This window comes from Chlamydotis macqueenii, chromosome 27 (assembly GCF_036417535.1).
Source record: "Chlamydotis macqueenii isolate bChlMac1 chromosome 27, bChlMac1.mat, whole genome shotgun sequence".
In the NCBI taxonomy this organism is placed as follows: Eukaryota; Metazoa; Chordata; class Aves; order Otidiformes; family Otididae; genus Chlamydotis; species Chlamydotis macqueenii.
The window spans coordinates 3,577,060-3,698,955 of NC_141582.1; the positions used below are offsets into that span (position 1 = coordinate 3,577,060).

Below are 121,896 nucleotides of genomic sequence, written 5' to 3' on the forward strand. Positions count from 1 at the left end.
GAAGGGAAACATTTACGTACCAATTAATTAAGCGAAGCCTCTCAGCTTAATTTTTCTCGCAGTGATGCGCGGTCCCATCCCTGTCGCAGGCACGGGGTCGGGAGAGTGGAACCCCCGGACAAGGATGGGGCAGCACGGGCGTGGGTGGCCAGATCCCAACTTGGGATCCCCTCCTGTTCCCATGTGCTGGCGGAAGCACAGCACACACCACCTCCCAAAAACAGCCCCCAACCCATGCCCGGAGCAGCTGGAGGGTGCAGGGGAACCACGGTGCCGGGGCAGCACCCGAGCCCCCTGGGAGAGGATGGGAGAAGGGAACAAGCGCTTGACTTGAAACGACGCACTGGGACCAGCTCTGGACTGGGGAGAGGATTTCCCAGGTGACGGCGCTGCTTGAGCTCTGCCTGGCTCGGGAAGGGAAAATGACTTTTCTTGGATCTCAGTGATGAGGAAACCCTTCCCTGCCCCGCGCCCCGGGCTAGGGCAGCGTCTCTCCGCAGCACTAATGAGCCCTCGGCTAACGCGGCTGGTGTGGGATCCATGGGACACGATGGAGAGGGGTGGGAGAGGCCCGGCAGGAATCGCCCGGCTGGCTTCCCATGATCCTGCCAGGGCCAGCAGCGACGCGTGGCCCCTGCCCCGCACCGGGTCCCTGTGTCACCAGAGGAGCGACGTCGCCCATCAGGCAAACTACAACAACTGTCTTCTCAGCCAAAACAGATTTTTTCAAACAAAGTGTAAATATTCATGTAAAAATGGTGATTTCGGTGGAGATTTTCCTGATCTTGTTGGAACTGGTAATCAAAATAATGTGTTTTTAAATGACTTCTTTTTTAAAAGACTTTTTTTAAAGTTTTCACTTCAACAATCCTAAATTTATTCCATGGAATAACTTCAGTTAAAATTATTGGGTCAGCATGTTCAAGGGAGATGGCTGCCATTTTTTAACCACTTCCAGCATGTCGTGGTCTCTTAGGAGCGTACTTCACATTCTCTCCTGCCTCCGTGGGTGAGAGCAAAAGTGGCTGGCCGGGTCAATTTTTAATTACAGCTTTCCAGGGCTGATTAAGCCCTGTGTGTCAGGAGGGTGGCTGGCGCAACCCGAGCTGTCCCGTGCGCGCTGGCTCCGGGGTGCGGGGCGACGCGGTGGGGTATGGAGCGGGGTTTGCAGGTGTGATCCCCCGAGAGCTGTGCGTCCCCCTCACCCGTGGAGGGCTCTGCGCCCTGGGCAGCGTTCTCGCATCCGCATCCAAGGAATAGCTGTAAGGACAGCCCCTGGCTGGCCACGCAGGGCTGACACCGGAGGAAAAATAAGTAGATAAGTGGCATTGCCTGGTGCAAGATGGCCCAGGACCCTTCTGCTGGGCTTCTGCTCTCCAGATGGATAAAACGTGCTGTTCGGAGGCTGCAGAGATGGGAGCGATGTGCGTTGGGGCTGGGGGCAGCTGGTGGCAGGGCTCCTCGCCCCGGCACGGGCCCGTGGGGCTGCCGCTCGCCCGGCTGCACGCGGCGCAAGCCCTCGCCCTCCGAGCCAGCTCGGCGGCACGGCTCACGGCATGTTAGAGCAATAATGGAGCGTTTCAAACACAACAGCCTTAAAAAGCGAGCTGAACTTTCCCCTCCCCGCGCCTCAGCCCTGCCCTAAATACTCAGAACAAGCTGCGCGAGCCGCTCGGCGTGAGCTGGGAGCCGTCAGCCGACGGTGACAGCCTTGATGTCTTGGCGGGCAGGATCCGGCAGCATCTCCCACTGTACGGCGCTAGATATTTAATAAAGCCAAACCCCCAGGATCAAGGAGGCTGCAGTCCCTCCCCGCTCCTTTCTTCTGCTCTGCTCCAGCTCTTTCAAGCCTGCCTCCCGTCTCTCCACAGAAAATCCTTTCATGCCTCCCTCGCCAGACTGACATTTTGACAAGTTGCCACGAGTGACATCTGATTTGTACAAATTTCAAGACTAATAAATCTACCTGTCAAAGCGGAAACTTTAAAAGGAGCTAAGCCCAGCGGGTATAGTTTAACAGAACTCAAGTTGATGAAACTGTAGGATGGAGAAATTATATCTGTCACAATCCACCCACATTAGTTCTGTAGAGATGTTGGCAACTGAAACAAACGTCTTTCACAGCCTAGAAAAAAAGGGAAAAAAAATAAAAGGAGACTGTTAATACTGTGAGTAACAAGTAACAGTTCTATTTGTAAACTAGCAAATTTATTTATTTAATTTTTAATTTGCTTGTAGACACGTGAAGCGGGAAGCGACCCTCCCTGCTCCCGTGCGCTGTCGCCAGCCCCGGGTCCCCAGTGACCGGTGTGAGGTCTCAGCGCCTTCAGCCCCCTGCGCTCACCAGCACCTCGCTGTCGTTGTGACAATGTGGGGATGTGCCGGCGCGGATGCTCGCGAGGCTGCGGTACCCGTCGAGGCCGTGGGACTCAACACCGTCCCACTGGACCTGGCCACAAACCTGCCCAACGGAACCCCTCCGCGGCCGGAGCCCGATGCTGTGCATCACCCCCCACCCTCCTTTCTTTGCTGTATTTTCTTCTGTTCTCTCTGCTGCCGGTCACCCATCCGCGCCGAGAGCCTGGGACGGGCGAGGAACGCGCTGCCTGTGCCAGACTTGTCTCCCATCTCCCAGCCTGCAGCTTTCTGAGGGCTCTGCTCGACTTTCTCCCCTGGTTGTGGTTCGTTTCCCCAGGAGGCTGTGAACAGCCGCAGCCGAGGGAGCCGGTGTGGGAGCAGAGCTGGCCCTCCCTGGGAGCTCCATCCCTGCGGAGTCGGTGAGGGAAGGACCCAGACCCCTTCACCTGGAATCCCGGGACTCGGACCCCGTGGTTGGGACGTTGTGCTCGTGCGGGGTTACAAAGGGGGCTGAGTGTTTAAAGAGGAGTTAGCAAAGCGCCCGGGCGTGCCGAGGGAAGGGGACACGGTCAGTACCCAGCTGAATTTCCCTTCTCGTTGCATCTTCTCTTTGAGGCACACAGATGTTGAACAGCCAGTTCATTCCACCTGCTGGAAGGAGGTTGATTTGGAAGTCGCACGTTGCATGAAACTCCTGCAGCCACGTCTGCAGTGCTGAGAGTCTTCAGGTGTATCTAACGACGGAACGAACCTCGGAGCTGATTATTTACGGCAGCGGGTTTGGTTAGAACGTGCCCTTCTCATTTCATTACAGTGGAGACTGTAGTGTTAGCTCTTTCCGCTCGAATCCCATCTGCTGAGAGACTCCCTGCTTTCTCCCCAGCCAAATGTTGCTGCCTCACCCAGGAGGATGTGCTGGGTCTGCGTGGAGAGGAGAGGAGAAGAGAAGAACTTCCAGTGGTCCCTTTGCCCACTGTGGGCTTGCTCCCGCTCTGCGAAAGGGCAACGCTGCCCTTCAGCACGACGCAGCACTGGGCAGACCCGCGGTCCGTAACCTGCCGAAGTTCGTTTAAATCCCTCTCCAAGTGATGCTCGGGCTTCGTGCGGGTCTGCTGCTCCTCATGAGTGAACCACGTCTCGTAAGCTTTAATCTCAGCCAGCCTTTCTGAGCAGAAAGGCTCCCACCCCAACGCCCAGCGGGCCCTGGGGTCTGTGCCCAGCCTGGCCACTGCGCAGGGAGCTACGTGGGGACAGGGATTTACGGAGACCCAATTTCTGGCCATCGATCGCATATGATGGCTGTGAAAGTCCTGCGTTGCTGGCAAAGTAGTTTCCACCAGCGGGTTTGTTCTCCCTGTGCTTCTCACCCGGGGCCGCTGCCAGCGGGGAGACCCCCTGGTTGGCGGCTGCTGACCCCAGCCTCCCAAACGCCGCTCCAGCCTCGGCCCCAGCCCTGCCTGAGCACCTGCTGCCCATCAGCGTGCCGGGGCTCCTCTGGGCTGGCCAGGGAACATTCACAGCTGGCTCCAGCTCGGCCACAAACCGGGAGCAGCTGCAGGGAGGAAAGGGCACAGCGGGGACAGTCCCGCTTGGCTCAGCAGATCCTGGAACCACCAGCTTGCTTCGGTTGGACCAAATCCTGAGGTGAGCTGGGCAGACGGGCGCTCAGGACTCCGACCTCTCCTGTGTGGCTCCTGCCCTTCAGGGCCACCAGTCCCAAGCTCAAAAATCCCAGTGGCAAACCCAGGACAGGTGGCGACTGGGCTCGCTGGCTGGCCGAGTCTGCCCAGTACAGGTGGTTTGGCACCAGGGACTGGGACAAGTTCCCGCCCCGAGACCCCTGTTTTGGTCCTGCTCCTAGAGAAGTCAGCAGGAGCTCTCCCGTTCTGCAGAATGGCATCTCCCGCTGCTGGTCACCGTGCCCTCCGGCGCATCTCCCAGTGCTGTGCATCTCTGGGAGGTTCCTGAAACCTCAGCTCTGCACAAATGCTTTCCAGCACGGTGAGAGCCACGTTGGGATCATTCCCGGCCGTTCCTCGCTTCCAGCAAGTCTTTATTTAGAGATGTGCTTCCATGGAGAAGCAGCTGATGTGTTTGTTTTCCTCTAGACTGCAGCTGCAGAAGCAAGCCATGCAGGAAGTTTATTAAGCTTGGTTAATTTTCTAATAGCCGCAGCAGTGATGGATGTAAGCCACGCTGCCTTCCAGCTCGACTTAAAAGTCAAATAAAAATAATCACGCTGATGGGAAAATATAATTCTTGTAGCTAAGGCGGAGTTAATACCTGCCAAGCACCTCGTTTCTGGTGACGCTCCCATGTACTCCCGTGCGCTCTCCCAGCCGCCGAGAACTGGGGATTATGGTGTAAACAGCCCGCCGAGGCTCGGGTGGGCATCTGAAAATCCCTTGCTCAGAAAACCGCAGCGCGCAGGGATTATCCAGGAAGAATTTAACTCGCTGCTCTGTGATAAACCCTGGTTAGGGAGATTACGGTTGTTTGCCCGAGAAGTAAACATTGCTCAGCACTTGGCTGCTGCCAGACACGAGGGGAAGGCTCGCGGCCGCGGGGCCGGGCGGCAGCCGATCCTGCGGCCCCTCTGCTCCCCAGCACAGTGTCAGCCGCCGCTCGGGAATAAGGACAATCCCGTTGTTTTTTGCAAGGCTGCCTAGGTTTAGAGGGAATTTGGCAAAGCCCACACCACCCACACCCAGGTAAAGCGTTAATGTGCTGGCCCTCGCTAGTCTGGTTTGCTGAGCTCAGCTAACGTGATCAGGGATGAGGGATGGCGGGCGAGCCCGGCAGGTTATTTCTGTGATGCTTCTTTCACTGCTCTGTACCTCGTCCGCAGCGTATGACACTGACATATCTCGGCAGTGCAATTAAGCAGGGTAAGGAAAAGTTTTCCTCTTTCCCACCGACGCCTTGCGGCTGACGCTGGTTTTGATTCCGTGAGCGTGAAGCCGCTGCCTGTCTGTTGCCGTCAGCACGCAGGCTCGTGTGGTGCCCACAGAACCGCTGGCTGCCGGCGTGCTAAAAGCAACACACGGGCGTGGAAATCAGGTGGAGTTACCACATCCGCCACCGCTCCTGCGTGATACCAGCCGGACTCTGCACCCTGAGCCACGCCAGATCCCCTCAGCGGCAATAACGGAGGGCATGGCCGAGGCGGACCGTGTGTGAGGAGCAGTCACAGCCTCCCATGTACAAATGCTGCCAACAAAATTTATTTCGTGCTTTATCTTCGCGGGATACGGGACTCTGCCCTGCTAATTTGCAATCTCCGAGGCGGCCAGCAGATCTTTGCAGGCAACAGCAACGCGCATCTGCATGGATGGCAGGAGAAGACAGATAGACCCCGTTGTCTTTCTAATTCCTGTTCCCTTTGTAAGGCGGGGGCTCCCCTCCTCGCCTGGTGTGCTTATCTCCCCTCCAGGTTTCAAAGCCGCGCCGATCGTATCCATCATGGGGCTCGCGGCCGCGAGGCGAGCTCCGGGCTGTCACCGCACCTCATGTGCAGGCACATGTTCCAGCAACGGGGCCGAGTGATTTAGAGGGGACCATTCCCGTTCACAGTCATCACTTCAAATAAACAGGCTGAGAGTTTAACGGTTTCAAGGTAAAGCTCTTTTATTAAGACAACACGGGGAACTTTTTTCAGCCGCAGCTGACATCACTGTAATAAATCACCATCATGTCTTGTGGGATTGAAAAAGCCAAAATACTGTCAGAACTGATTTTTCTGGCTACTCATGCCTCCAGAACAAACCATGTGTTTTTAATCAACAAATCTTTGTTTTGCATTTCTAAGACCCTAGCACTCTTTAAATAGTTAGCATTTACCAGAGGGATATTTTAAATTCAACACACTGCTTCCTTGCTGAGGAGATTAGGAAACGGGACACCACATTACAGACTTACTGGGCTTGTCCGGGGCTTTTGGAAATTTGTTTTTGTTGTGTTCATGCCGTACAGAGAAGGGCTTTCCCATACTTGTCTCTAGCTTCATTAGACCTTTGCTCTCCCCAGAATCGGGACATTTACTGCTCGTATGAGTCAAACCATCTACTGGGACCTCGTGAAAAACTCCCTGTCCAAAGCTGGGGGAAAAGTGATGGGAATAACACCACAGCCAGGGAGGTTCCCGAAGCCTGGCAGCAACAAAAGCCCCTGTGCCCACCACCGTGAGGGCATCCTGCACCCGTTATCCTTCCCCAGCAAAGCCCAGCAGAGCGGCTGCCGGGGGACGCAGGAGCATCGCCCCAGCTCTGCCTGAGGCCATCCCCTCGCGACACCAGCGCGGTTCGTTCGTGCCCGGGATGTGCCAGGCTCCAGCAGCATGATCCGGGGGGTGGCTTCACCCCCCCCGCTCCGGTTTCAAGGTCAGGCTGAAAGTGGAGATGCAGGGATCCTCTTTCACGCCACGCAGGACCCCCTCCCGCTCCAGCGAATAAACGCAGTGTGCTCTGCCTGCTTGGCACAAATGTCAGGGCTGAGAATAAACCCGGGACCGGGCCCAGGCGCAAAGGTGCCCACGCCAATCACCCCGCCGCCAGCGGGCAGAGGCAGCAGCGTGCCGGGGAGTTGCCAAAACCTGTGGGAGCGGGCACACGGCGCCAGGGCAGGCGAGGCATCCTCGGGGTGCTGCAGGAGGGTCCCCGCGGGACAGGACCTGCGGGGGCAAATCTGGACCCCGTTCCCTACGTGTTGCACGGCAGCTTTGGTTTGGAAGCCCTGCTGGGAAGGGGCTGAGTGACCCAGGACACCTTGACCGTGCACCCGGGGGGCTGCGTCCCCTCCTCCCGGTGCCTCCAGTTGTGCCGGGCTGGTGGCACACGGTCGCAGGGCCAGCGGTGCGGGCTGTCAGCAGGACGGGGAAAGATGGGGACACCATCCAGGGCACCCCCTTGTCTGCCCCAACTTCAGCCTCCGCCATCCCAGGTGTGGCCTCCCAAACAACCCTTTAGGCTGGGCTGGAGCCGGTCCGGGGGGACAAGGGGACCAGCTCTGCTCCTCCGTGGTGGTCGCTGGGCCAAGCATCCCCACCACTCTCTTGGACGCTACTCCCGAGGACAACAGCGAGCCTCTGGGCCCCCACACCTCCTTGGATTGGGGTTGAACTTTCCCCCTCGGACGAACTCCCTCCGGCCCCAGCACCTCCTCGGTGACCCCAGGGGCTGGCGGCCGAGCCCCCCGCTCCATGCGTGACCCCCTCCCCGCCTCACGGACCCCCTGCGGGAGGCATAAAAGCGACCTGGGCCCATCCATCGCTCCAGCACCCTCCCACGCAGCCCGGCGAGATCAAAGCCCGCGCTGGGAATCAAAGCATGTGACAGGCAGGTGTCCGTCCCCTCGACGGGGCCACAATTAATCACAGGGTCTGTCCCACAAGGAGATCAAACCCGGCCTCCCGCCGGCTGTTGGTTAAAGCCTGCCTTCCAGTTACCCTAATTAAAGTTTTCTCTTCGCCTCCCCCGTGTTTGCCCGGCTGACTGCTGTCCCGTGACCGCCCCTTTCACTCCTTAAAACAAAGGCTGCTGTGAGGAGCTCGGCCACGCTTGGCCGTCCCTTTCTTCTCCCGCCGCTGCAAAAGCCCAGCCCGGCCGGGGAGCCTTTCCCGCGGGCAGGGCTCTGCCCCCTGCCCAGCCCTGCGCCCACCCGGCTGCTTGGCATCCCTGGCACAGCCAGGCCACCCTCTCCCTGCTTCGCTTTCCCCAGAATTTCGAGTGGATGCGTTCCAGTTCTGGAACTACCCATTCTTCCTTCTTCTAAACCATGAGAATGGGCTGGAAAGCCTTGTTTTGAGGATTTACAGCAGTGCTGGGCTCTCGGAGCAGCGGTGGGACGCGGAGGAACCCCCTGGCGCTGAAGGCTCCTCGCCGTCCCCCTTCCCTACCTGCTCCTCGTGCCGCGACATCGGCAGCGGCGTTCCGATGAGAAGGCGAAGGGAATGCTGCTCTCCAGCACCGCTTTGCTTTGATGTGCCTCAGGGCTGCATAGAAGCAATCCAGGGGAGAACCAAAGCGTTTCTGCATCCCAAAACTGGGGGGGGGAGTTAAATGCACATTTTAGACGTGTCACATAATGAGGAAGTTTTAGGTTTTTCTTTTCCTCTCTAATGTGCACACCATTTCACTCACACGGGGGAAAATCAGATAAAGGAAAAAAATCACCAGGTTTCACTGAGAAGCCATCTGCGATTGGGAAATCAATGATTTTGATGGCAAAAAATGCTCAAAACCGCGCCCTGCCCCAGCCAGCGCTCATCCCTGCCTGCACCTGGTGCTCGTCCCTGAGCAGGGGACCCTGGCCGGTGCCCTCCGTGCTGGGATGCGGGCCAGCACAGGGCCCAGCTGTGGGTGCCGCGGGATGGCTCTGCCTTGGCCGGTGCAGCCGGGGGGGGTCCCCCTCTGCCGCCCCAGGAAGCAGCCCCTCGCTTTTGAACTTGCTTTGCTAAAAGCACCATTTCTCCCCCAAAAACCCCGCCAGAGGAATTTCACCGGTGGGGACGCAGCGCCGAGCGGTGCCAGCCGCACTCCGTGGGGCTCCGGCAAGCCCACGGCACCCAGGCCGCGCAGGCGAGGGCCTGGGTACGCGCCCGGCCGCCGCGGCTCCTCGCGCGTTTGTCAGTTTGCACAGCTGCTTCCAATCCCCGCTTTGAAGTCCCCCCTCCCTTTTTCTCTAGCCGACCGCTTCCATGCAGGGTTCCCGGGGTCAGGGCGAGTGGGCTGCAGAAAAGGTTTTGCCGTCGAGGAGGAGCGTTCGAAATTCAGGCTTTTCCCAGACCCCGGCATGAGCATCCTCCCCGCCCCGCTCGGGACAGGGGCTGGGGGTCCCTCACGGAACTGCTGCTGGGGAATTTGGGGGAGTGGGGCTCCTCTCCTGGAAAAGCTGGGAAAACCAAGCCAGGGCTACGGTGCGAGTCCATCCGGCCTCACACGCTCACGCACAGCCTAACGCGGTGTCGCTCTGGTCTCGGCCTTACATTATTAATAATAATAACGTAAAATGGAGTGACGCGCAGCGAGCAGCTGGGAGTAGGCAGATAAAGGTCTGTGAGCTACCCGACCTGCTGCCGGGGAGAGATGGTTATCTAAATAAGATTTTTTTTTTTAAAACCCAAGATAATAATGATAATGCTAATAATGATAATAATAATAATAATTCCTCTTTTTAGTCTGCTTCAAGATCCAGATCTTATCCCAAACAAGAAAATAATTCTAAGCCCCGGAGAACGCGTTGGAAATTAATATTGATTATCAGGAATAATAGTCCTACTAGGAATGGCATTGCAGTGTCTAGGGAAAGGACTCCTCAGGGCCAGGTAATAATCACAATCATATTTAGTGTCAGCGCTGCACTTTCTATCCCCAAAGCAGATTAACCTCTTCTGCACCAGCTTAACTATCGACGGACTCACGCGGTTAGAGGTGAGCGGCCGCACCACTGAACCACCTCTTCCCTGGAAAACTCCTGACGCCGAGACCCCTCACGCCCTCCGTGCAGGGCCTCGGGGCCGCCGCAGCGATCCCGGGAGCCGACAGCATCGCGCTGCCCTCCGGCCGCCCCGGCCCCGGCCCCGGCCCCGGCGAGTTCAGCCCCCTGCCCTGGCTCCAGCCCCCGCCGCGGCTCCGGCTGCGCCAGGTTCTCCGGGAGACCACACAACGTGCCTGCCACGCCGGTTCGCACAACACAATGAAATATTGAAAGGGCTTTCAGAACTCAACGTGTTGAGGCAGAAATCTATGGGAGATGTTTAATACTAATTCTATTAGGCATCTGAGTTAATGAATCACAACTGTAAGAAATCATGATAATCCAGAAGGCATTAGTGACAGATTAGCTTCAAAGCCACCATAAAAGTGCCATAACGCTTACCTAGCGCCGTGATTAATACCGGCAATACATAACGGCGTTACGAGGGATGGAGCGGCGCGGCGGCGGCCCGACAGCCCTTTCGCTCTGCCCGTCGCCCCACGCGCCTGCGCTGGCACGGGGCAGCCCTGGGTGGTGGTTGCCCCAAGCAGCAAGCCCACAGGTGTTGTCCCTCAGACTTTCCGCTCTGCTCCATCACAGTAACAGGGCGGTGACGGGAGGCGGGTACCGCAGGTGCCTGCGCTCAGGTGGTGACGGGGAGGCAGAGGGCATAAATGGGAGCGGGGCAGCCCCCACCCCAGCATTGCTGCTGCTGTGGGACAAGGCTGGAGGGGGCTCTGAGGGGCAGGGCTGCAGCCCATAGTACAGGCGACGTGGGGTGCTTATGGATGGCAAATGAAGGTCCAGTGCTGTGGGTGCTTGAGCTGTTTCTTCCTCTGAGACACTCACAGCTGAGCTTTCCCTCACTGAGAATCTTCAGCAGACCCTGCTGTTGCCTCTTCCACAAGAAGACATGGACCCAGAGCTCCAGCCTTCACTGAGGACCACATCAGGAGAGCTTGGACCGTCGCTTGCCCGTGCCCGGCCGAGGGAGGTCCGGCTGTGCGTGCCCTTCCAGGGCACAGTCCTGAGCACCAGCAGAAACGTAAGTGGAACAAGTTGCTGTTGAATGAAACTAGACGTCTCGTTATGGCTTTTCAGGATTGTTTTCCTACGTCTTTATTGCTCAGGTTTGCTTAATTCTGGAGTGGATGCCTGCCAAATTGTCTATCAAATTACCTACTGGCAAGTAAACCAAGATTAGTTCACTTGAGTGCGGCCCTCTTATATCTGACTTATAGCCAAGCAAAATATGGGTTTAATCAAGGGAGAAATTGGACATGATGCTTCAGTGAAAGATAGCAGGGTACTATCTGTTCAGCGGAAGCGGGGGAAGAACCTGGAGGCAGGGAGCGGAGGAGGGTTGGGCAGCTCGGCTCCATGAGAATCAGCTGAGGATGGTTGCTCTGAGGTTGTGCGGGAATGCTGAGAGACTCAGCTCTCACCAAGGAAATTGCTTGGCTGCGTCCTCACGCTCCTCGACGGAGCCGCGATCACGCGGTGGCCCTGGTTGGGCTCCCTGAGCGCTTGCTGTCCGCCGTCATGTGCCCTTCCCAGAGTCTCATGATGCTGTGCTGGCTCCAGCTATTTCAGTCGCATCCTGTGCTGATCTGTCTCCCAGTACAAACCCTCCTGCCCCAGAAAGAGATGGTTTGGGGAGCAAATTCTGCTGCTAGTGTGGTGCTTATTAATGCCGGCGTGCGAGGTGGGGATCACTCTGGGGTCCTGGCCCTCCCGCAGGCTGGGCAATTTCCCAGCAGGCAGAAGTTGGTGAGTTGATTTATGGTGTCTCAGGATGCGCAGGAAATTGTTTCACCCACCACCTGTGGACCCAGAGCCCCTGGCAGCTGGCAGGGTGGGATGCAGGGGGGAGATGACACGTGAGGAGCGAGCACAGGCCAGTGTTCCATGTTTGTCCAGGACACAGGGCTGATGGGTCCGCCGGTCGCGTGTAAAATCCCCTTCCAGCTTCTTGTGCTTCGCTTTGTGCCTCCTGACGAGCTTCCAGGACAGTGAAGCAGCTCGGTAGATGGGCTGGTTGGACCTGGTGCGAGACGTGGGGGTACTTCTGCACCCCAAAAGCTTTGGGCATTTCCTCTCCTTGGCATCTAGCTGTTTTCCCAGTTGTACGCTGGTGCGGGTGGCTGAGGGCAGGACCCTCCTGAGCCCGGTGGGACCCGCCGCTCCTCCCCAGGTCCCCCCCAGCTCTCCCCGCACCTCGCACAGGGCCGGCACTGCGGGGAGTCCCCTCAAAGCCCCTTTCCATCCCACTCGGTGTGTGCGAGGGGCAGGAGGTGCTGTGTGGGGCAGACAGACGCACCGTGCTCTGGGGTCCCAGGCAGGGAGTACCTGTGGTCCCCCGCAGCTCCTGGCTCTGGGACAGTTATCGCAATCCCCGTGATGTGGGGTGTCATTTTAAATCCTTGGCTCCTAGCATCCCAAGGATGTGGGCGCATTCCTCTTCTTTTTTTTTTTTCTCCCTCTCCTTTTTAATTTTAAGCTGTTTCCAACCCTCACCAAGGCAAGCTCAAAAATTTGACTCCTGAAGGCTAAAAACTGGAAGGTAAATAAAAATAACCCCAAAGTTAATTATATACTTAACAAGTCATGATTTTTTTAAGCCTGTCTCGTTCCTTGTGGGGGTCTGACTCATGATTCTGAGCACTTGCAGTTGGCAATAATATCTTGCTGTAATTTGAATTAAACCACTTGTAGCAGCGCTCTGTTCTCTAATTTCATTTAGACCCAGTGGGTGTCCTGTCTTCCTGGAATTTGTTGGCTATCTAATGAGAAGCAGCCCCGCAAACCCAGTTAATGAACAAAGCCAGGCATCTGGGGGGGTGGGGGGGTGAGAAGGGGATGGGTGGGAGCGGGGAGGCGAGAGGGGGTCGTGGGGACCACGGGAGGGGTTTGTAGGGCCGTTGACGTGGGCTGTGTGTGTGTCAGGTGCCGGGTGAGCTGTGTCCCTGTGGCCACCCCGTGTCCCCCCGGTTCCTCCAGCAGCCTCCTGACCCAGCGCTGAACTCGGGCTCGGCCCTCCCGCCCCTGGGCTCCAGAGGTGCATTTGATCCTCGCCATCTGCCCGGATTTTCCCTATGAAAGGGAGATGTTTGCTCTTTCGGGCAGCCCCTCGCCACACAGAGCTGCTGCCTGGCCCGGGGAGACCCGGGCAAGTCGTGATGCTGCTGCGGAGAAGTAGCTGTACCCGTGGTCCCCACCAGCCCTGGGTGTGCGGGACGGTGCCTGGCCACCCGCCGGTGATGGGCTGCGGCGGGGCATCGCCGTGCTCCGTGCCCCTCTTGCGGGTTATGAGTGCGCAACCTTGGCTCGGAGCCGGGCACGCAGCCTAGCAGCAAAACGGTGGTTCGGTGGTTCCTCTGCCAAAACAAGAAGGCGGGGGTATTTTCAACGGGCGCCTCTGTCCTGCGGGGATGTGCGGTTTCCCGCAGTGCTCTCCAGGAGAGCCGTTTCCACCAAGCCTTGGTGTCCTGGTTCCTGCTGGCAGGGAGCGTGTGCCGGGGCTGGAGGGTCCATCCTGGGCAGCGTCCCGCTTTGCTTTCTCCAGCCATCGCCCTCATCGATCCCATTTTGCAGTCTGGGCACGCTCATCAGCCCCAAACCCGCGCGGGGCAATGCTGCGGACCCGGCTGTGCGGCTCCCGCTTCCCTTGGGAGAAAGGACAGGGAGGTGATCATGGCACACGCAGATGATCCTATCCCTTCGGGGAGAAAAAATTGAAAAGAAAAAGGAGGAAAAACACTTGGGTTTTATATATTAAAAAGAGCAGAGGGGAAAAAGAAAAAAAAAGACTTCCAAAGTAGTGCGAGTTGCTGAGTTGAGTTACGGGGCCGGGGTGGGATGATTAACAACCCTCCTGCCTTTCTGCATCGCAGTCATTACTCACTCCAAACCTGAGGCTTCTCAGTTACATACCCCGGCACCGGCCGACCATTTTTTCCGTTGACTGAAAACACATTCTGACTGAAAACAAACTTTCGATCCCCAAGGCTTGGCACGCCTCCGGTCCTTCACCATATTTAATCAACGGGAAGCTAAACACTTTCAATCTGTGATGGCTCATTTGGAGAGGGAGCTCTGGGCCCTCGGTAGGTGCCAGATATAATAACTCTCCTCTTTTCTTTTCTGAGGCCTACTTTTATAATTTTGCTATTTTTCAATGTCAGACCCATCTTTTGAAGAAATTTTATTGGATTTCCTGCTAGACTTCAGTGAGGATTTTTCTTTCTTTGGCAGGAATATCAAGCAGAACAGGGGAAAATCTCAATCATAATCTTGGAACGAGGGTTATTATTAGTTAGGATTTCTTTGTCTGTTTGCACAAACACATTATTTAAGAGCCCTGTGGGTCAGCGGGCCCCTGGCTCTGGCGAACTGGCCCCGGGTGCTGGTCCGTGCTGTCCATCTGTCCGGTGCATCACCAACGTGTGCAGGGCACGGCAGGGGTAGGCTGGGCTTCCCCCCCCTTCTAAAATCTTGCCAAGGCTTCTTAAATCTTTGCAAAATCCTTCATTTCTTCAGGAATCAGGTCTCTGCCCCGCAGTCTGCAGTCCCTGCTCGCTTTGCCCTGGCTCTTTGTGGGAGCGGGCGTTGGAGCAAGCCCCCGGCCGCCCCGTCCCTGCGCGGGCAGCGTCTCTCCGAGCCTGGCCCAAACGTGGGTGCTGGCAGTGGCCTCTGCCCACACCAGCATCTCCCTGCCCGCGTGTTGCAGGGTCTCAGGGGTGCTGGGGGGTGTTCTCTGCCCCCCAAGCCCTGGGCAGGTCCCGGGACGGTGCAGCACGGCCGGGTGTCTCTGTGCTGGCCAACACCGGCTTTCCCAGGCTAAGCGAAGCGCGGGGGCTCCGCAGGGATGCACTCATTCCTCTCTGCATCCCTCTAGTTTTGCAGATGCCCCTGTGCCCTATCCGTCCTGGTCGCAAGCCAGGTCCGAGGGTTCTGGAAGTCAGGACAGCTTTGAAACCCAGCCTGGATGCGAGGGAGCAACGCTTCCCAGCCGAGCCCGAAGAAAGCAAGCGGCTGCTGCCGGAGCGGAGCTCCTGCCCTCCTAGCAGAGCAGCTTTTGCTGTCTCAAGATTTTCCAGGGGCTCTGAAGGCTTTCCTTTTTTTTTTTTTTTTTTTTTTCTCCTTTTTCTTCTTTGGGTGTTTGAGGTTAAGAAGTATGCTACAGTATTCAATAAATTGCTTGGCATGGCATACGACAAAACAAGAAAATGTAATTCAGATTAAAGTCACCCTCTGGCTAAAACGATAGTTTATTAAATAAACTGCAGCGCTGCCAATCAACTCTGCTGGCAAGCAATCCTTTGACATTAATCTTTTTTGATGTGATTTAGGGTACACCTGGGCCTTTGTGGAGTATCTCCCATAATTTCTTTCCCATCTCTCTGGATCAAGCTGCTGTGCTTGGCTCCATTGACAAATTCCCCAAGTAATCCCTCAAAAGATTGGAGAAATGCTCCAAACGCTCCATTAAATTTATTTTCCGTGCTTTAAGAGCCCCAAAACTATGTCCAATAAATAAGTGTTCGCTGTGATTTATTGAAATGCTGCTCTGATTTAGAGTTATAGGCGGGGGAAATATGTCACCCCTGGGAACTGGAAGACCAGCCTCGCAAGCGAGACCAGATGTGCCGGCGTGGGGGGGGCTCCGCAGCCCCTGGCCTGGACCCCGCTCCCAAACCTCGGCACAAAAGGTCCCCGGTCGAGTTTTCTTGCCTGAAAAATTTATGGTGGTTGTAGTTATTGGGGGAACCATCAAAAGAGTAATTCTGGCCCTTGTTTTTGCACAGGCCTTTTGATAAATATGATACTTAGAAATATGCCTCCCACAAGACGGGAAAGCCATAGAGTTAAAATGAAGTAATCTGTCAGTAAACTTGCTGGAACCAAGGCCAAAATGAAACCTGTGCAAGCAAGAGGGGGAGAAAAGGAGCCTGTGCTCAGCGGCGCGTCAGCCCAACCGGGGGGCTGGCCTTCCCTCGCGAATTTTTATCGTAGCGGTTAAAAGTGAGGAGTTATTTTTTAAGGGGCTCCGTTCGCACCCGACGTGGGTGCTGGGCTGCTCTGGCCACCGCGCGGGCTCCCTGCTCCGCGCCCCGTGCCAGCGGTGCCCATCGTCCCCGGGTGCGTGTGTGGGGCTCAGCCCCTTGCTCTGTGTGCCCTCCCCAGGGCTCAGCCTCCGGGACGTCCCGGCTGGGTTCCTGTGCCCACCACCACACGTTTGGGGTCTGCAAAGCCCACCCGCACCCCGGGGAGCCGAGAGGCACGGGCCAGACCCTGCTCCCCTCGCTCCGGCTGCCCTGGCCGCTGTTAAAAGCGAGGTGCGTCGCACCACCTGTGTTTACACTGCAGTTTACTGTAATAAAATCATTTAATACAGTCGTAATTTTTTTGGCAAGGGCCATGCTCACAGGGAGCGATGGGGAGCAGAGCTGACTGACAGCAGTCCGATGGACCCGATAACTCCCGAGTGGGAGACAACATGAAAATCCAGTCTGGAGCTGGTGCTCCGGCGCTGGGACGTGGCCGTGCTCGCCGGGGAGGCAGGCGGCTCCTCTGATCCGCGGCCAAGCTCTCCGGGCTGGGAGGGCGCAGGGAAGCGGGCTTCCTCCCGCAGCTCGAGCGCACGCCGGCTCCCGCCGGGAGAGGAATGGCGCCAGGAGAGCCCGCGGCTCCGCTATCGGGAGCCGGGATCAGGGAAGTGGGAGCTGGCTCTCCCAGGTGCTGGCTGGGATGGCTGGTGCGCAGCGGGGTGAGGTCTGCGCCCACCCACAGGTGCGGGAGCGCGTTGGGGTATCCGTGCCCCAAAATCAGCGTTGCGCCCAGCACAGGGGGTGCAGCTCCTGGGAAAAACCCTGCTGTGCGTCCACGCTTCCATGGGGCAAACCCAAGATGATATCCAAGCCTGATGAGGCTGCGGATGCTGAGGGTGACCTGACCCCAGCCTGGCACCCAAAACGCCTCTCTGACACCCCTCTGATAAAGCAGAGGGTGGGTGGGCGCTCTGGGGCAGCCTGGCCCCGCAGCAATGGGGGAAGGAGTTTTTACAAGTCTGGAAGATCGCCGCTGCCGGGATGCTGCAGAGAGGGGCTGCTGGAAAGGGGTGGAGTGGTTAACGGGGGCGGTGGGACCCTCTCCGCGGCCTGGATCGGGCCCTGGCGTGGGGACAGAGGGGTGAGCAGGGAGAAGGGGGGAAGGAAAGGAGCGAGGCGTGTGTGTGACTGTTAGAGAAACAGGATTCATGGTAATTTCCTGCCAGATGCCTGAGCTCCTCCAGCGCGCAGACGTCTCACATGCGAAATATCAAAGCGTTCCCAGTAACAAATGTACTTCCTGCAGCTCCTCAGATCTGCCTCCGTGCCAGCCGGGGGACGCGGCAGGAGCCGCGCTCCCCTCGCTGTTCGGGGTCCGGACCCCAGCCCGGGGGCTGCGGGGGCATCGCGCGGCGAGGCGGGCGCTCCCCAGCTGGCTGCGCGGGGTCTGGGAAACCTTAGCCTTGGGTTTTTGGAAAGGGCCCCCCGCGCCTCCCCGAGCGCTTGTCGGCATATTGGTCCTGACAGCTCGAATTAATACGTCAGGGCGCATGATCCGCGCTGGCGACGGGCCTTTGACCCTATCAGCACAGTGCTTCCCCGGCTGAACGTCTCCTGGCCTCAAATTGATTCGGAGTTTTATAAACATCCTGACGTCGGGGCTGGGAAGGGAGAACAGGGCAGGGGGGGGAACCCTTGCCACCAAGAAGCGGCTGGGCTGTGCACCAAGCCGCAACGGGACGGTGATGGGCTCCATCCCACTGCCGCAGACCCCCCCGCTCCCACCCCAGAGCCACGGGTGCTGCTCGCCAGTCCCCAGCAGCCCGGTCTCAAAATGTCACCTCTGTTCCTACTGCTGGGGATTTTTTTCGGAAAAGGTGGTGCAACCCGGTTTCACAATTTCCTTTGCAATTCTCTCTAATGCCTTACAAAGTTGGTTCAAAATCCCAGCGTAGATAAAATCCCCCCCACCTGCGAACTTGAGTCAGCGCTGTTTTTCAAGCTCTTTCTAAGCGCCGTGCTCGCGGGGAAGCGTTGAAGTTCACTTGGTTTAACGTTTTTAGCGTGTTTTGAGAGTTGCGCGACGATCCCAGCGGGCAGAGGGCCTGCCAGGTACGGCTGTAACCCGCTCCTCACACCTTTTCCGAGGCATTTCGAACCTTGCAGCAATTCTCTCTCTCGTCTTTGTGTCTCTCGGCGCTAACGAGCATGTGAGCCTCGCGGGCGCAGAGCTGCTTTGCCTGTGAGAAACTCACGCAAAAGCCCCACATCATCATAAATCAATAGGATCTGTGCGTTGCTTATCATTTCCTATTTGTTGTCTGTTGGCCCGAGAAGTTCAGATTGACTCCGTCGAAACAAAAATGTCGATAACTGCAGAGCTTGAAGGTCGGGGCAGATTGAGAGCGATTAAAGCCCCCGGTGGCAGCGGGTGGGCTGGGGCAGAGCCAGCGCTGCGGTGGGACGGCGGCGGCTCCCCCGTGGGAGAGGGTGCGATTGGGGAGGTGCTGGTGGGGTTTCAGTTGCCGACTGCGGCGCTTGCTGTGCCAGAGCCTGGGAATCCTCATCGGCCACGGGGGAAAAAGCTGCTCTTGGCCCTCTCTGCCTCTTTTGGGGGAAGCAGAAGACCTTCGCCACCACGAGCTGTTTCTGCCCCAGTCCTCTGCCAGCCCAGCGCGGAACTGTGCGGGACAGGGGCATCACCCATCCCCATCGTCCCCCACCCCAGGACGGCGTCCCCAGGCTTGCAGCCGTCCCGTGGAAACCTTAGCATGCCACAGGCCATCAAATTGGTGGAAGTAAGGGTGAAAACTTAACTTCTTCCTTCCGGCACATTGGTCTGCTCCTCCTCGTCACCCCGCTTTCGGTGCACGTGTGCGCCAGCACCACCATGGCACTGGTTATCCCCCTGCCAGATTTCCGCCGGCTCTGGCAGCGACGGGATCGCAACAAAGCGACGCGACTTCAAACGCGTCCCAGCCTGTTTTCCGTCCAGCCCGTCGAGTACAGCTCGGTACGGGAGCTGGCAGGGGAGGCATCGCCCCGCTCGCCGTTGCGCCCCGCTCGCTGCAGTGGTTGGGGGGGGACAAAGCAACCCAGGGAGGAGGGAACCCCCCTGGATTTTATACATCTTGGAGAAGGCGTTTGAGCCAAATTTGGCTGCTTGGTGCTGTCCCCTCTCTGCGCCTTTATTTTAGCTCTGCAGGGCTCAGCGGGGCGGAGGAAGGCTGCGATTCGGGTAGGGATGCTGGGCAGCCCCCGCTCATTTCACGCTCCTTTGGGGTTTCTCGCGCAGAAGCCCTGAGCCCTTTGTCACCGCAGGAAGCCTTGGCTCGGCCGCAGGCGCGTTTCCTGGCTTCCGCCCCAGTTTGAAGCTCTGACAAGAAAAGCAGGCGGCTCCCTGCGGCCTGGGGTCCAGTGCGGCCCGCTGTGGCTGCAGGGCCCCCGTCCCATCGCCCCAGCACGGAGCAGGGGCTGAGCAGCGGCCCCAGCGAAGCCCCGGCCGGCCCGAGGACTGATCCAGCACCGAGCCGCCCTGGGAAGGAGGGAACCCATCCCCAGGGAGCGCGGTGTCGCTCGCAAAGCCTGCCTGCTGCCCGTCACGTCTGTCACTTCCCATTAGTGCCCATCACCGGGTAACGCGATGTGACTGGTGTAACTGGGGCCGACGCACCGGCAGAAGGATCACTGGAAACTTTACCCCGTGCGGGTTCCCAGCTTGCTCTCAGGCCGGCTCTTTCCTGGAAGCCACGTTTGGAGGCGATGCTCTGCCCAGCATGTGGGAAAATGGGGGTCGGGCGCTGTGACACTGAACGGTGAGCCCTGAGCTCCCCTCCAAAAATGGGGGTCCCGGGTCAACCAAGAGCTCCTCAACAGGGCTGCGCTCAGCCAAATCTGCTGACTTGGAGGGAAACAGCACCCGGGGATGGCTGTCTGGGAATGCCAGCCACGCTGCCAGGGCGGTGGGCACCGCTGGAGCGCTGGGTGCTCTCTGAAGAGCCTGGGTGCCCGCCGGCCGTAGCGGGCACCGTGCTGATGCTCGTGGAAGTTTGGCCCCGGGAGTGCCTGACGCACCGTCTGCGCCGCCCCAGCCCCACGGCGGGCGTGTGGGGCTGCCAGCCCATCCGCCAGCGGGACGGGCACGGGCAGAGCTGCAGAGGCAGATGCAGGAGGTTTGGGGCATTTCCAGCCATGAGCCTGACTGGCACAGGACGGATAGGGAGCGTTCCCATCCCTCGCGCCCCTTCTGCACCCCCGTGCTGTGCTGCCACGCTGGGTCAGACCCTGGACCGCTCCGAAACGGTGGAGCGAGGGCGGGGCGGTGGGGACAGCGCTGCCGCTGACCCCCAGCCTTCCTGGATCGATTTATATGGCAGGTTTTGGTGGTTTATTTGCCGAAAATCCTTTCTCACTGCAAGTGTCACACGTAACGAGCAAGCGCATCCGGCACTTCAAGGAGATCAATATCTCTGCAGTTGTAAATATCCCGGGAAATCGATGGGGGATGTAAAATGTATTTCATCCATTTTCACTTCTAACATCTCTTTGTAATAAAAATGCTGGTTTAATAAATGAAAATGGGGAGATTCACTGCAGGGCCGCGGCAGGTTTCTGTGGTGCTGGATTTTTGGCGTCCCCACCACCGTTCCCGGAGCTCGGCGAGTGCAAACCGCCCCGGCGAGGCCGAGCGGCTTCGCTTTGTCCTCCTCCCCTTGGACTGAGCCGAAGGGACCCCCTCACCCCGTGCCCGCCGTGGCTCGTGCTGCGCACAGGCGCGTAGATGTCGGCCGCGGCGCGGGGTTTGCTCCTGCCACGTACCCTGGGCTCTTTCTTTCCTTCCCTGACCCCGCAGATGAGGTGCACCAAGGCAGGACTGCTCTAAGCCAAATGCACACCTCCAAAGGGTGGAAAAAAGCCCCTGGCTTTTTACCTTGGGCAGCCCTGGAAGTGGCACTTAACCCATTTGTAATTAGTGCGCAACAGCCGCTTGGTAATCGCGACATAAAACCTCTCGCCGCATGAGAGAGTGATTTGTGGATGAAATTCCCTGATCAGCATTCACAGCAGCACCAGGGAGGAATGTGTGATGTAGGAGGGAATATTTCTTAAAATTTTTTTTTTTTTTAATTATTTCTCTCTGGTTTAATACTGGCTGACCTTGGAGAACGTAAAAAGAAATCAGGGAGACTCAGCGTTTGCTTCCAGAGGAGCCTCTCCCACGCGCTGGCCGTAGGGACCTGCCGCGGGGGCACCGCTTGCCCACGCTGCCAAAACTCCCCTGCAGCCCCGTGAAATCCTCTCTTGCCCAGATGATAGCCGGTTATTGGGCGGTTTCAGATGTTTCCCCTCCTATAAAACGCTTGGTAACTGGATTTACCCAGGGTTAGCAGGGCATTGGTTGGGATGGGAGGAGAGGAGCGAGCGAGGTCGGAGCTTCCCTGCTTTGCCTGGGAAGACGGTGCCGCCGTCCGCTCCGACCGGTGCCCGCGGAGCCTCGCCCTTCCCTGGAGAGGGCACGACGTGCGCGGGCAGGCCCCCAGACATTCCTGGGAGACGCGCGCCCGAGTTCTGGGAGTTCCCGAGGCAATTAGCATCATCTCAGCGCTAACCGCCGTTTTCTCCTCTGTCTGGGCAACTCCTCCATCAAGGTGTGGATCTGCCCTTGTCTCTGCGCTAGCAGTGCGTCGCGGGGAGTTTAATTAGAAGCTTGGCGTGGTGAGTGCAGTTACAGCAGAAACGCTTCGTACGGGCGATCGCCACGGCTCGGTCGGTACCTCCTTGCTGCGCCGGGCGCTTCCTCCCCTGGGATGGAGGATCCTGCTGCTGGGATCCATCCAGCACCTGTGTTTTCCCCCGGCTATCGCGGCGAGGTTTTGCTGGCGTTACAGCCGCGTTCGGGGCGCTGGGTGCCAGGACCGGGTCGGATGCAGCCCCAGGGCAGGGCACCTCTCCGAGCGTCGTCACAGCTCGCTGGGCGCCGGCCGAGCAACGCAGCGGCGTGGTCCCCGTCGCCGGCGAGGCGGTGGCGGCTGGCAGGCACCGTCCGTGCCTCTGAGAGCAGGGTGGAAGTCAGCGCGCAGGTAATTACAGGGCAGCGCGTCTCCGTGCCCGGTGACTAAGGCAGTACGCAGAGCAAAGGTAGGAGCAAACCACCAGAAGAGCAAATAAATAAAGAAGGCAGCTTTAATAATGGGGTAATTACCCAGCTTAAGTACACAATCATCTTAGCGTTTTGCTAAACTTTATGACACATGATGACAAGTTAATAAATGAGATGTCTTACCAGCAGTAAAACAGCTGTTACCAGCCACCTCGGATGTCTGAGTAGCCCAGAGCAAGAAACCCACCAAGCCAAATGAAAAGGAACTGGTTATTTCTGTTTGTTGCAATAGCCCGGGTAATAAATCACCATTAATGATGCTGTCAGTTATCAAAGGGAAAGCTCTGGTTGCAAAAGCCTTTGAAGTCATGGCACCTATAATTTCCTACCTATAAAAAGGTGCCTTTGTGGATGTGTCATACCTGGGACCGGCGGCAGCGGGAGGTTCATCGCCGCCCCGTCTCACGAGCACGGCGCTGACGAAGGAGGGCTGCTCCGGCTGCAGGACGGGCCGTGGCGGAGCCCTGGATCTGGCAGGGATCGATTTGGGATGGTTTAAAGGCGGTTTTCCTCTCCTCCTCGTACCTAAGAGCTTGTTTACCCAGGAATATTTAGGTGGTTAATTCATGTTAATTAACAGGGGTCTCACGCGGTTAAAATAATCAATCTGACGTGCAATGGCGGGACGAGCCCGGAGCAGGACTCTGCATTCTCGGCGTAGCGCAGCCCCTCGCCGCTGAGGCTGAGCCGCGTGGACCCCTGGCCTGGCTCTCCCTGCTCTCCCACCCTCACTGGGCAAGCACATGCGTCATTAACGCTGATGCGATGATCTCATTATTGCGAGAATCTTCATCTCCCATCATGTCGTGGAGAACCACGCAGCAGCGTCTGCCGGCTCCGGCACCGCTCCCTTTCCTGCCCCGGTCCCTCGCTGCGCAGCCGGGGGGCCGGGGGCTGAGTTGGCGCGAGGGTTACGAACGGTCTGGCTGCCCACGAGCGGTCTGGCTGCCACAGGGCGAGGAGCGGGCTCGCGGGCACGGCGGCCCCGGCTCTGCCCTGGCCGTGACACCCCCAGCATGTCCCCCCACCGTGAAGGGCTCCACGTGCGGAGTGGAGGCATCTGCTCCCCAGAGCATCCATCTACTTAGGAGGGACGTGTTTCTTTTCTGGAGACCTAAGGAGGTTTTTTGGTGTTTTTTTTTTTTTTTTCTCCCTTCTTCTTGACTACTAAATGAGGCAGCTCCTAGGTAGCTTTGTCATTTTTCCCCCGCTGAAGACACTTTCTCTTTTCTTCTCATCTGAGCGGCAGGCACCTCACCCGCCTCATGAGCATCTGCTACAAGAAGTCTTCACCTGTCACCTCTTCCCGACTGACTTGAGAAAACAGGAGCGGAAAGCTATAAATAATTAAGACCCATCCGACACAGGTGCGGTGACTAGATATCAAACCTGCCTGAGCATCACCGGCGCTGCCTTGCTAGCCAAGGGGAAGCTAACCTAGTTTGGAAGGAGGATGGGGAGAGAGGCAGGAACCACGTGCTGAGATTGTGGCCAGACTGGTTTCGGCTCCCGTCGAGGACTCCTGACCAGGGAATAACCCACTCGTCCCGGTGCGGCGTGCCGCGTCCTGGTTTGTGGTATCCCAAAAGACCTGGATGCGGCATCCCAAGAGAAGTAAGAGCGGCTCTGGCACCCGGGGCACGCAGCCTGCGCTTGCCCGCTGGTATTTCTGGGGAGAGGAACCTCTTGCATTTCTGTTGCTCCTCCCCATTAACATGCATGATTTACTGATCAAATCCCACAGCCGTCCTGGAGCTTGTAGGAAGTTAACATCAAAGCTGTGGAAAGGAGAGAATGGCAAGTGCTGGAGAGAGATGTCGCATTAGCGTCTGGCTCCGAGGGCCAAACCGTGCTCGTCAAGACGTCAGCTCCGTCGCCCTGCTTCGCGGGGAGGGAGAAGGCACCACGCGCACAGAACTTGCCTCCCGTGCGGGAGAGGCGGCGGTGGCCGGCGCGGCCCTGGGGCTGCACCGCGGGGATGGTCCTGCCCGGAGAGAGCTGCAGCCGAGGGCAGGACCGCTTCGCCGGGCACCTGGCCGCGTCAAAAGCTGTAAATCCCGCCGTCGTCAGGGCATGGCGAGGCTGAGGAGGGTGAGATAGAAACTTCCCCTTTGGGCACTTCTGTAATTGTTCGTGAGGGCGTCAGCTCAGCAGAGTGTGATTAAATTCCCAAGTGAGCAGCCAGGGAGATAATTAACTTTTGGAACAACTTACCTGTGAGTATCCATCACTCAAGGTCCTTACGGAGCAAGCGATACCCAGGTGGGAGCTCCTGGAGGTGACCCCGCAGCCCAACTGGTGGGAAATAGCCTCCTGGGGCTGGAAAGCGCTGATTTATCTGAATCCAAACGATTCGCAGGAATACTCCTGGCTCCAGCTTGCAACAGAAGACAGGCAAGCTGCGTAACGTGCTGTCAGCCTGCCCAGCCCTGGGGACGACGGGGTCACCCCAAGCCCTGCAGCCGGGACTTTTCAGCTCTCCCACCTTCAAACTTTCTGCAGTGCTTTCTCCACCTGTGCACATCTTTTTTTTTTTTTTTTCCCCCCTAGGTTTGGTTTTGCCCAGATTGGGGATGAAATAATGACCATTTTTGCAAGCCCAGTTGCTGGGGCAGGGAGCTCTGGGCTGAGCTGGGACGTCTCCTGCCACCTCTGAATGCCGGGAGTCCGGAGAGAGCCTGGACAGGCAGGACCTGTCTTCCTGTAAATGCCGAGCAAAGAACCAAAAAGGTTTTGTCCCAGGACGAACGGCCTGCGTTCATTTGTGAGAGGGGTGGCAGAGGCACAGGAGGATGCAGAGACCCAAAAGCGTTTCCAAGGTTTGCTGCAAGCCTGTGCTGGGGCCGCGGGACCCTCTCTGCGCACCCCTTAGCCCAGGGAGCTGCTTTTCTTTGGGCTCTGTGGCACGGTCCTCGGCGGATTTATGGCCTCAGCGCCTTTGATGTGGCCCCCGATAAGCATCGGGAATATTTCGGCTTGATGGCGATGTCAGCCCGGGTGCTCTGACGGAAGGGGGGTTATGGGCAGTGAGGTTTCCTGCAGCTATCGAGCCGCCTGCCACATTCCTAGGGAAGGCCAGCCGTAAAAAGAAAATCATAAAAACCCCTCTGGAAGGCTTTGTAAACAGAGGGAAGGCTCTCCTTTAAGGGAGAGGAGCGGGGAGCGTTTCCATTCCCATCAGGGGCATCTCTGGAACAAGACCGCAGCCGGGGCAGCGCAGAATTTGTCAGGGGATTAGCTGAGGAAAGAGCGAGCGCAGGATTTTTCCCCTTCGTGCTCGCTCGGCTGTTATTCCAAATTAGGCTGTTCGCCTTCGGCCCGGAGGAGGGGAACAAAAACCAGAAGGGAGCGCAGCCAGAGCCTGGCTGGGGACGGGGACAGGGCGCTGGAGGAGCCCGGGCGTGCGGGGGGCAGCCTGGGCACCCCAATCCTGGAGCGGAGGGCGAGAAGTCCCGGCATTGGCGTGGGCCGGCGTGCGGGAGGCGTACGGCACCGCTCTTCTCCCCGTGATGCTCCACTGGGACCAAACCCCATTGCAGGAGAAACCTCGGGCACATGCCACCCCTCGTGCAGCACAACGGGGGTGCGTCACCCCTGCCGATTGGGGTCCCGGCCGTGGGAGAGCCAGGCCTGGCTTTCCCCCCGCGGCAGCCTCTGCTCTCTGTCAACCGCTTCCCATCTGATTTATTTGAGGTTTACGCGCCAATCTGTAACGTAAAACCACCGAGCGCATTTCTTCCCTCCCGGTAATGAAAGCCCCCACTGCCGAAGCGCGCACCTGGTATAAACAGCCATAAAAAACAGCCGGGGCAGCGCCAGCGCTGTTTTTAGGTGCTGGGAACGCGGCCCGGCACTGGGTGCCGGTCCAAGAGGAGGGAGAAAGCGGCTGCCCTGGTGCGAGAGGTGGGGACGTGGCTGGATCCGAGCTGGAATATTCCCAGTGGTGTTGGGATGCATTTTTGAGCAGGAATAGCGGTCCTTTCCTCGCGCATCGCTCCCGGACATCCTGGGGAGCTCTCCTCAAAGGGCAGGGCGTGGTTCCAAGGATGAGCTCTGGGATTTGAAGACCAGTGATTGACGCCTGATAGGTTTGACCCGCCCGGTGGTTGGGAGGCGTATGTAGCAATGGTTTTCCTGAACTTCACTGAAATCCCATGGGATGAAGCCAGCGTGGATACTAAAGCACAGCGTCATTCGGAGGGGCGAGAGCCTCTCGCTGAGGAGCCTCTGTGGGGATGGAGGAGGAGGCTCCCGGGGCTGGCGAGAGCCCTTCGGTGGGGTCATCGGAGAGGGGGGCAGCAGCTCCGGGGGCGGAGGTCACCCTCATTTCAGGTCCCAACTCTTCCGTGTGCTGGCTGGGAAAAGGGAAGAGTTTTGTGTGTAGCCCAACGAGCGTTTATCGCTGCCAAGGAAGCGAGACCCTCTGGGTGCTTCTGGCTTTGAGCAGCGTGCTCGGCTGAAAACCAGAGCGTCTAACGGAGGATAAACGCTGCTGGGAGAGCCAGGCCGCTTCTCCTGATGGGAGACATCTCTCTGACAGCCCCGGCCCCGGGCACAGCCTCAGCGGGGGGCTTCCCACGAAGGGAGCAGCACCACCGCACCCCGTCCAGGCAGGGACTGGGCTCCATCCTGGACGCGCTGGCGGCTCCGTCCCCCTGTCCCCTGCTCAGGAGGCTTTTCCAGAACCTCGCTCCCCTGATGATTTTAAGCTTTCTTCTCATTTCCAGCCTAAATCTTTTTCATGGCTGATTTATCTCCTTTGTCCTTCTGCCAGCATTGTCCTTTAACTTAAACAGCTCGTCCCGCTGTCTGCTGTTTGCCCCCTGTGTGTTTACAGAGAGCGATGGTTTCCCTGCTCAGCCTCCCTGCTCGCGGATAAACAAGCTGAACTCGGCTGCTTTTCGGTTGCTCTTTCCCCAGCCCCGCTGCCCCTGGATGCATCCCCGCATCCCTGGCACCCCGACCCCTTCCCTCCGGCTGGGGCAGCAAGGAGGGAGAAGTTTGGGGTGGGAAGGGTGCTTGGGGAGGGCTGTGTGCCGGCACCGGTGTGAGATGGGGATGGGATGCCCCGAGCTTGGAGCATGGGAAGTCTCCTCGGGAAGCAGCGCGGCAGGACAAACAGGTTTGGTGGGTGGCGTAGAAAAGAAAAAGGGAAGGTTAGAAAATCCCAACCCAGCGCTGCTCCTCCTGCGAAGAAACAGGCACTGGGGCGATCGCCCGGCACCCCGTTGCTGTTTCCCCGGAGAAGGTGTCCCCACCAGCATCGCTTTCCATGAGCAGGGCTTCCCGTGACCCCTCGGCCACAGGAGCGGGATGAGCGGAGGCAGAGCTCCCGGCCCGGCCTCCCTCTGCCTCGCTCCGTATTTTGCAGCAGAGCAGCTACCCGTCGGCTGTGTCACGGTGGAAACCCAAGAACTCAAAGCAATTTTAAATGAACTTTCAGAATGATGAACAAAAAGCCCTTGTCCATGTTATACAGCAAATAAATCACGCCAGAATGATAGTTGTAATTCCCAAAAGTACACAGAGAATTGATTTTCCGGTGACATTTATCATGATAAACCGGTGCAGCAGCATACAGGCACATCTTAAGTTGCAGCTGGTTGACTCCCTCCCATTTATCTCCCACCCCATCTCCACCGGCCGCATTTGCACAGTTGCACAAGTGATTATTGCTGCTGAGGAGAATGTCCCAGGGCCGGTTCCAGCTCACCCTGCGCCAGAGCTCGGGCTGGGTTTGCCTCCTGCCCCGCGCTGACTCCAGGCGCGGGGCGAAGAGGCGTTGCAACGGCTCGCTGAGCGCAGCACCCGCGCGGGCAGGCTCCCGAGCTCCGGAAACCGTTTCTGGGTGGACACAAAGTGCCTCTGGACTGCAGATCAAAAAGCAGGCTGAGTTTGGGGTGGTTTAAGCTGCTCTCCAGCCGCAGGCTCTGGAGAAACATCCCAGGATAAAGCGCCTGGAGCAGCTGAGCTGGGCATGGGGCGAGGGGCCAGGAGCATCCCGCTCTGCCGGGGGGAAGGAGCAGGGATCGGCCAGGTCCTTTCCCAGGAGGAAGGAGCAGGGATGCACCAGGCCCTTTCCCGGGAGGAAGGAGCAGGGATGTAGAGCCTGGCGAGCGAGGATGCTGACCTGCCCGTGTTGCAGCAGGCAGGGCTCTGCCCTCCCAAAATCTCCCAGCCCACAGCAGCCAGGCCGATGCTGCCATGAAAAAGCCTTGGCTGGGCTTTGGCTCTCACCCGGGAACCCTTCTGCTTCCTGCGCTGCTGGAGTGGCATGGACAGGGACCATCCTGGGCCGGGACAGGCCCCAGACATCCCAAAAAAGAGCTGGAGATGCAGCTGGGCTTCTTAGCAAAAATGGAAAACATTCCCAAAACCTAAGGACATTCTCCCAGGAAGCCAAGCCAGCTCCATTAGGATAAGGTTGCTTTCAGTCCCCAATCAGATTTCTAAATCATCTGTGGCGGTGCCGGTGTGTATATCTCCCGTGTCAGAGCCTCGCCAGCCTCTCCCGCTCGCCTTTATTTGTCTTGCTGCTGTGGCAGCGAAAATGCATTGGCTTTGCAGTTAGTGATTACACGTCATCGCGCACCCGATTTATAACAGCATACCCCAAAGAGCAGCTGTAACGCAGCCCGGCCAGGAAACAGCGGTGTTATAAACCAGAGCCGCCAGCCCCGAGGTCCTTCGTGTGAGCAGGGGAGAGAAGATTCTAGGCAGGGAAGAGGGGGACACGTGTGCCGGGGTGCGGGGCAGCGCGTCTGCGTCTCACGGGAATGCGGATGGGGGATTGGGGGTGCCCAGTCCCGCTGCCTGGGGTGCGGCAGCCTGGGCAGGGGGCTGGTGTGGGTGTGGGGGGCTGCAGCGCCCAGGTCTGGCTGGGGCGGGCAGCTGCACAGGGGTTTCTCCCAGAGCCAGCCTTGGCCTTCGTCCCGCGCTGAGCCCTCAGCCCTGCTCTCTCTGAACAGAGGAAAGGCGAGGGGGGCTGTTATCTCCAAAAACTCTGATTCCCGCCCACCTTCCCGTGAAGCCCCCAGCTATTGCGCCAGGAGACGCTCCCCGAGAAGATTTACCCAAAGCAACGATTTATTTTCTATTATTCCTGGGCCAGGAGACAGGAGCCCTCGCAGCGGGACGGGCTAATCGCCGGCAGAGATAGAGGCAGCCCCGTCCCGATAGCAGCGCGGCGGCGAGGGGCTGATAACGCGGCAGCGGCAGGAGCGAGTCTCCGGCAGCCGGGCTCCCGCTCGGAGAGCAGCTGCGGAGATCAGTGCGCCTCATTAACAGAAAGTTTTTGTTTAATAATCCAGGGTAATAAAATGCACCTCTGGAGGGCTCTGCCCAGATAAAGGAATGTAAATCGGTGATAAAAGAGTTTTGAATTTAGCTGCCGTGAAGAACGTGCTGAAGCCCGTTGTTCCCCAAGCCTCCGCCATGACCTTGGCCGTGTCCGTGCTGGTGGCTGCGGCCGGTGCCGCTCCGGCACCCTGGGCATGGCTGGAGGGAGCGATTGGCATCCCAGTTGGAAGGACCGCGGGCTTTGCTGGGGGACTGGGGGGTCCCAAGGAGCTGGGGTGGGCCACACGTTGGTGGTGGCCTTCCAGGGCGATGCGATTGTCCCATGGGAGCAAAGCCGGAGCTTTGGGAAAGGGCTGGGGGAAACCCGGGTGCCCGAGGACTGGGGGCACCCAAATCCCTGAGGCGCTGGGGATCTGCCCCGCCGCAGCTGAGCCAAGGGGCAGGAGCGGGGCCTCATCCAGGGGCCGAAATGGAGAGCCTGGCTGCGCGCTGTGGAAAAAGGAGAAGGGGTCAACAACGACAACAAGTCTGGTCCTAGGTTGGGTGTGCAGTTCAGAAACTGCTGGTATGCAAACCAGTTAGCTTCAAAAGCTTTTCAAATCACTTTTTTCAAATCACTTCGAAAGGGCAAAACTCACGTTCGTAATCGGACTAAACAAAAAGCTAATTAGAAGCCTTTTGTGTGCCGAAATGAGGCTGGAGGATTCCCCCTGCTCCCAGGGGTGAGCGGTGCTCAGGAGGGCTCCCCCAGGTATTTACCGGTGAAACCCTCCGGTCGAGAGGATGGAAATAACGGTGCGGGAGTGGCACCAGCCCCAAAATGGAAATAACGGTGCGGGAGTGGCACCAGCCCCAGGCGCGTGTTCCTGTAGCGTTGAACGGCCATGATGGGCTGAAGCGTCGCCTTGAGAGAGGCCGGAGCTGGAGCGCGACGCTCCGAGCCAGCCTTCCTCGCGACGCCCGCCACGGCCACCCCGCTGCGGGACGGCTGCAGGGCGTGAGGGCGGGTGGCTGCCTGTACGCGCAGGGCGATGGCGAGCCCAGTCCCCTCGCAGATGATGCCCAGGAGCCCACGGCCCCTCCCCGGCCGCCCAGGGCTGGGGGGCTCGGCTCTGCCTGGGGTCGCGGATCTCGGCTCCCTTCGTCCGCACCCGCTGCGGGTTTGGCCCCTTGGCTCCGCGGGTGCCCGGCACGTGCGGCGAGCGCGGGCAGCGCGCGGGCTCCAGCGCGGCCCCTGCGGGACCCCCGAGCTGCGTTTGAGGGCTGCCCTGGGAGCAGCCCCTGGGCTCGCCTCGGCTGTCGGCAGCACCGGCGCTCCAGCTGGTCCGGAGCGCTGGGTTCCTGTTGCCAAGATATGGATTTGGTTTTAATAACAGTTAGTGCAAACATTGTAAATTTACTGCTGCTGGAGAGAGTTTTTGAAAACGTCCAGCTCTGGCTATAATTTTTCAATCGCACCAGCTGTTTGTGCTCTGCTCATACCTGACGTGCGGCTTTGAAACAGCAATCACTGTATTTATAAGAAGGGAAGGACTCATAAATATGTCAAGAGTGGAATATACAACGCCATATTTCACCATTTTCTATTTTAAAATTGTGAGTTATGACTACAGCAATGTGGTCCCATTAAAGGTGATATGATGTATTTTGTGTCTTGTTCAGGAGCCCATCCATCACGGAGACAATAAAGAAAACCGCACTTACTTTTTTTCCCTGTCGTCTGTAATTTATGATGCCCAAAAAGCTGTAACCTTTTGGCAGGCTTTGCAGAAAGTGCTGCACTGTTAGCAGCTAAATAACCTTTTATAAGGTTTTAAATGTGTTGCTACAGTCTCAATGCACTTGCCGTATCGATCCAGAAGATCCTGCAAAAAAGGGGAAGGGAAGATGATCTATAACGGGATCGATAACGGTCTATAGATTGTTGAAGGATGCTCCGAATGATTTTTGCCAGCCATCATCTTTCAACATGCTGCTCTCCATCTTCGAGGCTTCAGCCTTTGCTCAAATTAATTAACCCTGCTCAGCCCCTCCGCGTGCCAGGGCTCCGGACGCGGACCGGGAGCACCGCCACGGGTTGAGCAGCAAGGGCGGTAACAACCGCACCGCAGCGGGGGACCCCGGTGGGGAGCGGCACCCCAAAACCAGGCTGCGAGCCTGGTCCATGGCAAGGCACTGGCCCTTCAAGCTGAAGCACGGGGGCATCCGTCCTTTGGGGGGGTCAGGATCTATAAAATGCCTCCCAAACCCAATGCCATGGGACGCGGGGCCCGCTGGCGCTTCGCCGGCTGCCGACACTCCGGGCGGTCCGGGCGGCGGGATTTAATCGTTAACCCTCGGCCTGGGTTTTCAAAGTGCTGAGTGGAGAGCAATCAGAAGGCAGAAGTCTCCGTGTTCGCAGGGCTGTTCAATCCGGAACGAAAGAGCAGGGCGCCGAGGCGGGGAGGCGCGCGGCCGGGCGCTGCCAGCGCGCTGCTCCCGTAAAGCGCAGCTCCGCTTCCCCTCCCCGCCCCGCTCCCTCGCTTTGTCATTTATGTTTTCCCCCCAAAGCAGCCACCAAATCGTTATTAACGTTATAAATAAAACGAGAGGGCAAGTTATTAAACGTAAAATATGTGGAGTCCTCCTCGAACTCGCGGCGTAGTTCATAAATATGATGGCTTAATTTCATCTGTAATCCAAACGGCTGATGAAGCATTACGCAGCTCTCTGTTAATTGAAGTTGTTAACAAAGCTGAAGAGAGAGATTATTATGTATAGACTTTTATCCTTCAGGGGTATCATCATAACAGATCATAAATGGAAATGAATTCACGGCTCCCACACGCCACGGCGGGCTCCCTGCACGCCGGTTTGTGCCGGGCGGGTGGCCGGCGTGGCCGTGGGGCCGGGATGCGGGATGGATCCCAGCCATGAGGGTCCCCGTCCCGTCCCGCAACCCCTGCGCCGAGCCCCCGGCCCCGGCCAGCCCGGGCTCGCCCCGCAGCTCTCCTCTCAGCACCTTCAGGATGAGGTCCTGGCGCCCAGCTATCGGTGTACAAACCCCAGCGGAAGCCTTTAGCGGTGACGTGCGATCATTGCCGTCATCTGGGGCGCGCGATATATCAAGGGAGATGGAAAATCCATCCCCGCAGCCCATATATCCCGGCCAAAGTGCTTGAGTGCGGGAGGGTCCCCCGAGCTCAGGCCGGTTCATGTACTGCGGGGTACGAGGCAGGTTTCTGCGCGGGCGCCCGGGTTCGTTATATTTCTCAGCTCCGTGAGGGTCGTCACTACCTCAGACCGGCGCAGCACGTCGCTTAACGTAATCATCGTTTGGCTCCCAGCTAGCGATGGGTTGTTTGTTTTATGGAGAAGTGGCCAGCTTATGGTAAAATTGTTTGGGGGGAGAGCACCCCTTCCCACGGCTTTCCGTGGTCGCTCCTTTCGCGCCACTTCTGCTGAGCCCCCGGAGATGGTCCCCCGGCATCCACCCCGGCTTCACCCTCCCCGTGCCGCGGAGAGCCAGCCCAGCCAAGGTCCGCAGCGCTGCAGCTGGTATTTCTGGGCCGCACGGCTTCCAGGTGGAGTTATGAAAACACACAATGCTGTTTCCTTCTGCTGGAGCCCATCGGCTTTTTCCATCCAGCACATTATCCAGGAAATTCTCGTCTATACCTTTGAGGAGCTGCCGTGATTGCCTGGAACGCGTTACTTGCACACAGCAAATGCAAATTAATGTCGTCTTCACGTTTTGCCGTGGCAATAACGGGGAACGTTGACATCAGCCTGAAAGTCGAATTAACTGTTGCGTGATGTGGTGTGAGCGCGAGGTGTTGAAACCCGCGGCCGAGACTTTCCAAGTCGCAGTAAAGAACGGTTCTGGCAGCGCTGCCAAAACACGGCCGCCTTTCCGAACGGCAGAGCAGAGCTGAGTGGTCTCTCTGTTCCCGGCTGGATTATTCCTTCTGCCGGGCTCTCAGAGCCCTGCCATTTTGTCTCGTTACCTCTAACGTGCTCCTCGCTTTATTGCAAGCTCATCTCCTTACGAAGAGAGAGTTACGGCGCTGTCAGGCTCTGCTACTCTCCGATAAAGAGCCCGCTGGCTTCCCAGCCGCGTCGGCCGCCCCCTCCCCGTGTAATCCCCCCGCAGCCCCCCTTCCATTGCAGCCACGGGAACCCTTTGAACCGGAGCAGACAAGGGCTGGAGGGACCGATCCTGCCTGGGCCCCGCCAGCCCCTTTGCAGCCAGAATTCCAGCAGCGCCGTGTTAACACCTTGTTCGCGGCGGCGACGCGCGCGGTGCCGGAGCCCCCTAAATCACGCGCCGAGGCTCAATAGGAAGGGACAGGGCTAAGAGCTGCATTGATCCCTTCTGCAGTGAGCTGGCGTCCACCGCACTCCTAAATCCCGCGGCGAGGACAAAACCTGGCATGGAGTGTTTACCGCTGCCCCGACGAGGGTGTCCCCGGGGGCTTTGCACCCCCCTGGCTCCCATCCCGCTCGAGGGGGTTGCACCCGACGCTTTGGGTCCCAGGGTGGGTGGGTTGGGGAGCCCGGACACGGCCGTTGGGTGATTTTCTTACAAAAGCGGGTCAGCTCTGATTTTCTGCCATTCGTCGTGCCGGGACGAGGGCCGGCCGCTGGGCAAAGGCAGCGGGTGCTGCTGAGAATGGAGGGCGAGAGCGAGAGCTGCGCAGGGACAGGGTCCCGGGTCAAGCGGGCTCCGGCCGGCAGCGATAGCCCATCCCGTCCTTCTCTCCTCGGAGATCTCCAACACCCCAGGGTAGCAGCCCCCACCTCCGTCCGGCACCACCCCGCGCTGTCCCGGCGTGGACGCTGTGCCGGGCCCATCGCACGCAGCCGCTCCGCCGTCTCCGAAGCGACGCCGCTCTGCAGCAAGGCCTGGTTTTGTCGCTGCACCGAGCAGCGGCTGCTGCAGGGGCTTTGCTCTGGGCGGCTGCCTGCACGGGGACGGGGGGAAAGGGAGCGGGAAGAGTTTGGAAGAGGATCCCTGAACGTGCCGGCGTGCACGGGGCCAGATGCTGGCTGCAGGCTCGGCTTGGAAACCGCTTTCCTAACGAAGAGCAAGCTTCGTTTCACAGCCACGCAGGGCAGCCGCGTCGCTACTCGGCGTGGGGCGTGTGGAACAGGTTGCTGTGCCGAGACCCCCGGAAAGGAGCGGAGCGCACGGGCAGGGGGCCCCAGAGCACCCCATCGCCTCCCACGAGACGGGGGATGCAGGGCAGCTCTGGCTCCGCAGGGGGCTCGTCGCAGCTCCCCCCGGCCTGGCCGGGCTCCAGGACAATTTGGGCTGAGAGGGCTGTAAATGAGGGAGAAGGGAAAACAAATGATGCCAGCAGCAAGTGAAGGAAGTGTAGGAGCATTATGTAAAATATTAAATTTAATGCTATTCCATTTTCCATCTCAGTTATTAAATTAACTGAGAACTATGCTTGCACTTAAAAGATTCCTGTCATATTTTATGCACACGATGATCTCAGAGTAATTCATGTTAGAAATATGTCACGTTAAATTACAGATAACAATAAGCCTCACTTAAACTCGGCATTGATCATGTGTGGGAGATAAACGGCGCAGGGCCAGGTCCCCCCTGGTCGCGCCCCCCTGGCACTTCTCCCCACGCGAAATGCACCTGGGTGGGAGCAGCGGGTGACAGCAGGGATTTTCTTTGCCCCCTCCCCACCAGCACCAGCATCTCCCACCGCGGACCCGGGCAGAGCCAGCCGGGCGCGGCGGGGACACGGGCACGGCGAGGACGCGGGCGCGGTGGCGGTTATCTGCCGGGGCAAGAGGGTGTCGCTTGACGTGCGTGGGAGAGCCGCGGGCGCCGGGCAGGGGCGAGGGGTGATGGCTCTCCGCTGCAGGCGATACTGCTTATCGGCAAAAGACGTGGTGTCGCCGTATCGAACGCAGCGCGGTGAGAGCCTGGCTCCTCTTTGCTGTCACCCCGGCTCGCGCTGCCCTCATCCTTCCAGCTTCCTCGGCGAGGGCAGAGGCATCGAGGCAGAGATGGACGCGGCAGCCTCGCCTCCTCCGTGTGCTTCGCCAGGCCACGTGAAACCTGCTCCCCCTCCAGTGCCGAATGCGCTGCTTCTCCCAGCACCGAGGCTGCGCCCGCACCCAGACATCGCCCAATCCCCGCTGCAAATGGGGAAACTGAGGAGGGGAGATCAGCCCCAGGGATGCTGCCAGGACAACACTGCCCGCCCAGGAGTGCCCCCCAAACCCCAGCCCATCGCTGCGGGGTGAGCGGCTGCCCAGGAGCCCAAGGAAAGCGGGCAGGGGTGCGCGGGCAGGCTGCCCCGACTGCGGCACGCCGCCCGGCCGGCCACGCTCACCGCGGGGCTGCCTGAGCCCTTGGAGCCGGCGTCCATGCTCGGCCGCCCCGGCTGATGCTCTGCGCCGTGTGAGCGAGCCAAAGCCGCATTACGAGGCGCCAGGCTCTGCGGGAGAGGGAGGATGCTAATAATAGGCCCAGGCAGAACGGGGAGCGAGCTCGCTCCCAGCGCAGCATCCGGCTGCCGCCTGCGACCTCTGGTCACTGGTGACCCAGGGGATGCTCTCCTGGTCCAGGACCCCGCGCCCGGAGCAGACCCCTCCACCGAAGCACGAGGCTGAACGCCCTGCGGGAACTGGGGACAGCCAGGCTTGGGCAGGGGAGTGCAGGTCCTGTTTGGGCAGACGACAGCAGCACAGGCGTGCTCGGGGCGGTTACTCGTGCTCGGGGCGGTTACATGCGTGGTCCAGAGGGTCCTGGTTCTGCCCCTGTGCCACCCTCAGCCCCAGAGGCGGACGGACCCCGGCTGGAGCTCTGCCATCGGGGCAAAGCCAGCACGTGGGGCACCGAGCCCCTTCTCAAACCCAACGTGCAGCCTCCCTGGGGCTCGCCCAGCTCCCTGTCCTTGCTCCGCGGCCCTGCCCTCATGTGATCCGAGATTCGGCTTTTCCTTTGTTCAAACAGCCTCTGCCTCTGGGCGCGGGGGTCACAAGCTCCGGCTGCCCCGAGGCTGCTCCACCGCAGCACAGAGGCTTTTCCAGAAAGTTTGGCTTCTGCCTTCCCTTGAATAGAGCCGCTTGTTCTGGGAAGCCGATGGCCCCGGCGCCTCCCGCCCGCTGCTGGGCTCCAGCTACCAGCCCCAGCCCTTTGCTCCCGAGCCCCGGTGCCGGAGACGCGGAGCATCTGGGTGGACGAGGGTGGGAGCCCCCGTTGCTGCCCAGTTGGCTTCACCTTGAGTGACCTGATGGGAAAGCCCCGGCGTCCTCGGGGGCCGCTGCTGCTGATCCAGACCCAAAGAGCACCCAAAACCTCGGCCCGTCGGTTCCTTTGCCGTGCAAGTTACCGAGAGGCTCCCAAGGCCAATCCCTGCGGACGGCAGGCTTTGCAGACCGCGGCAATCCGCCCTCCGTGTGGGAACGTGGGGCTGTGGGGCGGCCGTCCCTATGGACAACGTCCCAGAGCCATCTCCGGAGCCGTTCCCGCGTTATCGCGGCAGCAAGGCGGGTGCTGGCAGTGCTGGTCCGGCGCTGGGCACCGAGCACGCACAAGCCGGGTGCCGAGCTCTCCGTGCCGCGCAGCTCAGCATCCCCAGCGCCAACGCTCGCCAACGCTCGCCGCGGCCGCGCGGCATCGCCAAACCGCCCGCGTCAGCGGCTGCGACCTCGCAAAGCTCAGCCCCGGCGGGGACCCCAGCCCCGTGCCCAGCACCCCAGGGCTGCCGGGGCCGCCGGTGCCCCTCGCCGGGGAGAAATGGGGTGCAGGCGCGGGCGCGGCGGGGCCGCTTTCATCCTGCTCCAGGTGGCTGCAATCCAGTGCAGGATTTACAGTGCCCTGACCCTGAGCTGTCAGGAGGGAACAGCCAGATTAATGGGGTGGGCGGGCTGGTGCAATAATCGTTTGTTTGATGTGACAAGCCTGATAGGCGTTGATTTACTTACAGACTGATAGGCTTTTAATTGAGCACCTCCGTCCCAGTCACATCAAAGGCAGAGGCTGACAAGGGGCCCCTTTTACCAAAAGCTCCCAGTGACTGACAGATCCTGGATGCTAATTCTCGCGGGGAGGGGGTTCCCTCTTTTTCGCTTCTTGTTTTTTCTTTTTTTTTTCCCTCAGGATTGGCCGGGCCTGGCGCAAAGAAAGCCCCTGTTCCTGCAGGAGGGGGTGCCTCTCTGCCCACTCCCCATCACCCCTACCAGAGCCCTCCAGCAACGCCGACCCCCCCGCGCATCCCAGCCAGGCGTTTTGGGGTCCCCAGGCTGCCAGGTGGCTGTTGGCCGCGATGCCCAGATGCGGTGGGACGGAGGGCACCCGCACACCGTGGCACCGTCCCCATCGTGGAGGTGGTGGCAGGCCATCTTGTCCCCGGGGACACCCTCCTGCCTGGTTCTCTGCCCCCAAAACTGGGGTCCTGGGGGTGCTCGGGACAGCACCCCTCCTAAACAGCGGCACTCCGAGGAGAAGGGACATTGCCCTCTGGGGTGTGGACAGGCCTAGGGGTTAGGGGGCACCCATGGGTGCCAGCACCACACCCTACACCCGTCCCCGGAGCCCGCGGGGCGGCCCAGCACCCTCGCCCCAGTCACGGCACGCGCGGGCTGGCACCACCGCCACGCCGACAGGAGCATCCCGGCAGCTGGTGAGGATCCACGGCCGAGCTGGTGGGACACGGTCACCCGCCGAGAACGAGATTTCGTGAGTTGGCCGTGGACGGGCAAGGAGAGAGCAAGCCACCGCCAGGCGCATGGGTGGGCGCACGCGTGTGCCCGAGCACGCGTGTGCCCATCGACCTGCCAAGCGGCTCTGGAAAAGCGAAAGAAAAAAACCCTGCGTGGCTCAGGCATTTTGTGAAAGACTTATGGGAGATTACGCTCTTAAAGGGAAATTTAAGGAAGCGGGTATAAATCACGGCTCTTTTCTCCAACCTGTGGTGGAGCATTTGCCGGAGCCTCTGGGCCGGATTAGCTCTCTGTATTTATGTTTTAAAGTCTGATGTGTTTTTCAGTATCTAAATATAAATTATTTTTACTGTATCAATGATTAAATATTTTTCTTTGAGATCATAGAGTCCAAAAAAACAAATGTTTCTGAAAAGGCATTCAAAAAATTTAAAAGAAGAAAAAAAAAAAAAATCCCTCTGAGAGCCCCTTTTGTCATTTGCAACCAATAAAAATGCCTATTGTTATGAAGGGCTCATAAATAATCTGATTTTGGCATGCTTTCATACCATACAGAAAATGAATAAATTAAACTTGATTTACAGCCTTTTTCATTTCTATTAGAGCCGCTCCAAACATTTTATGTAACGTACGTGCCAGGCGAGCTACACCAAATGGTTTGAGGCTCTGGTCCTGATATTATAGAAATTAAGTTGTTTTAATTTGCATAGTTTAATTAACTAATACTGGCAAAGAAAAAAAGAAAACCAGAGGTAAAAGTGATTTTTTTTTTTGCGGCTGTCTGAGGAGGGAGTGAACCCACCGAGGCAGATCCCCCAAAGTGCTTGAGCTGGTGCCAGCCCTGGGGAACGTCCCCACAGCGCTTTTTGGGGGGGCCAGCGCCCGACCACCCCAGGGCCCCCTCCCAGCGCTCCGAGGGTGGGGGGCATGGTGGGTCACCGGCACCCCCCCATTTCCCAGACGGGGAACCTGAGGCAGGGAAGGCGCCCGTTCCGCACAGCTCTCTGCGGCGTGGCCGTGACGTCAGGTGAGAGCGGCTCGCCGGGGCGTGCACCCCAAACTCCGTACGGACAGCCCGTCGCTCTGCTGGCAGCCACAGGGAACTTGGAGATAAACAGGCCAAAAAAAAAGAAGAAAAAAAAATTTAAAAAGCCTTCGGCAAAGTCTGAGTGACCCGACGTCAGCCGCGCTGCCCGGTTTGATCCGCTGCCATCGCTGAGAGCGGAGCAGAGCCTTGCTCCCCCCGCGCTCTTGGATACGAGCGGGGTGTCCTCCTCCCCCTCCCGCGGTTTATCCTGGAGGATTTCACACCAGGAAACAGCTCCTTTACATCCACAACAGGAAGACCCCACTGATTTGTCACACAGCAAACCAGCTGTTAGTCACACATCAAGGGAACAGGGGAGGAAAAAACCCTCACCTTTTTTTTTTTCCCCGCGGTAACGTTCACGCCGCGCGTTGACGTTCACGGCTCTGCAAGGAGAGCGAGCTGCCCGGCTGCTCAATACCTACCCGTCACCCCGAGAGCATCACTTAATATCCAAGCGTCTTCCTGCCTTTCCTGCTACATGATTGCTTCGGAAAGAAAGATTAATTCCAACTTTAAAAAAGAAAACACTATTTTTATCATTGCCAGAAGTCTATACGGGTTTAAAAAAGAAAAAGCGCTTGCTTGTCGTTTTACATCTTGCAATTTTGTCAGTTGTTTTAAAACATGTCTCCTGTAATAAATAAGATCATTTTTATGCACTTGTTCCGCAGCGCGAAGCGAGGCCTGGGCTCGCGCGGCGCTGGGGAGAGGTGGGACTGGGAGCTGAGCCGGGAAAGCGCTGACTCGGCGCGTTTGCCTGCACGGAGGGGCTGCGAGGCCGCCGCCTCGATTAGGGGGTGGCAGGGAGAGGGTGATTTGCCTCTAAAACAGCAGGCGCATGGCAGGCACCCACGCGCTAAGGCTCGGCTTGCGAGACGCCTCTTGGATCCCCGTCCCACGGCAATGGTGCAAGCCGTCCCCCAATTCCACGCCACCGGCTCTCCTGGGCTGGGACCTCGGTGGGATCCGAGTGGGACCCGCTGGCACGAAGCTGCCCCTCCGCCCCCGTCCCTCTGCAAACATGCCCTTGCTGCGCGGCGGTGGTGGGCGATGGCGCCCGTCCGCTCGGCGGGGCCTGGAGCCGCTCCCCGGGCGCGGTCCCGTTTTCCCTTGAACCACGTCCAGCCGCAACGAAACGGGAAAGGCGTTTGTTCCGCGACGAGAGTAGAAGGTGGAGATGCTGAAGAGCCACGGGGATTCCATTCACGTCTTGCCTTACCCCACCACAGCTCTCGGCGCAGGCCCCGACACCCGCGCCCCGAGCCGGCGTCCGCCCCTGCCGCGGCACGGAACAGACACGGCAGGCAGCCTCCTGCGTGCCGGCAACACCAGGACGTGCCGCCAAACTGGAGGGGGGCTTTTTTGCTGAAGGGGAGGGCGAAAATAGAGGAGAAAAGCGCCGGGGGCCAGGCCGCGCGTCGTGCGCAGGTACGTCTCTGCGCAGGCTGCCAACTCGGGCGCGTGAAAGAACACAGGGGACTGCCTGGGAAGAAGGCTTTCTTTTGCTGTAGTTTCATATTTATCTATTTAATGCCATAGTTCATATAAAACTGCCTCAGAAAGCCATCTCCTAGAAGTCGGGGCCGTGCCCTGCCCATCACTAAGGGCTGTGCTTCGCAGGTTGCAAAATCGCCGGAGTCCGTCGGCGCTGTTACGGCTCTGCGCCGGGGCGCGTCCTCGGAAAAATAAAACCTCTTTAGCAGCAGCCCTGATTAGGGAGCAAAAACATCATCAGCCACTTCTGAAAGCGCTCGCGGAGGCTTTTTGTCTTCCCTGGGTTTACTTTTATTCAAAATATTTTGCTTTGCATTTGGTGCCTGTGTTATTTTTATTTGGCAAGTGGCCTCGCTTGTTTTATCTGAACTGTGGCGGGGCAGTCCCGAGGCAGAGGGTGGCTTGTGATGGAGCAGAACTGCACCCGAAATTGGGAATTTCCATTTTCTCTCCTTCCGGTTGCCATTCTCCTTGATGAAATAGCGGAAAGACCACAACCAGAGACGGTAAGGGCAACGACGCGGGACTCATCATCACCCACAACGACCTGCTGATGGAGTTTTAATCCAGCCAACCCAAGCTGAATCCCAAAACGTTCTGTGGTGCACCAGCCCCGGAGTGGGACCAGGCCTTCGAAATGACCCGAGTGTCGGGGGAAGCGACAAACGCAGCCCTCAGGGCACCGCTGCCTCGCGCCCGAGCTCCGTTTCAGCACCTGCCAGAGGAGCCGGCCTCAGCGCGGCCGCATCGCCGCTGCTCTTACGCGCCCGTCCCACCTTGGTTTCTGTTATTTCATCAAGGCCGTGTTGTTGTTGGCGTCCAGCTCGAGTGACTTTGAGGAAAGATTTTTTTTTTTTCAGTTTCCTCCTGACTTGAATGGCTCCTTTGAAAAGCAGCGCCTCTCCGTTCACATCCCCGCTGTCCGGATTGAATCAATCTTGCGGTCAGCTTCAGGAGTGGGCGGGGTGGGGGGGAGAAAAAAGCCTCACAAAGTGGGCAAATTGACAGGTCCGACCACGGCTGTGATGGATAGCGGTTGGAGAAGCAAGACCCGACGTCGGGCCGTGCCGAGGTGATGCCGGCGCTGGTGGGGAAATCCAGCAAAGCCTTCTTCCCCAGAACGCGGAGCAGAGGGGCTTGGTGAGGGGTGGCCGTATGAACTCAGTAACGGCAATATTGGTGGAACACAGAGCGTCTGTCGGGAGTTAACGTGATGAATCAGAGGTGTCTGGCTCCCTCCCTCTTTCCCCTCACCCTCTCTGGGGAGGCAGGAGGGACCAAACCCCAGGGCAGGGAGGGCGGAGGTGGGACGGTGCTGCAACGCAGGCCAGAGCACCCAGCCCCGGGGACGCTGCTGCCTCCCTGCCAGCCCCGGCTCCGCCGCAAGCTGTGGCCATGCAACCTGCTCTCGGCACACAACACGCCTGCGGCCGGGGGCGCGTGGGGGAAACACCAAAATGTCACACACCCCGAGCCACAACCCGGCCGGTGGCAGGCCGCGCCAGCCGCAGGGACGGGTCAGCGGGCTCTCGACAGGGCCTTTGCTCCGGATAAGCCTTGATTTTAGCAGCAGAGCGATGACAGCTCACCAAAGGCCCCTTCCTCCATTTTTCGGTACCCGACCCGGCAGATGGGTCCAGCGTGTGCGGCGCGACACGTATTGCATGTCATGCTCTGCTAGCTAGCCTATGCCATGCCATGCCAAGCTGTGCCAGCCATGCCATGCCATCCAAGCTGTGCCATGCCATGCTGTGCCAGCTGTGCCATGCCACGCCACACCAGCCATGCCATTTCAAGCTGTGCCATGCCGTGCCATGCCAGCTGAGCCGTGCCATGCCATTTCATCCAAGCTGTGCCATGCCATGCTAAGCTTTGCCAGCAGCACCGTGCCATGCCATGCCAGCTGAGCTGTACCATGTAATGCCAAGTTGTGCCAGCAGTGCCGTGCCATGCTGTCTGAGCTGTGCCAAGCCATGCCAGGCTATGCCAGCCATGCTATCCGAGCTGTGCCATGCCATGCCAGTTGAGCTGTGCCATGCCGTGCCAGTTGAGCTGTGCCATGCCGTGCCATGCCACCTGGGCCATGCCATGCCGTGCCAAGCTGTGCCAGCCATGCCATGCCATGCCATCCGAGCTGTGCCATGTCGTACCATCCCAGCCCTGCCGTGCCAGCTGAGCCGCGCCGTGCGGTGCCGCGCTAGCCGCCCCGCCCCTCCCCGCCCCGCCCGGTGCCGCTCTCCCCCACGCGGCGGCGGGGGGCGGTGGCGGCGGCTCGCCCCCCCCACCGGCGGCTCTCCCCGCCCCGGGGGCCCGGCCGGGCGCGGATTGGTGCGCGGCGCCGGCCCCCTCGGCGCGCGGCCGCCATCGGGGCTATTTGACGTGTCGGTGGGGCCGGGGAAGGGTTTCGTCTCGCCGGGGCCGCCGCCGCCGCCGCTCCGCCGCCCGCCCGGCCCGGCCCGGCCCGGCCCCGCGGAGCCCCGGCCCCCCGCCCCCCCCCCCCCCTTTCCCCATCCCGGCCCCAAATGAGCGGTGCCCCCGGCGGGCCCCGGCCGAGGACCCCGCCGAGCCGCGGAGCCGCGGGCGCCCCGTCGCCCCGGCCGCCCCCCGCCGACCCGCTGCGCCAGGCCAGCCGGCTGCCCATCCGCGTCCTGAAGATGCTCAGCGCCCACGGCGGCCACCTCCTGCACCCCGAGTACCTCCAGCCGCTCTCCTCCACGCCCGTCAGCCCCATCGAGGTCAGTACCCGGTTCCCCCCCCCCCCCCCCCCCCAACCACCCCACGGCCCTGCGCTCCCGGTTCCCCCCACCGCACCTCGCTCCTTCTCCGCGGCTGGTCGCGCCCCCCCCCCCCCCGCCGTCCCCGCGTCCTGGCTGGGCGCCGAACCCGGGGTTTTGGGGTTGGAAGTGGGGGGGGGGGGGCGGACCGGGGGCGCCGTCGGGGTTCCCCCCCCATGACCGGCTCCGCTCCGCCCGCAGCTGGACGCCAAGAAGAGCCCGCTGGCGCTGCTGGCCCAGACCTGCTCGCAGATCGGCAAGCCCGACCCGCCGCCCTCCTCCAAGCTGAACGCCGTGGCCTCCGCCGGCCTGCCCACCGCCGAGAAGGAGCCCGCCGCCCGCCCCGCCGCCCTCAAGCCGCCGGGCAGCGGGGACGCGCCCCCCGAGGACAAGTCCAGCTTCAAACCCTACTCGAAGGGCGGCGGGGAGCCGCGCAAGGAGAGCGGAGCGGACAAGGCCGGCTTTCGGGTGCCCAGCGCCGCTTGCCCGCCGTTCCCCCCGCACGCGGCCGCCGCCGCCGCCTCGCCCGGTGGCTCCCGCGGGGCCTCGCCGCAGCACGCAGACCCCAAAGGCGTCGAGGAGAAGAAGGAGGCCGAGGCGGGCAAGCCCAGCCCCGAGGGGACGGGCGGGGGGCTGGGGCGCGGGGCGGCGGAGGTGCACGGCGAGCCCCCCTCGGGTCGCAAATCGGAGCCCCCCGCCTTGCCGCCCGCCGGCCATGTGGCCCCCGTCTCGCCCTACAAGCCGGGCCACTCCGTCTTCCCCCTGCCGCCTTCCAGCATCGGCTACCACGGCTCCATCGTCGGCGCCTACGCCGGCTACCCGTCCCAGTTCGTGCCCGGGCTGGACCCCACCAAGCCGGGCCTGGTGGGCAGCCAGCTGCCGGGGGCGCTGGGGCTGCCGGGCAAGCCGCCCAGCTCCAGCCCGCTCACCGGGGCCTCGCCGCCCTCCTTCATGCAGGGATTATGCCGGGACCCGTACTGCCTGAGCTACCACAGCGCCTCGCACCTGGGCTCCGGCAACTGCTCCAGCTGCGTGCACGACGCCGGCAGCCTGAAGAGCGGATACCCCTTGGTGTACCCCACGCACCCCCTGCACTCGGTGCACACCACGCTCTCCTCCGGCGGCACCCCCAGCCTGCCCGGCCACCCCCTCTACACCTATGGCTTCATGCTGCAGAACGACCCCCTGCCCCACATATGCAACTGGGTGTCTGCCAGCGGACCCTGCGACAAGAGGTTTGCCACCTCGGAGGAGCTGCTCACCCACCTACGGACCCACACGGCCCTGCCAGGGGCGGAAAAACTCTTGGCGGGATACCCTACCTCCGGGCTGGGCTCCGCGGCCTCCTGCCACCTCCACCTCCCGCCCGCCGCCCCCGGGAGCCCCAACACGTTACCGGCCTCCCTCTCCTTGAGGAGCCCACACACTTTGGGACTAAACAGGTACCACCCCTACGGCAAGAGCCATTTGCCCACGGCCGGCGCCCTGCCCGTGCCCTCCTTGCCGGCCGCCGGACCTTACTACTCTCCGTACGCGCTCTACGGCCAAAGACTCACTTCAGCTTCCGCGCTGGGATATCAGTAACTACGGCAGCCCCCTCCCCTGCTCCAGCCTCCTCCTCGCCCCGGCCCCTCGCTCCCTCCCAGGACTGTGTATTTATTTACTGTATGTTAGCTTAAAGCTGGGAATATAAGTGCATTAATACACCAATGAACCAATGGTATGCAAAAAGTCTGTGTCCAAAAAAAAAAAAAAGAAAAAAAAGAAAAAAAAAAAAGAAAAAAATTCTTTACTTTGCAGGTGTGGGGCTTTTGTTTTTCCCTTCTGTTTCTTTTTATTTTTTTTTCCCTCCTCCTTCTTAATTTCCCCCACTGAGAAATTCTTGCATGACTCTTGACACACAAGCGGGGAAAAAAGAAACAAAAAAAGGCATTTTCTTCCTCCTCCCCCTCCGCACTTATCGTTCTGGGATTCTGTTCCTCTTCATTTGTAAAGTTAACAGATGTAATTTTTTTTTTAATTTTTCGTTTTCTTTTTTCTTTTTTTTTTTTTGTTTGGTTTTTTTTTTTTTGCAATGTGTTCGGGGGCGGCTGCGGCGGCCGGACGGGTGCGAGCCCGGCCCCACCGCCCCACGCCGAGGGCTGTGCCTCCCCGAGCCCCGCTCCCACCTGCGGCCGGGCCCCGCCGTGGGAAGCAGGACCGGGTGTGTGCCCCCCACCACCCCCCTCACCCCGGGGGGGGGGGGTCCCGACGAGCGGCGGCTCCAGCGGGGGCAGGACCGGGGGGCGCCGGGCCCCTCGGCCGGAGCAGCGGGAGGGCGGCGAGCGTGGCGGGTGGATGAGCTCCGGCTTGGTAAGTCTGATTTTGTTAATAAACGGCTTTTGGTTATCCTCGCCCTCTGGTCTCGTCTCTGTCCCGCCCCGCGCTGACCGGACGCTGCGGGGCCGCTGCGGGGCCGGGGCCGCGGGCTCCTAGCGCCACCTAGCGGCGGCGGGCGGCGGTGACCCCCCCCAACTCCGTCGGGTTCGGCGGGACCGGTACCGAGCGCACCCCGGGCATCGCTGCCCGCACCAGGCTCGCGTCGCGCCCCCCCCCCCCCCTCCACTCTCGGTTCCTTGTCCTCGCGTGTCCGTGTGTCCCGGGTGGGGGGGTTACGGGGAGCGCCGGGTTTGCTCGTGCGTGGCGGCGGAGGGAAGGTTCGAGAAGGCGTTTGGGGTGGAACCGGTGCAAAGAGCCCCGGGGTGTGCGTGTGTCCCCCTGCCCGACCCCGTGGGGAGCGGCTGCCGATGGCCCCGCGGGAATTAAGTTTGAGGGGCGGCGTCGCAATATGAGGGGGGGGTCCCGCTGCGGTGCGGGCAGCCGGGGGCTGGCCTGGGGGTCCGCTGGCCCCCTGCGCGTGCGGTGTCGTGGCTGTCGGCGCGAGGAGCAGCAGGGGCTGATAACCGGCACCGCTGCCGCCCGGGGCCTGCCAGCCGTGCCCCCGCGTCCCTCGCGCCCCCACGGGCTCCCCTCGGCCCGCCGCCCTCGGCTGCTCGCTGCTGTTCAGTGCCTTGCTCCTCTTGCATTTCGGGTGACTCATGCAATTAATCCCAGCTAATTGCCTTCTCCGTGTTGCTTTATGCCCTGCGTTTGAATTCCTTTGTGTCCTCTGAGCGGAAAAGTAACGCGCTTCAGCCAGGGGCTTGTTCTGCCTGTGGGATTTTTATTTTTCTGCCTGTTCCCGCGAGTGTGGCCGTAGGCCAGCAGCCAGCTGGGAGGGCCCCGGCCGGGCTCTCCTGCGGGAAACGGGAGAGGCTGGGGGGCTGCTCTCCCGTCTTCAGGGCAGCACCGTCCCCGAGCTCCGCGACGCTGGCGGGGGGCGCATTTTTGTGGGTCCGTGGCCGGCCTTTGCCCTGCTGTGGTCGTGGCTCGTGTCCGGCTCTGCCCGGGGTCCGCCGGCAGCCGTTCCGCTCCTTCGGGGTGGGATGTTTGCAGGATGAGGGCCGGGGGTTCGGAGACCTGGGGGGGGCTTTGCTGTGGTGTTTGCTCTGCCCGGTGGGCAGCGGCAGGAAAGGGGTCCCAGGCGGCTGTGCCGGTGTCTCCCGTCCCCGTGTCCCAGCTGGGTGCTGAACCCTTTGGCTCTGGCGTTGCACCGCGGTGGCATTTGAAGGTGTGCCGGCCCCGCCGCTGCCCGGATGGGACCCCCGCTCCCACTGGTGATGCTGCTCGGTGTCGGCCTCGCTCGGGCGCTGCCGGTCGCCGGTGTAGATCACAGCGACTCAGCTGCGGCTCCCAAACACCGTGCCTGTTGCGGGTCCAGCGTGCATTTTGGTCCAGTGTGCTTCTCCCCGGCCGTAGCCATGCCGGGAGAGCCTCGTGGCGTGGGGCGAGGGGGCGATGCCGTCGTGCCCGCCAAGGCGCACGAGGCGTGATAGGTGGCACAGCCGACGCTCGGGTCTCGGGGCCGTGCCGCGTGGCAGCCAGCGAGCGGCCGCCGCGGAGCACCCCGGGCTGGTGCGAGGGGCTCAGATTGCCCGCTGTCCTGCCCAAGCAGGGTGATCTGCCGGGTGCATCCTCCCCTTAGGGCAAGGGTCCATCTCCCCCCAAACCCCTCCTTGCACCGGGCTCCAAAACCGAGCCCATGCGCCTTCCGTCTGCCGCCGGCGGGAGCGGGTTGCCGCGCGGATGCAGGATGCCGCGCGGATGCGTCCTGCCGCGCAGAAGGTTCCCCGAGGAATATTTTATTTTTTTTTCCCTCCCTAAAGACTGCAGCGCCAGGGCCGGGCTGTGTAAACACCGCAAAGTGTCATCAGATAGCAGCCGGCACTCGGGGGCTTTATCTGCTGGGGAGTGATTGTGTTGCCAACACGTTAAATAACTCGCTGTCTCGCGCAGGCCCGGGTTACTGCAGAATTCATTTCACAACGAGAGCGCTGGGATGCACTTTATTAATCATCCTGTCTAACAACCTGCACTCCACCATTCCGCTTTGATTTGATTCAATCCTGTCTTTCTGCAAAAATCTATGGCTGAGCGGGTCGGATAATGTATGGCTTAATTTAGAGTTGTACGGGCTTGAATTACCATTTTCATAATGTGCTGTGCGCTAATGTGGTGCATCATTTATACAGAAAAATGTGCGCGGTTTCCAGCCTCTCCGGGAGGCAAAAGTCACCTAAAGGGAACGCGGCGCGGTGGAAAAAAGGCCCTTTCAAGCCCAGCTGGCGGGGGGGCAGGGGCTGGGAAGGCGCGGGTGGGTGTGGGACGCGGGGACGGCGGGTTTTGGGGGCTGTACCGGCGGCTCCCCCCCCCACTATTGCACCACAGCAACTTCTCCGGCTCGCCCCGAGCTGCCGGGAACCTCCAGCGCTTGACTCGCCGGTGACCCCGGTGCCGGCGCTCACCGCTATCGCGCCCGCCGTCAGTCACCCCGCGCCACGAGGAAAAAGCTCTGATTATCCAAATACAGTCATTAAAGGGGAAATGTGTTTTTAGGACTGTCAGAGTGATTAATGAGGGTTAGCAATCCTTGCAAATGCACTTGTTTAGTCTAACTGGCAGCCTCTATTTTCCTATTGATTTATTGCGGCAGTTGCCGGGGCCGCGGTGTGTGTGTGTGTGTGTGGAAAGAGCCGGGCCGCGGCGGGACTGTGCGCTATTTCACGGGCGAGCGTGCAGGGCTGCGCGGCGGAGGGGCCCGGCGCGCTTTGCTGTGCTGGGCCGTCGCAGGCAGCCGAACAAAGGCGACATTATACCTGGGGCTGGGGAGGGAATGACTTGGACGCGCACGCGGAACAGCTCCGCCGTGCTGCGTGCCGTATAAATATCCCCGTCTGTGAAGCCCGAAGCCCATCTGACCGCAAACGAGCTGTCCACCCAATAAATATGTGAATGAAAGAGCAAGGCCGTATTTTTTTGTCCTTGTTGTTTTCCTTCCTCTCCTGCACGCAAATCCCCGATGTCTTTCAGGTGATGCAGCGGTGTCTGCCCGCGGGCGCACAGGCCGTTTCTGAGACCGGACCGCAGCACAGAGCCTTCGAGGGCCGGCGCGCGCCCGCCAAGAGGAGGTCAGGTCAGGATGCGGAGGCAAGGGCCAGAGCAGGAGCTGTGGTGGGCAGATGAGAAGTTTCTCTGCTGCATAAAGCAGCTTTTCTTCCCGCCTGTCCTGCGGTGGAAGCCCCGGAGAATGCGGGCTCTGTGTGTGCCCTCGCAGCCGGAGCGGTGCGGACATCTCCCGGCCCTCTGCCAGCATCCCCGCGCCCAGCCCGGCCGCTCGGGCTTCGCGCTGCGTGCACTGAGAGCGGAGCCGGAGGGACGGACCCGCGCCCGCAGTCGGCCCTGGCAGCTGACACCGCCGGCGGCAGAGCTCCTGTGTGCGGAACCGGGCAGGGGGCAGCCGGCGGCGGTGACGCAGAGCGGATGGGGCAGCTTGGGGGCACCGGGGCGCAAAGCCGCTCCCCTGGTTTGCAGCCGTGAGCGTGGCCCCGCGCCGGAGCCCAGCGCTGCCCTGGCCGGTGCCGTGCCTCCAGCCGGTTTCAGCAGCGGGACGGCACAAATGACGGGAGGCCGTGGAGGAGGCGCGCGGAGAGGAGCAAAGATCTCAAGGTGCTCAGGGAGCCCCCCAAGCCGGAAGAGCGTGGGCAATCGCCCAGGGTGCTGCGGTGACCAGGAATGCTGCGGGTGGGAGAGGGCTTTCGTAGGGCTCCGAAGCCACTGCTGCCACCTCCCTGGCCGTAAATCGGTGTGCGGTGCAAATTGTGCCAGCTTGCGACAGCGATGCACCGTCATCTTCCTCACCGTGCCCAGACACCCGGTTTTGGCTGGTGACCATGGAAAGTGCCCAGCGTGACCCGTGGCCACGGCTCCCTCCTTCTGCACTGTCTGATCCCAAGTGCCAGAGTCGGCCGCCGCGGCTCGGCGTGGCGATCCGGCGCGGGGCCACTGGCAGGCGGCGAAACTGGGCTGCAGCGGTTCCCTGCGCAGCGCAGCCCCGCTCGCACAGATTTACACCGGCGCGCGTGTAAGTGATACTGTTCATTACGGTGATGCACGGCTAATAGTTATCTCTCTGTTTATTATCGTGATGAATAACTGACGAGTCGTAATTCCGTATACACAAATGTTCCAGCTAAACGCTCGCGGGAGAACGCTGGGGGAGATGCTGGGCTGACGGCTCAGTTTACAGAGCGTATTCCTTTAGCTCGGCTCACAATAACAAACAGATTTCCACAGACCATAATGTTTTCCAGCACGGTGTTTATGGAAACCTCCCGGAGCGGCTTTGCCGTGACTCCATCCCACCTTCCGGCGCGGAGCACTGGACGGGATGGGGGGGACGTGACCTCCGCAGGGACGGACCCACGTCGGAGAGGCCTTTGCCAGAGCAGGCGATGGGACGCTCAACGCTGCGCAGGGTGCACCGCGGCCTCCGCCAACGCCTCGTGGTCCCGAACACCGGGGATCATCCCTCCCGGCCCAGCAAAACCTGGAGGCGGCTGAAGGACACGCAGCGAAGGATGGGCAGCTTCATCGGGCTGCAAACCCAGCCCGCAGACACCCCACCGGAGCACAGACCTGAAACGGCCTTTTTTTTTGGTCCCCCACATCTGCAGGAGGGCAGCTCCCCGGCGGCGCGCGGGGCCACGCCGGTGCTGGTGCCCACAGCGGCAGCTCGTGCATCACCGACGACCACCGCGGCCTCGCTGGGAGAGGGAGATGCTGCTGCTCCGAAGGACAAGGGACCCGTGGGAGCCTGGGGTACCGGTGCTGCCTCCGTGAGCCGCTCCCGCAGGAGGGGTGGCTGGGGGGCTGTGAGAGCAGCGGAGAGGGGGGCTGAAGCGTTTAAAGATGTGCTGGATCCTTCTTGCTGAGCCCCCGCCACTTTCTCCTGCTGGGGAGGGGAGACTGGAGCACCCAAAAGATTTGCTGTGTTTTTCTCTCCTGCCTCGTTTGCTCGCTACCACCAGACCCGGCTGATGCCGCACTCCTCTCCCACTTTCCCCCCCATTTGGGCTGGAAGCGGGGGGGCAATCAGCCCCTTCTCTGTCGCGGACTGGGGCCAGCGCTCGCCCGAGGATGGGGCCGCTCGGGCCTGGAGAAGTGACTAATTGTTTCTGCTGGAGCACCGGTTACCTTCGTGGGGTTTTGTTCCAGTTCCCTGCACGAGCCCGCTGACGCCCGTGGGGCCGGCGCGGGATGGCGGCCAGGTCCTCCCTCCGAGGCGGGAAGAGCCACGTTCTGTGGAAAACGTCTCCGACACACGACGCAAAGCACGAGCCGGGCTCACGGGGAGCTACTGGTTTGTCGCAGGCACAGAGCAGCCCGAGGTTCGCAAGGAAATTATTGTTCAGCCTGCCCCAGACAGCAGCCCCTTGCGCGGCAGGGCTGGGAAGGGGAATTTGCTGCCCCGGCTGCTGGGAAATGGAGCTGACAAGCCCTTCGTTCCTTCTGGGTTTCTGCACGTCTCTTCGGCTCTGGCTGAATTTTGTGTCAGGAGAAACCGCTCGGGACGTGCTCGCTGGGTGCGCGCCTCGCCCGCTCCTCCAGCTGCAGAGAGGTGCTCTGCCCTGATCGCCATGTTGATAATTCCCAAACTTTTTGACTTCGGCGTGGCACCGGCCGGGGAATCCTGCGGCACGCGGCGGCAGACTCTCGCCGGCTCTGGTTCACCGCTGGCCGATGAACCTGCCCAGCCTCTCCGGGGACGAAAAGCCAGGAGGAGCCCTGGGGCTGGGCTCGGCGGGGTTTTCCCCAGGGAGCACCAGACTGTCGGTGGCCGGTTTCCCAGCGTCCCGGCCCCAGCAGCCGGGTCGCTTGCTGGTGCAGCCTGGTGTGAGGCAGAGCCCGCGGCCCTCCCAGCCACAGAGGAACCTCTCGCAGCGTTGGGGTCTCTCCTGTCATTTTGGGGGGTCTGGCTCATGCTGCTTGAAGGCTGGGGATTGCGTACGGCACCCAGCAAGCTTGCAGATGAGTTTGGGGGGAGACGGAGGCCAGCGCAGGGCCGGGGGCTTGGCAGGGGACGCTCTGTGCTGGCCAGGGCGCAGGGAAAGCTCAGCACCGAGCGGCGACACGGCCAGAGGGTGGGCAGCGGGCGCAGGAGCCCCGCCGGCTCATGGCCTTTGGTTGCTCCAGGTCGCGCCCCACATCGCGTGCCGATGTCCGTCTGCTTGCGCCCCGGCTTTTGGGGAGAGGGGCCCATGTTCTCCGCAGCGCGAGCACGGGGCGCAGCGGGGTACCAGGGATGCTGCCAGCATCCCGCGTCCCACCGCCGCCACCCCGGGGCACCTCTGCTCGTCCCTCTCCCCCGCGCCCTTGCCGCCGCCGCTGTGAACGGCCCTTTTATCTCTTGGGTAGGTACAAATGGAGCTGTCAGATGTGATCAGCGCCGCGATATGACAGGTTGCGGGAGCCGGGGCCCCTCGAACAGAGCAGCCTTGTCTGTCAGAGCTGCCTGACACTCCCCATAATGGCCAGATGGATGAGACTCTGAAAGTAGGGCCCGGCGCGTTTTCAACTCTATTTTGGGTGAAAACACTTCTTGAAAGATCTTGAAAGGAGCTGGCAGTTTAGTAGTTCAAATGATTAATGAGCACTGGCTCTGCCGGGTGGATTTCTCGCGCCGTGCCAGCAGCCGGGCTGCTCCAGCGGGCCAAGACATGCTGTGCTCCCCAAAGCTCCCCCCCCGCTCCCCCCGCGCCCCCCGGCTCCCCTCAAACCCCCCTGGTTTTCCCGGAAATGACACCAACGCGACAGGCCCCGCATATGGAAAAAGTTAAATATAAATTACTGCTGAAAGAGGCCTCGCTGAGCGGAGTTAGTTAAAGATGTTTATGGATTCAGAAACACGGGCCTGCATATGTATTTAGGGATGACAAATGTGATTCAATAAGTAAGGAATTTCTCCGTGGGCTGAGGCAGGACCTGCGCCGCGCGGGCGCTGCTCTGGGCTCTCTGGCTTGGCCGCACCAGCGCCATAAATCCTGCAGACAGGCTCCTTTTTCCTTCCTGGGCAGCTCGGGGTTTATTTTCGGGGGTTTTTTTCCCGGATCAGACCAAGCCGTTGCATCTCCTGCGCTTGGGACGTGACAGTGCCGCACCGTGCCTGGACCCTACACTTTGGGACGGCTTTGGGAAAACTCGATGGATGCTCCGTGCGGGTCACCGGGGACTGCGCCGTCCACACCACCAGCGGTGCCAGGCACGTCCCCATCCCAGGCTCCCCATCCCCCCGGAGCGCCGTGCTCCGCGGAGCAGCCAGGCCCTTCAGGACTGTCAGCGGATGATTAACGACCAACAACCCCGAAACTGCCCCGCTTGCCCGTCTGGGTGTTGTTTGACCCGGTGCTGAATGAGTTCAGACATACTTCTGCAAGCTGCCACGCCTGGGCAGCTGGAGCCCATTGGGGCGGGGGGCGGGCGTGTGTCCCCCACCCAAACTGCCCGGTGCTCCACGCTGCTCTCGAGAGTCTCCCTTGAGGTGCACAATGTCGGGGACCACAGCAAACCGCTGCAAGAAACCCCTAAACTGAACTGCAGCTGCTGTGGTGTGGGCCAGACGGGGATGCCGGGTCCCAGGCGGGGATGCCGGCTCCCAGAGAGGGAAGGCAGGTCCCACGCAGGGATGCCGGGTCCCAGGCGGGGATGCCGGCTCCCAGAGAGGGATGGCAGGTCCCACGCAGGGATGCCAGGTCCCAGGCGGGGATGCTGGGTCCCAGAGAGGGATGCTGGCTTTGCGGTGACAAACCCCAGGGAACCTGTGGCAATGGGCAGCGCAGGAGCCGGCCCCTCTGCTCCCCCCATCCCGCTGCCTCCATGGGGCTCGCAGGGAAGCGCCTTTCGGGGGGTCAGCGCCTGGCCGGGCTTTTGACCGCCAGCCACATTCCTTTGTCCTGATTTTATTTGTTAGCAGCGTTTGGCCTGGATACAGAGACAGCTAATGAGGGACTGAGTTTATTGCAGTTTGATTTCTCTGTTAAAACAATACAATAAAATAAATGCACTTGGAAATCTGGTATGTGTTTGTACATAGTAGATTTATGGCTCTGGAGGCTTCCAGAGAGACGCAGCCTTTCATTCCCTTCCTTATTGGAACAGATCATATTGCAGAGTTTAAAGGGCTCTGGAGTTGTGATTTATTTGAAGGGAGAAACTAGGGAAATCCAACTATCTGTTCCCTGGCTCAGATCATCCAGTAACTCCCCAGCCAAGGGGACGGATCTGCACCTCCTCCACGGTTTTTTTTTTTTACTTTTTTTTCCTCCTGTCGCTTACATTATCCCACTCTAAATATATCACCAAGACAGGGCTGACTCCTGACCTGGGCTTCAGCACCTCGCTGAGGCTTCCCCAGCCCTTCCCGGAATCCCACAAATAAATCACCCTCCTGGAGCCCTTTCCAAGCTCCTCCGCACCACTGACGGGACAGGACCTGCGCAGGGCTGGGTGCTGCTGTGATCCAGGGCAGAGACCAAGGCAGAGACCTTGGGTTTATCTCCAAAATCGAGTCCCTGGATCCTTTCGAGGGAGCCCTTTCCCCTCCCTCGCTGCTCTCCTGGTGTTTGCGCAGCCCCGGGGCAGAGGGGAGCGCAGCGGCTGGGATCCAGGTCAGGATTTGTGCCTGAAAGGCTTTTTCGTGCGTTTCCCAACCCGCTGGCCCCAGCCTTGTTCCTGCGGCTCAGCCAGACCCGCTGATGGGGGGATGATGCTGTTCCTCCCGGATCCCGGCAGCACTGTGCTCCAGGCCGGGGCTGCCGCGGCCGCTCCCCTCCCGCCCTCGCGGAGGAAAACTGGGGTTTGCCCCTTCCTGAGGTTTTTTGCAGCCCAGGGACGAAGAACCTGGACGGCTGTTGTGGGGACAGCCAGCACATCACCGCAATGGCTCGAAACTCGGTGCTGCCATGGTGCACCCGCTGCCACACCAGTCATCCCAGTGGTTCCCACCAGCAGGATCAGGGTGAGGCTGTTCCACCCAGCCCGAAAACGGGCTTTTTCTAAAGCGTTTGGTATTTGCAGGCAGGAACTCTCTGCGTTTTGGTACAGAACCCCTCCTGCTTCTCCCTGGTCCCAGGTGCCTCCGGGACATTTGGGAACGACCAGTTTGGATCCTGCCAGCAACATTCTGGCTGTGTCGGCTGGCCCACGGGAAGAGATTTCCCCCCTCCTCCGCCATGACGTCTGGTATGAAGAAAGGGAAGGAGCGACCGAGGTTTCCAGTCTGGGGGGACCCGGCTCTGGGGGCCGCTCTCCTCCTCCTCCTCCTGCCCCGTCTCAGCTTCTCCAGCCCGTTTTTCGCAGGGTATTTTCTCCCCCCTGCACACAGACGGGCTCTGTTTGCCGTTAGCTTCCCCTCCCCTGCCCTAGGACCTGATCCGAGTGCTAATTCTCACGCATGTTTTGGGTAAATCTACTTTCTTTCCCAGGATGAATTGTGGTTTCCAAGCGCCATTAATCATTTCCCTTTGGAAAACAGCATCAGGGGGCTGGAAACATTGCTCCTTTATTTGCTGGGAGGACGACCTGGCACGCTGGCTCCCGGCCACGGGGCTGGCGTCTGCGGGATGACGCAGAGCGAAGCCTCGGGGTGAGCTCCCCTCCGCTGTGCTGGGACGGGGCCTTCGCTCCCCCCGGGACTGTCCTCCCGGAGGTTAGGGGCGAGCAAGAGGATGGGGAGACAAACACTGCACAAACACCACGTGTTTTACCCTTTCCCAAGCCCCCGGGAGCTTGTTTGCACCACGAGATGTGTCGTGGCGACGGCAGAAACCGGCAAACCCTCTTCTCCGTCTGCCCCAAGCGCCCCTCGAAATGCCTGGGCCATGAAATCAGGACCCTCCGCTTATCGCCCGCTGGCGGGGCGCGGGTGGGCAGGGAGTCAAAGGAGACTTCTCCTGCCCCGACTGCAGCAAGGGTAGAGAGGTGCAGCGAGCACATGTGAGCGGTTTCCTCCTTTCCAGCTCGGGACTGTCAGAGGATGATTAATGGCCAACGCCGCAGAGCTGCCGTGATTGCCAAGTGCTGTATTGTTAGCGCTGACATGTAACGAGCCCGGACATACTTTAACACAATTCTGCACCGTAATCTGCAAATAACGTTCGATAGACTTAATTTGTTAAGCATTTCCCCCCTCACAGTCCCTCTCCCCACCTCCTTTTCCTTTCAAAGCCGTGTCAGAGCGGGCAGGGGCCCGGCCGAGCGCCCCGCAGCCCCGCTGCAGCCCCAGCTCTTGCCGGGCATTTCCCTTGGCGGGCTCGGCTGCTCCTTTAGGTTTTGCCTGGGGAGCAGCTTTGTCTCTTCTCCCCAGCCAAACAAAAAAAAAACCCAACTTTTAATGGACATTGTACAAATTCAGTCCCCCACTGCTGCTGTGCGCTGGTGGGAGCTGCAATAGTTACTGGCAATTTCGGGGCTCCGCCAGATGACTTTGGGGTTCCCCAGGCAATAAACAGGTCACGATGCCCGCCCGCACCCAGGTGAGGGGCCCCTCACACCCGGAGCAGCTCCCGGCTCCCAGGTGAAAGCCCCGGCTGAGCCGTGCTGGAGGGTGCTGGGAGCACCCATGGACGATGGGGATGGGGACAGGGATGGAATGGAGATGGGGATGGCAATGGGGATGGGATGGAAATGGGGATGGAGACGGGAACGGGGATGGGGCAGGACTGTCAAACAAGAGCTTTCCACCCCACCGCTCCGGCTGCGCACGGAGGTAACCTTAAACGCCAACGCAGGAGCCGCGGGGACAGAGTTTTTCCACCCCTATTCACAACTGTCAGGCGGTGATTAATGGCCAACAGGCTCGAAATTGCCTTTATTGCCAGCCCGCCATTGTTACTTGTGACAGCTAATGAGGTTAGACAGACTTTTACACAGCGCTTTGCGCCGGTCCCGGCGGAGCAGCCCCACGGGGTTCGGCGCCCCGGGCAGGGGGACCCTCCCCGCTCCCCAGCAGCGACCAAGCCCGGGCACGTCCCGGGGGGTGCCCCCCCGCCAGCCCCGGGTCCGTCCCCGCGGGCCAGGGAGAGCAGCGGGCAGGCCGGGACGGCGGTGTGAACCAGAGCGCTCAGAGACCTTCCAACTTGTCTCAATTAACTTCGCCGTAAAACCCGCGAGATATTTTTATACGGGCTCCACTGCAGCAGGGAGGAACGGGGCAGGGATGAAAAAGTTTTCAAGTGCCGGAGAGAAGTGGGTGTAATAAACCATTTGTTCTTATAAAAATCCCATGCTGTTAAAAACCAGAGAGCCACGGCACAGGCACCACCAAACGTTCCTGGCCCCGGGTCCAGAAGTAATGATTTTTTTTGGCTTTTTTTTTCTTTTTTTTTTTTTCCAGGATTATTACAAATAATATTTACCTTTGTGCTAGTTCACATCTTGATGCTGTTAAACACGTGGCCACAGCTGGTTTCCCGTTCAGGGTAATGATATAGCGCCGGTGTTATGAGGCAAAACCTCGCCTGCGAGCCAGAACACCCCACATTTAAAAATCTATTACTTTCCAATATTATATGAACGTATTTCGCTTCAGCTCAGAGCAATTTCCTAGTTTACCCTTATTAAACTGAGAGGGGGCCGAGCAGAGGCTCTTGATTTATGAAACACATACTAGATTCATTAAAACCTTTAAAGATTTAATACATTTTATCAAGGCCTTAAATCTGGGCAAGCACTTTAAAAAAAAAAACAAAAAACCTAGTACAGGGTGTATTTCATCTCTGGCGCCCTTTTGCGCTTATTTAAGAGCTGTAAAATTTGGATTGACAAATATTGCGGATATTTCGTTCCTGATTTCTGAACGGCGCTGAATCCTCCTGACAGGTTGGTTATGTATAACCCTGGGAGATCTATCGCGTGTAAAGATCGAATTATTCTCTTTATTGGCATTTTATATGCCTCTCCCACGTGTTTTAAGCCCCCTTCACCAATTACAGGGGTGGAAGATTGAATATGTTTTCGCCCGGCCTGCCACTTTTCCCGTTGTGGCCGCTCTGTCTGCCCAAAAAAACAAGGCCCAAACGGGGAACGGGGTGGGGGGCTCCGCGGTGCTGGGGAGCGGGAGGCCGGGGGTGGCGGGGCCGTGTCGGGCCCACGGGAGGCCTGTGCCGGCTCCCACGCGTGAGCCAGAGGTCGGTGCAGGGGAGAACCCGCTGTGGGTGCCTCCCTGGGCGCAAGGAGCACCCCGCCAGCCCGCATCCCTGGAGCGGGGACCCGGCGGTGCGGGGCCGCGCACCCCCCGAGCCAGGGCCCTGCGGGGCGGCCGGCGCGGGCGGGTCTCGAACCGGCGGCCCCGCCGCTCCCGCGCCTCCAGCGCCCCCTGGCGGGGCGCCGCGGCGGCGGGCGGGGCGGTCGCGCTATGATGACGTCAGGGCGGCGCCGGGCCCGGGCGGCTGATGAGGCCGAGGCGGCGCCGGGCATGGCTCAGCTGGGCGCCATCGCGGCGCTCTCCCTCAGCTTCCTCGCCGCCGCCTTCCTCTCGGCCATCCACAAGATCGAGGAGGGGCACATCGGCGTCTACTACCGGTGAGGCGAGCCCCGCGGCTTCCCCTCCTTCACGCCCGGGCGCGCTCCGCGGCCTCCTCCCCGCCAACCCCCCCGGCCCGGCCGGGCCCCGCAGGCCGCCGCTCACGGCCGCTCTGTTTCCTCCCTTCCGCAGCGGCGGGGCGTTGCTGACCTCCACCAGCGGGCCCGGCTTCCACCTCATGCTGCCCTTCATCACGTCCTACAAGTCAGTGCAGGTGCTGCTGGGCCGCTGCCCGCCGGGAACGGGGCCCCGCCGCGGGGGTGGGTCGGGCGCGGCGGGCTGAGGGCCGCTGCGGTAAAACCCCGGGGCTGGGCGGTGGTGCCGGGCTGGCGGAGTGGGGGTCCTGGAGGCGCGGTACCGGGGGAGAGGGGGCTCTGGGGGCTGTCCCGCTGGGCTTTGTGCGAGGGACAAAGGTTCGGCCCTGTGGTTTCCCCGGGGGGTGGAAGGGGGAGATGTGGGCAGGAACCTGCGGCTGGTCCACGTGTTTGTAAGCAAGCAGGATTTGTGCAGGGAAGAGCCAGTCTCTTAAGCCTCTTTTCTTAAATCTCTCTTCAGACCACGCTGCAGACAGACGAGGTGAAAAATGTTCCTTGTGGTACCAGGTGAGGTGTTCAGCTCCCTGCCATCCTTCATTTTTCCTAGAAACCTTCAGTTCTTTCCCTTTTTCACTCACTGCTTGCTCCAGGGTGCTTGAAAACACGTAGTTTTGTTCTCACGCACTGGCTTTCCCACCACCACCCCAGCTGAAATTGCTGGAAGGCTCTGTAATGCGCGGCCCAGGCTGATGAGCCCTGCTGGGATGGTTTGTGTGCAGCCGTCCTCAGGGTCTGCGCCGAGCTCTCCAAGCCTGAGCCCACCTTTCGCAATCCGGTGTCTGGAGACAGGTGTAACTGAAACCTGGAGCAAGGAGCGGGGCGCTGGGGCTTCGCTGGAGTGCCGCGGCCGTGCTGCCTGGCTGGGTGGGGATGTGGACGCTAGAGGGGAGTGTCCTCCGCTCAGAGCTGCCTGGCTGCACACACCTCCCGCAAACGTCATTTTTAAAAAAATTTTTCCTTTTCCTTCCTTTTGCAGTGGAGGAGTGATGATTTATTTTGACAGAATTGAGGTGGTGAATTTCCTCATCCAGAGTGCAGGTGAGTTCTTCCCCTGTGACCGTGCAAATCCTGCTGTCCGGAGCGTGTGCTCCTGCTCGTGTGAGATGAGGTGAAGAGGCTGTGCCCGGCTGTGCTCTGATTTGGAGCCGGGGCGTATCCCGGGTGTTCCCCTCTCTACCTCCTAAAGCCCCGTACTTCCTGGGTGGCAACTTTAAACCAGCTCTCCCAGGCATTTTGTGTGTTTCTTATTTCTTGCGTGTACTTGTTGTATGCTGCTAGTGGCTTCGCTAATACCCGAACACCATCCATTGCTTTTATTATTTGTATTGTTATGGCCCCACCGGCTTCACGCTTCAGTGAAGGCGTGCAAGAGGCAGAGAGCAGAAAGCGGCCTCTGAGGCCCAGGCGGAAGGACCTGTGCAGCCTCTCTTAAAAATTCTTTAGGTTTTTTTTAATGTCCTCTTGGTTACGAGTGTGGTATAACTGCGGGGGCTCATCGGTGGTCTGCTTTGAGACTTCTGCTTTACCCCAGCTGCAGGATCCCCTTCCCCTGCGCTTTGCAGACCACGCAGCCTCTGTATTCTGCAGCTCACAGTCTGACTGTCGTCTTGGCAGGCTTGCAGATAATGTAGGAAGATTTTGTAGATGATGTAGGGCTGTTTCCAGTTAGATGTCCTTCTGTTTACGGAGCATGTGACAGAATCTGGGTTAGGGTGTTGGGAAATGCTGGCAATAAATAAAACTCCCCTGAACAAGCTATTTGTTTGTGGTGCAGGCTTCTCTCGTGGGTGGATTCCTCGTTTCAGACTGGCACTGTGTCTCTTGCGGCTGTGACTGAGCCATAAAGTTCTCGCTGCAAGCGCTCAGCCCAGCCCACGACAGCCCTGCGTCCCAGCTGTTAACGCCGGTTTCTTCTCTTGCAGTGTACGACATCGTGAAGAACTACACCGCCGACTATGACAAAGCTCTCATCTTCAACAAGATTCACCACGAGCTGAACCAGTTCTGCAGTGTCCACACGCTGCAGGAGGTGTACATCGAGCTGTTTGGTGAGCTGCCCCGCTGACCTTTCCCTCGAGTGATGTTTCTGATGGTTGTTTGCGTGGTGTGTTGGTGCAGAACTCGCTGCCCCCAACTTTTTTTTTTCCTCTTAGTGCAGTATGTGCTCTGTTTGGAGTCAGGATTGTTAGCCAGCTACGGTTATTTTGGTGCTGAGTGCTTCAGTATGCTGTAACAAAAAAAATCCACACCCAAACCTGCCAGTAGCAGCGGAGGGCTTTAGGGAAAGAAGCGGCAATTCTGCGGCGTTCCTTGTGTGTTTAGCAAATGTGACTTGTTGAATCAGTCGCAGCGTTGGCTACTCCAGATGGAATAGCCAGTCTTCCGCTCTTTGCTGTTACAAAAAGCGTGAGCAAGCACTCCCTGGCCTGTGGGTTTGACGAGCTTTGTGTCGTGCTCGTTGCTGCGGTGCCTGGGCACTGAGCGAGCGCTGGAAGACAGCACTGCTTGGCGAGGGCCTGCTGACCTTCCCTCCCTCGCTTCAGGCCGCTGGGAAATCAGGCAGCACAGGTGCTGGGAGAACACGTTGCGAGAGGCGGTCTGAAGAAAAGCTGTTGTTTCCTGGTAGAAGCAGAGCAGTGACTGCCAGCGCTGAGCGTTCTGTTCGTGGCTTTGGACTGACAAGAAGTCCATTCCAGCATTTCAGCACCACAGCAGTGCTGGCTGTGGGCAAGGTGTTGTTGTGAGTGATTTTGAACCCCAAACGGACAGAACCTGTGCCTGAAAGAGCAGAGTGTTTGCAGACTCCTGTTCTCTGTTCGTACTGGGCTGTCCAAGCAGCCTGGCTCTCCGCTTTCTGACAGACCTCCGCACAGGATGGGGCTCGGTTCCCCTCCAGTTCCTTGATGGGACTGCTGGCGGGCGTACGGCTCCTTTGCCGATGAAGTCTCCAGATGTCGGCAGCTGCTGACGACAACTGCTTGAAATGGACTCAAAGCCACTGCTTTGCACAGAGGGAACTTGTGTAAGCTGCCGTGTAGCTCTTTATTTGAGCTGCGTGTTTTCTGGCCCAGGCGTTCCGAAGCGGGGCACAGCCCGTTTCAAGCAGGCTTGTGTCGTTCTCTGCCCCCACATCTGCGAGCAGGTGCAGGAAACTGATAACAGCTGTTTCCTGAACTGCTGGCTGAGTCTCATTATGTGAGTTCCAGATAGCGAAACTGAGACCAAAGCAAATAATCAAGGAGTGTGATGTGATCACTTTCAAGGCCGTTACGTTTTTTTTATTTTCCCTTTGCACTTCTCGGCAGGCCCCAACTGGAAACACCGCTATCCTTAGAGCTTTTCATTGAAGCAGGGTTTTGGTTTGTATTTCCTTTTGACATTTTTTAGCGACGCTGAAGTTAACTGTTATCCATTGAGCCAAACAGACATTACCGATGATTTTTTTTTCTTTTTTTTTTTTTTTTTTTTTTCCCCCAGCCTATTAAAATAACTAGTGCAGCCGTTTCGCATTTCTGCCTTTCCATTTTCCTTGACTCCTGCTGGCACAGATGCAGTTCCTAATCAGTCACGATTTAGCCGGACCTTGTTACTTCAGGATCTAGTTGGGAAGATACCCGTGGGGAAGTGGGTTATAACTCAGACTCTTTATCGTAAAGGTGCTACTTCGGGCTCGGAAAGATTCCAAACTGCAGATTACAGGAAACTGGAAAGAGTTTAATTTTATGCCTGCCGTGTTCCTGTAGTCTGTCCCAAGTGTTTGGCGCTGGTCAGTGCTGCTTGATGTGCTGAGAGATTGGGGTCAGGGATGGGTTTTCTCAGCCCAGCACTTCTACATCAGACTTACATTTGTACTTACTTCCCAGGAGTAAGAAATCCAAGCTGTTCCAGCTCATTCTGTACGTGTTGACAGCAAGTTGCCTTGTGGGGCTTTTAGTAAACTTTTTTTTTTTCCTCCCAATCAGATCAGATTGATGAAAACCTTAAACTGGCCTTGCAGCAAGACCTAACTACGATGGCCCCGGGATTAATTATACAGGTAATCAGGATTCCACTTTGAGGTGTCTGAGGTGCAGATCATAAGAAGGGGTAAGGGCTAAAAGGAAATGGGAAGCTGTGAATCTCTTTTAGAAAATTGCTTTATTCTGCAGACTTTGTTTAACTTGAGGAATGAGAACGGTATCCTCTCCATCCCCTTTTTGCTCTGATGTGTTTGGTTTCTCTTGGTGTTATTCTGGGTACTGCTTTACCCAGGTTGTAATCTCCTCTCGTGTCAGGAGATCGTTCAGGCCTGCTTTTGCTGTGTGGACTTTGGAGCTGGTCACAGTTTCTGCAGCACGTGAAAGCCTTGTGTGGCAGAGCGTGCCCTAAGCGTTAGCTCCCCCATCCTCTGCAGCCTCGGGGGCCGTTTGGCTTTTGATTGTTGGCTGCTTGCCTATGTTTTCTTCGCTCTCTTTTTCCAGGCAGTTCGAGTTACAAAGCCAAACATCCCCGAAACAATCCGGAGGAATTATGAGCTCATGTAAGTGCTTGAGACGCACCTTTGTGTTACCCAAAGGAATCGGTCATCCAGATTAATGTGTTTTCACAGCACGCAGTGATCGGAGTGCCCTCTGCCAGGCCTGTTCTCCGCCCCGAGCTGCCGTTCAGAATGGGCCTGGTGAGGCCGCACCAGAGGAGCACGTGCTTGTCGCTGTAAGCGGCTGGCCGGTCGCTGCTGAGTTAGGAGGTATTTCTCCATTTTGAACGCTGAGCACAGAGATTATTTGCCCAGGGGCTCCTTTCCCTTGACACCGGCCCGATTTTCAAGAGGCCTCCCAGAGTGCGTGAGTGAGTGGCAGGTGGAGAGATTCCAGCACTAATCCTGTTGTTTGACTAGGATGGAGAAGCTGTTGATTCAACAGGCTGGAGACTTGCAAAGCTTTGAAATAACTTTCTTTAATAGCACTTGACATACTGATCCCTTTTCAATGCTCTGAGCCAGCTGCCTTCTCTTGCACTTGATCGTTCAGAAATGCTTGCATTGTCTGAGCGCTCTGCCAGCAAAGTCTGGGTAGGCCAGAACAAGATCCCCCTCATCCATCTTGCTTCCCTAGCGTTTCATACGCCCTTTTGGGATTGCGGTAAGTCCCGCGTGGTATGGTCGTGGTAGGCAGAGCCCCAAATCAGCTGGTTATCCTTTGCTGTAAATACAGCAGGGTATGTGTGGAGAGAGACTTGTTCTTGACTCTGATCTCCCTTCTCTGAATGGGAGCAGGAGCAGAGTATTTTATTTATATACACACTTTTAAAATTTCTTACTGCATGTACAAAACGGTAAGACAGAAAAGGCTTTAGCATGTAAAAAGCATGGAGCCGTTCGGTGACTTCAAAGCTGTGTACTTCCCACTGAGGAAGAACAGATGTCTGTGAGGGCAAGGCCTTTACAGGATTTTAATTTCTTTCATTGGTTAAATCGTTTCCTCATTAACAGTAGCCAAAACCAACTTGGATGTGCATGGTCTGTGCCTCTTGTAGAAGGCGTTACGGCAGCCTGCAGAGAGTAGCAGGGAGTGTTTCACACTGGCTTGACTGGAAAGTCTTCCTAGTGTGGAGAGGAGGAGAAGATGCCCTGGTTTAGGAGAGGAGGAAGAGACACATTGGTTCAGGAAGAGAGCTCTGTGTGTGCAGGGACATGCCCTCCCTTTCCTGACTGCTGCCAGCCCTGAACGCGTGCTCCAAGGAGGACGGAGCCAACCCCTCATCCTGGAGGTGTGGGTCACTTCACTAAGCTCATGTTTTGAAACTGGCTTCTTCCGCCTCACCAGGGAGAGCGAGAAGACAAAGCTGCTGATTGCAGCACAGAAGCAGAAGGTGGTGGAGAAGGAAGCGGAGACAGAAAGGAAGAAAGCGCTCATCGGTCTGTATCTTTGTTTGAAGGCAGTAACTATAGCGGGGTGTGGTGGGGTAGACAGCAAAAAGAACCCAGACGCTGGGGAGGGATGCACCTGGTTCAGTGCTGGGTGACCTCTCTGCTGTGTCTGTTTGCTGCTGGTCTGAAACTCTTCCAGAGAAACTCAGAGTTTTTCAGGTGGGTTCCAGCTTTGCACACAAGTGCAGGCTGATGTATTCTGAGGGCTGAAAATTCTTCCCACAATTATTTCTACCAGAAGGGGGTGGTGAGGGCTTTCATGGGTGAAGTTGCTTGTGGCATTAGGAAGCCTGCGTGATGACAACGTGGGTCTGCTCTTTTTCTTTTCAGAGGCAGAAAAAATAGCACAAGTTGCCGAAATAACTTATGGACAGAAAGTGATGGAAAAGGAAACGGAGAAGCGAATTTCAGAGATTGAAGGTGAGTGGTGAGCTTTCCAATCAGTAAATGTTTTGTGGTGGATTAGTTTTATCTGAAGATCCTGAAGCAGTTTGCCGTGGAGTTAAGTAGTTCTTGAAGCGTGTGTATTGACTGTGCTCTTCAGTCCAAGCTGACGTTCTCAGGGGTGAAGTTACTGGTCTGAACTCCTTCATTTTAGCCCATATATGCAGAACTTTATGTAATGCAATTCAGTTCTGAATAAATGTGTCTGTCAAGCACGTTCCAGGGTGTGAAAAGGGGTCTGCATTTCTAGCACAGAGTTGCAAAGCCTTATTTTCAATTACATTCATTATAGGCCCTGTCAAGCTTTGCAGAAGGCCACTGAGGAGCCAATTAAGAGTTTTACAGATCAGCAGCTTCTCAGTAAGAAGTTCTGTGCAGAAATACAATGGTTTTTATTTCTTATAAATGTATGTCACCGTGTGTCAGGCCTTCAGTTCTACTCTGCGCTGGCGGAGGATTCCTGTCTCCCCCGTTCTTTCTGGTGTCTCTGGCTGGGACCGCTCACTTTAGCCAAAAGAGAGGAAGTCGTGGGCCAAACCATCCAATTGTTTACATGATTAAGTGTAGCAGCTCAGAGGACTCGTGCTAGTATAGGTAAACAAATGGCTTATCCAGCTGTGCAGTTCTCAAATCCAGACTGGAGTGTGCAACAGTAGTGTGGCTCCCTGTCCTAGAAGGAATCACATCAAACCAGCTACGCTCCTCTTTGCCTTGACGTGATGGCCCGATATCATATCGTTATTGTTGGATGGGTGATAAGTCAGGAGGGAAAAAAGAAGGGCAATAAAGAAAGGGGAAGTATTTCTTTCCTTAAATGTCTTTGCTAGGAGTCAGGGAATTTCAGTTTCCTGCAGGATTAGACCCTTTACGCAATCGTTGATATTGCAGAGCAACAGCTCTCCAACATCTGTCCAAGGGGCAGAGCCTTTAAAGGTTAAAACTGCCTGCCTTTCCGTGCCAGAATCTTACCCTCAGTATTCCAACATCCCATCTGGGGAATTGCATTCACAGTCACAGACTTCATCTGTAGAGCACTCTGCTGTGCTGTTCTTGGAGCCCTGTGCGAATGTCGTGAGTAAATACCGCCTTTGCAGGGGAACAGTTGCTGCATTTTCAGCACGAGAGTTAGCGGCTGCCTGGAGAAGAAAGAGCGTTCTCAGCCCGCATGACAGGGGTAGTAATAAAAACCTTATGTTTATAAAATGCTTTGAGGCCTTTGCAGTTGCAGATGCAATTTACTCATTTAATGCTGTCATCCTGCAGCGTTTTAGATGTAAATTGAGATCCTGTTTCTGGGTTTCCCGTTTTGTTCCCCCTTCCCCTTGTTATATCCCGCACAGTTTAGATGTGGTCCTGGCCACTTTAAAAAGTTTCCAGCTGCAAGTGGTGCTAACGTGGCTGGAAATAAAAATCTGACCATGAGAGCATGTGTCTTCTTCCAGATGCTGCATTTCTTGCAAGAGAGAAGGCAAGGGCTGACGCTGAATGCTACACTGCCATGAAAGCAGCCGAGGCTAACAAGGTATGGTTATTTTCTTACGCTGTGCCTCGACGCAGGGTTCCTTGCGTTAGGGAGTATAGAAATACTCGGCAAAAGAGCAGTCTGTGTTTATTTTTTGCTTATTGCGTCTCATTGTTTAAGTAAAAAAGCAAAACAAAGCTTCTCCTCTCAGAATAGTTTTCATTGAGACTGAAACAATTAGATCCTTATTTGCAGATTCATTTTCTTCTCTGGACTGATAAATTTATGTCAGGATACTTTAAATACCTGGTCATCTCTGGGGACAGCTCTGCTAGACGCTAACAGGGCCGTGACTCCCTCTGCAGATGGGATATCAGTTTCAGCAGTGCCCTTTCACGCTGCTGTAATCAGAAATGTCAATTCATGCCAATATGCAAGCTGGCAAGCAATCAAAGCTGGGAGATCTCTAGAGTGACAGACAGGCTCGGAGTAAACAAGCGTTCAGGTAGAGAACAAATGGAGCTGATGTTCTACACAAACTAGCCTGGCAAAGCTTTGGTCCTAACAAAGGAGGAAAACAAACAAACAAAAAAAACAACAACAAACCCAACAAAAACTCCCTAGAAAGAGAGAAATTGTATGGATAGAACTGCCAGGCTTGTTATTGCCTACAGCAAGTTCCCAGGCTGTCCCAGCAGGAAGACTTTCTGTTTTGTAAGGGTCAGTGAGAATGGACAGAGGTCTGGGATGTTTGTGCACAAGTTGTGTCCCAGTTATTCTGTCCTCTCTGTTGTAATGTCATTATCCTGAACGAATGAGCTCTGCTGTCTGAAACAGACTCGTCAGTCTCTTCTCTGGAAAAAAGCCAGTTGTATTTTTCTTCCCAGTAGCTTGCATTGCAAGGGCTTTCAGTGAGTTATGTGCTTTCGAGCGTCTCCAGCTCTGGTACGTTTGGATTGAACGTTTTCCCAGCTGCTTCCATCACTTTCTCATTTTGCCATTTAGTCACTGGGATTTAGAGCTTCACGTAGGGATACTGAAAGAGAGCCTTCTTCTGGGCACTCCGTCTTTTCAGCCGAAGAGAGGACGAGCATGCCTGCTGGTGTTCTGGAAAAGTAGATGCCTCGCATGCTCGTGACAGGAATTTGCTTTTGACTGAGTCCAAGCTGTTGGTGATCCGTTTTCTTTTTGTGCAGCTGAAGTTAACTCCTGAGTACTTGCAGCTGATGAAGTACAAGGCTATCGCAGCAAACAGCAAGATATATTTTGGCAAAGATATTCCCAACATGTTCATGGACTCTGCGGGAAGCCAGACTAAATTTGCAGAGGGACTGGCAGAAGGAATCCAAGAAGAAGATGGGACAGGAACCAGTGAGGATGGAAAACTACTTCATAATGTCAACTGAAAAGAGATTTCTATTCATTTTATATCGCAAGAAACATGAACTGGCAAGTTCCTTTTCATTTCCCCCTTTCCTGTACTGAAAGAGACGAATCGGACTTAATTCTTTCAATCTTTTGTACGACAATTAGACACAAAGACTTTGGTATTTATGGGGTGTTTTTTCTGATGACATCTAAGCAGCCAGCTCCAGATGTATCCTCTAGATGCACACCTCTGCTTCTGGACACACAGACCAAATCATTCTGGAGAGGCTAGCTAGACTGTCTGTTCCGCAGCCAGCTTAGATGGGTACTTAATTTTGGATTGAGGTGGTCTGTAGCAGTTGGGAGTAAAGAAATGTTGAGGTTTTGGCGGGAGGGGAATTGCTGCTACAACTCTTGGTTTGGGGTTTTTTTTTTTTCTTGTTGGAAACTTCAAATACTTTATTTCAAACCCCTTTCAAAAAAAAAGGTGCTAGACTTTTGTACACTACACGAGTCTGCTCGAAAGCCTGGACTGTGTCCAGGTGGCAGTTTACTGCCCGTTGTGTGGGGCGCAGGGACGTCTTAACAGCCCGTGTCTGCGCTCCGGGTCCGTTCTTGGTGCAGGCCGTAGCAAACGCACGAAACCACTTTTTGCTGAGGCCTGAGCCGCTGTGTTTTGCCTTGGTAGGGCAGCTGAGACCACCTGCGCAGTGAGTTACGGAAGTTCAGCGGCAGTCCTGCAGGTTACCCGGTTCCCGGGGTGGGATCTGAACCTTAGGCTGTGCGTCACAAAGACAGGGGCCCAAACTGTTTGTTGTCTGCGTTTAACACTGGTTCCTTTTCCATTTGTCATATTTGGGGCGGGGGGGAAGGGGAGTCTGTGTTCTGAGGCTTTTGCCAGCAGTTAGGTGAGGGGCGTAGGCGTGCTGATGGAGGCAGTGTCCTGCCGGTGGATAACTGGGCTTGATTTCCAGTGAAACCAGGCTGCAAAGCAGGGTACTTGTCATAGTTAGAAAACTAGGGAGAAAAGAATTTTTGTCTCAGGGACTCTGACTTTGCAAAAAGCCTTGCTGGCGAGTCGCTGCTTGAATGGCCCGTCCCGTGGTCATTACGGTACGTGATCTGCCTCTGCAAGACAACTGGATTTCTGTGTTTACGGTGTCTTATTAGATAGAGGACATTCAGGTAAACTGAAAGGAATGGAACCGAGTTACTGCTGGGCTGGGTTTTCTTCTGAATAGATCTTGTGAAAGGAAGATTTCGTAGAGCAAAGGGCGCAAAACATCATACTGAAAAGTCACAGGGCCAAGAAAAGAATCTCTGGACCGTCCAAAGATTCCTTTTTGTGCTCAGAACGATAGAACGTACCTTTCACTTCAGAAAACTGAGGAATCCTTCACATACCAGATGCAAAGAGGTGACAGGGTTTTGCTTTACACGCATGCGAAACTTGAAGGGGTGTTAAAGACAAAAGTTCAGGCCTAGAGAGAACTTTTTTTTTTTCCTCTCCCTAATCCATCTGCCGCTTGGCAGGAGAGCCTGTTTACTAATCGCTGTTCTAATTTGCGGCCAATGTACTCATAAGAGATGGTTAAGTGTAAGTGCTAACTTAGTTGTCGGAGCCCAGCCTGTGGCATTTACAGTCCTGTGCCCCGAATGCTGGCTGCCTACTGCACTTGGTTTCACGCTTCAGTGTTCTAAATGTGCATTAGTCTTTTTAATAAGGCGATCACACTAAGGTAGGAATCTTCATTTCTGCTACTGGTTCCAGTATTTTGACTTCAGTTTTCTTTTCCCTGTTAGAGTGACTGTTGAGACTTGAAAATGCAAAATAAAAGACGAGCATCAGTTTCTGCTGGAGAAAAGTCCCATCTCCTGTGCGTCTTTTTATTTGTTGGAAAACAGGAGCTAAGGGAAGTTCCATCTCCAGCCTTACGCACTGAATTAGACAACACAGTGGTCAGAGTAGCATCAGTAGGTAGGCTGTAATATTGCTGACTGTCATAAATAGGTCTCTGCGGAAAGATTATGAACAGGGAACAGCAGAAACTTAGGAAGGAGGTAATAGTACCCAGACCTTTGAGGAGCATCTCATTTGGGATTCCTCTATGTTCACGGTAGAGACTTCCTTTAGTAACTAAACCCTACCTTTACCTACCTAAGAGTATTTTTCACTAGTGAAAAGCCCCAAATAAGCCAAAGTGGTATCATAAAGTATGTTTTTGTATGACTTCACAGTAAGATGATAGCTTGGAATTGATAGGTCTTAATGATTTTTTTTTTTTTAATTGAAAACATTACTGCTAAAGTATTCTTCTACTTCAGTTGAATTGTAATAAGAGTAAAAAAGCAAAAGCAAAGTTGAAATCCTGCCGGTCTTCACGAGCCAAAATCCATTGTTGCGTTTTCATTCAGGTCTCTTCATTACATGAATAATTTCCTTAATTTTCCAGAGTAGAACCGTCACTACGTGTACATTCTTGTTCCACCTGTCTCTTTATTTCGTCCTAATTTTACAACCTGAAATCTTGAACTGAAGATCTGAATTTTAAAACCACTCTGCGTAAGGAGGAAACTACAGGTTTGTGGCTCTGCTGGTGGCTGCGAACGGCTGGCAGGAGCGTGGTGATGCTTTACCAGTGCAGTCTTTGATTTTCTTACGTACTGAATTAAAAGCCTTTTTATTTTGGTATTTGCTATGACAATAAAATGGCCTTCAATTTTAATATCAGTTTGTTTTTTATTTTTTAATGGATAACCTTTAACAAAGTGTTGCAGGGGAAGGTTTGCTGGGGTTGCATCGAGGCGTGGAGCCGTGGGGCGCTGCGGCTGGGCGCTGTGCTGGCAGACACCGCTGCACGGTGCCGGTTCTCCCTTTCCGGCGCGCAGGAGAGAGGAAGGCAGAGCTCCGGCAGAAGGAGGAGGGCAGATGCGGCCGCGCCGGCTCAGCAGCCAGCCGAGGGATGCCGCAGGCAGCTTTTGGCCCCGCTGTGCTAACCAGCTTGGTGAAATATACGGTAACTTCAGCGGCAAGCATCTAGGAGTTGGTAAAGTTTGCAGAAAATCATTGTCATGTTTTACCAGACAAAGGGCAGGAACCTTTGGGTGTTTTTAAACAGCTGTGTAAATACTGTCACTGCTCAGAATATGGGGAGGGAGAGCAAGTTCTGCACATGAAGGCAAACATTTCAGTTAATGGGTTCCAGCTGGCAGGTTCCCGTTCTTTCCATCTGACTCGCCGCGATAAAGGCTGGCATTGTCCGTGGCGCCGGGGCCTCCCGTGCCCCGCGGCCTCTCCAGCTGTGGCTGCCAGGGCTGGCTGCGGCGCTGGGCGGCCGCTCTTCGCCAAGGTGGGAAGAACGTGATTTTTTGGAGCGAGTTGTGGGTTTTCTTGTTTGAGGAGCGTTTTTCTTGGAGTAGGGGAGATACGCGGGTCAAAATGAGTTCTGTGGTGCTGTCGTGACAGGCAGTCCTTGCCCGCTGAGCAAACGCAGCTGCTGGCTGACAGATCTTCGTTCAGTGGCGAGGGCCAAGGGCTTCTGCAGACACCTGCCTTGTAGTTGAGTGAAGGCTCCTGCCTTGATCCCCTCCGCTCGCCCTGGCGAGCGCAGAGGGGGACGTTGGGCGCGGGGCAGCGTTTCGGGGCGCTGACACCCCTCTCCTTCGTTGCAGCCGGGACCCCCAGCTCTTGCTGCCCCTCGGAGTGGTGTCGGGCCTGCGCTTCCATCGCCGCAGGGCAGGTAGGTGGGTTTGGGTAGCGCGGGCTGGAGTGGGGCAGTGAGTGGGTCCCGTTAGGTGCGGCACGGGTGGGTGCCGGGATTTGTCACAGATTTTGGCTAAAATCCGTGAAAGGTGCGAGGGATGGGAGGGCACAGCAGCATGCGCACTGCAGGCAGCCCAGGGCCGGGCGCTGCGGCCCAGCCTTTCCCCTCAGCAGCCCGCGGAGGCTGGCGGCCGGCACAGGCGGCTCGGGGAGCCGGGCTGGCCCCGGGCCTCCGCGCCCTCCGCCATGGCGCCCGCCGACCTTCCCAAGATGGCGCCTCCCTCGCCTCGCCACTCCTATTGGTCGGCGGTGCGCGGAGGAGCGATCCCATTGGCCGCGGGGCCCTGGGGGCGGAGCTGCGCCTGCGCGCTGGCGTGTGTGGCGGAAGGCGGCGGGGCCGGCCGGGGATGTGGAGAGCGGGCATGGCCGCCGGGGACGGGCTGGGCCCGGCGCTGCGGGCCGTCACCGAGCAGGTGCAGCAGGCCGCGGCGCGGAGGCCGCAGGTAGGGGCAGCGCGGAGGGCGCCGGGGTCGCGGGGGAGCGGGGGGGGACAGCCCTTTAGGCCCCACTCGCCATGGCGGCGGGTCCTCTGTCACCATGGAGACAGCCCACAGAGCCGGGCCCGCCACGGAGGCGGCTGTCTGCTCCCCCCGGCAAGAGGGACGGGACTTTCGTCGTCCTTAGAGCCAGGCCCACCACCCTGCACCGGGACTGCCCCCCCATCACCCCCTGACCACCTCCCGTGGCAGCCCCAGGCTGTGGGGTGACCTGAGCTGGGGCTGTGGGGCCTGGCTGGGCACCCCAGGACACTGGGGAGGGCGTGGGGTGGGTTGGAATCTCTCCTGGGCATTCCCCTCACCCTTGGGTGATTCGGCAGGGGCTCCCGGCCGTGCTGCCGCGGCTGGTGGCCGTCAGCAAGACGAAGCCGGCGGAGATGGTGATCGACGCCTACAGCCACGGGCAGCGCAGCTTCGGGGAGAACTACGTGAGTTGGCTGGGCCCCACGGGTCTGCGAGTGGGGCCCCACGCCGAGGGCAGGCACCGGGCAGCCAGGGGCACGTGGCCCTGTGCGTGGAGAGCTGGGCTTGGTTATAGCGTCAGGCACCCGGTCTGGTGTTTACGAGGCACACGCTGGTCCCGGGAACAGCCCTTCCAGAGAGGCCATTCTTACAGCGCGGGCGTGTCTGGTGTGGTTTTAACAAGAGATTGTCTTGAATTCTCCCAGGTTCAAGAGCTGCTAGAAAAGGCATCAGACTCCAGAGTAAGTACGCAGTTCCTTATGTATCCTCTCTCCTTGTCTAGCTGTGTCCTGAGAGCTGTGTCAGCAGAAGTCCTGGTTTTTGTTAGGGATTTGGCGATGGAGGCTGTTTGATCCTTGTCTTTTCGGTTAAACTGTGGGGTTATTCTTAGCTCTTTGCCTCTGCCCCATTCCCCCTCCTTGCCTTGCTGGCTCCAGAGGACTCTCTGAATACATGCGCCTTAATCAGAAAGTATTTGTCTGAGCAGTGCTTTCTGCTGTGGGAGGTGCACAGTACTCGTTTTTTAAAAATGGTAACACTCAGTTTGGGGAAAATACCACGTTATGACTCTTCAGTTACAAAGGAGCTTTGCCTTCCCTGTGCACTTTGTAACGCTCTGCAGCCGCAGCCCTGCTCCTCTCCAGACTGTGAAGCAATCTCAGTGCGCGCCGCGAGCACTGCCTGAGCTGTGTCTTTCAGGGTAAACAGAAGGAGATTGGGTGGCTGGTATTTTGTTTGTGGGCAAAGTAAGACTGAAGTACTGTGTGGGGGGAGAGGGAATTGTCGTTCAAACATAACTGTTCCTCTCTGCTTTCAGATTCTGTCCTCTTGTCCGGAGATTAAGTGGCATTTTATTGGCCATCTGCAGAAAAATAACGTCAACAAGTTGATTGGTAAACCTGTTTGATTTTATGAGCGGGGACCCTGTGGGCAATAGTCTTCCAGCGTTCGAATAATAACGGCCTCATGTACCTTAACTCACCAACGCCTGTCTCTGTGAACAAGTGGAGTTGTAGGTACAAAAATTTCTGTGCCAGCAAAATTGTCCTCAGCCTGTGTTTTCTCCCCAGCTGTCCCTAACCTGTTCATGTTGGAAACGGTGGATTCTGTGAAACTGGCAGACAGAGTCAACAGCTCGTGGCAGAAAAAAGGCTCGTCTCAGAAGCTGAAGGTCATGGTGCAAGTTAACACGAGCGGAGAAGACAGTAAGTGGCTTTTTCTGCTGATGAACAGGTTTGTCCTGCTTACTTGGTAGAAGCAGCCTGAATGGGATGGGTCAGTTTCTGCTCTTAAAGAGTTTCTCTAAGCTGGGATGGAACTTGCTAGTCTGTTGGCTTCTGCCTGGCTGTGGGGAGGAGAGGTCTCTGGCAGAGCTTGACGCAAATCTCCCCGCTTCTTGCCAGGTAAGCATGGCCTTCCTCCCGGAGACACCGTGGCTGCTGTGGAGCACGTCATCAACAAGTGTCCAAGCCTGGAATTTGTGGGGCTGATGACGATCGGCAGCATCGGGCATGACCTTAGTAAGGGGCCAAATCCTGACTTCCAGGTAAGATTTTCTAGAAGAAAATGTCAGTTGTTGGCTGACAACATACGTCTGTCCTAGCCAAATCAGTGCACAGTGCAGCTGTAAGTCTGACTGTGGATAGAAACACCTTGCTCAAAGTAGCGCAGAGCTCCGAAGTGTCAGTGTTAGTGCAGGTGTTAGGCTCGTTTCTGCAGGGTGCCCGTATGCGTTCGGTCCCGTCCCTTCTCTGAACCTGCAGCCAGGATATTGGCAGGGGCACCTTGTGCAGCAGTTGCCGTCCTGGATCCTCTGGCCCTGCTTTCGGGTGAGGTTTCAGTCAGCCTTCCTGCGCGCACGGGAGGAACTGGGTCTGCCTTCCTCTGTCACACTGGTGTGATAACTGGGTGTCTTCAGAAGACGTGTAGGCTTGGGAGTACGTGCGTTGTCAGTGACGCAGCCTGTAATGGGAAATCTCCAGGTGCTGGTACAGCGCCACAGAGCGGGCTTCAGTGGGAAGTGTGGGAATTCCACTTTCTGTAGGAAGGAGGCTTCAAAAATGGCAGAAATCGTGATCTGTGATGCTGAAACTGAGCTGTCCATCAAGTGTGTGATCCTCTCTTCTTTCCTCCTCCCTTCTAGATGCTGCTGTCTCTGCGGCAGGAGGTGTGTGAAAAGCTGAATCTCCCTGTGGAGAAGGTGGAGCTGAGCATGGGCATGTCCACAGACTTCCAGCACGCAGTAAGTCTGGCTTCCTTCTGCCACCCCTTCTCTCGGGAACCAAACGTAGCAGCGCCAGCAGCAGGCACCCCAGAGTCCAGCCCGGGTGTTATCCAGACAGGCCTCTTAGGCCTGTCCTTGGATGGAGATACAGATGGTGCCGTTCCGTGAATAACGGCTCTCCTGGTGCTGGGATAGAGTTCTGGAGGTCAAAATGAGCCCTAGCCGTAGCTGCGGATGGCGAGCGCGTGGGGAGCCATCCCTCTGTGACGTGGCGAGCCTGGAGGCTGGTGGCGGGCTGTGTTGGCAGACGTGGGTGGCAGCTCTGCCCTGAACTCCTCCTTTCTGTCTTTTCCTAGATAGAGGTTGGATCCACGAACGTCAGGATTGGAAGCACTATTTTTGGAGAGCGAGATTATTCCAACAAAGCAGTCCATGAAACTGCTGAAACTGAAGGCAAAACGGAGACCTTGACAGCACAGGGTCATTAGAGGGGAGGAAAAAAAAAAAGTGGCCTCGACAGAGGACAGACGATGGAGACCTCACTATGCATTCTTACCTCCCTCCGCGCTGGCACCCGATCCTAACGGTGAGAGGGAATTCCTCGTAACAGAACAGAGGCTGGAAACGCCTCATAATTTGTTGTGATTATAGAGTACCCATAGAAACTGGAAACTTTTATAACCAACAAATGATGAGAAAATTCATGGTTGAAAGTGACTGTAGTGGCTCCTTCAGGGTCATTACAACAGTGATTTTTGGATAGCTAGGTTGAACAAACTAAATATTTGTCAGGATGGAGTTGCTAATAAGTAAGATATATCGGCGGCAATGTTGGTGATTGTATTTTCACTGAGGACTAAATTCTTCATTAAACAAGTTACAGTCTTGCCAGAGACCTGTAAATGTTTCCGCAAATAAAAGTTTTGCACGTATGAGGGATGCTTACGTAGAAACTGTGATAGAGACGTGCTGTGACACTGGAGAGACTGTTTAAATGGACATAGAGGACGAGTAACGAGCACAGGAGGATGCGTAAGGAGCACAGGTGCCAGCACGAGTTCATGGCGTAACGTTCTGGACGCAGATCGCGAGTGTGGGCGTGTCTGTTCGGCTGAAGTTCGTCTTTGTTCCTTTCGGGCTGACACTGCTAACCTTTCCCGTCGGTTCCGTGTCTGCTCAGATCTTCTGGGACGCTTTCAACCTTCCCCTCTCGCGAAGCGCTGTTGGGAGTTATTTTCATCCTGCGTAGTAGCTCTTGATGCTGTAAGTTCTTTTTGGTCAGAACTGGGCTTTTCTGCAAGGTCCTTGCTCTGCCGTCAGCCTGTCGCTTCCCAAGGCCAGTCACTGAACCGTGTGGCGCCATCCCCCCTACATCTGTATGAGGACAGTAGTACTTGTTTGTCTCACGGGGCAGCCGTGGGGTTTGCTGGAGGCTTTTCGGGGAAAGCCCTTCAGAAAGCAAAGTGTTATTGTTCCACTGTGTTCTAGGTTACTGGAAAAGAAAATAAAATCCAGTCACCCCTGACAGAGCTTCTAGGCGATGTCTCGCTGCCCGCAGCGCTGGTCTGGCCTTCCGCTCCCCTGGAAGAGGGAGCCAGGCCTCTCTCGCTGCGGTAGCTGTTTCGTTCAGGTGTGAGCAGCAGCTCCTGCATTGCTGTGGCAAGTCTCTCTTGTAACCCGTGTTACAACCACGTTTTTGGGCTTTTGTCTGCTGCTAAGAGGAGGAGATGTGGGCTGCCAGCAGAAACATCCTTCCCAGGCTTTTCTCTGTGCGTGCGGTGAAATCTAGCTGTTGGTTTTCCTCTGACTGTAAACGCTGAATGTAAGCGGAGAGGGTCAGCTCTGCCGCCACGCCGCCCTCGCTGTGTGGTTCAGAAGCGGCACGCAGTCTGAGCTGCCCTCAGCGCTGCGCCGGGGGTTGTTTCCTAGTCCGTCAATAAAAAGTGGTGAATTTTAATACCAGCTGTGCCAACCATAAAGCTATTAAAGATGTTATTTTTATGTTCCAGCCTTGTGAATAAATGCCCTGAGCTGTCGCTTGAAGCTGTTTCCCTAACCTGGAGCCGCTGTCGAGGGGGGCTCGCTTGTCTCGGGATGGGGGAGGAGGGCGGTTTGACAGACAGCTGAAACGGAGCTGGCAGAGAAAGTGAAGCTTGCTTGGATGAGAAGGGGAAAGGAAAAATAGCTGCAGAGCCGGGCGCGGTGCGAGAACGTGTGAGCTGTTTCTGGGGAAGCCCTCTGGGTGGCACTGCTCCCCAGGCCTGGGTCAGCGCTGCGGGCGGGTACGGACCAGTACGGACCCTCAAAAACAACGGTGTTTTCCGTCTGACAGCACGCGTTCCGGCTGAATCGGGTTCCAGCGTGCAGAGGCTGCGCTGTCCCTGCGGTGTTTGTTTGCTGCTTGGGAGATATTGGCTGGAGCTCTCCAGAGCAAGCAAGGGACAAAAATGATCTGCTGCCTGAGCTTACAGCGCTAGCCCAGCCCCGGAGCAGCGGTTCTGGCCTGAGGGGGTGATCGGGGACCCCCTGCTCTGCTCACCTCTTGCTGGTGGCCCTTTCCCACCAGCCTGCGGCTCCGGAGCCGGCTGCGCTGCCGCGGATCTTTCTGTTCGAGCGCAGAACAGCGGGGCACGTTTATGTTGAGAGTTGTCTTGCGTTGTGGCTCACGTACCCCCTCGCTTTTCCTCTCTTGGGCATTTTGTGCTTATTTCCTGAGTTGAAATTGGATGCTAGCCAAGCTTAATGAAGTAGTAAATGGTGTAAACTGGGAGGTGAGCCTGCACGGGTGGCTGTGGGGCAGGGCAAGGCTCGTCCTGGATTCCGTGCCCTGCAGCTCTGGCTCGGCACAGCGGTATTTTAGGATCAGACTGGCTCATGAAAGCGTACGGTCTTCTGCTTTTCTGATCTGCCTGCGTCCTGCCTGCTAAAACGTTTAGGGCTCCCTCAGCTTCGGTGGTGGCCTCCTGTGCGAGACCGTGGCCGAGCCGTGTGCGTCTCGGTGATTCTGGGGGTGACACCTCTCCGCTCCGTCCGGGCCGTGCAGGTGGCCCGCGGGGAGCAGCCAGGGCGCCGTGCCTGAGCAGCAGCGCCGGCTGCAGCTGCGGTGGCCGGTGTTGGGCTGTGACGAGGCGCCGGAGAGGAGAGCAGCGTGAACTCTTGCTCCCCTGCTCTGCAGCTGTTTCTCTCGCCCATCTTGCTTCCAATTGGCTTTTTTCTTCTGACCGCATCGCGGCCGAGAGTTCTGCAGTGCTCCTGCAGCCCAGCCTCCCCGAAGCCGGTGCAGCGGGAAGTGCCCCCCGGCGCCTTCTGTTCCTCCTCGAGGCACCCACCCCGAGCCCGTGCCAGGAGGGTGCGGACTCGTGGTGTCGGTGACGCCGGACACCTGTCCGGGGGGAAGCGGGGTGCGGACCACCCACTCCTTCCGCAGAGGTCACCCGGCAGATGGTAACTGTTGGTCACTGGAGTGGAGCCAAGGAGCTGGAGATGAAAGGCTCCCTGGCCTCTTAATGAACCACTCCCCGCTCAGGCACCTCGGCCCCCTGCAACACAGGCTTTATTTACATCTATTAAAAGCCCTCGGCCGGTTTATTGAAGCAGCAGTGCTCTGGCTCCCCACTCCTTGGGGCAGTGTCACTGTCTGCCTTGGAGGAACGCGTCCGGCAGATGAAGTCTTGTTTTGCGGCCAGGGGGACGTCCCCTCCCTCGTGACTTGCAGCCCTTGCTGCTGGCCGATGGCGCAGGCGCCGTCGCCTCCCGGAGCAGAGGCACGGCAGTGGGTTTCCCAGCAGTCCCCTGAGGTGACGCTCGTCCCGTTGGACGGGGGCTGGCTGGCTGACCGACCCCCCCAGAGCCATCCTGGCACCTGGAGCAGGGCTATGGAGGAAAAACTCTTCCCAGGGGCTTGGGGAGCAGCTGTGGGCAGACTTTAAAATGACTAAAACTGGTGATTATACTGGTGATGTGCTGCCCTTGTCCCTTTTGTGGCTGCTGGGGAGGTGGGCTGGCTGTCCAACACCATCCTCATCCTCGGGAAGCGCCGGTGCCGGAGCAGCAGCCCCTCTGGTTAGAGGCACTCTCTGAAGCTGCGGAGCTCCGCAGGCTCCAGTTACCCGTTAGGTGAGAGTCCAGGCATGGTCCGCTCCCTTCCTGCACACGGCCAGGCGTGATTTATTTTTCATCAGATGTCCTTTGCGTTGCAAAATGTCTGGAGCCGAGCTCGGCCTCCCTGCCAAATCGCGGCGCAAGCTGGGCGTGCAATGCACACAGCAGATGTGCGGGAAGGCGGTGGGGTGCCGAGCCCCACTCGGAGGGCTTGGAGGGGCACGGAAGCACCCGCTCCCTGACGTGCGGCGCTCAGTGGCGTCGTCAGTCCTGCTCCCGGTGCCCAGCACCCGTGCCGTCTGCGGGCAGGCGCCAGCTGCTTGGCTTCCACGAGAAAACCAAGAGATTTGGGCCAGTTCCCTGCTCTGCCCCAGGCTCCTGCTGAGGCCGGGGATGCTGCAGGCAGGTGAGAGCCTGGGGGCAGCCGGGAGCAGCTCCGAGGCAGAGCCCGCTGCAGCCCTTCAAAGTGGAAATCGTGTTTATTTCTGGAATATCGGGTTTCCGGCAGGAAGGCCGGCAACTGCCAAGGTTTTTATTGGATCCCAGTGAAAGGAATTTAGAGAGTCCTGCGCTTGTTGTCTTTCCCTGCGCCTGCAGTGGTTAAGGAGTGTTTTTACCTTTGAATGGGAGTGAGAGGCAGGGGATTTGGCATCCGGCAGCGGCACGTCCCTGGTGATGGAGTTTCAAACAGGTTGCCTTGTCTCTGGAGCAGGATGGATCAGGAGGGGTCGGGGCTGGGAAAGCACGGAGAGGGGCTTGGAAGTAGTTGAAAGAACCTGAACTCCGTTGGGCTCGAAGCACGTGGGAAGCGTTGTTTGAGCTCCTCTCATCGTGGCAGGGCTGGGGCTGAGTATTTCACATTTGTTACTCGTTTGGACAAGGTTTTGACTGTTCTTGGAGGTAATTTTATAGGGGATTGAAATTCTGAAGACCACGTACAGTGGCTTGATTGCTTCAATGTGTTGCAGAGACAACTCCAGAGCTCTGATCGCCCCTGGATGCTGCCAGCGCTGACCAACCTCCTTCAAGGCCCGCCATCCCTGCCAAGCCCCGCTCCTGTCCGCACACGGGGAGCTCTTGGCTTAATGCTGGGGTTGCCCTGGGCCCCTTCTAGCCCGGCTGTGGAGCCGCTGCCCTGCGGAAAGGGAAGACGAGGGGCACCAGCTGTGGTTTGGATCAGCGTCAGAGCTGGTTTTGGTAGGAACAGGAGCGTGAGCAGCTCCCTAGCCCTCCCCGCAGAGGAGAAGCGAAGCGGGCCGTTAGGGCAACGCAGAATAACCCGGGGTGCGAGTCCCGGCTCTGCTTGAGGTCCTTGCAGCCGCTCCCCGCCGCAGGGCTGGGCCGTTCCCTCGGGGACGTGGCGCTGAAACCTTGTGTCTTACTCCCAGCTCTTGCACTGATGGGCGCAGCGGTGAGCGGTGCTGCACGGTGGCTCCCAGGGTCCTTGCAAGCCCTGGAGCTCTTGGAGACAAGGATTTATTGATTTAGGGCTTGATCCAGCGAAAGAAGGTGGCTGAGCCTTGTGCACTGCAGCATTTCGGGCTCGTGTCCCTGTTTGGTGCTGGGCTGGGTGTGCTGCGATGCCTGTTGTCCAATTCAGACATCAGACGAGCTGTCTCTTCTCCGTGTTGGGGGGACACTTGGGGAGAGCAGGTGGCTCTGGCCTGCAGCTTCATCTTCTCCAGAAGGAGGAGGGAAACCACTCTTGCTCTCCGCAGCTTTCAAAGCGGGAGGTACGGCTCACCGTTCTGGGTTTGGGGAGGGGTTTTGTCCTGTGCAGATCCTCGCAGGATCTCTGAGCGGATGCTGGACACAAGCGGTTTCCTGTTTCAGCTGCGGGACCTGGGACCAGCATCCTGCAGCGCTGAGCACGGGAGGGTGATTTCTGCAGTGGAAATTTTGCTCAGTGGAAAAAAAAAAAAGGGGGGGGGGGGAAGAGGGGAAGATGTGGATATGCTGTTGATTGTTGTTTTTTTACTAACAAGGATGATGCCGGTCTCCAGGGTTCTGGCATCCCAGGGCTGATGCCCCAGGGCCGGGGGGTGGGTGGTCTGCGGAGGGTGGCACTGGCCACAGAAGAGCCCTCTGGACCGCAGTCCTTGTCCCTGCCCTGGAGGCAGCGAGAGCCTGGACAGGGCTGAGTGCGGCCAGGGAAGGGCTGGAGGAACAAGGCGACCGCTGGCCGAGCGGCTCCTGAGCTGAGCAGGAGCAGGGCTGCGCAGTCAGTTTCTTTTCCCCTCCGGGAACTATCGGTCCTGGAGAGAAACCGCATTCCCAGAGCCCTTGCTTGCCGTCCTTCCGTGACCCTCTTCCTCCGCTCCCCGCTGCGGGGTCCCGGAGACTTCGTCGCCTGCTTTTCATCCCTTTGGATCTGAAGCTGCGGCGAGCTGTGGCCTCGGAGGAGCCGGGGGGAGCGGGAAGGAAAATATTGAACTTAGCGTGAAAAACAGCGAAGGCGAGAAGGGAAGGCTTTTCACCGCCGGGAGAGGACGGAGCAGCGCGACCGTGGAGCGAGCTGTGAGATTTGCGTGGGGGGTCCCTGCTCGGCGCGGGGTCCCGGCAGGCGTGGGAGCCCCCAGGGAGGGCTGGCGGGGCCGTGTGCGTGGCACCGCGCCCCGTCCTCGTCGCGGCCGGGATGCCACGGCCACGCACCGCACCGCGGCCATCCGGACCACGCGGGGCCGGAGCTCCTCGCCCTGCGGGAGCTGGTCCCGCGGGAGCCCACGGAGCTCCAGCCTCTCCCTCCCTCGCAGCCTCCGGCTCACGGAGGGGGGGGACACGACACTCCACCGCCCTCCCACGCGGGGCGGGGGGCGAGCCCCTGCCCGGGGCGGGGCCGGGGGAGGCGCCAGGGCCGGCGGCGGAGCGGGGGAGGCGGCGCCGCCGGAGCCGCCCCGGGGAGCGGGGCGGCGGCGGCGGGCGCGGAGCCGGAGCCGGAGCCCGGAGCCCCGGGGCCGGGGCCATGCGGCGGGCGGCGGCGCTGGTGCTGCTGGCGGCGGCGCTGAGCGGCGGGGGGGCGGCGCGGAGCTGCCCCGCGCAGAGCCTGGGCTGCAAGTGCTCGACCGAGCGGCCCAAAGCGCCCGGCGGCCCCGGCCCGCCCCGCCGGAGGGTGGTCTGCAGCGGCGGGGGGCTCCCGGCCGCGCCCGAGCCGCGCCTGCTGCCCGACGGCACCGCCACGCTGTGAGTACCGCGCCCCCGGACCCCCCCGCATCGCCCCTTGCCCTGGCATCGCCCCCCGGCCCCAGCATCCCCCCCCCGGGCATCGCTCCCCGGCTCCCCCATTGCCCCCCGGCCCCGGCGTCCCCCCCCCGGGCGTCGCCCTCTGCCCTGGCGTCGCCTCCCGGGCATCTCCTCCTGTCTCCCCCATCGCCCCCGACCCCAGGCGTCACCCCTCGGCCCCGATATCGCCCCCCAGCCCCGGCTTCGCCCCCCGGGCTGCTCCGGCCGGGCATCCGCTGTGCTGGAGCGACTTGAGAGGGCTGGGATCCCGCGCGTGGGTGGCGCTGAGCCCGCTGCGGGGCGGGGGGGTGCGGGGGGGCTGGAGCAGCGCGCGGTGGGGAGACCCCCGCATCCCCCCACGCCGGCGGGCCCGGGGTCCGCGCTCCCACGAGTGGGCAGGTGCTGGCGGGGGACGAGGGAGGCGGGGGCAGACCCCGCGGTGTCGGGGGGCGCAAACCGTTACTTCTGTCGCTTGTTTTATCCCGGAATAAGGGAATCCGCGCCCGAAGCGCTGCTCGGGGGCGCGTAGCTGCTCACATCGCGTTACAGCGGGGTGCTGCGCCCGTGGGGTAACGGAAAGGGCCCCGCGCTCCCCACGGCGGCTCGGGTTCGGTTTAAAGCGTGGACGTGAGCTGGAAATCCAGGAAACGGGCTCCTTCTCCACGCTTCCCTCCGCAGCGCTCGCTGCCCAGGCGCTGGGAGAGGATGTTTGTGTTTGAAAGCGAGGGCTCTTACGGGAAATATTTGCTGAGAAGAGATCAGGGCAGCCAGGGGGTTTCGGGTTCGCGCAGAGGGGCTGAAGCCGCCGCTCGCTTCCCGAAAGCTTCCCCGCGCCCTGGGTGCCGGGGAGGGTTGGGGTTTCGGCCGGAGCTGGCAGCCAGCGCGCCTGCTCGCTGCGGCAGCGGATTGCAGAGGTTATTTATAACTCCGGAGGAGACGTTTGAATTAAAGTCGGGTTTGGAGGGCAGGGCCGCAGCGCCGTTGATGGAGGGAGCGTCGCTTTCGCCCCCAGTGTCATCCCACGAGGGTGGCCGTGCCCGCCTGCCCACGCCAGCCGGCCCGCAGCCTCGGCTCTCCACCCGCTGCTCCTCGGGTGGGTCTGGTCGCTGCGTGGGACGGGGGCAGCGCGGGACTGGGCTGGGGGGTGCCGCGCTCCCCGTCTCGTCTGCTCTCACGTGCTCGAACCTGCTCGGCCATGCGTCCGCTCGCCCGCCGGAATCCCCGATACTTGTGAAGCGTCTCTCTCGGTCCCCGCGTGCCGTGCCGCTGCCACGCAGGGGCTTCGTTTTGGAGCGGTGATGTCCGCTTTGTGAAAATGGGGTGGCTGCCCGGGGAACCAGCCGATGCCGCCATCCTGCCCGGCCGTCGCGTGCATGGGGCACGTCGTGGCACACCGTGGCACGTGCCTGCATGGAGTGGCTGCCGTGAGCAGGGGCTGAAGCGCAGCAGTCGTTATAAAGGTGTCAATCATCCTGCAGCAGCAGCACCGGTGGGTGTCCTGGGCTTCCCTCGGCGGGGGGGAAGGCTGCAGGGCCGATGGAGGCTGGGCTCTCCAGTCGTGCTCTCCCTCGGGTGGGCTCTGCTCGTCGTTTCTTTCCCCTACAGCCCTGTTGTATACATCAGCCCCTTGCAAATACCCGCGGGGACTTCGGAGTCCTCTGTCAATCCGTACTGGGAAAAGCATCCCATCAGTCGTTTGCTCTGGTGCTTTCTCCGGTGTGAGCAAGTGTAACCGCGGCGCTGAGCCCCGCTGCAGCCCGGTGCCGGTGGAGGGGCCGAGTGGGCTGTGCCGGGTTGGCCAGGGGGATTTGGAGCCGTCCGTGCCGGGGTGACCGCGCGGAGGCATTAGGGCATTACACGATCCCACTAAAACGTGACACGAAACCTACAGGCGTAGGCAGAAACCTACAAATATGCGGTGACCCTGGGCTCTGCTCTCGCGCAGTAAACATGATTTATTCTAAACCCTTTCCAGATGGAACAATCAAAACCAGAGGCTCCGGCTTTGGGAGTGTCTCCTGGAGCTGCTGCGGTGCGGGCAGGGAGCGGAGGAGGCAGCGGGGCCCGGGCACGTGGCAAGGGCTGCACGCGCCTCGGGGGACGCCTCGCTGCGGACAGCCGAATTGGGAGCCCCGTGGGTGAGCAGGGCTCCTGCGCGTGCCCAGGGGATGCTCAGGTCCCGTCCGTGCCCCAGGGGTGCTCAGCATCGGTGTTGCCCCCGTCGCAGGAAACCCGGGGTGTGTTCTGCGCACAGAACAGCGGAGCCCTGTTCCAGTCTTCGTCCAGCCTGGCCTGGAAGCAGGCGTGCGTTAGCACTAACGAGCAGGGCTGATGCTGAGCATGGGGAGAGGCTTCTGACGCGGGGTTGCTGCTGTCCTGGCCGCAGCTCCGGCTGCCCGGGCAATGGCCGGGGACACGCGGGCGGCTGGAAGAGGTTGGGTGCCTGGAGGAGGCCTGCACCCTGCGCGTCCCTCACCCCGGCTCTCGTTTGGCTCTTTCCCACACTCTCAGTTTACTTCTTTATTTATCTTTAATTATTAGGCCTGCGCTGAGGAATCCAAGGCTGCCTCCACGGCGGCTGCTCCCTGTTTACCCCCCGCGCCTGAGAAGCGCTTGCTGGCACTGCAGCCTGCGGCCGAGCGGAGCGGGGGACAAGGGACAGGGGACGCCCGTGGCTCTGGGGAGCAGCCCGGCAGCCAGCGCTGGGCTTGGCCGTGGCATCCCGGGGCACGCAGCGGTTTCTCACGGTGAGCCGTCTGCTGAGCGCAGCCGTGGCTCCTTTTCCCTTCCCTCGGCCCCTCGGGAGAGGGCGAGCCGGGGCCGAGGCAGCGCCCGCAGGTGCGGAGCTGCAGATGCTGGCTGGTGTTGGGAAGCCGCAGTGGTGGGGAGCAGACCCGGCGTGGCCGAGGGTGCTGGGAGCCAGCGACCCTGCTCCGTCCTGGCCGTGGGTGCGATGCCCCTCGAGCTGTGTGAGCCTGGGACAGCCCGATCCCACAGGACAGGGAGATGGGGTGCTTTGGTTCTTGCCTAAATGCTCACCGCTGTCCCGGCCGTGTCCCGCCAGCCTTTGGTCCCACCCAGGAAGCTCGTGCCGCGGGGAGACCCGCGGCCGTGGGTGCAGGGCAGGCTGCGGTGGGCAGAAGCGCTGCCTTCACCACAGAGCCGGCGCGGGAACACGCGTGGGGTCCGGTGAGCGGGACGATGCTCGCAGGGGCGCGACGTCCCCGTGCAGCCCCAGCAGACGTGACAAGGCCCATGCTCTCTACGTTCACCCGGTTTTACACCCAGGGGCCAATTCTTTCCCCAGCCCGTCGCAGGGAGGAAGGAGGACTGTGTTGTCACCCCTTTTTGAGGCGGCAGAACTTGCGCCGATGCAGCCCGGGTCTCCCCGTGGCTTGGGGCTGGGGGATCGGGCCCCTCTTGGGGACGTCCGTCCGGCGCGGCCGCGAGGTGCCGGGGCTCCGCGGTCGTGCATTAACAAGGCTTTAATTCCCTCCCCCTCCAGCTGACCCCCGTGCTAATCGCCTAATGGAAAAAGCACCGTATCCCTAACGAGACCCAGAGAGCCGCGCCGGCCCCGCTGTCACACGGGCGGGAGCCCAAACCTCTTCCAGATGTGGAATCCCAGCCCAGGCCTCATTTATGTGCACAGCTTGATTGCGCTGAAATTACAGATTGTCTGCAGGGAATCGAGGGCTTTGACTTATGACCAATTTCCAGTTCTACTTGAACTCCTCTCTCCGAGGCCGGTTTATCCTGGGCCCTGCAGATGGTTTCTTTCTCGAACCTTTTTCGGTTTTTATTTGCTGTTTGTTGGGCCGCGGCTCCGGCGGGTTTGGGTTTCCGGGGGGCCGCGGGTCGCGGCGCTGCCCGCTGCGTCGCAGCATCCCGGTCCTGCCGCCCCACGCCGGCTCTGGAGCTTGCGCCCTCTTTCCAGATTTTTTCTGCTGATTTTTCCTGTGCGAACAAAAGCCGAGGGTTGGAACAATAATTTTCGCCGTCCGAAATAGCCCAGCGTGACGCGAGGCTGGAGGCAACGCCCCGGGCACATCGCGGGGAGGGGAAGAGCCCCCCGAGCGCCCAAACCACGCGGGGAGCAGGTGGCCCCAGCCGAGACGGGGGGTCTACGGCCCCGTTGGGTTGGGATTGCGGGGTCCCCCCCTGGGGGTGCTGCCGCCTTCCCGGTGCCGGAGCCCTCGGCACCCCTCGCCAGCCCCGGGGCCCCTCTTTTCCTCAAATCCTGCCGCAAAGCAGCGAGCTGGGCTCGGGGCGCGGGCTGCACCATATCTGCTGCCAGCATATGCTTTGAATTAACGCTCTCGGAGAGCAAAGCAGCGCCGCCTCCCCGCCCCCAGCGCGGCCCCCCCTTATTCACCTCCGCGCGCTGCCCGCGCCGTTCCCCCGCGCCCGGGCCGGGGAGCCACCATCGCCCCGCGTCCTTTTTTGGTTGGGTCCAGAGGAAGTTTATTGTTTCAGCAGCCCAGTTTCTGGAGCCGTTATTTATCCAAGTGGATTCCAGCACGCTTGAAAAAACAATCTTGTTTTTTTGCTTTTGGCTCCTCTTTTTGAGATGGAAAAAAAAAAAAAAAATGAAAAAGAAGAAGGGATCTCTACCTCCCCGCCTGCGGCCCCGTGGGGCCCGAGCCCCGGCGCGGGCGGGTTGGAGCGAGGATGCTGCGCCCCTGCCGAGGCTGGCTGCCCCCGGGACGAGGGGACGCTCCTCGGGGTCTCCCTGTCCCTGCCTGCCGCCGCGCATCCCCCCATCGTTCCGTTTGACTCGACGCTCGTGTCCTTAATCCCGGCATTGTCCGGAGAGACTTTTCCAGCCGTCGCTCAATTAGCCGATTATCGTCCCGGCGGCGGGGCCGCCCACGCGTGTCACGACGCCGGAGGGTCTCGGGGCGGCCGGGAGGATGCTGGAGCGGCACGAGGGTGGTTGGGCGTCGAGGGCCGGGGGTGTCCGCGGGGCGCGTGCGACCCCCGTTGTGCGGGGCTGGGGCGGCCTCGTGGGCGCACTTATTCCCTTGTTTTGTGGGGTTTGTCCGTTAACGGCCTGTAAGGGGATGGTGCCAGGGACCCGCGCGCGGCTCGGCCGGCTGCGGACGTGTGGGGCCGGGAAGTCCCGTGGAGCCTGATGGGAACTTCCTGGGAAAAAAAAAAACAACCTGAAAACATTTTGGAACATAATATCCATAAAAACAGAGAAAACAAAACAAAGCTGTGTTTGCGGATGTGAGCCGTAACGGGGAGCGCGACCCGGCTGGCTCCTACGGGACAGGGAGAACGAGGGCCAGGATCGCCACCCAGAAAAGGTTTTATCGGGAAGAAAACTTTCACTCAGATCATTGCTCTCAGTAAAATTTTCCTGCGCCAAATGCTCATTTTGGTCGAGGACATCTTTTCCCTCGGGAAGGGCAGACGGGGTGCCGAGCGGCGGGGCGTTGCACGGGTGGGCAGTGCCCGCAGCTCGGGGTGCCCCCTGCGCCGTGCCGGGGTCCCGAGGGGCCGTTGGTGACTTCTCCCTTGGCCGCAGCGTGCCGTGGGGAGAGCGTCCAGCGGCCGATTCCCGGCCGTCGGCGGGCGGGATGCCGGCCCCGCCGCCTGGCTGCAGATCACAGGGGAGGCCGATCCCATCGGGGCCGCGGGAGCGTTGCCTTTTAAGGCGGAGAGTTCTGGTTTTATGGCGGAGGCGCGGATGGTCCCAGGGGTCCGCCAACAAAGCCGGCGTCCCCGGCGCCAGGGCTCAGCCCTGGGGTGGCCGGGGCTGCGTTCCCGGCCGGGCGCAGCTCTCCGGTGTGATGGCAGCGCATCCGTGGTTGTGACCCGCTGCATGTGCCCGGGGAGGCTCCGGGGGTCCCCAAAGTCCGTGGCCATGGCAGGGACCCCCTGCCACCGCAAGGGCAAGCGCAGGGGCACTGGAGTCTCGTGTCCTCATCTGATTTCTGCGACTGCGGCTCGTGCAGCCCCAAGGGCTGCTTCGGCGGGGTCCATCACGTGTCCCGGCTCGGCCAGGGGCTTTCTGCTCGCCCCAGCTTTAGCAGGGAGCCCCCGAGGTGTCCCCCACGCACGCGCAGCCTGCGGAGACTTTGCTGGGTTGTGAAATCTGCTGCTGCCAGAATTAAAACCTTCTGGAGCCATCAGGGCCTTGAGCAACAGCTCCTGCCCGCGATGTGATGGGGAATCAAGGCATGGTGTGGGGCGGCCGGGCCCGGGAGCCGGGGCTGCTCTGGGAGGGATGCTGCTCCGTGAGGGTCCCTGCTGCCCCTGCTCCGGGCACCATCCCGGGCATCCCTGCTGCCCCCTGCTCCCCTCTTCTCCAAGCACCATCCTGGGCATCATCCCGGGCAGCCCTACTGCCCCCTGCTCCCCCCTGCTCTGGGCACCATCCCGGGCATCATCCCGGGCATCCCAGCTGCCCCCTGCTCCGGGCACCATCCCGGCGCTCTGCGTGCTGCCGGCCGGCACCGGTGCTCGCTGCCGCAGTGCTGGGACGACCCGAGCCCCACGAAAGCAGCGTCCCGGCAGGGAGGCAAGGGCGAGACGTGGCCCTGGCCACAGCAGCTCCGGCCACCGGCGTGTGGAAGCAATTTGCAGGCTGGCGGGGCTGCCGGCCGCTTCCGCTCCCCGCCGCCGGCCGGGTCGCGAGGCCCTGCGGACGCGGCAGTGCCCAGTGGCAGCCCCTCATTAGCATAGGATGCAGCACGGGCTGGGGGGCTGCCCCCAAACCCTTCCCTCTCCACCAGCCTCTGCGGGCTTGGCAGCGGCCCCCGCTGCCCGCAGCCCCCCAGGGAGGGTCGCGGTCCTGCCCGCTGCGGGACCCCGGCCAAGGGGGGCCGAGCACGGCCGGCTGGGTGTTCGGGGGCCGGAGCTGCGCAGCACACAGCCCCCATTCAGCCCGGGCGCGGAGCCCGCCCGTGTGTAAACAGCCCCGGCCCCGGCCCTCAATGAGCCCTTTTTTCCCCGGGCCGGGGCTCTAGGGTGCCCTCCCGGCCCCGGCTGGCGGCCGTCCCCGCTCCGCTCCTGGGTCACGTTTGCCGGCGCGAGCGTCGCCGGTGCCCGCGCGGCCGGGAGCTCCAGGGATGCGCCTCTGGTCCCCAGGCCGAGGGCTGGCTCTGCTAATTGCCGCTGACCCGCGTTAACGAGCTCCTGGCCGAATCCTCGGTGCGCCCCGCGAGGGCCCCTTTGGCCGGCGAAGCCGTTTATTTGGGGATAAAATCCCGGTGCTGGGAGGCTCGCAGGATGGCCGAATGCCGTGACCGGAGCGGGTCAGACTGGTGGGGGGCACAAGCTGGGGGTGCCGTGGGGTCTCCCCTCGGGGTGGGATTTCATCGCCCGCACGTGCAGCTCCGTGCACCCAGGCCCGGGTACCGGAGCGATGCCCCAGGAGCCGGCGCAGCCCCCAGCGCGGTGCTGCCGTGGATGTGACCCGCGGCACAGCATCCCCACGCCGCCGTTGCATCCCACGTCCCCTCTTCCCCGCGCAAGCCCGTCCCTGAGACTTCACCATCGCCGCCGTCCCGGCGGCACAGCCGGGACTGCCGCCTCTCGGGGGGAGCCTGGCCATCCCCGCTCGCCCCCCCAACCCAACGCCCCGCGGGTGGGCTGCCCGGCAGGGTCGAGTAACGGGGCTGCCCCTCTCCCTCTGCTCTTCCCGCAGGCTGCTGAGTAACAACAAGATCACGCTGCTGGAGAACGGCTCTTTCTTCGGGCTGCGGGCTCTGGAGAAGCTGTGAGTGCCGGGTGGGCGGCTGGGGGGGCCGGGGCGGACGGGGCGGCAGCCGGCGGCACCGCGCTTGGGGTCCCGCTCCCAAACTCGCCCCCGGGTGCGGCGGCGGGGCGCGGGGTTTGCCGTCGGCACCCGCGGGCGTCCCGGGGAGCCGCGCCGGGGTGGGAGGCAGCGAGGGGGCCGTGCTCCGTGGGGGCCGGTATGAAAAGCGACATTGTCCCCCCAAACAAAGTCCACGTTCTTATCTCTGCATGAAAGGCATCTCTATGGAGGGAGCGGAATGAGGGGAGATTTACGGCCCCCAGATGGGTTTGATCTGTAGGTATGCCGGAGCGGGGACCGCCGCACTGAGGGCGTTTTGTTCCCCGCCGCGGCCCCGCGAGGGTCTCGCGCATTCCTGCACCGACCGGGGCCGGGCGGGCTCCCTCCGTGGGACCCTCACGGGTGCTGTGCGCCGCAGCCCACCTCTACCCTGGGCATCCCATACAGTGCCGGGGGCCGGGGCTGAGGTTGTGGGGTCCCTGCCCCGTTGGGCAGTGGGTCCCTGCCCCGTTGGGCGGTGGGTCCCCGTCCCGGGGCGCCTGGCCTGGCGTTTCCCGCAGGACATCGCTGTGGGTGCAGCTGGGCAGGGGGTGGTGGAGACCCACCGGGGCAGGCTGTGGGGCGTGCAGCCTGCGCGGGTGGATCCCGCGCGGCATTGGGGCTTTTACAGCCGTGGAAATCCCCGCGGGACTGTTTTAGGGGTGAGCGGGAAGCAGCGGCCTTGGGCGCCCTGCGTCCTCCCAGCGCAGTTCCAGGCGTGCGGTCACCTCCTCCCGGCACCGCGCTCTCGGTACCGGAGGGATCAACGCTGGCAGGGAGCGGCCGGGGAGGCCGCGGGCGCTGCGCTCGCCGGGACAAGCCGCAGCGGAGCTGGGGGGCTGGCGGCTCTGCAGCCCAGGGTCTCCCTAAAAGTCCCCGTGCCCTGGAAGAGCAGCTGCCCCCGTGTCACCTCCCGCTCGCCTCTGCCCTGCCGAAAACCTGTGCGGGTTGGACGGGGAGCGCCAGCGCGTCCGGGGGGGCCGTGAGCCGCGCTCCCCCATTCCCAGCCGGCCGGCATCGCGCCACACCGCGCCTGATTGCTCTCGACAGGAGCCGTAATTGTTTTCATCGGGTCGGTCCGGGGCCGCGGCACAGACGTGCCCCGCGGAGGGACCGCGCCGGTGCAGAGGGGACGCGGTGGGGGCTGCCGGGACCCTTCGCTTCTGGTTCTGGGGCCAGCGAGGCCCCTGCCTGCCCGGCCACCCGCTGTGGGGGCTTCGGCGTCCCACCACAGCGAGGGTGAGCTGCTCCCGGGGCTTTGGCGGCGCGCGGGGTGCCCCCCTGGACCACCGCCCCTCTGGGCTTGCGGCTTGGCATCTCTGGTGATTTGTGGCGGCGTAATGAGATTAATGAGCCTGAGCGGGGCCGGTATGCGGCCGAGGCGGCTGCGCTCATTAGCGCAGCCCCGCTTGGGAACGTCCTGCCCTCGGCCGGGGCCAGCGCGTCCCCCCCGTCAGGGCTACGAGGGGGCTCAGCTGGGTGACGGCAGCGGCGGCGCGGTGATGCTGTGGGGATGGAGCCCGTCCGTCCGCACCGGGCCACAGCGTGCCGGGGTTTACTGCGCGTGTCGAGGCTCACGGCCGTGGGGCGGGAGGCGGTCACTTCGCAGGGTCCCCGCGCGTGCAGGGTGGTGGGGGGCTCCCCGTACACACGTGGTGCTGTGCCGCTGCCGGCTCTCGTGCCTGCGCATCACCCCGCCAGGGCAGGGGGAGGAGGGGGCTCGGGCCCGGGGCGGAAACACGAAGGCAAACAACTGCGGTGCGGAGAGAAGAGCCTTATCGTAAATCAGCCGCAGCGGCAGGCCCGGGCCCCCGGCCAGCGGGGAGGAAGTGACTGAGCGAGAAAGGCTCCCCGCCAGGCCCTGCGGCGGGCTGGCCGTGAGCCCCCGCTCCCAGCACCGTCCCTGGCAGGTCACATCCCGGGCCGGTGGTCCCCCAGTCCCAGAGCCAGGGGCGCTGAGTTTTGGCGGCAGACGTGTTTTGGCTGCTGCGGGCTGTGCTGGTGGGTGTCCGGGGCGCAGGGCTCCTGGGGGATCTGCAATGGCCCCTGGCCGGGGTTAGGGATGGCATGGAGGGTCTCCTTGGGTGTGAATGGATGGGTGTTGGCAGGATGGGCGTTGATGGAGTGGGCGTTGGCGGTGTTGCCGTTGGCGGTGTTGGTGTTGGCGTTGACCTTGTTGGCGGTGTTGGCGTTGGCCTTGTTGGCGTTGGTGGTGTTGGCGTTGGCCTTGTTGGCGTTGGCGGTGTTGGCGTTGGCCTTGTTGGCCTTGTTGGCGTTGGCCTTGTTGGCGTTGGCCATGCAGGTGAGCAGAGCTGTTCCTTCAGCACCGGCACTCACCTGGCCCCTGTGCACCCCCTGCCCGCACCCCCTGCCCGCACCCCACCATCGCAGCCAGCACGCCTTGCTTTGCCCAGCGAGGGAGGCCGGGGAAGGCAGGCATGGGCAGAGCTGTGTTGGCTGAGCGTGGCTGTGGCAATGCCGGCCGGGAAGGTGTCACACTGCGTGTCCCCTCCCTGGGGTGTGCGCCCCCTGCACCGAGCCCAGCCCGTTTGGGGCCGGCTGGGGACCCCCAGGAGCCGCGCGGGTGAGTTTTACTCTGTAAGCAAAGCCTGTCTGCACGTTCATGGCAGCATCGGCCGGGTTTCCTCCCCGCATGGCCCCTCGCGTCACGCCGGTGGCACCCCCGCGCCCGCCTGCACCCCGGGTCTGCTGGAGGGGCTTGTGCTGCCCCCCTGTCCCATCTGCCAGCTCCTGGCCCCAAAACGAGAGCTGCGGCTGACGGGGCGGCCCCGGGGCCGCACGCAGAGCGGCGGGCGACGCAGCGATGAGCGCCGTGGAGGCTGCTATAAATAAACACGGCGCTGCCATATGGATCCCATTTCCTCTCGCCGCCAGCGCCGGTGCTGGGCAGGAGCCGTTTGCCGGTCCCCGGGGCTGGACGGAGCGGCCGATGCCACGGTGCTCCCCGCCACAACGGCACGGCGCGTGCCCGGCGTGCCTCTGATTAGATACGTGCCCCCAATCAGAGTAATAACCCAAACGAGCTTCCTGCGGGCCGCAGGGCCCTTCTGGGGCCGTGCTGACGGTTCCAGCGTGGCTCTTATCCGGCACGCAGGAGATAACGCATCCGGATACGGCCGCTCCGGAAACTGTGCAGGAGGGGATGGCGGCTGCCGCCAGCGCGCGAGGCTCCACGGTGCGGGCTCAGAGCGTGCGGAGGGGCTTCCCTGCGCCCACTGGAGAGATAACGGGAGGGAAACGGGACGCAAAGCTGCTAACGAGGCTCCCGCGGCGCGTTTGGCAGCGCCTGGGGCTGCCAAGGAACCCGCGCGTGGGTGACGGCGGGGAGCGGGCTGCGCGCGTGCCCCTGTCCCCGCTGCGCTGGCTCTGCTGCGGATGGGGCGGAGGACGCGCCCCGGGCTCCCCGCTGCGCACCGACGTCCGTGCCCGTCTCCCCACAGGGACCTGAAGAACAACCTGATCAGCACGGTCCGGCCGGGCGCCTTCCGCGGCCTCCCCGAGCTGAAGCGGCTGTAAGTGCCAGCACGGACCCCGCCCCGGGGGCAAGCGGGGACCGCGGGGCGCCCCCAGCCCTGATGGCCCCTCCGCTCGCCTTGCAGGGACCTCTCCAACAACCGCATCGGCTGCCTGAGCGCCAGCGTCTTCCAGGGGCTCCCCAGCCTCCTCAGGCTGTAAGTGGCTCCCTGGGACCCCCCAGCTCCCCACTCGCTGCCCCGGGGCGTTGCTGGGGGTTTTGCACCCCGAGGCCGTCCCCGTGCCGCATCCCGAGGCTGGCTCCTACCCTCTGCCGCTGGCCGGCGCGGGGGCTCCTTAGGCTCGCTGTGCCCCGTGCCCACCCTCGCCAGGTGCCACTGGGAGGTGGTCCCTCTCCCGGCAGCTCCCCGCTCCCCCCGACGCCTCCTTGCTCTCCTGTCCTGCAGGAACATGTCTGGGAACATTTTCTCCAGCCTCCCGCCCGGCGTCTTCGACGAGCTCCCCTCCCTGAAAGTCGTGTGAGTTTGTGCCCCAGGATTTCAGCACCCGGGGGGGGCCCTGTCGGAGGGTCTCAGGGCTGGTGGGGTGCCCCAGCCCCCCCGGGTGCCCCGTGACGCCGACCCTTGCAGGGACTTCGCCACCGAGTACCTGACGTGCGACTGCAACCTGCGCTGGGTGCTGCCCTGGGCTCGCAACCGCTCGGCGCAGATCTCGGAGCGGACGGTGTGCGTCTACCCCCGGCAACTCCACGCCGTCCCCCTGCGCAGCGCGCGGGACAGCCAGCTGCGCTGCGGTGAGCCGGGGCCGCGGCGGGGGCGGCGGCGGCGGCGGGGGGCGCGGGCTGACCCCGCCGGCTGTGTCCCCCGCAGCGGGCGCCCCGGAGCTGCACACCCACCACCTCATCCCGTCGCTGCGCCAGGTGGTTTTCCAGGGCGACCGGCTGCCCTTCCAGTGCACCGCCACCTACCTGGACAACAGCACCCAGATCCGGTGGTACCACAACCGCCAGCCCGTGGAGGAGGACGAGCGGACGGGCGTCATCGTGGAGGAGAGCCTCATCCACGACTGCACCTTCATCACCAGGTCAGGGGTGGGCACGGGGATGGAGATGGGTGGTGATGAGGATGGGGACGGGGATGGAGATGGGAATGGGGATGGGGATGGAGATGGGATGGGGATGGAGATGGGTGGTGATGAGGATGGGGACGGGGATGGAGATGGGTGGTGATGAGGATGGGGACGGGGATGGAGATGGGGATGGAGTTGGGATGGAGATGGGACGGGGATGGAGATGGGGTGGTGATGAGGATGGGGATGGGGATGGAGATGAGATGGGACGGGGACGGGGATGGGGATGGGGACAGGGATGAGGATGGGGATGGGGACAGTGATGGAGATGGGAAGGGAACGGGGACAGGGATGGAGATAGGGACAGAGATGGAGAGGGCATGGGGACAGGGATGGGCAGGGGCCCGGGGATGGACAGTCGTGGCCACGGGGCTTGCTAGTTTGCGGATACCAAGCGCCATGGGTGGGATGCCAAGTGTGGGCACCTCCCGTGCTTCGTGGCGTGTGTCCCCATGTCCCCAAGCTTGGGGAACAACTGCTGCGGGTTCGCTGTGGGGCAGACCCACCGTGCCGGCCTGTCCCCTCTGCCCGCAGCGAGCTCATCCTCTCCAACATCCACGTCTCCGCCAACGGCGAGTGGGAATGCGCCGTCTCCACCTCCCAGGGCAACGTCAGCAAGAAGGTGGAGATCGTGGTGCTGGAGACCTCGGCGTCCTACTGCCCGGCCGAGCGGGTCACCAACAACCGCGGGGACTTCAGGTGGGGACCGGCGGTGGCGTGGCTGCGGGGTGGGCGTCCCAGCGGGACGAGGCTGCGCGCAGTGCGCGCCGCGTGCAGCTTGAGCGGTGCGTGCCGGGGTGGGGGGCTCGCCGCAGGTGACCGGGCGTCTGGTAGCGATTAGTGGCCTCGGGGAGCGCGAGCGCCTTTGAAGGGCTTCCCGTGCTGGCGGCGCAGCCCGGCTCCAGCAGCAGAGGTGTTGGAATTTCTCTGGCACGAGACGAAAGGCTCCGGGCGCCTGCCGTAACCCCGGCGGGGCCGTTACGGAATATAAATTACTGGTGCAGTCAATGTGGCTTAAATTAGCGGTGCCCCCCCGCCCCGCGCCTCACCCGCTGCTTTCCTCTACGCCGTGCGGAGCCGAGCGGGATGCGGGATTGGGGAGCGGGAGGCAGCTTTCTGGGGAGCAGCACCCTCAGCATCCCAGGAGGCTTGTTTGGGGGGGCTTGGGGGCCGTGGTGCTGGGAGGCTCTGCGTCGGGGGAGCAGGCTGGGATGGCGGGTGAGCCCCGCGCCCACGGTGGGTCCGTGCTCGCAGGTGGCCCCGCACCCTGGCTGGCATCACCGCCTACCAGCCCTGCCTGCAGTACCCCTTTGCCGCGGGGCCGGCCGGCGGGGGCTCGGCAGCGGAGAAGCAGGCGTGGCGGCGGTGTGACCGCACCGGGCGCTGGGAGGAGGGCGACTACTCCCACTGCCTCTACACCAACGACATCACCCGCGTCCTCTACACCTTCGTGCTGGTGAGCCGGGGACCGGGGGGGCTCGGCCGTGCCGGGGGGCTGGCGCAGCCGCTGACCGTGCCGCTCTGCAGATGCCCATCAACGCCTCCAACGCCCTGACCCTGGCTCACCAGCTCCGCGTCTACACGGCCGAGGCGGCCAACTTCTCAGACATGGTTGACGTCCTCTACGTGGCCCAGATGATAGAGAAGTTTATCGGCTACGTGGACCAGATCAAGCAGGTAATGAGCGCCGCCCCTCTCCCCTGCGTGCCTCAGCGCTGCTGGTTGGTTTTGGGGTGGAAAAGCGTGAATCGGGGTGTTTGCCGCCGGGGATGGCAGTAGCTCCTTGCTGAGCCGCTTGCTGTCCTTGCAGCTGACGGACGTCATCGTGGAGATGGCCAGCAACATCATGCTGGTGGACGACCACATCCTCTGGATGTCGCAGAAGGAGGAGAAGGCTTGCACCAGCATCGTCCGCTCCCTGGAGAAGATCGCCGCCCACACGCTCAGCAGCAACTCCCAGCACATGGCGGTGGTGAGCGGGGGGCAGAGGGGGGCTGCCGGGTGATGGGGGGCTGCTGGCGCGGGGTCTCTGCCCGCGTCGGGGCTGACGGCCGTCCCGCTGCGCTGTGCCCGGCAGAACTCCCGCAACATCGCCTTCGAGGCGTACGTGGTGAAGCCCGAGAGCTACGTGGGGCTGAGCTGCGTGGCTTTCCAGCGGCGGGACGGGGGTCCCGCCGGGCGTCCTCCGCCGGGCGAGCGGGGCGCCGAGCCCGTCCCCGACCAGCAGCTGAGGCTGCGCTGCACCACGGGGCGCCCCAACATCTCCCTGACCAGCTTCCACATCAAGGTACGGGGAAGCGGGGGGACGGCGGGCTGCCGGGGGGGGTCGGCCCCTGCTCACCGGCCACCGTGCGCCCGCAGAACAGCATCGCCCTGGCCTCCATCCAGCTGCCGCCCAGCCTCTTCGCCAGCCCCGTCCCGGCCGTGCCGCTGGCCGACTGCAAGCTCCAGCTGCTGGTCTTCCGCAACGGCAAGCTCTTCTGCAGCACGGGCAACTCCTCCCGCCTGGCCGACGACGGCAAGCGCCGCAGCGTGGCCACGCCGGTCATCTATGCTGGGACCTGTAAGGGCTGCCGGTTCGGGGGGCTTGGGGGGCTTTTCTTGGGGGATGGAGCTCTGTGGGGCTCCATGGGGTGTTGTCCTGGTGCTCCTGGAGAGCAAAGCCATCGCTGGGGGTCCTCATGGGGAGGTGGGATGCGATGGGAGGGTCCCCATGTCCAAACCATTTGGGGGTACAGGCAGAGGGGTGCCTCTTGTCCCCCTGACAAGGTTTCTCTGTTGCTGCAGATGGCTGCGGAGTGGGAAATCTGTCGGAGCCGGTGGCCGTGTCGCTGCGGCACCCCAGGGAGGGCGTGGACCCGGTGGCCGCGTACTGGAACTTCGAGGTGCTGGGGGGCATGGGGGGCTGGAGCGCGGAGGGCTGCCAGCTCGCCGCCCGGGAGCCCAACGTCACCTCCCTGCACTGCCGGCACCTCAGCAACGTGGCCGTGCTCATGGTAGGCGTGGGGTGAGCGGCGGGGTTGGGAGCCGAGCAGGGGGGTGCGGGGGGCCGGGGCTGGGCGGCGCGGGCGCTGACGGGCTGTGCTGTCCCGCGCAGGAGCTGAGCGGTTTCCCCCGCGAGGCGCGAGGCGCCGGGGAGGTGCTGCACCCGGCCATGTACACCTGCACGGCCGTGCTGCTGCTCTGCCTCTTCACCACCATCATCACCTACATCGTCAGCCACGGGTGAGTGGGCGTCCTGCCGCCGCGCGGGGACGGCCGGAGGGGCTGCGCGGGGGCGGGCGGGCGGCTCTGGAGGGGCTGGAGGAGCTGTGTCAAGCAGCACGATCAGTTCACATCTATTCCCCGGTTTGGATGAACCCAGCAATAATTACTGTATCAAATACTGAACAGTACTTAATGAGGTACAGGGCTAAGCCCTTCAAAAGTGAGACCAGTATTAACAGTTAAAGCCAAGCAACATCTGGCTTCTGCCCAGCTGGAAGAACCTGATGATAATTATTGTATCTGACGTGAACAAGTGCTTATTTGGATAAATAAAACGCCAAGCCGCTCCCGTTGCTGTAAGTAAAGCAAGCACCAGCAAAGCCGGGCAGCGTTCTCAGCCCGCATCTCGCGGTGAAACGCGATGCTGCGCAGCCAGAGCCCGGCACGACCCCGAGCCGGGGCGGTGGAAGAGCGTCGCTCGCCCCCCTGCCCTCCCCAGCGCCGGTGGCTCCCTGCCCGCGGCCCCGGGGTGGCCGCGCCGCACACGTGGTGCCTCTCTTGCAGCACCATTCTGATCCCGCGGAAGGGCTGGCACATGCTGCTCAACCTCTGCTTCCACATCGCCATGACGGCCGCCATCTTCGCGGGAGGCATCACCCTCACCGGGTACCTGATCGTCTGCCAAGCGGTGCGTACCGGGGACGCCGCCGCACGCTGCCGCTCCCAGCACGGCGAGGTTTTGCCCTGCTGAGTCCCGCAGGACGGCGGCTGTGGAGGGTGCAGCCACGCCCGCAGCATCCCCCCCGTGCCGACCGTCGCCTCTCGCGCGCAGGTCGGCATCATCTTGCACTACTCCTCCCTCTCCACGCTGCTGTGGATGGCGGTGAAAGCCAGAGTGCTCTACAAGGAGGCGACCTGGAAGGCGCCGCGGCAGCCGGATGGGGACGCATCCCAGGCGGCCCCCAGGCCCATGCTACGGTACGAACGCCCCTTCCCCGCGCTCCAGCCCCGCAGGGGAGCCGGGGCAGCGTCCCCTGCCCCACGTCGAGAGGCTGGGGCAGGACTTGCTCTGCCGTACGAGCCCGTCCCGCCCGCTGCGCTCTCCTGAGGGCTCGTTCCAGGCGCGCGGTGACACCGCATCCCCCTCGCGCAGGTTCTACCTGATTGCCGGCGGGATCCCCCTCATCATCTGCGGGATCACGGCAGCCGTCAACATCCACAACTACCACGACAACAACCCCTAGTAAGTGCCGCTGCGCGAGCATGCCCTCCTCCCCAAACGGGCTGCCTCCCTCCGCCTGGGCAAGGGGAACCGGCAGCACCAGGAATCCGGGCAGGCTTGGGAAAGGCCGCTGAGATCCTTCCCGAGAGCTGTCCCTATACTGGGAGAACGGCAGCCAGGCTGCCACCGAGCCAGTCCCGTCCCAATGGGGCAGGGATGTCGAGCGTCACAGTACCCTGAGGCGTGGCTGCCGGCCGTGCCCACCCGGTTCTGCTCACCAAAGCCCCTCTCCTTCCGCGCAGCTGCTGGCTGGTGTGGCGGCCCAGCCTGGGCGCTTTCTACATCCCCGTGGCTTTCATCCTGCTTGTCACCTGGATTTACTTCCTCTGCACCGGGCTCAGCCTCCAGTGCCGACCATCGCAGCGGAAAGACATCCCGGAGCCGCTGGAGCTGCCACCGCGGCTGGGGGGTGCGGGTGACCTCCTGACGGACTCCGGGTCCATCTCGGTCACGCTGAACTCGGGGCCGCCCTGCCCCGAGGCGGACGGCGTCTACTCTCTGCAGGTGCAATTCTGGGCGCTGGTGACCACCCATGCCTTGTACGTCTCGCTGTGGACGTTCGGCGCCATGGCCGTGTCCCAGCGCTGGTACCTGAACATCGTCTTCAGCTGCCTCTATGGCATCACTGCCGTGGCGCTGGGACTCTTCATCTTCATCCACCACTGCGTCCGGCGCCAGGACGTCCTCAACTCCTGGTTCTCCTGCTGTCCCTCCTACAGGAACGCCCTGCCCATGCAGGCGTACATCCACCCCGGGCTGGCGCCGGAGGACGGCTCGCAGGTCTTCATCGGCTGCGACCCGGAGGCTGCTCGCTCCGGCGCCTCCTCCTCCTCCTCGCCCGGCAGCGCCGGCTCGGCTGGGGGCCGCTGCAAGCTCACCAACCTGCAGGTAGCCCAGAGCCAGGCGGATGCCCGCCCGGCCACCTGCCCGGAGCCGGAGCCTGCCGACGGCAAGACGGTTGGTGCCGGCAGGCACGCCAGCAACCTCCACGGCCGCAGGAACCACCGTGGCAGAACTAAGCCATGCCGGGACGGGAAGCACCACCGCTTGAAAATGCTGCGGGGCCCCTCCTCGGAGCAGCCCTCCAGCGAGAGCGGCAGCCTCCACAACAGCCACTCCGAGAGCTACCCCAGCGGCAGGAACAGCCCCACCAGCAGCGCCCGCGCGGGGCCACGCGTCCCCCAGGATGGGGAGACGGCGCCCAGCCACTCGGAAGGCAGCGACGGCGGCCGGCGGGCGCCCGACTTCGCCGAGGCTCGCCGGAGGAGCACCAGCAGGGACAACCTGCGGCAGGTCAGCGCTGCCGAGAAGGAGGCGAAGCGCCGGTCCTACCCGCTCAACGTGGCCAGCCACAACGGCGGCCTGAAGGGCAGCAAGTACGACATCAACCTGGCCAGCGCCGAGAGCGGGGCCGGGATGAAGACCGGCCTCTGGAAGAGCGAAACCACCGTGTAAAGGTGGGGAAGGACCAGATGGCCGCAGCGCCGCAGCGTTTTCCTCTGGGAGCCGCAGCCGGTGACGCTGCGGGCGTCGCCGCGTGCACTAGTGGGGACGGGCGGCACGGCCGGGGCTCTGGCTCAGCCCGGGCGGAGGGTGACGCCGAGCCCGACCCGTCCCCTGCGGAGGCTCAAAGCCTCCCGTGGCGGCTGCGGGGGCTTCAGGTGAAAGGCAATCCCTGCTCTCCAGCAGCCTGGATGGCAGCCGTACTTTAATCGCTCCTGCATGTCACTTAGGACTGATCCTAAATGCTATTTTATAATACACAGAGGAAACAAAGGTCTATTTTTCAAAGCTATATTATTGAATGTATGTATGTATAGACAGATCAAAGTGATGCGAGTGCTGCGTCACCCACCAGTGTTCTCGGCAGCGGGCGAGCCCCCAGGCGCTTTGGCAACAGCCCGCTCGTGCCGCGACTGCAATATTCCTGCCCGGGGGCCCGCGCTGGGCACCCTTCACCTGCGGGCACCGTGGTGCCCACGCTTTTGCCACCCCAGCCTGAGCAAGCTGCTCCTGAGCGAGGTGGCAGCGTCTCCGTCCGAAATGCCTTTCCTCGCAGCAGTTTGGATCCGCGCGCGTCGGGCACCAGCACTGAGCGCCGTGGGGCACGCAGCTGCCAAAGTAAAAGCCATATTGCAAAGCAAGCACAAGATAAGAGCCTCCGCTCCAGGGCGAGGCAACTGTCTGCACTGTTGTGATGCCAGACACTAAAATTGTGGGGAGAAAAGGCTCCCAAGCCCTCAGAGGCGTCAGCTATGCAAGGGGCTGGGCTGCCGGAGCCGAGCCGTTGCTGCAGCCCGGACTGCCCCTCTCCGCCAGAGCACCAAAGAGCCGGGCGCGGGCAGAGACCCAAAGCAGGGCCTCGTCCTTCGCCCAGGGGCACGCGCTCAGGAAGTACCTGGGTTTGTCCTGAGGAAGGCAGAGAAACCCCCCAGGCTCCCGGCCGCGCGCTTGTGTAAGATGAGAGGAAAGCGCTGGGAGCAGGGGCCGTTCCTGGGAAAGGGGGAGAGCGATGCCAGTGAATTTGGGACCGTTCTTGAGCGGTGCACACCATGCCTTCAAAGGGCTGGAACTTGGATAAGCACTTATTTCCCCCCCGTTTCGAAACAAATCCCCCCTTTTTTCTAGCATGCAGATAAAAAGCTGCGCTGCAGGCAGCAGCAGGCTCCGGGAGCCGTCCTCTGCCAGGGGTTGACAGTTTCCCGGGACGAGAGGAGGCTGGGTACCGCGCAGCCGAGGCAGGAGCGCCCAGTCCGCCTGGCTGACACCAGTCCCCAGCTGTAGGTGATGCAGACGAGGTGCGATGGGAACCTGGTGCCTCCTTTGCCCTTTCCAGCCTCCCCGCCTCAGTTCTTTCCTGCGTGCAAACGAGCTGAAGTATTTAGCTACCTCCCGAGGGGTCTCGAGGACCAGGCAGGGGCCAGCGGGGAGCGGCAGCCACAGGGCGATGGAGGGAAAAAAAAAGAAAAAAAAAAAGCACTTAGTGGTGGCTTTGTCTCGCCTTCGGGAACCCCTCGCCCCGCAGGGCTGGGGTACCCCTGGCCTTCACGCGGTTCTGCCGCTCCCCGCCCGCCTCGACGGCTCAAACCACGCGTCGCTGCACCCGGCACCGAATGCCATTTGAACTCTGCTTGGCGCTACCGCAGCCGGCAGGGTCTTGCTGATGCTGAGTTGTTATATACGCTTGCTGCACTGTGACAGTATTATATAAAAAAAAAAAAAAAAAAGCTTTGTGTTATTAATTACACTTTTTTTTGTCTGTTTACATTACAAGCAAATGACATATCAACAGAGCTTCTTGCAATATACTGCGGGGAGGGAGGGGAAAGTACGCCAAAGAAATGTCTCTAAAGGGGTCTTTTTGCATTTTTATATAAATATAATGTTTCTAGCAGATATGTTGTGTTTAATATATTAAAGATTTGCCAATCTGCCACCATCTACTGTTATTTCTCACAGACTTTGCATTCAAATGCAAAGCACGAGAGGGTGAGACCGTCCCCCGGGCGTCGCCCCAGGGTCACAGGCTCAGCTGCCTCGCTCGTGACCCCACCTCGGGGGACCAGGGCTCACCCAGCGCCTTTTACCGGAGCCTGCAAGGAGAGAGTCCCCAAACCAGCCCTGGCACCTCCACTTCTGTTTATTTCTACCAGAAAGAGAACAGCAGTCACTCCATAAAAAGTCCAGAATGTGAAAAGGGACGTAGACCCCCCCGCCTTCCTCACCCCCCTGCCCTGGGGTGGCCGTCCCTGCAGCGTGCAATGGCTCTGTCACCGTCGAGTTTCACGCTTGTGGTCCCCCGGTCCCTGCTGCCCCCTTGTCTCCGGACCACACCATCTTCACAGCCAGGCCTTGGCCTTCCTGAAGGCCCGCATCTCCTCCGGGCCCCGCAGGTACTGCTCGATTTCGCTGTCGGAGATGGGCTCGTCCCCGGTGACGGCAGAGTCCGCGGGGCTCGGGGCCGCCGTCCGCAGTCTCTTACTCGGATTGATGAGGCAGGGCGGCAGCAAGGGCCGCCGGCCGCCCTCACGCTGGCGCTTCCCTGCCGAGGGACAGCCCTGCTCCTGCGCCGCCCCTCCCGACGCTGGGGGAGAGCCGGGGGAGCCCTCGCCCGCAGAGCCCTCGCCCGGGGCACGCCGCTCCTCCTCGTCCTCCAGGCAGAAGGCATTTTTCAGCAGGAAAATCCGGTGCTGCAGCAGGTCCCCGATGTGCTTGACCACAGTTTTCTTGTCCATCTTAAACACCTTCAGCCAGGCGAGCTGGGAGGCCATTCTCAGGAGGATCTCGAGGAGCTCCTTCAGCCTCAGGTGCGCCGGCGGCGGCAGATCAACACCGGCCAGCTTGCAGAAGCGGGCGAAGGGGCAGGTAAGCCGTCCGGCGGGCTGCAGCGACTGCCACGCCAGGAAGGCCGCAGCCGTGACAACGGGAATAGGATGCCGGCCGGTGACCAGCCACGTCTCGCTGGCCAGCTCCACCATCTGCATCGTTCGGGCGACCATCTTCTCCTTGTCCTCCACAAACGCGGCCGGGATGTTGGCTCCGTGCTGGAACAGCTGGAAACTGCAGGAGCCGAGAGCCCAGGGTTGGCAGCAGGCACTGGGCAGCCTTACCGCTGCGCCCCAGTAAGCCAGTTCAACGTGGGAGCTGGCTGCAGTAAGGTGCTGTCGGACAAACACACCCTGCTTCTGCTCGGGCCACCAAGCCAAGTTTCTCTCTGCCCACGCTCCAAATCGAGGAGAAAGGGGCAGGAGGAGCAGAACGACAGCCCAGACTGTGCCAAGGGAGAAAAAAGCCACCAGAGGCTGCAAAAACCCCAGCACACGCGTGGGCCATTGCCCCCAGCCCATCAGCAAACACCAGTCCCGCGCCTTCGGCTGCTCACGGCCAACGCCGGGCTTCGCTGTCGCACTGCCATCGCTGGACGGAGCAAGGACGTTTGTCATCCAAGGGACACCAGAGTGCACCCCCCCAAACTTTAGGTGCTGCTGCACCACAGCGTTTCCACCCAGGGTGTCAAACGCAGGGCTCTGAGGTGGCTGAAGGGGCCCCCTTACCTGTTCAGGTGCGTCTTCACCAGGTCTGCCAGGCTCAGGGCGGGCACAGAAAGCTCCAGCTCCTTCTGAAGGCTCAGGTAGACGCTGGCGAACAGCTCCTGCTTCGCGTACAGGAGGGAGCAGATCGTCCCCATCGTCAGGGGCCAGTTGTGCTGCCGACAAGTCACGAAGACGCAGCAGCCCCCCAGGAGCTCCTTCTTCTCCAGACTGACCAGGTGGAAGGAGGGGTGCTGCAGAGCTCTCTGGAAGTACGACACCGCCGTCTCCTCGAACACCGCCGGGAGCTGGAGGACTTTACAGAGATCCTGGACCCGCCGGATCCCTGTGAGAAGACATCACCCGTAAAGATCAGATCGAGCAGCTTCTGATACAGCCCTCTCCTCAACACCGCGCTGCAGCCAGCGTTCACCCTGCCGCAGCACAGGCGTGAGAGCAGCCCAGGTCCCGCAGCCCTGCGGCCGGCGTGCAGAGCTCCCTCAGCGCCTGTGAGGCAGTCTGCTGAAGGCACAGGCTGGACGCAGAACCAACTTCATGCTTCCCTGCCAGCTCCGAAGGCTCTCACCGTGTCGGAGAGCGTTAGAAACACGTTACACAAACCAGAGCGGGGCAGAGGGCGGCGAGAGAGAGTGAGGGTGCGAAGGAAACCGAGCAGCAGGCTCTTACCTCGCAGCAGGCAGCGGCTCAGCTGCTCTTTCTGGCCAGTGCTCTGGGAGTAGGCCACCTCTGAAAAACAGCCAGTGTTAGGGCAGGCAACCTTGCAGCGACCCTGGGAGACGCTGTCACGTAGAACTCGGGCACCTGGGCTCCCACACTACCAGATTTCATTTATCAGAGCGGACCGGTCTTTGAGGCCCCTGAACGAGAGCTGGCGGCACAGGCTGAGGCGCAGGAGGAGCGGGATCGCCTTCAGGCCATCGCTTCTCTGCAAACCACCAGCAAACAGCGCCGCGGCTGCTCCACTGCAATTGGAGAGATTTAAAATGCCAAAAAAAGCAGCGCGCACCGTGTCGCTCTGACCCTATCGTGTAAAAACCGCGCTGGTCGCTCGCTTCGGCTGGCGCAGCCCTGGCCAAAACAAGCTGTTCACCCCCAGTTTGGCACCAGGCCGAACGCAAACCGCACCCCCCCCCCCCCCCCACCCCTCTCCCACCCCGGGACGCTCGCCCCGCCGTGCCGGTGACCACCGGGCCCGGGCCCGGGCGCACCTCGCAGGTTCTCCTCGTCGGCGTAGGTGGTGGTGAGGAGCCCCTCGGCCAGGACGCAGCCGCAGGCGGCGCAGACCAGCTGCTGCTGCGCGTAGTGCGCGTCCTCCACCAGCGCGGCCGAGCCGCAGCCCGGGCAGCTGCCCCGCGCCGCCATCGCCGCCGCCGCGCAGGGGGAGCGCCGGGACGGGCGCACCGCCGCCCACCAACCAATCGCGGCGCTGCTGGCGGTCCGTCCCGCCGCCCGCCCGGCTCAGGCGCCGACTCCCGCAAGCCGCGTTCCGGCTGCTGAGAGTTCCGGCCGGGAGGCTGCAGCGGCTGCCGGGGACCCGAGGGGAGAGGAGAGGGAGTGAGCTGCCTAGCTCAGCGGGGAACCGCGAAATCACACAAACCTTCCCCACCAGAGACTCATCAGCCACAGCTCATCATCCCCGTCCTCGTCAGAGCCGTCAGGGCTGCGCCCCGGTGTGCTGGGGGGCTCTAGGTGCCCCCCCACTTTGCCTTTCATTACCAGAGGAGGACGAGGGCAATGACAGCACTCCGGGCTCCTGCAGCGCAGAGACAGCAGGAGGTTGATTTCCTCTCTTTTCATCGCTGCCCGCAATTGGAGGGCCATTACAGTTACTGGCCAGGGGACCAGCACTGTGACCAGTGACAGGGTGATTGAACCAGCTCCAGGCCACGCACCTTTCACACACATCTTCTTTTGCTTTACAGAAACTCTCTGTTCTTGCGATGCGGATGAGCTCATTCATCAGGTTTCCCCACCCTGCGAGGTGTGAACTTCCTGCACAGAGAGCTCGAAGGGATGAAACCAGCCCCAAAATACCTTGAGGATGCGGAGTTTCGGGGAGCAGAGCTGGCCACAAGGAAGGGATGAGGCTCTTTTGAAACTGCCCTTTCCGAAAAAAAAAGACAAAGGGAGCAGAAGAGTAGACTTAAGGTATTTTTATTTTAGTGTTCCATGAAACCAAGAGGCATTTAAAAACAAATAGGTACCCAGGCTAAAAGCAGACAGTATAAACAGGGAAAAATACATTCAGATCCTTCAATAATAAAACAACACATTTGATTCGTAAAGCCCTTGAATTCAAGGTGAAGCACCTTGCTTGACATAAAATGCCAGTCCCCGTACGCCAAAGAAAGGCTTTACCCAGTATTGCCAGTAAAAGACTGAGGTACAAGGGTTGTGCGATGCTTCCACGGCCATGGAAGTCGAAGCGTGGCTGGTGCAGGACCGTGACTCCGCAGCAGTGCTCGTGCAACAACCCCAGGGCCAAAAACCAGGCACAACCCGGGGCCCACCTCAACAGACACGGCTGTACCCAGCAAAAAAGGCTGCCAGGAGGGGATATTGCTTCGAGCGCGTGTTACCGCTTCGTTTCTGTGTAAGTAACTTCGGGATGCACTTTCCTGCCAACAGGAATGGGTATTATCCAAGCTTCAGAAAATCGACACTCCAGAAGCATCGCACACAGCACCGCAGTGCCTTCAGCAGCACCCACACTGCGTGAAAATGAGAAAAAAGCAAGAGCCCCGTCTTGCCACTCACGCATCCAGTTACAACTACCGACAATACACTTTTTTTTTTTAACCTTTAAGCCACTGTTCAAAGGCACAACCGGTTCTTCTGACTCTCTGACCTAGAACATCAGAAAGCTGTGGAATAAAGCCTAGAAGACAAGTTCATCAGTGAGGTACAGGCAACTGTATTTCCCAATAAATTCCAGAGACCCACCGAAGCACAAGGAGGAAACAAATCAATCCTTCATTTTCCTCACTGTTTCAAGGCACAAGAAGTAGCAGCAGTTTTCAGTAAGGCAAACCAGTACCACTCAAAATTAAAACCACCAGCCAAGAGCTGAAGATGCCACGAAGACCCTCTGTGTTTCAGACCCTTCATTCACAGAAGAGAGCACAGTAGGAAAGAAATGACCCCTTCGCTGAAGGCATCTGCCCAAATAAAAATAAAATTAGAAAAAAAGTACCTGAAGTCTTAGGAGACTCCTAACGATTAAGGCTTGTTTCAACTCACGGAGAGCTCTGTCAGAAAAGCTCCAGACTTTGGTAGTTAGTCCGTTTACAGTAATAAAAATGTTATTAACAGCACTTTCTGAATTTTCCAATAAAAGTATACATCTCTAGGCAAATATATTAAACTACTCTCCACTACAAAAATACAGCATTTGAGAAGTCTCCAGCAGTTCTCAGTGTTCTATGGAAACAGTAAGCAGGCTACTGACAGGTTGCTAGTCGATCCAGCTGGTCTAGCCCCACAATAAAGTGCTGTGCTGTAGAAAAACTGCGTGAGAAACCCACCCCTTTCGAGTGACCCAGCAGACCTTTCAGCTTCCAAAGGTAGGAGTGTTTGCTTTGGTCCCCTGCTATCCAATCTTTTGGTATTTCAACTTTCCTCTAGGCTTTTAATGGTCTTTCGCAACCCTGAAAAATCCCAGAGCTGCACAGAGGCATCTGATTTTTTTGATCTTTGACAACAACGTGCCAGATAAAACGTTCCAGTGGAGGAAGCCCGTTGTGGAGGCTGCTTGACGGTGCCCAACGGGATGGGGGGGAGCAGACACCTGTCTCTACGGAGCTGCAAAGCAGGCACACATGAAGGAAGCAGACAGAGGTACCGATTGTCTAGCAAAACCAGCGCTCTTCCTCAGCTACGTAAAATCGTCACTCCATTCCGCACATCTCGTCACAAAGAAAACCAAATAACATTTGAACACCAGCTCAAATCGCCAGGGGAGGGCGACTCAGTTCCTCCCTTGGCTGTGGGGAATGCTCGAATGAAGGCATTGTAAGGCTGACCACCTCTGAAGCCCCAGCTCCAAAATCCAAGGTATTTAAATTCAATAAACTGCCGTGGAGTAAAAGGAAACCTGTCACAGCACGAGACACAGGCCACGTGCGCGTACTTGGAGATCCACACCTGTTTAAGACCACAGAGCAGAACCCAGGCGTAGTTTTGCCTCCCTTGTTCAAACGACCTTCAGATCAGGAATTTGAAGTCTGTAGGAGAACCGCTTCTGATTTACAACCTCAGTGTTTCCTGTCCCACAGAACCTGTGACCCTTCTCCCTGGAGAACTGCTTTGAAGCAGTGTGTACCTTACGAGATTAACCAAGCTTTGCTTCTTCCTTTCCAATCCAAGGTTTAACTTGCATTCAACTTTCAGGGCATTAATCACTTCTACAATACAGCCCACGCAGCCCTGGTTTGAAGTACACATCTTTGGACTTCTCCAGGGTAGCTGTTAATATATTTTTTTTTTTTAAAAGAAATAAAATCCTCAAGCTCTACTGTACCAGATTTTATATTGCACTACAACTTAAGAAAAGGAAAGAAGAGTAATTGATCTATCAAAGCTGCTACAAAACAAAACCATGAAAAAAAATCTTCCTAAAGGATCATCAGTGCCTTGCTGGCAAGCAAAACACATCAAAAACCCTTCATCCTTCCTTTTGCCATGAGCCTTTCGATCAGATGCCTGAACAAATCTTCCCACATAATGGAAAGAAACCGAAAAATAAATACAATAACTTGACTCCATGTACAAGACGTGATGTAACTACTAACCAAACCGAGAGTTGCTCAAGGCAGAAACAGGAAAGAGGTCACTGTCTGTGGGCAGCACAACCGGTACCACCTACTTCACACCATCTCCTTACTAATCCAGCTCCACCGGCAGGAACTCCGTCCTTTGTTCAACCAGCGTCCCGCGAGCTTTCACATCTTTCCAGCTTTTTTGTTTCCAGACGTCGAAACACGAAGGATGTTTGGGGTTTCCTCCATGACTCTGACAAGCAAGTTATCAATGTAGTCTTCAAGCTCGCGCACCTGGAGATCCCTCTTGGAAATGGTATCCTTCTGTTTCAAGACCAGCTGGATCAGCTCGTCGTGTGTCAGCTGAGCATAAGCATAGGCAGGGTCTGCGGGATCATATTTCTAGAGAGAGAGAAGAAAGGCAGGGTCGTTACAGACACACGGGCATTTCAAAACAGCAATGCAACGATACCTGGTAGAAGATACTGCAAGCTTCCCCCGTGTCCAACAGAGCCAACGCCAGCCGGCTCCAAAATGGACCCGCCGCTGGTCAAGGCTGAGCCCATCAGTGACAGTGGTAACGCCTCTGGGACAATAGATTGAAAAAGGTGGGGAAAAAAAAAAAAACCAAAAAAACCCCACAAAAAAAACAGCCGTGCAAGGGCAACTGCAGTGGGAAGGAGGAGTCTCGCATGAGAGGGATGCCACGCTGGAGCAGGGGAAGAGTGTGAGGAGTCCCCACCCGAGGGGGAAGGAGCAGCAGAGACAAGGTGTGACAAACTGACTGCAACCCCCACTCCCCGCCCCCCCAGTGCGGCTCAGGTAGAGAAATCAGGAGTAAAGTTAAGCCCAGGAAGCAGGGAGGGGTGAGGGGAAGATGTCTTAAGATTTGATTTTATTCCTCATTATCCTACTCTGATTTGATTTGTAATAAATTAATTTCCCCAAGTCAAGTTTGTTTTGCCCCTGACAGTAAGTGCTGAATAATCCCTCCCTGTCCTCATCCCGACCACGAGTAAACCTGGCCTGGAAAAACTCATACAAGCACTGTCTACTCATGCACTTCCAGATGCAGAACAGCTTTTTGAAAGTATCTGGAGGAGAAGTGAGCAGCTGCCTCAGAGTAAGTGCGTGCTGCTTCCGGCACCGAAACACAATGCATAGAGCTGAGGCGATCTCCAGAACAGCAGGCAGGCTCAGCGCGAGATGGACGTTACGGACGGTAACGGGCCATCGGTTTTAGCACAAAATCTGTACAGAATGTCAGTTCTGTAATCCAGCTCTGCTGCAATTCACGCTGAAAGGATGTCGGTGATGACTCCAGGCACCACCAACCACCATCGTTTACAGACGAGCGCTGGGACAGCTGTTGTTTAAAACACACCAGAGGCTAGGAAAGCCAAATTTGGGTTAAACAGCAAGGAACACCCACCTAGGCACCTGGCACTTCCCTCTTGCTGTAGATATCACTGTGAAAACACATCACAGAACAGCTGCTCTGAAAAACCTGCTTTTAAGCCTTCAGCAACCTGAAGCAGCTTCTGCAATCCCTCCGGCTTCGTTCTCAGACGCAGAGCCAGAACCCCAGCCCAGGCTTCTCCATCGCAGGCAGCACGCACACAACAGGTTCGTGTGACCGCACCAAGCATCGCTCCTCACGTGGAATCAGAGCACCACACCAGAATGCTAATAGCGAGTTTTCAACTCATTCAAAACAGCAACATGTCAGTCTGAATCATTTAACTCGCATTCCCTTCTCCACTAACACCAGAAGGAGGCACTACAGTTATTCTGGGACTTTTAATCTTCCCCAAAACCCCTTACAGACACTAACAGTACCCAGAGTTTTTCCCTGCTGACCCACAGACGCTTCCAGCCATTCTGATCAACAACGTCTCACGCCTGGAGGTCTCTTTTGAGGCCAAAATTATGCAAAAAAACTCCTTTAAATCTGAGGGATTATGCAACCTGCACAGCCACGCTTTTAGGAAGCGGTCGTGCTTTAACGGCAGGCGCCCGGTCCCTCAATCTGGGCAGGATGTTAAGGCAACACATCACAAGGCAGCAGCCACCCTGAGGTTACTTCTCCCACCTTCTCGGCTTTGAGAGCCACGAAATTATTCCAGGGTGAAAAGGAGCTGCGGGAACTAACTGCGCCTAATAACCACTGCTCTTTGTCTGCCCAGGGTGTACGAGGTACGAGCCTCGGCAAACTGCGGCGAATACAGGAACTCTGTCCAGTTTACTGCTTCAGCTTCAATCTAAAGCGTCACTTCCCTCCATACCTTCACGTTCATCTCGAGCAGCTTTTCATTCATCGTGCTGATGACATTCAGGCTTTTACTTTGAGACTTGCCTGCCATGGCATTCATCGGCTTCACAGGATGGAGTCTGTAAGACAAAAACAGGCTTGCGTTATTTAGGCAGTACACGTAACACCAGCACTACACAGACCTTCAGCTTTAAAAAAAATACAGCAAGAAATTGGGGAAAAACCCCGTCCTCCTCTCTCCACTGCTCGGGCAGACAAGGCATTTTTGTCCAAGCTACATGCTTTTTAAAGTTTACTCCAGTTCTCTTTCTACCGTCTCTACTGACTGAAGGCATTGGAGGCAAAGGAGCAGTAACAAGGGAAATCCATCCCGAACGGAATGCCACAAAAGAAAGGCCAGGTCAGTCTACACGAGCGGGCAATACGCAGCGGCGGGTACTCTGATCCCTCACACACCGCTGTTTGAGCCGGGCTTTCCTAGCGAGAGCACATTCGTGGTTATTGCAACACAGAAAAACTTATGCTATCCCAGGACAAGCACGTATTACGCCTTTTCCAACCTGAACTTGTCATAAGCTGCCAGAAAGTCCTATCTTTATTTGCTCGAGCAGGATTCATACTGCCGATTTTAATAGAGGAAAAAAAATTTAACTTGTATCTCAGCAAGTGCTGCCCCAGAAGCGTCCCAGACCGTGGAGGGAGTTCTGCAGATAAAGCTCTGAGGGCTGGCAGCTCAGCAGCTCTGTCCTGCGGACATCCGTACCCCGGCAGGCGGGAGGAGCTGCGGATAGCTCCGGCAAGCAGCCACGCGTTCTTGGGGGAGAGAGGCTTCAGCTGCATGGCTAGCTGCGACTGGAGCCGCAGGAGCACAGCCTGGGCAGGAAATGAAGCATCCCAGTTTTTCAGGCTTCCTGTGACCAACCTCCCATTTCTGAAAAACAGATGAACTGCAGTCCATTTCCCCAGTTTGATGAAATGACCCTATTTCTTAAACGGTGACCGGCTTTCCCTAACACTTTTCCTAGGAGGTAGCGCTGTGATGAACGGCAGGCTCCCTCGAGCGCTCTGGGGGATCCTTAGCAGCCATACAGATTTACCCAGTGCCACCAACGATCCTACGCTGGCACAACAGCACCCAGGCCCCGCAAACCCGTGGGCTGGAGGAAGTTAAGGCCATACGATGCCCCGTCACTGCAAAGCACAGTAAATCCCTACGGCTGGAGGGACAGGTCTGCGCTCCCAGGAAGAAAACGCAAAGCTCACATCGGCACTGAGACACTTTCTGTGTAGCTCCCACGTTCTCTCACCTGTGCTTAGGAGACACGGTTTCACCTCTCTGCTGAGTTTGGTTAGGGTATGTTTCAGAGGGTGAAACCCATGCCTGAAGAAGCTTCTTCTTGCCAGAATTTCCTGCTTTATCTGCGAAGCCCTCGGCTGTTGGCTTTTTCGGAGACTCTGCTCTATGACTTGGGGTGTCAGAGGGGAGAGAACAAGAGGAAGAGTAGGGCTGGGAAGGACTTGACAGGGAGGAAGAGGAAACAGAAGGCTCAAAGAAATCACACACTGCACGCTCCTCAACACCTGCACTTATTTTCAGTTCTTGTTTCTCAAAATTACTATCGCACTCCCTGGAACGAGACGTCACGCCTACACCTGAGTCAGCTCCCTGGTTACTGACAGCGTGAACATCTACTCCGGCAGGCAGCACGGGTGGTTTGCTCGCCTGACCAGCACCAAGAACACTTCCTCTTCCTCCTCCTCCTCCTGCAGCGGCCAGGGTTACTTGGGCTGCAGCAGAACTATCAGAGAGCTCTTTCAGTTCTTCACGCAACGGCAATAAATCTAGGGACTGCTTTCCAGTCTCTGAAACTTTTTTCTCACCCGCAGTGACACTACAGTTCTCCTGACAGTCACCCAGCAGCTCGTCATCGGAGCCTCCCTCCGGAATAACTGGAAGACCAGCCAGTTTCGAACCACGGTCCCCGGTAAAGGGAAGGGCAGACCTTAGATTTGTAAGATAGTCAAATAAATAGGCGTCACCTTCCTTTTTTAAATGCCCGTGACTGCTGCCATCTCTGAGCGTCACTGGTGCAGCGACAGTCTCTAATGAGCCACTTTGGGGGAGGCACCCGAGAGCATCTGAGGATTTACCGTTAGGTAACGTGAGCCCCGGAGAAGAGTTTACACTGTCACCTGAAGAAGGCACATCACCACTTAACTCACCAGCCTGAGACGCCGGCAGGCACTTCTTCAGCGTTAAAGACAGCCGCGGTGCTGGCTTTGGCGTGACAAGCACCTCGCTGCCAGCCCTCCCTACATCAGCTTCCCGCGGGGACAGGGAGGAAGCTCCCAAGGCGGGTTTGGCAGATCCTACTTGAGAAAACGAGTCATTTTTATCAAGTGGAGTTCCTTGGAGCTCTAATGCGGGTGCATGTTCTTCTCTTCTCTTTTCACCAAGGATCTCCTGCTTCTCGTACAGCTCACTCTCAGAGGACCGCGGCTGTTCAGCACCGACCTCTGGCAAGAGGCTACTACCACACTCGGAGAGAGACGCAAAGCACTTGCTGTCCTTGGTGCAGGGTTGAGTATTTACACCGCCTGCTTCCACACCACCCTGAACAGCGGTCTCGCTGTTTCGGATGGGACGTGTGCTGTCACTGGAGAGTTTTGATGATGGGTAGCACCCTGCTTCCGGTTCACGAGCAAACCCTGCTTGCTCTCCTGTTGCCTCTGAATCCGTAAGCGACATCTCACTGAAATCAGAGCCCTGCTTTTCACCCAAATCCTCATCACTTGACGTAACACCCTCCGGTTCATCAAGGAAAAAGGACACCGATTTCCTGCTGCCTAGCTTACTTCTTTCCAAGGAAGTCTCAACCTGAAGCTGGGGAGAACCGCACTGCTTCTTTGGAGCCAGACCAGAGTTGTCAGAAAGGGCGCCGACAGCGTTTGATGCAGCTTTGACATTAGGAGCTAAAACCACATCTGAAGAGCTCGCCGAAGCATCGCCACCAGAGCGTTTCAGCTCAGCAAGGTGCTCTGCTGAGGAACAGTCTTCACCGCAAGGAAGGCAGAAAGGGGAAGAACCAGCAACAGCTTTGAAACCCGGCGCATCTGCTTCCCGCCCAAGCTTGGATACAAAGGGATTGTTGTCGTTAAAATGGCAGTCAGAAGGGAGAGAAGGTGCGAGCGGGCGAGAGAGACCCCGGGCAGCCGGCGTATCAGAGCTTTCAGAACCGCGGCCCCGTGAGCTCTGCCCCCATTCAGAAGCAAAAGGATTATTACCACCAGTAGGAACCTGCCCAGGAAGAGGCGGTTTGGAAACGGAGGCTGCAGTGTGATGGGATGAAGGGAAACAAGCAACGCCTTCGGGATCCAGGGCTGCGGATGCCCTGCCCCACTCAGGAGTAAAGGGGTTCTTGCCACTTAAAAGCTCTGCAGCAAAAGGAGGAGGAGAAGCAAGAGATGCAGAACTAGTAGTGGTTTTAGAGTCTGGCACTTGGACTTTTTGTCCCATTTTAGAAATAAAAGGATTATTGTCACTACTGATACGGTGTACAGACAGAAAAGCAGGAAGGGAATCAGGTGCAAGAGTAGGAAGCGTGGCTTTGGTCTCCTCCTCTGAAGACACGCCCAGTCTGCAAAAAGGGACAAAAAACTCGCATGTCACACGAGACAGGAACAGACAAGCTTTAGCACCAGACTCCAACTTCTAACAATGGAGAGGAATTATACTTTTAGGAGACATACTTAAACACGTCTTTACAGGGCACTCAGTTTACGTCAGAACACTTCTGCTGCAGAGTCTGCACAGGTTACAGTTGTGGCCACTTTTAGGCACTACCTCATCTCGTGCACCCCAAGCAACGTTATTAGTACGACAGGCACTTCATACGCAAGGCATTTAAATATGAGAGGCACTGAGAATAAGGAGTCAGAGACAGACACAAAGGCAGCCTTATTAGTAGGACACATAAACATAAAAACATACACACATCAAGGTTTTTAAACTATAGATATGAAGGATAAAGGAGCAGAATTTCCGAAAAAGCCTTGTGTCCAAACGCCCTTCATGCTGCTGTGAACGACACCAAAAGCAGAAGGGCTCCAAGATTAACACTTCTGAAGACCACAGCCAAACACAGAAGAGAAAACTGCAGATGTTAGAGCTGCTGCTTCAGCCCCTGGGTACGTTCAAGCCACACAGCTCAGAAAAAATGTTAGATTTGCAAAAAGACCCAGCAAGAAGTCACCCCTACAGTACCTGCAGAGACGCCTGCCCTCAGAACCACCGTTAGCACCACTTTTTAGGAACATCCCTGCATGGATCTCTTTTTCACACCGAGAAGGACCTTGGAATTCCCGTCTGTTATCAAACGGCCCAGTGGTCAGCTTCAAAGCGCCCGGCACACCGCAGAGCGGCGCGTTTCTGCCGCACGCAGGACGCCTCGCTGAGCAGCGCTGCTCTGCGGCAGGAAGCAGCGCAGTTAAAGCCTGCCACCGCCGCTGCGCACCGCTGTGAAGCAAACACCACTGACCTGGGCTTGACAGCTTTGGTCCTGGCCGGTGCAGCAGGTTTCTGCTCCTCCTCAAAAGGGTTGAGTGGCTGCTTATTTGCAAAGATGTCTTCTGCACGGTGACTGTCTTCTGAAGGATTCCCTCTGCTTAAATCTGCCGGAAGGTCAAGATGCTTGGCCTCCTGTTCGCTCTTCTCTTCTGGAATTTTGTTTTCCTCATCCTGCAGGGTCCTGTCGGGAATATTCTCGGCATCAATGGTCTTCACTGCTTCCTTCTTCCCTGTGACCAGAGACAGCAAGGTAGGCTTTTTGTGGTCCGATTTCTTGGTCTCTTTAATCACCTCGACAGTTGGAGGAACGCTGCTCTCCAGGTACTCTTCACTGCTAAGCAATTTGTATGACGGCAAAGTCATAGATTTAAAGGTCTCCAAGGACGCAGACCCAGAGAAAGTATGACTAGGAGATGTTCTTCCCGTCTCTTCAGGTCCTCTGGTAGGTCTGGAAGACAGGTTCTCTTCAGAAGCAAAGAGCTGTTTCCTCCTGAAGTTGTGAGGAGAGGGGGAAGAGGCTGGAGTGTTGTCCTTCGTCGTGCTCTCTTCCATATAGACATGGCTGCCATTGATACACAGGCTGGACTTGGAAACGGGATCATTTTTGGATTTAAGGCCACTGAATAAAAAGTGCCCCTCTTTCTTGGCGTGGCTAGTGGTTCCTTGGTTTAGTTGCCTGCTGTCCAAAGTTGCTGTTTTCTGAGATTTAAATATAGGAGAAGGAGAGGACTTATCTTCCAAGGCATTTCCAAAGGCTTCTGGAAAAAATAAACGAGGAGAAATTCAAGATGCAAGAACATCCTTTCCTGTGACACTCCCCACTGACAGCCTCAGCGCTTCACAGTCATTAATGGATCGCAAGTGTGACTGCACCGGCCACTTCCAAACCTTCTGGGGCCTCCACCCCTGCCAGCCCCCAGCGCACCGGACCGTACGTGCCGTTCAATGACCCGAAATCACCACAGATCATTACTGGGAAGCTGCACAGCCAACACCTGCAGACACCGCTCGCGCAGCCCCGCAGTTTCTATGCTGTCAGTGTCCAACATCCTACGTGCACGCCCACCACCGCGGACAGAAGTAGTTTGCTATGCGGTCATTCAGTAAGAAGAACTGGACTAGCAGTTTAAAAAGCGTGAAAGGCAAACCTTTGAAGAAAGGCCCTGCGCCCGTCGGTGCCCATACTCACTTTCTGAGGTTGGAGAGGTCTCGGACTCCTCGTCGTCCCACTGCGGCTGGAAGTCGCTGGGCCAAAGCCGAACCCTCGCGGTGAAGGGCTGCTGCGTTGGTAGGACTGACATGGACTGCGAGAGGGAAGTCTTCTGCAGGCCAGGTTTGGAAAACAGGGTTTTGAACTTTGATTTCTTCTTTTCCTTCTCAATTGACTCATCTTCGCTGTCAGCAGGGGAGTGAGTCGTGCTGGGAATGATCGCCGACGCCGTGTCGGAAAGGCCGCTGCTCCTCTTCCCCTTGAGCTTGTCTTTGAGCTTGCCAAAAGGAGAGCGAGACTTGTCTTTCACAGACAGATCAAACATACTGGCTGTCATGTTGCTCCTCATAAACTGGATATCCACCTCGATCTCCCCTCTCTCCTTCTCTTTCTTCCCCGGTTTGGAGCGAAGCTTGTACCACCTGCAGAAACAAGGAGAGTTCTTTTACAAACAAGTTATCGAGAGGCACGGGTGATTCAGAACAACAGAGGGTGTTTATGTTTTAAAAAGCAAATAAGCCTACAGTGCAGAAGTAAAGAAAAGCCTTTAATCTCACAACCACATCATAATCATACGGCCCCGGGTGCCAAGGAAAACACTCCTTATTGTAAACAGAAAGTTATTAGCAAAATTTGTTTTAAAATCCAGACCAGGAAGGGTTAAAAAAAAAAAAAAAAAAAGAAACACAAGATGGAATTCCTGTATTTCAGCTGAGCCACTCTCTTCTGTGCTTTTATCTGGCCTCCCAAAAGAAATCCGCAGAGGCCAAGACTTTGAAGTGGGTGCGAAAGCAGCAAGCAGCCTCCGAGAGCTGAAACTGGTACCAGAAAGCTTGCACGCGCACCCCACGCCCTCATACCTTTCATTCCAGCTCCTTTTCAGCTGCTATCTTAATGCCTCTTAAGCTAAGAAACCTCTAATCAACGCGAGGAGAGCCAAACCAAGCATTACAGAGCGCCCGGGGATTTCCACTCACCTCCACCAGCTCCTGACCGGCGCGCACCAGGAAGGACACCGGTTACAGGCAGAACCTCGTCCCTTTTCTGAAACGCAGCTCCAGAACGTCGGGCGCTGCGTATTAAGCGAACGCTCAGGGCATCCTACACGGCAGAACCACCATGCGCGTGCCACTATCACACGCACTCAGTTAATTACCACTCAGTAACACTCAAACCACATCAGGGCAGCACAGAAAGTTATCAGCGCTGCGCGCCAATGTTCTTTTAATCTATCGCTAGAGCCACAGGCTTCCCGACTCCACAGAACCGGTAGCAAAGGCTGCCTGGAAAACGCCGGCTTCTGCCCCCTCACCAGCTGGAACGGGAACACGAAGGCAGCGAACAGAGCACGCAAATCCGCCTCTCCATCAGACCTGCACCCCGCTCCTCTGAAGGTGCACTGGAAGCGACGAACGAACGGGAAAAGGCAATTTGCTTCGGAGAAAATGCAAAACTAATGAGCATTAGCTGAAGGAGACGAATTCAGAAATCTGCTACAGAGAAACACTTCAGAGGGAAATGAAAGCGCGAGCACCACGCTAAGTTAGATGTTCAGACCTGAGGCTACGAGACGCCAGCACCAGGGAAGGAGACGTTTGGCTTTGTCAGGTCCCTGAAGCCGCGGTCCCGCTGCGGCGGCGGCAAGGGCAGCGCAAACCCCCGGCCTCTAACGCAAGCCAGCACCGGGCGCTTTTGTTCTACGCCGCGTGATTTCTAGGAGCATCCTGCATTTGTACAGTGCCACGGTAATTCACGCTGCGCGCTCTGTGCCCCGGGGAAAGAGCTGGCCCTGTTCGGATGCCAGCCAAAACACAAACTCCGTGTTCAGCGAAAGGCACTGAAACACGGCCGTGGCTTGGAGCAGCACGCGCGGCCTCCACCTGAGAGCGGCCGAGAGTAAACAACATACCGACAACCTCCCCCCGAAAACTCCAAACTATCAAACCTTATGCATTTCATTTATTATGTTAGTGGGCACCTGCCAGTCAACGCGCATTTATTTTCCAAACAAAACCAGTCCTTTACAGGTACACATCACCACGGCAGCTAAGCGACGACTGAAGAGACAGGCTTCAAACAGAAAAGCACGGGCTGGGGGGACGACGCTAATTGGAAATACCGGAAGTTTTCCCAGGAGTATTGGAGTTTTTGGTTTTTTTTCCTCCTTCTGTTTTCCTTTGGCCCAGACACAAAGAACCCAGGCGACGCTCGCCTGGCAGGGCCGACTCCCTGAACTCTGCTGACAGAGGGGACAGCAGGCTCCGCAGCGTAAACACGCCTGACGCGACAGCCACCATGTAATTACGGCTTCAGAAGCGGCGACGGCTTTGTCAAGAAACACGGCTTCGGCCAAGCTGGCGTTAACACCTGGGTCTGCTCAGGTGAGCAAGAGGAAGGTGACTCACCAGCCACCGAAAGCCCCATTACAAGGCTGCTGACTCCCAGTAAAACCCTCCCAGTAACCGCCCCGGGGATTTCAGCGCCCCAGCCCAGCGTTTACACTCAAAGGAGCAATACCACACAGAGCTGGCGCTCGGCATGGAAGGAAAAAAATCTCCCGGCTCGGCGTCCCGCTGGCCACGGGGAAGCCAGCACACACAGCGCCGCATTACCTGCGCGTACGCACGCTCAGGCTCTGCGAGGTGTTTGTTAAGAAAAACACAGCAGCAGCTGTCACGGCCCGCGTCCGTTCACCGCCCCTCGGGTCAGCCCGGCCGTTCCCAGGGCGCGGCGGCAGCGCTCGCACGTAAACATTTAAAACTCAAAGCCAAGCACGAGGCAGCACCGGCCGCGTTTCCCCAGGGCCAGCCCGGCAACCACGGGTGCCAGGAGCCCCCCCGGTCTCTTCCAGGGGGCAGGCACCCCCGAGCCACCCCAGGAGGGACCCTGCCCCCAGGGGTCACCCCATGGGCCCTCACGGGGCTTCAGGGGCCCCTGTGGGGCAGAGAGGACCCTCAGCAGTTCCCCCCCACTCCTATGGGGCACAGGGACATCCCATGGGACACAGAGGTCCCCCACCAGAACCCCACACCCCTGCGGGGCACAGAGGTTTCCTTGGGGAACACGGGCATCTCACGGGGAACTGGGGTCCCCCACCAGAACCCCAGGCCCCCGTGGGGAACAGAGACTCCCAAATCCCTCCCCCCTACCTCTGTGGAGCACAGAGGGGCCCCCCATCCTTCTCCTTGGCCCCCATGGGGCACAGAGACCCCTCTCATCTCTTTCCCTGGCTCCAGTGGAGCACAGAGGGGACCCCACTGGGGCACAGAGCCCCTCTCATTTCTCTCCCTGGTCCCCGTGGGGCTCAGAGCCGCCCCCCATCCCTCTCCCAGGCCGCCCCCGGGACACAGAGCCACCCCATCCCACTTCCAGGCCCCCGTGGGGCACAGAGACCCCCCTATCCCTCTCCCGGATCCCCCTGGGGCACAGAGCCCCTCTCATTTCTCTCCCTGGTCTCCGTGGGGCTCAGAGCCGCCCCCCATCCCTCTCCTGGACCCCCGTGGGGCACAGAGACCCCCCTATCCCTCTCCCGGACCACTGTGGGGCACAGAGACCCCTCTCATCTCTTTCCCTGGCTCCCGTGGAGCACAGAGGGGACCCCCCTGGGGCTCAGAGCCGCCCCCCATCCCTCTCCCTGGCCCCTCCGGGACACAGAGCCCCCCCATCCTTCTCCCGGGCCCCCGTGGGGCACAGACCACCCCCCACACCCCACTCCCGGCCCCCCCCCCGGGACACAGAGCCCCCCCATCCCTCTCCCCGGCCCCCCCGGGACACAGAGCCCCCCCACACCCCACTCCCGAGCCCCCCCATCCCTCTCCCCGGCCTCCCCCGCCGGCCCGGGCCCACCTGGAGTGGCGGCGGCCGCCCTCGGCCCGCAGTGCCGCCAGGTCGATGTCGGCGCGGCCCAGGAACTTGTCGAGGCCGACGAGGGCGCGGTGCAGGACGGTGAGGCGGAGGGCGGCGGGGCGCGGCGGCGGGGGCAGCTCGAAGGTGGCCTCCTCCCGCCAGAGGGGCTGCCCCTGGCACCGCTCGGCCACCGAGGTGGAGAACTTGTCGCGGCCCAGCGCCATCACGGTGTAGGCGTCGCTGCCGCCGCCGCCCGCCGCCGCCTTGGCCCGCAGCCCCCGCGCCCGCAGCACCGTCACCTGCACGTGGGTGGGCGCCCAGCCCGCGCCCGGGCCCGGGCCCGACATGGCGGCGGGAGGGGAGCGGAGCGGCCCGGGGAGCGGGGAGCGGCCCGGTGCGGGGCTCGCTGCGGGGCTCGCTGCGGGGCTCGCTGCGCTCCCGCCCCGCCCCGCCCCGCCGCTCCGCACCTCTCGCGAGAGCACGGGGCGGGGCCGGGGCGGGGTGGGCGGGGCCGGGGCGGGGTGGGCGTGGCCTGAGCGGGGGTGGGCGGGGCCTGAGTGGGGTGGGCGGGGCCTGGGTCGGGCAGGTGTGTGCGGGTGTATGTACATGTGTGCGCAGGGATGTAGTGGCATGTGTGGCGTGTACAGGTGTGTACAGGTGTATGTACATGTGTGCGCAGGGATGTAGTGGCATGTGTGGCGTGTACAGGTGTGTACAGGTGTATGTACATGTGTGCGCAGGGATGTAGTGGCATGTGTGGCGTGTACAGGTGTATGTACATGTGTGCGCAGGGATGTAGTGGCATGTGTGGCGTGTACAGGTGTGTACAGGTGTATGTACATGTGTGTGCAGGGTGTGTGGCATGTACATGTGTGTACAGGTGTATGTACATGTGTGTGCAGGGGTGTAGTGGCATGTGTGGTGTGTACAGGTGTGTACAGGTGTACATACAGGTGTGTGCAGGGAGGTACAGGTGTGTGCAGGTGTGTGACATGTAGCAGTATATGCACATGTGTGTGCAGGTGTGTAGGGGCATATGTGGCATGTAGAGGTGTGTATAGTTGTATGTACAGGTGTGTGCAGGCGTGTAGCAGCATGTGTGGCATGTACAGGCGTGTGTACAAGTATGTGCAGGTGTGTACAGGAGTATGTGGCATGTACAGGTGTGTTCAGGCGTGTATGGCATGTACAGGTGTGCATGTGCAGGTGTGTGCCCGTGCAGGTGTGTACAAAGGGTGTGTGTATATGTGCAGGGATGTGTCAACAGGCATGTGTAGAGCTGCGTGTGTACAGGTGTGTGCA

The 121,896-nt window shown here is 59.3% G+C and overlaps 6 protein-coding genes across 8 annotated transcripts; 4 read left to right on the plus strand and 2 right to left on the minus strand.

The window, feature by feature from the left end:
- Window positions 1-43,106: 43,106 nt before the first annotated feature.
- On the plus strand, window positions 43,107-45,762 carry ZNF703 (zinc finger protein 703). Its single transcript, XM_086767867.1, has 2 exons — window positions 43,107-43,335; window positions 43,576-45,762. The coding sequence occupies exons 1-2, from the start codon at window positions 43,123-43,125 to the stop codon at window positions 44,956-44,958; spliced, it is 1,596 nt and encodes a 531-aa protein (XP_086623993.1). The 5' UTR covers window positions 43,107-43,122; the 3' UTR covers window positions 44,959-45,762.
- A 12,476-nt stretch (window positions 45,763-58,238) lies between these two features.
- Window positions 58,239-70,372, plus strand: ERLIN2 (ER lipid raft associated 2). The gene is made up of 11 exons (XM_086767755.1): window positions 58,239-58,368; window positions 58,502-58,583; window positions 58,925-58,971; window positions 59,441-59,502; window positions 60,387-60,512; window positions 62,427-62,500; window positions 62,925-62,983; window positions 64,269-64,360; window positions 64,703-64,792; window positions 66,259-66,338; window positions 67,475-70,372. The coding sequence occupies exons 1-11, from the start codon at window positions 58,262-58,264 to the stop codon at window positions 67,682-67,684; spliced, it is 1,029 nt and encodes a 342-aa protein (XP_086623881.1). The 5' UTR covers window positions 58,239-58,261; the 3' UTR covers window positions 67,685-70,372.
- A 1,424-nt stretch (window positions 70,373-71,796) lies between these two features.
- PLPBP (pyridoxal phosphate binding protein) lies at window positions 71,797-76,688 on the plus strand. The gene is made up of 8 exons (XM_086768008.1): window positions 71,797-71,912; window positions 72,287-72,394; window positions 72,635-72,670; window positions 73,246-73,321; window positions 73,499-73,633; window positions 73,832-73,974; window positions 74,572-74,670; window positions 75,009-76,688. The coding sequence occupies exons 1-8, from the start codon at window positions 71,817-71,819 to the stop codon at window positions 75,138-75,140; spliced, it is 825 nt and encodes a 274-aa protein (XP_086624134.1). The 5' UTR covers window positions 71,797-71,816; the 3' UTR covers window positions 75,141-76,688.
- Window positions 76,689-81,659: 4,971 nt separating this feature from the next.
- Window positions 81,660-102,325, plus strand: ADGRA2 (adhesion G protein-coupled receptor A2). 2 transcript variants are annotated; one of them, XM_086767820.1, is made up of 20 exons: window positions 81,660-81,933; window positions 89,630-89,701; window positions 93,241-93,312; window positions 93,400-93,471; window positions 93,721-93,792; window positions 93,904-94,067; window positions 94,144-94,357; window positions 94,937-95,101; window positions 95,657-95,858; window positions 95,930-96,079; window positions 96,213-96,374; window positions 96,480-96,689; window positions 96,764-96,965; window positions 97,190-97,398; window positions 97,500-97,627; window positions 98,174-98,297; window positions 98,442-98,587; window positions 98,763-98,852; window positions 99,134-99,395; window positions 99,611-100,038. In XM_086767820.1, the coding sequence occupies exons 1-20, from the start codon at window positions 81,716-81,718 to the stop codon at window positions 99,908-99,910; spliced, it is 3,234 nt and encodes a 1,077-aa protein (XP_086623946.1). In that variant the 5' UTR covers window positions 81,660-81,715; the 3' UTR covers window positions 99,911-100,038. The 2 variants fall into 2 exon arrangements, with proteins under 2 accessions (XP_086623946.1, XP_086623944.1); XM_086767818.1 differs by having other exon boundaries at window positions 81,661-81,933; window positions 99,134-102,325.
- BRF2 (BRF2 general transcription factor IIIB subunit) lies at window positions 102,240-105,325 on the minus strand. The gene is made up of 4 exons (XM_086767821.1): window positions 105,151-105,325; window positions 104,609-104,668; window positions 103,946-104,267; window positions 102,240-103,451 (listed from the first exon to the last, which is right to left on the minus strand). Exons 1-4 carry the CDS (start codon window positions 105,302-105,304, stop codon window positions 102,731-102,733), a joined length of 1,257 nt encoding a protein of 418 aa, XP_086623947.1. The 5' UTR covers window positions 105,305-105,325; the 3' UTR covers window positions 102,240-102,730.
- Window positions 105,326-106,080: 755 nt separating this feature from the next.
- Window positions 106,081-120,951, minus strand: RAB11FIP1 (RAB11 family interacting protein 1). 2 transcript variants are annotated; one of them, XM_086767822.1, is made up of 6 exons: window positions 120,595-120,951; window positions 116,728-117,170; window positions 115,510-116,296; window positions 112,279-114,609; window positions 110,985-111,090; window positions 106,081-109,101 (listed from the first exon to the last, which is right to left on the minus strand). In XM_086767822.1, exons 1-6 carry the CDS (start codon window positions 120,939-120,941, stop codon window positions 108,883-108,885), a joined length of 4,233 nt encoding a protein of 1,410 aa, XP_086623948.1. In that variant the 5' UTR covers window positions 120,942-120,951; the 3' UTR covers window positions 106,081-108,882. The 2 variants fall into 2 exon arrangements, with proteins under 2 accessions (XP_086623948.1, XP_086623949.1); XM_086767823.1 differs by lacking the exon at window positions 112,279-114,609.
- Between the last annotated feature and the right edge of the window lie 945 nt (window positions 120,952-121,896).

Coding starts and splice junctions, on each gene's coding strand:
- ERLIN2 (XM_086767755.1), top strand. CDS start 58,262: ATGGCTCAGCTGGGCGCCATCGCGGCGCTCTCCCTCAGCTTCCTCGCC. Junction 60,513..62,426: donor GGTGTACATCGAGCTGTTTG/GTGAGCTGCCCC, acceptor CCTCCCAATCAG/ATCAGATTGATGAAAACCTT. Junction 62,501..62,924: donor CCCCGGGATTAATTATACAG/GTAATCAGGATT, acceptor CTCTTTTTCCAG/GCAGTTCGAGTTACAAAGCC.
- BRF2 (XM_086767821.1), bottom strand. CDS start 105,304: ATGGCGGCGCGGGGCAGCTGCCCGGGCTGCGGCTCGGCCGCGCTGGTG. Junction 104,268..104,608: donor GAGCCGCTGCCTGCTGCGAG/GTAAGAGCCTGC, acceptor GTCTTCTCACAG/GGATCCGGCGGGTCCAGGAT. Junction 103,452..103,945: donor GTGAAGACGCACCTGAACAG/GTAAGGGGGCCC, acceptor CGGCTCCTGCAG/TTTCCAGCTGTTCCAGCACG.
- ADGRA2 (XM_086767818.1), top strand. CDS start 81,716: ATGCGGCGGGCGGCGGCGCTGGTGCTGCTGGCGGCGGCGCTGAGCGGC. Junction 94,068..94,143: donor GGACAGCCAGCTGCGCTGCG/GTGAGCCGGGGC, acceptor TGTCCCCCGCAG/CGGGCGCCCCGGAGCTGCAC. Junction 96,375..96,479: donor ACTCCCAGCACATGGCGGTG/GTGAGCGGGGGG, acceptor TGTGCCCGGCAG/AACTCCCGCAACATCGCCTT.
- RAB11FIP1 (XM_086767822.1), bottom strand. CDS start 120,941: ATGTCGGGCCCGGGCCCGGGCGCGGGCTGGGCGCCCACCCACGTGCAG. Junction 114,610..115,509: donor ACCAAAGCTGTCAAGCCCAG/GTCAGTGGTGTT, acceptor CCCTTTTTGCAG/ACTGGGCGTGTCTTCAGAGG. Junction 109,102..110,984: donor TGCTCGAGATGAACGTGAAG/GTATGGAGGGAA, acceptor CTCTCTCTCTAG/AAATATGATCCCGCAGACCC.
- PLPBP (XM_086768008.1), top strand. CDS start 71,817: ATGTGGAGAGCGGGCATGGCCGCCGGGGACGGGCTGGGCCCGGCGCTG. Junction 72,671..73,245: donor AAAAGGCATCAGACTCCAGA/GTAAGTACGCAG, acceptor CTCTGCTTTCAG/ATTCTGTCCTCTTGTCCGGA. Junction 74,671..75,008: donor CCACAGACTTCCAGCACGCA/GTAAGTCTGGCT, acceptor GTCTTTTCCTAG/ATAGAGGTTGGATCCACGAA.
- ZNF703 (XM_086767867.1), top strand. CDS start 43,123: ATGAGCGGTGCCCCCGGCGGGCCCCGGCCGAGGACCCCGCCGAGCCGC. Junction 43,336..43,575: donor CGCCCGTCAGCCCCATCGAG/GTCAGTACCCGG, acceptor CTCCGCCCGCAG/CTGGACGCCAAGAAGAGCCC.